Here is a 144,179-nt window from a genome sequence, read left to right on the forward strand (position 1 = left end):
ACAATAAGACAACCTGCTGACAATTCCAGCTCAGACTAAAAGAATCAGCCAGGAACCTCACAGCTTAGAAGTAACTCAAAACAGTTATTCTCCCATGCATTTTCACTTCAGTGATAAAATGGTGTGTTTCTATGTTTATAAACCACTTAGCTTGGTAGGGATGTGGTGCACTTTCATTCTGAAGACTCAGAGTGCATCAGGCAAATAGAAAGGCTCCACACATTATCTGGAAAAAGGAAGGGTCAGACTGAGCCCCTGTTTTGACCTTCATATTTTTTGTCTCACTTAAACCAAATGAGTTTGTCCCACAGAATTTTGCAGCAGCTGTGAGGTTCTGTAGTTAGTTTATACAAGCTTTGCTGAGTTTATGCTTGGAGAGTGCTGAGTGGTTAGGGGGACACTGCACACTAAACCCTTGCCTCTTCAGGGAAAAAGTGTATTAAGCTGTCATTTTTGTGTGCATAAATAGGAAATGTTGAATCAACTTCTGACTTTCTAGACATCTCATTTGTTTTTCAGCTGTCTTTTTTTTTTTTTTTTTTTTTCTTTTTTGAGGTTCAAGAATTTGTTTGGGAACTTTGGACATTTGCAGGAAGCCACTGAAATGACATTCTGCCCATTTACTTGGGAGCAAATACAGATGGCACCCACATGTAAAGAAACTGGGAGACACAAACTTTTGTGGGAACCTACTCCTCCTATGCTTGGCAAAAGCATGTAAAATGCTACTCATCAGAACTTGAACCAGAATTATTATATAAGATTATGTCTCTTGCCTATTAACTTCTGCTTCCAAAAGTCACAAAACAAGACACCATAATATCATGTTTTCTAATGCCTCATTCATGTTTATTTCCACAGCTGCCTTTAGACCTGTCCCAGTCCTGAATTCCGGATGCTGACCAGGAGAGACATGTTGGAAAGTACCTGGACTTCTATAAGAAATCCTAGTCCATCTCCACTAGTAAATACCATTTATAGACAGCAAATTACCCTCCAGCAGCTCCAGCATCCGACAGAGACGGTGGGAGGGTTCTCTGCTGCCAGCCATACGGAGGAGTCTTTTAAAGTACCACAAACATCTACCAAAATCCCACAATCACAACCAGACACAGAGCTCTGTGCATCTCCCTGGTATGCTGCAAATGACCTAGCAGGGCACGAGGCAATGCAGAGCTGTCTCAGTGGGCAAAATATTCCCTTTCATGCGGGTGTAACTGCAGCTTTTTTCAGCTGAGTTGAACTTGAATAAAGCCAGGCCAGTACAGTGGTGAGGCAGATCTGATACTTCTACCATGTTTTGTATCTATGATTACAGCCTAAAACATCTGCTTCACGTAAGAAAGATGGTTCGATTACATATGTCAGCACAGGAAGCCATCTTTTTTTTTTTTTTTTTCACAGGGGTGGCAATTATTTCATTCTTGGAGGTTGCTGCCATGCACCTATCCAAATGAATATATAACATTTAAAGATCAGCAATGACTCACGGACCACTAACAACTACAAAATCCCATATGATGAAAAGTGGGAAACGTGCATTTTTACAGATCCTTTTTGTGGTTGGTATCCTTAATAATGCCAAATGATTTACCAATGTCTCTTAAGAGTAAAACAGTAAAGACTCCCATCTGTTAGAGGGTTGATCCAGCTTGTTCTCGACTTTTTTGAGTCAGTTTATTATCATTTGGGAGTCGTTCTTCACCTAGTTGTTTTTTTTTTTTTTTTTTTTTTTTTTTTTAATGTAGGAATAGATCTTTCAAGAATGGTTAGGTCCTGAGCAAAGCAAAGGCTACAGACACTTTCTTCTTTTTTCTAGCGTGATTTTTTTCCCCTAAAATTTTAACAGCTTGGAAAAACTGGGAAAATAGAAAACCTGTAGGTACAAGATTTAAACTAAGTCAGAATCCAGCCTTTCTTGCCCAATCATTCACCTTCCGCTTTTGTTTTCACAAGGCTATGCAATCTGGGTTTTCCAAATGTATAAAACAAGCAACTTTGTCAAATTCCACCAGGTAGCTCCTTTCGCAGCATGATAGATCTCCAAGAGGGCTTAATTTTAGCCTTGGAGAATGGCAAGCCATTTTCTCCACCACCAGCAGCCTCTGCCAGGTAGGATTTTGGCCTGAACTTGCTTCACACCACCATCAGCAGGTTATTTTTTCCTGAGACAAACTGCCCCAGCAGTTTAACCCAACATCACCAATGTCTGCAAAGTTGGGATTATTTTCAGAGGAGCAGATATAGGATAGGAAGTAGGTAAAGGAGATTGAAGAGATGAAAGTGTTGGGTAGGGAAGGCAAATGGGAGGACGTGAAAGAATTTTGTGTGGTTGACACAAGGGTCCCAGCAGTAAGAAGAAAGGGGTGATGAGTCTGGTCAACAGATTTTTGCACCAAAAAAAGTAATTTACACAGAATAAGTTTATTGGATTCTTCAACAATAGTTTGAAACAGCACATGTGAGGAATATCTGAATAAACACATGTTTCTTAAAAAACTTCAACCTTGTCATTCCTCTATTCCTTATCTCTGAATTCTCATCAGCCACATCCTTTCTTCACATTGGCATTTCAAAGTTATAACGGGGTCAAACTAATGTCCTGCCCTGCTAGACTGCTAAATATCCAACTGCAGCAAGCAAAGATTTCTCTGCCTGAGACTGAAAACCAAGGCAGGTACATGGATGTCTCAGCCATAGCTCTGGTTTACAGCCAGGCAGCTGTTTCAACTGACAGAGAATCAAGCCATCATTTCCCAAACCACAAGCATACTACATCTTATTCAGAGTGAAATAAGAGACCTATTTCCTTTTGACAGTTTGGGCAACAGGTGGGGAAAATTACAGTGTCACACTCAGCGTTTTCTTTTGGGCTGTTAGACAGTGTCTGTGTTCTTGCAGCTTTTCTGAACACTATGAACATATAATTTATTAACCATGAAGAACACAAGCTTTACATGCAAAAACAGGAGCCTTGACTCTCATTGTGTGGAGCAATTGCACGTGCTATCTTAGTAACAATTCCAGATTTTACCCACTTTCCATTTTCCAGTTCCTGGGGCACTTTGGAGATGAAAGACTGAAAAACACTGCAGAGTCCATATGATGGAGAATACCATGGCCTGGCCTTAAAGTAGGTAGGCAGCAAACTGCACCCTGCTGACTGAAGAATAACCATGTGCAACTGGCATGAATGTCTGTCTTGTTCCAAAGTTTACTTCCCTTCTGTAAAAAAAAAAATAAAAAAAAAAAAAAAAACAAAACAAAAAACAACTCAAAAACTTGCAGCTTGAAGAAAACACCAGAAACCACAAGACTTCCTTGAAATGGGCCAGGCAATAAAATGTGAGAATCTATCCAACAAAATTATTCACTTAATCAATTGTTCAAATGATGCTGTGTCCTTGCTACTGCTCCAGTTCCTTCTGTTCTCATAAAAATCTCACAGTGTATTTCCACATGGAAAAGTAAAGCGTGCAAGTACAGTGCAAAACATCCTTGCTGCACTGAAACAAACCTTAATTTCAAGATTTGAATCTTTCTTCCTACAGCATGGATTTTTCTCATCTTCCCAATGCTCAGCCTGTGCCCTTTTTCCCTGCCTGCTCCAAGTCTCAATCCTCACCCTTAATTGCCTGGTGCTAAAAAGCCCACTCAGTGCCTTGCAGAAGGTGTGTTTGGTAGGCTGCCAGGCCAGCTCTTTACACTGCAGAGACCTTGGGGTTGGGACCGTATCTCCGTTTATGTTTGTGAATAATCCAACACATGTACAGCACTCCAGGTCTGATCCCGCATATCATAACATCACCGATGTGGGACCAGATGCCATATGAACAAATGGGAATCTGTTGCATTCATGTAGTGCCTTTTTTTTTTTTTTTTTTTTTTTTTTTTTTTTTCCCAAGGAACTCAAAGCACTTTACAATCTTTAAGCCTCACCACATGGCTGTGGGGTACAGCAGGGTAAGTAGGCCTGTAGCATTCTTTACAGAGCCAAGTACATTTATTCAAATGTAGCTGAATAATAATAATGCAACCATGACCTCCCATGACACTTACGTTCCTGGGGAACAATGAAACTGTCAGCCACGAGGGTGAGACTCATGAGTCTGGGTGACAAAACTTTTTCGGCAGCTGGCCCACGGCTGCAGCCTCACTTCCGTAATAGATTAGGGATGACCACGAGCTCCGCTGCCTCCCGTGCAAAATGCAAACTTTGCTTATTCACACTCGTTTTCCCACCCCTTCAACAAATACCAAAACAACCTTGGTGGAAAACAAGAAACCTCTCTATAGGGTTTTGTGAGTCATGCTACAGATTCTAATAGACAATTGCTTCTCCGCTAATAGGTCTGTGTGCTTCAGGAGTGGCCCCATCTCAATAATTTAATCCTTTAATGACTTCTGGAGATCACCGATTGATTTAAACGGAGCATGACTATATCCTTAAATTTGCTTTTACAGAATTACTTTTGCAGGGTTGAAGTGGTGATGAAGAAAGAAATTAACCTTAATTTCATCAAGACAGGGTTTTCGACACTGTTATGAACCTGTGCATACTGAAAAGTATTATACCTTTTTTTTCCAATTCAGTGATTTGTTTCCAATTCAGTAATGAAAGTAGAAGAGACATTTAACAAAAGCCATTCTCTTCAGAAAAATGAAAACAAATGAAAACCAGTCATCAGGAAATATTTGGAAGACCCCAGACTCCTCCTCTGGGAGTAGTATGAACTTTGGAAATCTAGGAGTCAGAGGCACAATCATCCATGTAAAAAAAAAAATAAAAAAATCTATGCGCTATTAATTAACCTTGGCACTTCAGACAGCAGTGTCACCTCATGCTTTGGAATGGCATGCCACCACGTGACAAACTTCAAACTGGCCATTTCTCAGAGAGGGCTGCTAAAACAAAAATTGCATTTAAGGTACCAATGCCCATGCAATGTGCAGCACTTTCTTCTCCAAATGGTTTACTGTCTTCCAGAAACAACCCAGAGTGTTAAACTGAGCAGAAAGTGCTACTTTGAATTACAGAAACCTCTTTGTCACCCACTCTGGTTTTGCTAAGATGCCATTTTCCCCCTTGTTTCTCAGCCTCCTTCCTCTTTAGCCAGTGCTCCTCCATCCCCTTATGTTCCCCCTGTGCACAGAGTGAGGCTGGAGTTGCCACAGTCTCCTTAATGTCTAATCCTTTAACACTGGGAGAGCATTGTATTGCAGCCCTAATGCAAGGATGAATTCTGGAATGTGGAGCCTGGAGAGAGGCTTATAGAATAAGAAAGAAAGAAAAAGGGAAGAGGAAAAAGGAATTGAGAGGAGAAAGAAGTCAAAACCACACATGGGACAGAAGGAAAAAAAGGGGATTAGGTGACAATATCCGACTGCACTGAAGGGTCAGGAGAATTAAGCTTCAGAGCAGCTTGCTCAATGTGTGCTGGGATAAAAAGAGTCTGATATGAATGGAGGTGGTTCAAGTGCAGGCACATTGTGGAATGCAATAGGAGTCTGCTAGGGAACATTTAAGAGAGTTGTGCACCACTTTCATGTAGCAAATAATATATATTGTTTGCTGGGCAAAGATCTGAGCCTCCCTGTCACTTTTACAAGGTTGTTACAGAGGAACGAGAAATCCAAGAATGGAATGAAATGGAATAGCATTACACTGAATGAATGTATAAATCAAATAATCTGAGCATGTGCTCCTAATATTTATTATTGTATATCATGTTTATATTAATATAAACTTAAAGCAATGGATCCCTGTCCAAAGAAAATCAGGGCATTTGGCATCAGTGGAGTTAGATCTGCTTTTAACAAATACTTCAGAGCCTGATTTTTAATACCTAGTTGTACTGCATGTGCAACTGAGTGCATAATCTTTTTATCGGGCCAGCTTTGTGATCCTTCTAATCAATGTAGGTGCATCTTGAAGGACACTGACTCATTATGATTTTCATCTATGCTGAGACTACTTCTACACAGCTCAGGAGTTTCACTGAAAAAATTACAGATTCCTTAAATTCCCATGCAGTTTATTTTCAACTTCCTATTCACTTCTTGCAGACAAAAAATTCTGCAGACAGCCTCGAAGTGACAGTATGGTTACTTTATGAAAACCAGCTCTCTACATCTTCTTACAAGACAGGCACTGGGGGTTAACATAGCTGGAATCTGAGAAAATGCCCTCTGTCCTTCTGACATGCTTTTTTCCCCAACATGGCTTCCTAATATAAGATAAAATAACAGCCTCATCTCAATCTGGCATGACTACCCATCTATGAAGCAGAGAGAAAACTGAGAAACATGAGAGATGGAAGAAACAAGTCATGAATAATAAAAGAGAGCGATTTTTAACTATGTGAAGAGAATTCATCCAAGTCAACCATCTGGCACAGGGCACATCCTGCAGAGAGAGCAGCCATGGAAAAATTACAAAGTCAGTTCAGTTAATATTTCCCAAGAAGACACCACAGGAGACAAAGCTAGAGTAGAGTGTCGCGTCCAAGTCACTGATACGAAAACTATTTTGATATTGGTTATGAGACACACCAATCTGTCTGGTTCAGGCAGATCCAAAGAACTCAGGTATTTATAAAAAACCCCAAAATACCATTTCCTCATTTGTAATACTATTGCCTTTCCTCTGCTGCAGAGAACTTAGGTAAAGCTGAAGGTCCTGTGTATGTGATTTACATGCACTTTGCTTTGTTTTTAAAATAGAACAGAAAACATACCTCATTGCAAAAAAACACTAATCCAACAAAACAAAACAAAACAAAAGAAAACCCAATCCCAAAACACTCCACTCCTACACAAAATCGTGCTTGGATTGGAGTGAGAAGGACACGTTTCCTTCCTCCTCCCCAGTGGTAACACCTATGACCTGACCCAGGACTTGACCTGGAAGCTGAGAAAAGAAGAAAAAAAGACAGGGCTTTCAGGGTTCACGACAGCATCTTTAGAAAGAAGTATGCCTGTGCATGGGCATTATGGAAGTACAGTCTTATTTATTCCCTGGGGACACAGATGTGAAAGCACTGCTGATGTATAATTTCAACTAATACTTTCCTCTGACAGAGGACAGAAGAATTGTTTCCAGTGAATTCAGCAGCAATGTTTTTATTGACTTCAGTGAACTGGAGCTTTACTCCAAGGTTCTAAATATATCACAAGAGTTCACAGCCATATCAGCCATTCCTCCCGCATCATCCATATCCTTAAAAATACATATATCCTTTATTTCCTGCATCCTCTGAGTTATCTGGGTTTGTTGTCTGTCCCTTTTCAGTCCAAGCCAGCTGAGAGCCAGGCCCCAGAGCCTTGAAATCAAAATAACAGCAACACATTAAGGAGTCTGCTGTCTGCAGGGTACATCTGACTAAGCTGGGAGTGATGTAGGAGCTGGAGAATCCAGTGCCTCGTGCAAGCAGGCACCATGGCTGGGCAAAGGTCTCTGTGCTGCTATGTAAGTTGTTCCCCTGATCTGTGTGCACACACAGATACAGACCATCCTGCCCAAACTGAGCCAAAACACTCATCTCAAATAATATAAAAGTCCCAAGAGAAACAAAGGCATCGTTTTGCATGTGGGTTTTTTTTTGCAATTTTCCTCACAAGCCCCTCCCAAAAAGATCGCTATCTTAGAGTGGGATTTTTGCATCACAGGCTCTTCCTCCCACATCCCTTCTCCTGCATCTTCTTCCTTTATAACAAGTAGGGAGAAGAGAGGGAAGGAAAGAAAAAGGCCCTCTTTAAAGGAAAAAAAAAAAAAACAAACAACAACAACAACAACAAAAAACCCCAATAAAAATCAAGAGCAGTATTGCTCATACCCATTCAGAATCATGCTATAGGTAGAGGTTAGAAGGGAAGAACAGAAATCACTTTCTTTCCTACCTTTGGGCTTCCTAGATTGGCCTAGCACAAAATGTTAGGCTTTACAGCTCATGTGGAAGAGGAACTGTTCCTCCAAACATCCCGGAAGCCTCAGAGAGGCTGAGCTGGTCAGCAGAGATGGACCAAGACATGAGGAGACCATGAAGGGATGCAAGAGGTGTAAATCAGTCTCTACAAGGGCAGGACCTCTAAAAGGAAATGTCTCTCCTCACCAGCCACCTGCTAGCAGGGTGCAGCTCTTTTCCACCCTGTGTTTCTAGTCTATGTCTGGAATAAACAATCAAGCCTTAAATAACGTTTAGCTGACTTGCCATTGAACTTGACCCAAATGAAACCTGTAAGAGTTCAAATAAAGTTCATCCAGAATTTTGCTGTCATTTCTGGTAAATCACAATGCCAGCTGGAGCCAAAGGTTGTGGCTCCATGAGAAGACTAATCTTATATTGTTCTTATCAGGAGGAAGACACTACTGGAATCTCAAGACTCAGCTCATTATTAGCTACCTGAACCCATTCTGCTGGTGAGAGGCTGCCTGGGCAGTCCAAATCAGTTTTTGACAATATTCGGACTGTTATGCTCTAGTCTGTGCCAGAGAAGATCACATATAGCCCTTGTAAAATAATTTTCACCACAAAAGCTTTCCCCCAGCAGAAAAGGTGTAATGTAAATTGCAGTAACTTCAAATTATTTCAAAATGTTACAAAACATAACCTGGTTTTGCATGATCTTTCCCCACAGGAATCACATCCCTCAGAATCAACGAAAGAGAAACGGAAGCACTGGAAAATAGAAGAGAAGAGCTGATCAAAAACTTGCCTTCTGTCAGGCAGAGGAAGGCAGGGATTATTTCTGCTGCAGAACCAGAATGGGTTGCTCTTGCCTCCAGTGCTGAGCGGATGCTTGCCCCTGCATTTTTCCGAAGCAGTTATCTGCAATTCATGCCTCTGAATCACAGCTGGTAAGGAAAAAAGGCAGCTCAGTGGTGCTCAGGCGGTTTGTGGTGCAACTACCAGCAAGCTGATTACATGTATTTCCTCTGCAGTGGAACCTATCTCTTCCTGTGACCATACTCAGGGTTTGGAGGGTTTTTTGATTGTGTGAAAGTGAGTGCAACGTGCACTTCCAGTGCTTTAGATGAAATGAGGGTTATCATTTGAGAAGAGAACAGTGTCATCTTGACAGCTGAGTGTTAAGCCTCATCTTGAAAATGATTCAGAGGCAGGAAAAAATATGTTTCCCCGAAAGCTCAGAGGATGAAATTTAGGACAGAGCTCTAACTGTACTCCACTTTCCTATCGGTTCCCAAATGCCCCACAGGTATTCCAGCCACTGGCAATGGTACCTGTGAGAACCACAGGTCTGCACCCACTTCCCAAACAGCCCCTGCCCAAGGGAATGTCTGGATTCAGACCAACTATTATTTCCCTCACATTCAGCACCACTGCTGAAGCATGAAGGAAACTCCCACCCTCGTCCTCCCCTCCTCAGCCCGCTTCCCCTCCCCCTTGCCCCACACATGGAGATGTGAGAAAGGAAGCAGATGAGATGAGAGCAGTGAGAAATGGGGTTTCTTCCTCCCACTTTGCACTGGCATCCACAGCTGAGACCCAGCCCAGGGCTCCCTGCCTGAGAACTGCTGCTCACCTGCCACAGCCTCTTATCTCTGCACATTTTTCCACCTTTGAGCATCCATTTTTAGACAAACAAAAGGTGAAAGTCTTAGTTCCTATGTAATCTTGTGAATACCAAGGGCAGCACCTCCTTCAAGGTGCAGCACATTTTCCACAGGCATCAAGTGGACTTGAACCTTTCAAACCTCTGACCACAAATTAATCTGAAGATCAAGAGCCACTGTCACAGGGCAGGAGAAAAGGAGTAATATTTGCAATCGATAAATGGGAAATTTCCAAAGAGAGTTCCTGGTATCTTAAGGATATCAGGCATCCTTAAAAAAAACAAACCAAACCAAACCAAACCAAACCAAACCAAACCAAACCAAACCAAACCAAACCAAAACAAAACAAAACAAAACAAAACAACAAACAAACAAACAAACAAAAAAACCCCCAAAAAACCAACAACAACAACAACAACAAAAAAAACAACAAAAACACCCAAAAACAGTTCCTGGTATTTTAAAGATATTAAAAAACTATACCTGTTTTTGGAAAGAACTGAGCCAATTAGTAGTTTGTTAGAATAACATTGTTGGTGAAGCAAGCATCTGTCACTTAACTGGAGTGCATCACCACATGACAACTGCACTGACATTAGAACAATTCAAATAAAAGTGATTTAGAGGGACAATCCTAATCTGTCTGTTACAGAGTATCATGCAGACAGCCTTGAATAGTGGTATATATCAGTCATTTCCCAGAGCCTGGCTTTCCTATAGGCTTCATAATTCCTTCACCAAGTGCTTTGTGGTAGAGGTATAGAGAAGGGGGAAAGTTGTGTTAGACAAGGAAAGTTAGAAAAAGTCAGTGTCTTTTAAACAAAAGAACCAATCCACGGGACATTGAGACAAGATAAAAGAACTTGTACCAGAAGGGTGGTCAGACACCATAGCAGGAGCCCAGAAAGGCTGGCAACTCTCCACCCTTGGGGAGGTTAAAAACTCCACAAGCCCCTGGGAATCTTGCTGTGACTGGACCTACTCTGGGCAGGAGGTGGGATAAGACAATCAGTGGTGTTTTCCCACAGCTTCCTCTGTCCCTCTCAAACTCCGTCACTGAAGGTGTTCATTGGCCCTGGTGCACTGACTGCACGTGAAATGTTGTGTGAGTTGCAAATCGTGAAGTAATAAATTAGTAATAAATGCATTAATCAATAATAATATGAACAATTAACGAATCCAGTTTATTATCATACAAATTAAAAAAATTAACGTGTGATAAATTATTGGAGAATTTGCAAATTAGTAGTGTGCTTTTAACTCTTGCATGTAATCATACCAGTGATGTGCTCATAACCCTGCTACTCAGGCTTGGCATGTTCCTAGAATCTACTGTTCATTACCTGTTCATAAAATTCAACGTGAATGGATTTTTTATCTTTGTAACCGAGCAAGGTTTGTTTGGGGCTTGTTGGGGTTTTCTTTCCACAGCATAACCCAAGATGAACCTCAGATCAAAGCCACTCTATCCCATTCTGAATGCTGTGCCCTTTGCTGCAGTGTCTCAGAGCCTTCCAGTGATATATTACAGAATGTGATTAGCAACTGTCACGTGTTGTTTGTTTCTCATCATCTCCCCAGGGATAAACTCAGTCTAAGTGTTTCACTGGTAGGATTTATGCTCGGATTTGTTTTGAAATACGTGAGAATGATCTGGCAGAAGAGTACTGCCAGGTCATTTTCATGAAGCACAAGATTGGTCCTGAACGCTCCTCCACGTTGCTGTTTCATGGGGAGATAAGGAGATAAGACAGACACTATTTAATATAAAATTTGAGGAAAACTGCCATGGTGAGGTTTCACTGGCAGCTCACACAGGAATCAAACCTATGATCCAATATGCCCAGAGGCATTGATACTGGAGCGTGTTCAGGATCTTTTGGCTGGTATTATTCATCCTCACCTCTTGGTGGCCCAAGAGGTGTCAAGGCCACTGCAGAGCAAATCAGGAACTCCTAGGATTTGACTGACTGGGAGAACAGGTTGGAGTCAACAGGTGGGCTTGGCTGTAAGATTTCCCCATTAATAAAAGACCCCTCTCCCCCAAAAAAAGTAACCCTGCAGAAAACATCATGAGCAAAACCTGCTAAATGCACTCACTTTGCCCATCAGCACCATCCCAAAACAGCAAGCAGGTCTTGCTCTTCCTGGACAAGAGATGTGGTGAAAAGGATGCAATGGATTCTGCTCACAGACAATTCAAGTCAGCACGAGTTATGCGTGCTCTTTAAATCCGAGAAGAATCTTGGCAGAACAAACAAAAATATAAATTCAGGCATTTTCAGCACAACTTTAATGTATATTTTTCTCAGTCTTGGCATATAACCCCTGTCACCTCCCCACTATCCTTTCTGTGCAGCCCCAAGGGCCATTAATCCAGTTTTGAAGACAGCAATTTCTTTCACAACCCAAACAACTGCCTCGACATGTCTAAATAAGCAGTGCTTTAATTTTTTTTTTTCAAAGAGAAATATTACATTCCAAACTAGGGTAAATCTTTCATTCACGTTGCTTACATGAAATTCAGTTTTCAAGCTCATATTTAATCAAACTGTGCACTCATCTTTCCTGCAGCTTTTACAGCAGATATCAATGCTGAGAAAATCTGGGTTAGGAGAGTGAATGTACATCATTTTTTGCATCTCAGATATACATCCTACTCTCTTCACCTCATCCAGTGCCCAGACTGCTTGGAAATCTTGGGAAAAGATCCTTAGTTAGAAAAACTGACTCTCTGATGTACAGCTTGGGATGAGAACTAGGTTATTCAAAGTACCAACAGTAGGATGAAAAGCCTACTGTCACAGCACAAATATTAAAACCTTCATCCTGTCATGATACAAAGATAAATTTAGAAGTGCATGAGGGACTCATTTGTCATGAGGTAGGAACAGTTGGAAACAAACTCAGATTTTCGTTCTTCAGTTATGTCAGAATTATTTTTTCCATGACAAGTGAGAAATCAGCATAATAACTTTGTTCAGTATTTTGTTCTCCAAACTAAAAACTTACCTCGAACTTGAGTAGATGTGGTTCCAAGCAATTTTTCTGACTTTTTAACAAATACTTTTTATACAATTTAGTTTTTAATTTTTGTACAGTTCTCTGCATGGGTAACAAATTATGTTTATACCCTAACAGGAATATTTGAAGCTCTGTCAAAGCAAATCAATTTTCCCTCTCTCTGTAGATACTAATGATGCCATAATAAAAGCCCTCATCATAAATGAGTGTTCTGCACAGAATGCTATGCATAATGGTATGACCCCTCAGGATGCAGGGCACGTCATTTTGAATTTGTTCAACCTCTGGGAGCCCTGTACAGAGCTAACTTTTGAGTCTTTGGAGTCTCAAGCAAAACAAGATTATAGCGCTTGACACAGAGCCAGAAACAGAAGAGCTTGCACTTGCAGGAGCCTCTTCTTCACACTGTTCTTGGATGGTGCTGCTTGTTTCAGTGTCTCCACCCCACAGCCCTGCCCTGAAGTGGCAGATCTTGGTTTGGGAGGTGAGCTGGGGATCAGCCCCATCCCTCTCTCCTTGCACCGCCAAAATCTGCAGATCTGTGTTCTTCCTGCTCCCAAGGCTGAAACAATGTGTTCCATATACACCACAGGGTATCAGGGTTTGTATTTCATAAATCACTTAAATTCCTCTAGACTCCCTGCATTTTTCAATGCTGATCACCAGGGAACAGAGGAGTTTAGATTTCTATGGATGCTTTTACACTTAAGGAAACCTGAAGTGATTTAGCATGGATTAATTCACACCCTGGCACATGTAGGTACTGAGAAGTTAAACAGAATAATCTGCAGAAATGCAGCAGTAGTCAGTGACTCTCTCTTGACCTGAACTACATATTGAAGCCTTAGCAAAAGATGTCTCACAGGTAAAAGTCTAAGTGGAAATATAGACAGAAAAAACACATCCATATAAGCAAAGAGAAGAAATGTTTGTTTGGAGAAGAAACAAACTCTGCAAGCCTCAAGGATTTGTTTGTTGGTTTGTTTGAGTTTTTTCCTCCTTCTGGCACAGAAACATTTCTTTCTTTGGTGCCTTAGTTTTCCATGTAAAAGATGAAGCCATGCAGATTTCACAACATTTTCTACAAAAAATGTCAGTTAGACAAAAACTTCATTATCCACTGAAAACCAATTCTGACCACCCTTTGCATGATACTGGGGAACTCAAAGGAAGGTTTGGGCTCCTGGCCCGTATTTGCATTCCAGATGAAGCAGCATGAAAACACAAAAGAGAATGAGTGGGAAGAATCACTTTTATGATAAGCCAAGAGGAAAGAGTATCATCAAGTCATGCAAGGTCTCCAAAGTAAAAGACTAGGTTGAAGGTACAGTCTCTGAAGGGCTCAAAGGCAGTAGCTGTAGGTAGACTGGAGAGTTAGGCTTGTGCATAGTATTGAGGGAACCAAGAAATTCAGTACTTGAAGATTAAAGGGAGAGCATGAGTAGATAATAGTTTTCATTTCAAGAGACCTCTGTACAGAGAGGGGGGGAAAATATCAGCATTTTAGATTTATTGTTTAGTATCATCCTTGAATCCACTTTTTCCACAGTCAGAAACAGGAAAACAGGATTATTTTATTTAGGAAGCACAGGAACCACTTGAAAATGCCGAAGCTATTGAACACTGGATGTACTGATGAGGGTATAACAGAGCATTCTTCTTCCAATTAATTTCTGATGAGAGACCAGTATATGAAAAATATATGTAGCTTGCATCCCCAGAGGAGAAGAGAATGACTCTTAAATCCCTTTTCAATTCCAAAGAGCCCCAATGTAATATTCTGAGAAATCTGCATTTATGAGTGATTTCCCATCATTTCAGGATCCTAGTGGTAAACTGAGGTTCACGAGGGCAGTGAGTCTCTCTAACCTCCACCCAGCACAGCAGCAGGGCCGTGGATCAGACCACAGGCATTCCGACTCCCAGCCACTCCAGTGGATATCAGCAATTTATAGACCACAACTCTTCAGGCTGATGAGGACTTTCTGCATCATGGGCTCTGTTTTCCAGGACCTGCCTCCCAGATCCCAGCTGGTGAGAGTTTAATTGCACAGGCATTTGCAAACACTGCTATTACACAGTGAAACATTGGGACAGTTATAAATAGCACAGAGGGAAATTCAGCTTACAGAAAACTGTTGTCACACAGGCTTCCACAGACCTTCTCCTGGATGGAGAATTTAGGAACTAAACCAGTTCAGGGTCAAATGTTTCAGGCTGACCCCTGTAGCAATGCCCCTTTTGAACACTTTTCCTTCTGCCTGCTACAAAGGTTATAGAGTAGGAAATGCCCATTAGCGTTTGACCTTGTGTCACGGAGACACTTTGAGCCCCAAATGTGAGGTTATTTTTAGTTGTGCTGTTATTTTGAAGCCAGGCTCGGGAGAGCAAAATCAGCAAAAAATTCATGAAGAGAAACAATACAAAATGGCAACCAGCATTATCTCCCCTTTCAGCCTGACAGGAATATTTTTCTTGATCCTGAGCTGTGCTGGTCCTGTGCTTCCTCAAGGAATGTTGAATAACTTCCGCTCATGTTACACGAGTGCCTGCCCTTGTATCACTTTCCTGTGTGGCCACTTGGCTGCAATGCCTGCAAAGGCTTTGTAATCCCCAGTTCTATTATTGTTTCCTAAGGATGCATCCTGCCTGGAAAACAGCAAAGGAAGGGAAACTGTATCTAACATTACTTCCTAATTAAACTGTTTGCATCATTCAAAGCCTGTGATGAATTCCTTCCTTTTCTCTCCTTCCCCTCTTGTTTACTAAAATCAGGAGATACAAAAAGACAGCAGGAGAGAGACACAGTAAACCAGATCTTAATCTCCAGCACAAAAGGTATTGGAGCTTTTCCAGGTTTCTACCAGCATCCTGAGGATTAAATTCTCTGACAACTTGCTACTGTAACCTTGCAGAGGACAATGCTCTGTGCTGACGTGCAAGCTTTGCTAGAAAAATTTAATTTCTGGAGTTATGTAACAGGAGATACAGGAAACCTATTTATAGTGGTTGGGACAGTTCTGAACAAGGTTCCACTCTGGATTCAAATTTTATTTACATATTGTCATATATACATATATATGTATACATATAGGATTTTCCCAAAAATCATTTGTTTGTGTTCCTCTCTGGTGTTGACAGAGATGGGAATGAGCTCACACCCAGATCTGAATTCAGAACTGAGCTTCCCCAGGGTTCACATATGTTTGATCCAGCACCTAGATTTGGGCCCATCTCCAATAAACAGGTCACAGTCTTGATGAGCAACCACCCCTCCTGGCTTTATAATCCATGCATCCAAGAATATGGGATTTCTTCAGATCTGCCAAACACTCAAACAGCATTAACTGCTGAATACCAACAGGAACTCTGAATGGTCAGCCCTAAATGTAAAGACTACCGCTCCCCAAATTAAAACCAGCAATACTGAGAGTAAAAGGCATGAGACAAAACTCCGAGGTTGCAGAGCAGGGAAAAACCTGGGGACCCTGGCTTTGCATCCTGAGCTCTGACTGCTGGACTAGGCAACCTCTCCAAAAAACAAACTAATGCAAAACCAAACCTCTCCAGAGACTCCAGGCATGTGTCCTTGAGAGTCAGAAGAGCAGCAAATTGAGTGTATCAACTGTACACAGAGGCACTTCTCCAAAATATCAAGCCTTTGCCCCAGACTAATTTCAGAAATTAGAGCTTGCCTATGAGTTATATTGGCACATATTTGATTTATCAATTATTCCAGATAAAGAGCAAGATAACCTTTGGAGCTACAGGGTAGGAAGATTGTTTCCAGAGGCCATGGTGGCCCAGCAGGAACTCTGTTAACAAAGTACCACCTGAAACAATTAAATTCTCTGTGCAGTCACCTCAGGCACCCACAGCTGCCCAGATGTTGCATTGCAGTTAACGTTTCCTCCTGCAGGAATGATGTCACTAATGCAGGCAGCATTTCAAGGCAGGAATGTGCTGCAGGTTCCCACAGACCAGCAAAAGATGCAGGTCACTGACAACCACGCTGGCAACCACGACAAAGGCAGGTAAACGAGGTGAGTCAGAGGGAGCGGTTCAATCCTTGCCAGGCACCTTGGAGGACTCTCAGCCTCTCCTAATCCAGCTCTTGAGTGACCTCTCTAGGGGCCCCCATCTGCCTTCAGCCAGAATAGTCCTCCTGAGCTGCTCCTGATTCATCTTCACCCAGCTGGGTGCAGGGTGAGGCATTTATCCCTGCAAGCAACATTCAAAACCCACAGCCAAGTGGTGATGGCCTGAATAAGGAAGCAAAACACTGAGGTGTCTCTATGGAGAGAGAAAGAGGCAAGAGGCCACAGTCAGCTTCTGCTCGGCTTGTCACTGGGTGTGAAATAGTCCAACCTTATTCCTACAGCTACAGCCAGATTTGGTGTACCTGCTGACTTGGAGTTCTTTACAACAACAAAACCAAGACCTGCTTTGGACAAACCTACTGTTCTATGAAGCACATTCATGTGCATCTGCGCAAATATCCACTACTGACTGGGAAAACTGACCAAGTTTTCATCAGGGCCAAAAGCTACATGGTTGTGCAATTGCTGCTTTTATTAAGCTATGCTTCAGACACCCTCCAGACCTATGAATGTGTAGGTTGGGACAGAACATGAAATTTCTGCAGCCTCAGTGTATGGAAGTTGTTATTTGTGGGTAGAAGTCTTCTGAGAAGAAACAGGCTATCATGTGAAATTACAAACTCTAAAATCTAATGGGCTATATTGCAAAAATGTGCAACCATGATTTTCATAAGGCTCACAAAGCATGGAAAAAAAAGTCTGTTTTTCCATATTCCGAGTATTCCCTGACAGCTTGGGAGTCTACAGTTGTTGTTTGCATTTTAAAAGAAGGTCAAATTTCTCTGCTGCAATACATGCAAACGAAAGACAAACATTGGCATTGTCCCTGCATTCACCCATGTGGGCATTTCAAAGGATCATCCATAAACCATTTCTTCTGCTCCACTGAAAGTTGTTGAAAAAACACGCACAGAGGTTATGTTCATAAAAGAAGCTAAAATGGATGCAGAAGAAAGAAATCAAATATGTAAAGAACTCATTTAGTGTCCTAATGGAAAGGCAGAGTTGAACTAATAGAAATTAATTACTATAAACTCTCTTCCATCATGAAAAATATATGGTTATTACTATTCCCTTTACTGTGCTTAGTAGCAGTAACTTTTCACAGACTTGGCCAAGAACCAGTGGTGTGGGAGATCTGTGTCGTTCAGGTAAAACGTACCAACAAGATGCAAAACAAAGATCCTGATGATCACCAGAGGTCCAGAGATATTTTTAGTAAAGAAATCCTTATTGAGAGCTAAACAAAATTCACCTGATTATATCCAACATTTCGTCATCCATACCTTGAGCATCACACGCTGAGCAAGGCTGTGAAGAGCTACGTCTCTACAGAAACAAATGCATTTCAGTAATAGATCAGTTTCTTGCTGAAAAATATCATCTTTGAAATATCTGAGTGTCTGTGTGGTTCCCAAAGGTTAAAACCATGTGGCCCATTTCTCTGCTGAAAGAACAGCACCACCACAACAATGAATTATCATCAGATTAGGGCAAGATCAGAAAACGGATACAATTAAAACAGAGGGGGAAAATAAATAATCTGTGCAAGGCTACTGAAAAACCTGCAAAGAGATGTCCAGAAAGGTGCCTTGAGTGGTCTCTTCTCAGCAGACAGCTCCTCACAGCTCGAGTGGGCACCTCCACACTGCCAGTTAGTGGCTACAGGCAGGAGTTGAGGCTGCACAAAGGCACGGGGTGACTTCCAGTATCTGTGTGGAAATACTCACCCTGTAGCTTCACAAGCAGCTTCACACAAGAGTGGAGGAGCTGCCTTCATCTGCCATCTGGAAGTGGTTTGTGTCCCACCAGTGGTATGCATATCACAGTTTGGAAAGCCCTGCTTCAGAGCAGGAGCATTGCTCAGGGCTCCTCTGGCTGCCACACAGCTGCTGGGGAGACTCTTCACCCTGCTTTGTACCCAGAGACGGTGAAGACCCTCCAGAGCAGCTGGAGAACTGTCTGTGAAACCTCATATCTCAAGAACAACAATTTAAACCTGCCTTAAACTCCGTTGGCTTGAAGGCTGATCTGGCTGATTTATATCTCAGTAAGAGAAAAGACAAACAGATTTTCCCAGCCATTCTGAGTCTCTTCTCATCTCGCCAAAGCAAGGAAAATAATTTCCTCTGAGGCATGCTGGATAAGAAATCCATTAGCAGTTACAAAGCAGGGCTGAATGTTATTGTTACATCCAAATAGCTGTAACAGCCTTTGATTCCACTCCTATTACTTTGAGACAGAAACACGGGATTTTATGTGCATGCAACTAGTGTCTCTTAATTGCTACCTCCTTACCACAATTTTATTGCACTAGATTTAAAACTAATAAAACAAAGTGTTTGTTTCTTTTTTAAATAATAATCACAAAGCAGTCCACTCATATCAGTTTCTCTGTAGGGTATCTATTTGTTGCTCACTCACAAATGTAACATCAAGTGAGTATCAGGCCTGTAATTTGTAGCAAATTTATTCCTTTTGGAATAATAAATATTCTCCTTATTACCTTGAGAGTAGCTAGGGGCGTGGAAGAAGTACTTGAAATATTCAAACTGAAAGGAGAGCTACAGGAAACAGGTGATTCATGCAGGAAACTGCACATCAAGGACTGTTGCCATGACTGCGTGACTTGGGTACACTGTGACACACCAGGCTCAACTCAAGGCAAGGTGTCCCCAGCTACCCTGGGGACATTGTCCTTCAGACAAATATTTGTCAGCAAGTGGGTATTTCTGAAGGAAAAAGACATTAAAAATGAGTGCTTTTTCTTGCATTCAATTTTTATTGAATATTTCTTCTCATCTGGGATTTAGGATTTTTTAAATTTTAGCCCCGTTTCACATGTAGGTGTTTCTACGTATTTTAGAGGAGGGCAAAAAATGGAATGGATCAAAGGAGAGCTTTAGGGCTTCCCAAGAGAGGCGAAGTTAGAAAATAAAATAAAGGCAACTAACAAATTTGCATGTGAAGACTGACACATTAAAGAATTACGTGCAAAGATGAGAAGAGAAGGAGGAAAAAAGAATTTTTGTTAGTCAGACAAAAATGGCCCAGTCCTCCACTACCATTTCTCTTACTGGCAAGGAAAAACATACACATATCCATGGAGCTGTCTACATGCGCATGAAGCAAAACGAAGGAGAACTAAATGAATTAAGGTTCATTAATCATGGACCTACAGCTAAAAAGATCTTACAGAATGGGGAGGGACAGAACTTGGGTTATATTAAAATGAGCTGGAGCTCTGCATGAGTCATAGAAGCTTTAGAAAGATTTTATTAAAAGTCTATAGATTTAGCAAAGCGTCAGGAAAGAAAGCACATGGCTTGTGAACAGAAAATCAAGGCTCATGACTGTAAATATGAAACACTATTTTTGAACATCTGCAACTATTTTTAAACAAGGTCTGTTTGTTTACACGGCCTGCTCTAGCAGGTGAAGAAATGAAGAGGGCATTTTTAGTGTCAGCAGGTTTTAAACTTGACTACTTTGGGACTTAGGTGATTTTGATTAACCTGTTTAGTTACTGGGCTTTTTTTGATGATGTGCATATGAAGGTGGCACACTCAATTTTTACGCAAGTTCAGATTAGCTACAATAAGCATATTTTGAATATCTTGTTGTTCTGAACTATTTATGATGTGTATCATCCCAGCTTGAAGCTCAAGTGTAAAAATCTTTGTTGCCCATATGCAAAATCATGAAAGTTATGCTTCACAGGAAAAAAAGTCATGCATGTGTTTTTCATGAAAGGTTAATGATAATAATGATAATTACGACAATATTAATATTAATAACAACACTAATAACAACAACAATAATAATAATAAAGAAACATCTTTTTTAAAATGGATTTTTTTCATCCTGGCTTTTCAACTTGACAGAAGATTTTGGGAACCCTTGATTTTCTCTCCCTTTTGCAATCTTGCACTTTAATGCCCATTGCCATACATCTGTCTCAGAGAGGTATAAAGAGACTGCCTGTTTTAGGGGTTTTAACTTAATGGTAAGAAGAGTGACAATGACAGTGCAAATGAAACAGCAAGAAAAGCAAAATAATTGCTGACATTAGGAGTTTGATGTGCCAAAATATCACCTTTTCAAGTCAACTTCAATTATATTTAATCCACAGAGTTATAACTTCATTAATTTGCTCTATACACTTTCCTAAAAGTTAACGGGGAGTGAACTGGCATGAAGTATTACCAACATGAGAAAAGTCCACCAAACCCTAGAAAAAGGCACAGGCATTTGGGTTTTGGGTTTTTTTTTTTTTTTTAGTCTGTGGAAGTTTGGTATTTCTCATTGTGTCCTGTTCTGTGTTCTCTCTAGAAGGAGCAGTGCCAAGACACTCTGAGAAAGGCTATTCTTGTTCCATTTGCAGCCCAGCGAGAAGCAGGAAGCTCCATAAATCTCACAAGAAAGTCTGTTTTGCCAGCAGGGCTGATTCTGAAGTTAACTCAAGTTGTGTCATAGCCTTCTACAAGGATCCAGCCAGGCTGAATCATCGCATTTATGAAAATCAAAGAGCTTCAGAAGGGTTTGGACGGAGATCAGGAAAATATCTAAGCACTAAGTATCTAAGTAGGTCCCAAAATCAGATTCCTCGAGGAGTTGCACAACAGGGGCAAGGGAAGCACCAGCAACACTGAAATCCAGCTCCTGATCAGGCTCAAGGAAGCTGTCAGAGGCAAAGCACCAGGGATTACAGAGAGAAATGACACAAGCTGAAAACAAGTCTGAGCCTCATTATCTGGAAGATTTATTTAGAATAGATTTCTGGGTACTTTTTTTCTTTGCTGGATTTAAAAAAAAACAACTATCCTCCTGTAGAGATCAATTATGCCATATGCAAGATTGCTTAGCTGTATTTGCAGAACTATACAGGCTGTTCCCCACTCCATAGCTTGTTTCTCATGTGTTGGCTCACCAAGGATTGAATTAAAGAGCAATCAGGCCCTAAATGGTGAAAGAAAGTTTTGTTTCCAGGAATGTATGCTCCTTTTGGACAAGGCAGCCTGTTCCTCATGGCTCTGTTCTTATTACATACATTAACTGTGGTCTATTTGACGTGCTGTGTGAGTGCATGTGCTTGGAAGGATATTCCCAGTCAACGCCATGAAAATTTCCAGTATGTTAACACAGAAGGAACAACTCAAGTATCATTTACACACTTCTGAATTCAGATTAAATGTAAACGAAAGAAAATCAGTGCAGCTTTTGGCTGGAAATTAACATGAGGTCACACTGGCAGCACCTCAGGGTAGAGATAAGCAGCGAATTGTTTCTCTGCCCTTGAAAACATCATCAAAACCCCATTAAGGAAAACTCCAGTAATCTCTTCATTCATTTTTTCCCAGAAAGAGAAAATGACCACCTCTGTCACATCTACCTCCAAACAACAACAGAAAACAAGAAAAATAACCATACAGCGAGTGATTCCAAGGTTGAGTGTTATCCTTAACTGTCTGAGATTCCAGTTCAAGTAGCCATTTCCTGACCCTCCCTCTCTGAAATATAAATCCCAGCAGTATTCCGGAAAGAGAATTCTTTACCTACAAAAGTCTTACGTTGCAAAATTTCTCCTGGATAAAACATCAGAATTGGAACATTCCCACAACTCCACCAAAGACTACTGGGTTAGTTGCCATGACATGACAGGATGTTCATAATCCAGACCCTCTTAAACCACCCAGAGGTAGAACCATGAAACATACCAGACCCTAAAGATTCCCCCACACTCCCTGTGATGAGTTCTCAGGGAAAGCTGAACACTCTGCACGGGCCCTTGTCCATAATGATAAATGATATGGACCAGAGCACGAGCCTGGTCAGCGCTACCCACACCACTGTTAACCTGCTCACAAACATGGGTTTGGCTCCTGCCACCTTCTCCTCTCTCAGATTTGCTTCAGCGTGATCTGAGAGATAGCAAAGGTCAATTATTTCCACCAGGCAGCATGGCAAAGGTGTCTTGGCTCTTTGGGAGAGGAGGAGGGGGAGCTCAGCCACACAGCTGAGTCATTGATCTCCAGGCCAAAGAACCATCCCCTGCTCATTGTGTTCTGCTACAGACACAATCCTGACAGTTTGAGTTGAGAAGAAAACTGCCTGCTTCACTATCTCTCCATAAGTCCCTCAGGACTTCTCCAGAACTTGCTGGTGAAACTCCCGGGGTGATCTGGAAGATCCCAGCTTGAAGAACACTGGAAGTAGCCCATGTTTCTTGTGTAAAAAAATGAATCACCAAGAGTTCTTCCATAAATCTAATTCAGACAGTGAGACAAGGGGATATTTCCACAATTTTGACCTTCAGTTTTGTATGCAGAAGCAATACATTGTCTTTCCCATAACTAAGACTCCAAAGGGCTTGTAAACACTGGAGCCAGACAACACCTCTGTGAGACAGTTTGGCCTATGTTATTATTCCCTTTTGATGGGAGGGAAAATTGGGTCACAACTTTGGTGGAATACTTTTCCAGGGCTTTTTCAGCACGTAAGTGGTACCGCTGAAAACAGGATGCATGAGTCACAAATCGTAGACTCCCGTTTAACTCTGCAGGGAAAGGAGATGATTATTCGGATTTTGGGTGGCAGCAGGTTGCAGTCACAGAAGGGGATGTGCTTCCTGGAGTCACCTGAGCTAGGGGCGGCTGGGAATGGCACTGTGGAACCAGACTGGAGAGCTGGCCCTGCTCTGCCACAGCTGCAACAGCACACCTGGGCCATAAACTCTACCTCTCAACACCAGGCAGCAGGGGGCTGAGAAGTCAGATCCTTCAGCACACAAGGTCACCAGGCCAAAGCCTTTTTATGGATTTAGCCCTCAAAACAGGATTTAATAGCGTGCAGTAAATAAGGCCTTGGGCCACACATGGAACAATGAAGATGAAACAAAGTACTGAATAGCTGCTCATTAAGAGGCCTCTGAACATCCTGTGCACAGAGGTAAGAGACATCTGCAGAAAAAATAGTATGTGATCAGATAATTAAAAAATGAATCATAATGAATTACACAGGCAGCTTTAATTAGGGCATTTCCTAGCTTTTCCATGCTTTTCTTTGTGACATCAAAATGTCCTTCCAATGCCATTTCTTGTATGCAGAGCGCAGGACTCTGTTCAGTTATGCTCTGGAGGCCACAGGAATATTTGTGTTGCAAAGGCACCTTAGGTTTCCCTCACAGATATTTTCTCTCCAAGTCACTTGGGTCTGTTCCCATCCACACCAGCTTTGCGTGGAAGAGACCCTGCAACCTTTACAAAGAACTGCTTCAATAATGCAAGAGCAAGAACAAATTCAAGCCCTGTGTCTTTAAGAAGTGTCAGAAGGAAAAGACAGAGCAGCAGAAATACTCGTTGTACAACTCAGCTCTTCCAGCTACATCAGCTTATAACCATACTGGATTCCAGGGCATCCGTGGGAAAGTATTTATTTTACCTGTAGGTATAATTGTAAGCAATAAAAACAGCTCCAACCTTGCCAGAAAGGGTGTGAATTTCTAAAAAGAAGGAAAAACTCTGAATTCCAATACCTGAGCAAACAAGTTAGTATAACAGAAAAAAAAAAAAAAAAAGTAAATGAAACAGCGTTGCCAAAACAATGAGCTTATGGTTTGCCAACAGCTGGATTGCACTTTCACTTATAAATGCTGCAAAAAAGACTCAGACTTCTGAGCACATTTTCTTTTGAATCCAATTGTTTTGCTTGTGAGTGCAAAAGATGCATAGAGAAGGAAAAAATAATATTAGCAAAAGCTTTGAAAACCAAAGTAACCCCCCCTACATCTTTTCCCTTGGAAGACATTTCACCAGCTTGGCAATAAAGAAAAAGCATATCTTGCCAGCTTAAAAAAAATATTGGCACCACAAATATTGCCATGGCCTTCAGGAAGTGGGAAAAGAGAATGGAGCTCCCCAAAAAGCTCATGCACAGAGTTAAAAATATTATCAGCCATGTTTTGATCTACCTTGCCAACTACAAGCTGCAGAGTTTGTTGTCAAAGCAGGGATACAAGGGCTGGAAGCGCGGCTTGTCCCAGGGCCAGCTCATGACAATGTGGTTTGATTGCAATCTCACCCTGTGTCATGCCTAGGTTGTGCTGTCACGTAAAGCTTCACCTTTAAAGCTTTCTGTGTGTCACAAAATGAACACAGAATTTGACTTGCCTGGCCCACCACTTGAATTTGCACGGACACGCTTTTTTGAACAAAATCTCACCAGACAAAGGTTCCCACTGGCAAGCTCTAGCGTTTCCTCGTGCGCCACAAAACTCTCATTGCCTTCCTGACAAGTCTCATTTCCAGCCCTGAGTGAAACCAGAACTTCCATGAAAAGCAAACTAGGTGGGAGAACAAAGTTAATCAACTTCAGAAGCCCTTCCAGAAGCTTGTTTTATAGGTTGTCTTAAGACAAGAGTCATTTCAACAAAGCTTGTTCAACTAAGGCCCAGCATCATGTCTTGGTAGGGAATTACAATACCTAAAAATGTTACTAATTTGCAGCTGTCAAATCTTCGGCCTTCAAGGTGACAATGACACCTTCTTGGTCAGGTCTTTACACCTCTGTACTCACCTCCACCTTCTTTTGACTGCACAGCTCTGCTGAATTTTTCACACGGAGTTGACTTCTCCTTTTTGGTATCTGATAATCTGCTAAATCTCTTCTACTCCTTATCACAATCTAGTTTGCAGCTATTTTGCAGCTCTGCTTGGAGAGTTTTTTAGACAATATTGAAAATCTTAGGGATGCAGCACCTCTCCTATACAGAGTCTCTGCATTGTTGTACGTGCACCTGCTTCTTTCTGCTGTGCACCTAAACAAATACAAGGTTTCTCTTTTATGCCAGTCAGCCCCTTGTATATGAAGGCAGAAAATTGTGCTGTTTTAGCCCAGAAGGTCTGGCAATGGTGGAACTCACAATGGCAGCAATAATAACGTCGCCAAAATGCTGCTTTTGCTACATTTGGCAGAGCTGGCCATATTTGAAAGGTATCATGCAGCAGCCTCGGTGTAAAAATCATCATACAAGGAAAAAACCCAGCTGAACTTCAAAAATGAGATGCATTTGTACTTGGCAACACTGGTTTTCTGATTGTTTTCTAATGGCAAAGACTAAACAAGATGGCTGTGGCAAAGCAAAGGAGACAACTGAAAATGAAGGCAAAAACAAAAAACCTATAGACGACTCCACAATAAAGACAATTTCCATGCAAACTGCAACTGTTGAATTTCAGGCGCCTTTCAGCTGTCTGTCTGCTTAAAAGCTTTTTATTCAGCAAACAATTTACTTTGTAACAAACTTAGGCCTGGAAAATTTCTGCCCAAAACATGCTTCTTTCACAGAATCAGAAATTAGCCGATGACTTAATAGCAACACTTACTACTAAGCATTATAATAAGGAAGTATTTATGTACTTGCCTTGCATTCTACCAAAGACAAAGATGAGAGACTTGCACTGCTCTTGTGCCGCATGTACCATGGATCAAAAGTTTGCCAGTAAGGGTCCCAATGGTGGTGTTCTCTGGCTTCTGTGGAAGGCTGAAACATCCCAGAAAAACCAACAACCAAAACTGGTGGTTAGTACTTCTGATAAAATAACTAAATGAAATTTGACTTGGAAACTGAATCTTATAAACTCTTGTAAAACTCTTCTCTTGTAAAAAAAGAAAGATAGCTTAAGAGGTATTTTTGGGGATGAGTAGCAGAGCAATGTATGGATAATAGCCAGTACAGCAAGTCCACAGCTCTTCATAGCATATTTGGAAACTTACTGCCACAGAAACAACAGATGGAAACAAACGAAGATGCAGTCGTTTCCATAATAATACTTGGAGGGTGGAAAATAGACTGAAGCCCTCTGAATTTTTGTTTTGAAAGTCTTGTTCCAATCACACTGCATTAAAATCCACTGCATTCATTCTCCAGATACCATTAGGAAGATGATCTGAATCAATGTCTAGACTGAATCTGGGACCTGAAAGACCAAGGAAAAAACCAAAAAAACCCAAACCCATCAACATCTCAGATATCAAGTATTAAAATATCTTGGCAAAACCCTATCTATAGCAGATATAGGAACTGCAGAACAGCCATCTGGCCCAGCATGCTGTCTTCAACAATGGCCATAAGCAAACCTCATATCTAAGTTAAGAGCAGGGGAGAATGTATATGACACTTTCTTTGAGCACTTTCCCAGTCCTGGAATTATTTGAAGCTCAAATGTTTCCTGATCTTGGTGTGGCCACTTAGGAACATCCAACAGAGCTGTTCCTTCCAAGTATTTGCCTTGTCCCCTCTTAGAGCCACACAAGTGCTTTTTGCATCCAAAGCATCTGCTGGCAGGAAGTCTACTTCTAGAAGTTATTCTTCTTTGTTTTGAACATGATTCCTGCCAGGTTCATTTGGCAGCCCTTATTTCTTGCACTCTAAGAGATGGCAACCAGTATCCACTCACTCACGCCACCAGTGGTTTGTAGACTTCTATCAGATCCCACCTCGCTCCCTTATACTCTGAACTGAAACATCCCAGGAGCTCCAGTCACTCCTTGCTCAGACCTTTCTGCCTTTTCCAGAGCCTTTTGTTCTTTTGGGGTTTGTCTCTTTTGCAGTAGATGGGCCAGCACTGCACATGGGTGCAGTATGGGCCTGCAGAATGACACGATGGCAGCTCTCCAACACTCCAGGGCCACAGCCCACGCAGTTTGGGATAACAAGTGAGGAGAAACCTCTAGAAACTGCAGGAGAAAGGGAACAGTACAATTCTTATGATAATTGTGGCTACAGAAGTACCTATCTTACTGCAAGGATCTGAACCTCAGTTGAGCAACAGCCTGAATATTTACTAATGATATTACAAAATACCTTTTGGAAGTTGGTGAGCAAAAGCAGATCTGCTAAAAGGTATCATCTACCCCCAGGTAACACATTAGTCAGGCCACAGAAAGTGACTATTTCTATATAAATATTTTGCAGTGGCAGTGCTTGCACTTTTCTGTTACTTAAAAACATTCAGAAGCTGACTGGATTGCAGTCATGGGTTAACACAGTTTGGTTTTCAGTTAAAGAGGAAGACTGCCCTGTAAACCATTACCGTTGCACAGTTGTACCTGTCATGGTCATCCTTAGATGGTTCTCTGGACTTAAGGTCACATTTTGTGCTTGTGCCCAGTCTTACACACAAAACCACCAAAAATTTGAAATTTCACTTGACCCTTCTCACTCCCTAACTACAATTTAGTTTTCTGCTTGGCACTTTTTCAATTGAGGTGTCCTGGTCTGATGGACTGACCAACAGCAAGCACAGAGAAGAACTCATTAACAAGAATTAAGTTTGTGAAAGGCTTTTCATGCATTTGAAAGCGTCCCCCTAGAAAGCCCATATTGCTGTGAGCTTTCTGTACAATGGTTGCCTGCAATTATTTTTTCTCATCTTTAAGTGCATTTATGCAAAGGCTGCAGCAACAATTGGCACATATGAACAGCAGATTGTCTATGTTTTTCATTAGTGTGGCAGCAACATATCCTTTGTTTTTCAGTCCTGAGCAAACGAAACATCTTCTACAGAGACAAATCTCCACGATGATTAATCATGAAGCATTCCATATGGATACTGATATCCCACATGCTTTAAATGAGACTGGGTGGGAAGTCTTCTGCTTAATTTACCTCTCAACACAGCAAAATGCTGAAAGGTACCCACAGGCCCATTCCCCTGATTTTTAACATCACTGAATATTTGGTTGAGACCACGTTAAATGTAGGAGCCTTTGCTGGTTATAGTACTGATCATTTAGTGGTGTCATTTTTTAGTTTAGTTTTTCCATAAGGACAAAAATTGGGTTATGCTCATTCAAAACTATTTTTTGCTGAAGTGGCTTATTTCACTGACAGACCTGATGTAAAGCCACACCACTCAAAAGTGTTTTCCAACAGCATAAGATTCACTTTCACTGTGAGAGATTAGCATAGGACAGAAGGCTTTGGCTGTGGTGGCTGCAGACCCATTTGGCATTCCATGGAGTACTGCAGTGTGGAACCTTCCTGGGATGCAACTGAGCCACACGTAGGTTTATACTTCTAATGTATTAATATATTTATATATTAATAGCTTCCACACACACTGAAGAGCAGTAATCTAAAGCACAGTCAAACTCCTCCATAATGCAGTATATTGAGCACAATAAGCCAGCCAAAATGAGCTCTAAAATAAATAGCCACAACTTAATTGACATAATAGAGATCTATTTGCTAGCTTGGCACTATTCACTTATTTGACTTCAACTCAGAAACTGCATTAAGAGTGTAATGTCCATTTTCCAAGTGGAAATAGAAGCAATTTATTCCTATCTAGACACATAAATTAAAACACCAGAAGTACAGCACAGTATTCTTTGCTTTATGACTGTACCTCAGTCTGAAGTATGGGTTCAGTTCTGACTACATTTTTCCTTCTCCCAGACATATTTACCATCCCACTTCCTCAAAATCCACTATTGATGACAGACTGCTTAATCAGTCAGCAGCTCTCACAACATTTCTTTCGTCTTCTAACCTGCAGTGGTTTCAGTGTTGTTCTATAAATGGGTTTTGGCCTTCACAGCATATGATAAAATCCCCAGGACTCTGAGCTTCACCAGGCAGAAAATACAAGCTACATCCTTAGAACACTTTGTAGCCCCTCCTGAAGCCCCCTGGAACAAAGCTGGCTCCTGGGATGGCTTCTTTAGCTTTTGTTTTCTGCCATTCAGATAGAGGTTCAGTGAACCAAGGTCTAACAATTGGATATCTAGATGCACATTTTGGTAAAAATGAATCCACATATTGGTGTCCCTCCAGATAATTCACTCATGGTAAAATAATGTTGGCCCTTGCTGTGACATTTCTGTCATGACCCTCTTAATCCAAACAGTTTCTGATACATCCATGCTTTCCAGGTGCCAGAATCACTAAAACACAAAAAAACCCTGAACCATAATACTTTCTTTTCTCTGTAAGATTCCTGTTGCAGCACACTCTCCATCCAAGGAGCCCAAAGGGCTTGGTAGGAAGACAGGGAGTTGAGATTGTTTCAACAAGGAACTTTGAAGGACCAGCTCTTGCAGTGATTCATCTCTGAAGAAAAAGGCTCCTATCAACTCAAAGCAGCTTGAATGGAGGTCTATGTAATATTAAACATATTTATGTTGCATACTGAATTTTCACTTACAAATAAATATATAAAGGTATAAAATCCAGGTATAAAAGGTATATAAATCCAGGTATAAAACTACTGGATTACATCCTTGCATTGATGAAGACATTCAATTTGTTATTTATTAGCATTTAGAAATGTTAGGTTTTTTCTAGCTGGTTTTTTGAAAGATAACTGGCTTCCTACCTAGTTTGTGGGCTAGGTTTTAAGCTACATGAGTATAACTCAAGAAACACCCTATTGAACGGAAATATGCTAAATGAGAGGACGAGAAAAGCAGCAACAGACATTAATATGTTATTCAGGGGCTTCACACAGCTCCTGACGTAAAGAATCAGTCAAATCCAACCAAGTCAGGCCTCGGGAGAGCCAAGTGGCCTGCATTTCTTTATACAGTTTTCTTCCCAATTATTAGTCTTGAGCTAATGGTGCTTTGCTATGAATAAATATGCAAAGTGGAACCGATTGAATGAAGTCCAAAAACCCAAGACACAAAGCTCCTCTGCTGTGTGCCAGTACCTCGCAGCTGCTGAGGCATGAGCTAGAAGACAGCTATATTTGCTTGGTTCACTACAAGGCTCTGGTGTGGGCTCCATTATAAGCCAATATAAGATTAAAGAAAAGGAAAATCAAACCTTTCCATAAATCCATCTGAAAGCAAACTCAGCAATGCTGCAGAGACAGTGATTTACACTAGCATTTAATTTTGGGGACTAAAACATCCCATCTGAGCAACAAACAAAAAATTAACCTATTGTTAACAATTTTCTCATTCATGATTTAAAACAGAAGCCTTCACACAACTCAAAAGCATATCAAACATGCTATTTTTCTAATCACTGTGAACAGCAAAAACAGGACTTTTAACCATGCTGAAACCACAGCAGGGGCTTTACCACTGCTCATTGAAAACAACAGTCCGACCCACAGAGTAAAATTTTAACATATCTGTGATTTGTTTTTCATTTAACTGGAGCTCTGAAAAATGATACCAGTAAACAGCATTAAAATGTCTTATGTGGAAGACTGCCTGGATCAGTGGCTTTAGTTTAGATTTATTGCTCTCCTTTGGTCCACATTTGAACTTCCCTCTCTTCCTGGCTCCATGGTGTATTCCAGCAATTTCTCTGGAGCTATGCAAAGGTAGCAGCTTCTGGCAGACAAAGGTCCATCTAAGAAATGAATCAAAGTCACCACCAAGCATTTCAAAGTCAGTCCTACTTTCATCTGAAGAGGAAACCATGCCTTTTAATCTTAATTATTTTGCCATGGTTCTTCCCACTGTTTAAAGACTAACAGGAAAAGTAAGAGGTCTTACAAATAATTAAGCAAACAGAATTTCTGAATCACTGCATTCCTTCAGACACCACAAAAATCCCAAGAAAGATGACCTTCTCCCTTACTGACTTCCTGAAGTATGGCTGGAAGGCATCAGGCAATTTTGCCAGGGGAGTTGAAATCTAGAAATTTAATGAGCATCGAAAGGGAATTCCTAGCACAGTGATCAGTTAGATCCTCAGCTGCAGTTGGCACCCTGGCACTCAATTTTTCTTCTGCCAGGACATGGACAAAAAATTGTCAGCCATGGTGTTCCTGGAGATCCATTTGCCACACACATCCTGACACTCATGTATTCTGAAAGCAGGAGCTGCATAACCAGTCAGGTCTACGAAGGGTAAAGTGCTGAAAGACACTCCCAGACCAGAAGGGGGATCCTTCATCCTCATGTCCTATATAAGAAAAATTGTGGACCTTAACCCACTTTATTTTGAAGTGTAAAAATGTGTTTTTCCCTAGGAAAGTATAATCAGGCCTTGTGCAAGTAGTAATCATATCATTATTTACTAATGCTACTGATTAGCCAACTGAAGGCAGCTTTGTATGTCTGCACCAACCAAAAATTCAGTCAATTTTACTTTCTTTCAAAACAACTTCACCTTCATGTCACTGGAGCACTGGGGCCCTAGGATAGAGCTGTAATTACTGGTAGCACCACACCAGCAGAGCTCAGGGCAGTGGATTTGGCAGCCTTTTGGGAGCTATCAGTTTCCATGCCTCCAGCACAGACCAGACCACCAAGGAAGTGTAGATAAACATGGCAGGAGGCTGAGGACTGCACTGGGAGCTTTGCATCCAAGTGTTCCAAATAAGATGTTTAGGTACAATAAGGCACAGTTGTACACAGAAAATTCTCCTTGCAATGGTTGCAAATAGGACTGAAAGCTTTCTGCTACTGAAGGATAGCAAAATCCACTAAACACAGAGATATCTCCCATAGATCCTAACAAATGAGCCACAGTACAAATTCAGATGTAAGGCTAACTTCAGATCTCACTGCGAGCTCATAAGGCTTTATGTAACCTTGCACTTACAGTGGCACTTACTTTTGGTTTGGTCCTTTGTTAAAACCACCACTGGCTGCAAAATGCACTATAAAATTTGCTCCAGCCAAATCATGGTAGAAGAATTCTTTCCCATTCCCTGTCCTTCTTTCTCAGTTTCTATCTGCCATCCCTGTTTGTCATGATGTTCCTCATGTACCTTCCTGACACTGCCAGTCTGAATGGTCAGCCTCCCTGTAATGGGTGTCATGAAAACCTTTTGCATTTAATAGAATCAGAAATGGATTTAGGCAAAATTCCCACCAATTTTTGTAGCTGCATTAAATATACTCAATATATCGATATACTTAAACATGTCTCAACAGCACAAACTGAAAAGGATAGAAAGGACAAATAGAGCAGATCTGCCAAAAGGACAGATAGAGCACGAAGCCACTGAGAAGACCACTTGCCTTGTCAAATAAGCTCTGACCATTTGTTTAAATGACACTGACCTGCTCACAATTACCCTAAATACTCAGCTTGACCTGCTGTGAGTTTGTGACAGGAAAAAAAACCCAACAAAAACTCTGACCTCTGATCCAAAATTAGCAAGGATGAGCCACAAAATAACTTCATTTTGTCCAGATAATTAAATATGTTCCTCTTCACATCAAGTCCTACCTTATTCTAGAAAGAAAATTGAAGTCTTGTGGCTGTAATTTAAAAAGAAATGGAGCACCATTGACTGGGACTTCCAGAGATGACTTTGCTGGAAATACAGAAACAGTATCAATCACAACATTCCAAATGCCACTGACTCTTCCCTTCAGTGTACAGCTAAAAAACAAAAGAGAGAGAGAGAGAGAGACCAAAGAAAGCAAGGCTGTTGATATACTGAAGAAAATTTCTTAAGTGTTTACCAGTCTTTCATTATCTGAATCAAAGGTCCTGTTTTGTCAAGAGGTGATTCCAGGGAGAGGAGAGAGTTTTATTGCAGAAGTATGCCCACGTGTTGCATTTTCTTCCTTTTCTTCAAACTCACTCTGCTAGAAGTAATTTGCAAGACTAGCCAGGTCCCTTAACACAGTCCCCATAAACACTGGGTTTGCTCCTGAATTCCTGGAGGATACTTTCGTGTTGCCCCCCACGTAGGGCCACCTTTTGCACCCTGACAAAAGGTAAAGTTGAGGGGAGAACCTGCACAATCTTCACCACTTTGGTCTTCAGAGCCTCTGGATTATAAATTGGCTCAGGTGGGCAGGACAAATTAAAACCAGGTATGGTGTGGGAGAAAACAAATCAAAAGACACCACTATTCCGGGGAGGATCTGGTTGAAAGTAGACAAAGGCCCATGCTAAGAACTACAATCACTAAATTAATGTGAGAATTCAGTCATACCTAAGAAATCTGGATATATCTCTCTGGGAAAGGTATAATGCACGAACAGGGGCCACCAGCCTCAGGGAACCAAACAATTCCCAGCACTCAAACTTTTAGCAAAGCCTGCAGAAGGAGCTGGCGAGCCAGTGCTACCTACCTCTTGGCAAGGAGCTAGCCCACCACTGTCTCTCTCTCACTGGTGTGTGAAAAGGAAAATCTGTGTTCTCGCACATCATAAGTCTATTTTTCCATCGGAGCTGTCTTTAAAAATAACAGCAGGAATAGTGGGAACAAACACCAACAAAAGGTAGGGAAAGGATATACTCCTTGTGGCATTAATTCCTTTACTAATAAACCATAACTGCAAATTCAGTTACTCTTAATAGCAAAACTAGGTTCTTACCTGTTACTTTTTGCCATTCACATGACCTTTAGTCATTGGAACTGGAATTGACTTGTGTGGGTGTAGTTTGGCATGAGAATTGAAGGCTCTCATAATTCTCAAACACACCTACATTGATGTAAGAGCTGCTTAGTGTTTCAATGGAAAAAAAGAAAAGATAAGTAAATCTTGATAATGTAAATAGTGTTCAAGCTTTAGAGATCATTTCCTGAATAAGCAGAGTAGGCTGGGTCAGGGGGGCGGGAGGGAAGACTCAGAACAGATTTGCCATCAGGATTTCACAAAGCAGTTGAAAATATGAAAAGATTGACAAAATTTGTCATTTAATATAAACTGAGGATGCTGTCATGATGAAAATGGAGATCAACTCATCCACCTGTCATGACCTGTGACAGTGCTTGGAGCTGATCATGGATACAGTCCAACTCTTGCTTTCTGTTTCAACACAATATAAATTGGATTATAATATGATATTCTTTCCCTGAACGTTCTCAGAAGTCTCACCACCTCTGCTTCCTCCCAAACCAACAAGACTTTGCATTTCTCATCAGAGAGTGATTTTTATTTAAGCTTTTCTCTGTGAGATCTGTTTGTTATCACAGGCTGAGAGTGCACACTTAGACTGCTCCAAGGCCTCCCTGGCAGACCTGAGTTACCACAGCAGCTCTGGAGCATTTCTCCATCCATATAATTTCCCCATAATGAAGGATAGTTTAATATGTGCCTTTATATTAGGCTGAGAACAGCTCATTGTTGTTGTTTCTCACAAAGATAATGCTACATCAGTAGGCTCCACTGATGCCAATTGCAATGAAGTGAACCCTACTAACTTTTCACATGTAAGACTGGGAAAGAAAACCTTTTCTTTATATGATTTGGGCTTTTTTTGGCAGTGAAATCTGAAGGGAAAAAAAAAAAGTCAACAATCAACTTGATCTAAATCTCATTTTCTTCCCGTTCCTGCTATTGAAATAAGAAAGGATCTCCCCACCCTACTCATATACAAACTTAAAACTGAAAATAAAAATAACATATTTTTTTACTATTCCCTCGAGTGCCCATGCATGATGAAAGATTTTGAAGGTGACCTGATGACCCTCAGAGAAGGTGTTATTCATTCAGCCAGTGGCCAGCATATATTCATGTCCCTCATCTGTGTGAGAGTTTGACTCCACACTTCCCACCTGAACACCCAAAGTTACGTGAGCCACTTTTTTTTCCTAGGAGAGTAAACCACAATACCACCGAAGGGTTCAAACTTCCCATCTGAATTTGAGTCTGTGGTCCACTCATTGCTTCATTCAGCCCCAGCTCTGGCTCAGAGCACGACTCACAGGGAGAATCACAGCTGATTTCTTAATGAGATTTCCTCTCCCTAATGCCATGGCTTGTTTTAATCCCACCAGTCCCCCAACCTTCCAAGGAGTCTCCAGAAGAAAACAAGCTAGGACAAGGTAAAGAGGACAAATAATAACTTAGACATCTGAATAACTTGGGCATCTACTTTGCATTTTCAAAAGCCAGTTGGACTGTGAGTGAATAGAGTCATATGGAAAAGGAACTTCTCAGACTGAAAAAGGAACTGAAGATGCCAGCACGGAGGAGCACGCCACGTGTCTAATGCTACCCCATGTTGCTTCCTCTTTCCATTTTTCCTTTACAGTCAATGGAGAGAGGATGACCTTTCCCAAGATCAAAGCAGAGCACCTTAGTGAGGTGGTCAAAAGACCCCTTCTCTTCTGCATTTTTGAAACTACTTATTTTTCACTTTAAAACCTAAACTTCTTAAAAATGCTCACTAAATCACCCCAACCTTCCTCATTCATTAGCAAAATACCTCTTTTTATTTACACTTTGCTTATCCTCTTTAATGTTTGAGCATCCCCTTTGAGACTTTTACATCCAGTAACAGAAGTGTGAAGTAAAACACTGAAGCCTTTGAGTTTGGCTTGTGTAGACTACAACTGTCCTCAGCTTTAAGAAGGAATCTGTCATAATAACGCACACAAGTGGCAAATAAAATTTATCAGCAATGATTAGATATTTCTGGAATGCTGTAATACTTTTCCATGTTAGTGTTCATTCTAAGGTGCAGTATATTATCTATAGAGAGCCTACATAATCTCTTTGAGATGAGAAATGTGCTCACAAATCAGTGTATTAGCCACACTTCCTGCTAGTGACACCGGATTTAGAAAAAGAGTTCTTGGTAACAGAGTAAATACACAGTAGTTTTCTCCCAGAGATTCGGGTTCAAGTTCTTACTCAACAGCAAGGAAAACCAAATGTGATAGCCTCCATCCCAGTCAGCACAAGTTATTCATCATCACCGACCCATCACAGACTCAGTGCAGCAGCCAGCACTCGTCTGGCAGGAAAAGCCTCAGTCTGGAGTAACTGGAGACTTGCCTGTCACCAAGAGAATCACAAACCCTCTTACACCATCATGGCCTCTTTTTCAGAGCATCAGTGCCATTGATGATATTAATAAAAGGATATGGAACTGGTAGAAGTTGAAATTATCAAAATAGAGCTGCCTGGAGAACAGGAAGGGGTTGGGGTTTTTTTCCATTACGGAAAACAACACATTTTTACCCACAAAGAAAAAAACTGACAATTCAGACACTGTGGAAATAGCCCTTGGAACAGAGATCCGGGACAGATCTTCACACACTGTGATCTCCATGCCTGGCCAGGGAAGGTGATGCAGGGATCCAAAGACCACTGTGTCTTTAGAAACGACACCTCCTGGGCAGTCTCACTCTAAGGGGGTAATGAGGTGAGACTCAGCAGAACCTCTAACTCTTTGACAGCACTTACAGTGGTTGAACGCAGGGCTCCCAATGCTTCCATTTTCAGAATCCCGTTCTTAAACAGAATTGAAAGTACATTTCTCTTTGAAATAATTCCTTTCCCCAAAACCTAACAAAAGAAACAGTTCCAACAACAAAAAAGTTTGGTTTGATTTAACTGCTTCAGCAACACGGGAGAGTCACAAGTTCCATTTCAACCCTGTCACTGGTGCTGCAAAAGCAGATCCCAGGGAGAAACACCTTCATAAATCAATGGCAAAATGCTTCCCTGAGATTTATTCCCCAGCCTTATCTTAAATGGGTAACGAGTCACTGGCAACACTAAGAAAAGAATTCTAGCTATTGTCCTCAGGCAGACACTCTTCTGGCAGCTACAAAATAAATTTAGCCTAACCATAAACTCCAGTAACCATCCGGAATATGCATTATCTCTGCTGAAAACGTACTGTAGTTCTGCAAGTCAATTAATGAGCAGACATTAACAATCCTAACTGTCCAAGCTTCAGAGAAGTGAAAGGGAATTTATAGGCATAAAAAGCAGGAAAAAAACAATCTGACTTCATCTGCTGGGGTTTTATCAAATTCATATAGCCAAAGAGCTTTAGAAAAGCTGGAAATTACTGTTTTCACCTTCTTTGCTTGGATAGCTATCAAACATTTTTTATTTTTAGCATCAAAGTAGCTGAAAGGGCATTGTTAGAAAGAATGGTCTCCCTCTCTTGGCTCATGCAGTAAACTTCAGGGAGGGGGCTTAACTTCAGAGACTGCTTGAAAAAACGGGTTTTTTTAACTCCCAATCTAGCTGAGCAAACTAAGTGTCTGTTTTGTTTGTCAAAGCTCGCACACTTATTTACTTGTAGGATATGTTTTCATGTCTGTGATTTTGTTCCTGTGAGTGTAAATCAGAGGAGGATAGTGACGGTATCTTCTAAGAACAGAAACACCACTCTGTGTCAGACAAAAGCCAAAATCAGCCCCGTATCCAGTTGTCACTGGAAGGTGCTTGACCAAGGAGCACCAAAACCAGGGCATGAAGAAAGTGTTATTTTTTATATGCCCCCTGGTTTCCTCACAGTTTCTGGAAATTAACGAGAAATTAATTAATGCAGAGACTTCCTGACTCAGATGTTGTTCTGGATTACCGGGTTCAATAGCTCTTTCATGGCATTGTGTTGCTGATAAGGAGGCTGTGATTGACGCTCATCTGGTGCTCTGTAAGGCCTCCTTGGTCCTGCTCTTCTTGCCACTTCCAGCTCCTTGCTTGAATCCTGGATTGGCATCTGAGGCAATAAAGCAGCATTTTCCAGCGATATTGATCTGTGAAGAGCAGATCAACAGCCTGATTGTTACAAAGCTGTTTGCAGAAACCCATTACTAGTGATTTATTCTTTTACAGCACTGGCTAGAAATCACATAGGCACAAACATCTTAAGGCACAGAGTGATCTGGGCCAAGACCTTAAAATTCGGGGTAAAGCTCAGGCTCTGCACTCTCTACTGGACTGAGCAGATCCTACAGAATTTTCTGCCCAAATAAATTCTTGCACCTGCCAGCAATGAAATATAATGACCCTGGCCACTGTGTGCTGAAGTCATCTATTCTTTGTACCCTCAGCACGTTGGTGACTCCAGCATAGCTTCATTACTAACAGGTTGGGGAGCTCCTCTGCCTCCTTTTGCCACAGGACTTCCTGAAGTTATCCCCTGTAATCAGCTGAAAGCAGGAGGGTGATAGTGCCTAGTGTCAGATGCACTGACATGTTACCCTTCTCTGCCTTCTCACAAGCAGCTTGTAAAACAAAAAAAAAAAAAACAAAACAAAAAAAAAAAAAAATCCAGCTTTGGGCAAGTTTCACAAACTTCAAACAAAAGACAATATTGGAAGCAGAAGCCTCAATAGTACTTAACAATTACATTGTTAATCTTCATATAACACAAACATTAAATAATTAATCTCAGTGGCTGAAATTCAGCCCCAATAAAATTCTGATGACTTCTGTGGATGTTTGCCAGGGAGAAATCCAGCCTGCAAGTCTCTCGTTTTGGCAACCCCGGGGAGCATTTTGTAGTTCCCAGCCTGTCAGTGGCACACCTTTTGGCAGGAGCAAACTCCGTGATGTGCCTGATGCTGCACTGCCCTTCTCAGCAGCTGTGCAGCCCCAGTAATTTCCTGGGTACAGCCAGCGGCACCTATTTGGCCCTCTGTGTACCCGAGGGAAGAATTAACCTACTTACTGGACAAACAAGAATAAACCTCTTGCAGCTTTCTCAGTTCTACCTTAAAGTTTAGAAACCTCTGCAATTCCTAATTCACGTTTCTCTAGGAGTGAAATATTTTGCCTCATTCCTTCCATTTCAGCAGCTCCCTCTTTTTTAAATGTCACAGAATTAATGTCATATAGGAAATTTTAAAGCAGAACTTAGAAAATCTTAAAAAACTTTAGAAAAGCTTTCTCTTAATGCCCAAACCCGCAGCAAATATAAACCTTTGCAAATGCAACCTAATTTGCTAACATGCAGTGCTAATTTGATTACTCAAGATAAAGGTTTTAGTGGGACCAATTGGCGCTCGCTGCAGTGTAAAACTAGAAGGATAATTTGCTAAGAGAAAAGTGCAAGCTCTCTTTGGCACCCTGAAATGTGTTCGGTTGGTTTTGTGCTTTTGCATTTGAGTGAGTACTCCAGCACAAATTGGGCACAATTAGCAGCACATTTAAAAAAATACAGCTCAGTTCTGGTGCTAATTTGTCCCTGCAATAACACCAATTTCCCCTGTATTTACACTCAGTAAGCGTACAGAGGATAACACAGAGGAAAGCTTTGGACAATTCCCATTTGTATAGCACAGAGCAAATAATTCTTTGTGCCCCATGTGAAATGAGTCGAATATCTCAGCCCACTTTCCAGAGAACATGTGTCTACATCACAAAATCTGCCACCACAAGTTGGCACTAATTGGCAGTCTCAGCAAAGTGGCAAAGGAATGAATGGCCCCTGGATACCGAACTAACATTTTTCCCCTACAGGTGGTCTTTTCAAGTCGGAATTGAGACGTACATTGTTTAGGCAAGGTGAAGTTTGTACTGCTGGTACATGTTTTGTTGATTCACAGATTTCAGTGTATGGGGAGCGTTTTCATGAGCGTTACATTCACACTATTAAAAAAAATAAACAAAAACCTTAAATTGTATTAAAAAAAAAAAAGGAACGAAACAAATTCCAGCTGTCCCTATTTTCCCCCACTTTGTCCTCTCAAAGTCCTCAGTATGTTCAAAGGCACGACCAAATCTTTTCAGTTCTCATCAGCATGTATTGATGAAACAGCTCCCTTAGATCTGATACCAAACCAGGAGATTAGGATGCCAGCTGCTTTTATCAGGGCCCTGACTCTGCAGACTTCATTCACATATAGCCCTGTTTCGGCCGTTTTCTAGTCCAAAACTCACTGATATCAGTGGGAAGTCCCTAAAACTCCAGCAAGCTATAGAAAAAGGCCTTTGGTGAGAGGGGTGTTAAGGAGTTCAATCTGCATGGTCCTGTACCACAGAAAAAAATACCATAGAGGCTTTGATTATGGAACATAATTATATTTACATGAAAATATATCAGCTATTAAAGTGGCTCTTCAGAGTGCCTGCAAATTACAGATAGAGCAAAAGCAGAAATAAGTTACATTTTTCCTTTTTCAACTAAGGAAAAGTCTTCCAAAGCAAACTCAGAAGCTCCTTTATGTTTTCACGGTCAGGTCAAGATAAAATATTTGGTCAGAAGATGTGCTTCAATTATCCTTGAGGACTCAGAGATATTTCCAATATTTTTTTTATATAAGCTCAAACTAGATGATCTACTTTTATTATCTATTGAAATGAATAAAATGTAAGAGAGTCCCATTTTCTTACACAGTCTGTCATTTGTTAAAAAAAGTGGTACTGTTTCAAATGTTATGCCAGTTGTAACCTGTCTGTTAAGCTGTTTGTACCAAAATTTGTACCCTCAAAACCTTATTCCAAGTTGTATACCCCCTCTAAAACCCCGGGTTCCCTTCCCCTTCTGTCGGGCTAGGCTGTCGCCATTCCCGCCAGCTCCTCGAACTGCTGGCCCCGCCTAATAGGAAAATCCAAGGACTTCCATGATGCACCACTCCAAACTGAAGTGCAGTTGACCTCAAACGGACCCAAAAGCCGCGACCCAGCACAAAATCCAGATAAAAGGGAGACACTACAACACCGAGAAGACCCTCAGCTACCTAAGGACTGAATTCTGCTTCTGCCGCCTCGCCATGACCACAAAGAGACTGGGAAACAGTGACACCCCTAAACCACACGAGCCCAGTAGGGCTCCTGGGGTTTCCCATGAGGCTGGAACTCCGGACTCTGCAGCAAGAGCAGCAGATTCGTCTGACACCTCATTCTCCTCCTCAGCGGTGGTCGGAACGAGAACAGTGACAGGAACGAGAACGGCGACAGGAGCGGCGACGGCACAGGCGACCCCTCGAGTTCCCCCTTGAAAGAGCTGACTAATAAAGGCCTTTCAAAGGAGCAAGTCTCCTGGCCAATTTATAACATCTCTACTATAATTATATTTATTTATTTTATTTCTTTAGATAGACTTTCGAAAATCACCCCTTCGTGCTCAATATGATGAATTTATTTGCTTAGCAACACTGCCTACTTAAGGGAAGAGAGGGCTCCTTCTCCCCTCCTGATTCAGCCACTGGCCCTCATATCAGGGCAGGTAGCAAACACAAATCAGTGGTTGTGGGTTTCAGTCAGTGAACTGCTTGTCAGGAACTGGACTGACACTCTCTGTCCCCATCCCACAGGCTGGCACACAGCACATGGACACAGCCTTTCAATACTAACTACTCTGCTACAGGTAGAAATAAGCCAATTCTCATCTTGCACTAGTGGCAGAGGAAAATCGAGTGTTACTTGTGTGGGAAGGGATCTTTTCCTGCCACTGTTCATGAGCACATAAAGCCCCCCGGGCTCTGCCAGTCCTCCCCCATTCATGCATTCAAAGTGAGCAGGAGTCAGGATTAGCAACCTGTAAATCACAGCAGATAAAATCCTGCAGGGTGCTGGCTCTAAAGCTTCTGAACTGCGAGGCTCAAGTGCTGCATCTCAGTCTCTGCTCGCAGCTTGCTCACTCAAATTGCTGAACACACCAGTCCTTTTGCTGATATAATCTCCAGGCTAGTTTTAAAAGCTGCCAAAGAGAAGTTATCATAATTTCATGAATAATCATCCAACAAACAAAAGGATATTTCTATGCTTCTCTTGAGAACAGCTTTTCAGATTATCCAGAAAGGGTTTTTTTTTTTAAGCTTTGTGGAGTTTTATAGGATGTAAAAGGGGAGTTCTTCGTAGGGTTCTTGTATTTTGTACTTCTCTTACAGGGGTGCAATTTAACATTATCAAAAAGTTGCCCCAGAAAAATTTTGACCTGTAACTCTCACACAGCTTGGCTCAAGTTTTTTCTTACCCAAGTTGGGTAGAGAGATTGGAAGAAAACAGTGCTTGGTTGTTCTCATTCCACTTTATCCGGTAGGTACAGAAATGGAAGAATCCCCTCTGGAAAGGCAACAGTGACCCTAGTGAAACAACACATTTGGCATATTCCCCTTTTGCACCACACTTTGAAGGACAACAGGGTTACCTGCTGCAGGTGCTAAATATTTCTGTTATTATTGCTCTTGGGCCCAAGTCCCAGGGAGTCCTGCTTGGCAATTAGTTGGAGTGTTGAAAGTCTAAACCCTGGTTATCCTTAGGCTGGTATGAAATGAGCACCAAAAGGAGGAACCAAAACAAATACCACCTTGGAGAGAGAACAGAGCCTAAGAAAGGAGTGGCAAATTCAGTGACATGAAGCCAGAGAGGTCCAGCTTTGCGGCTTTGTAGGGCTGCTCCAACTGCTACTGTGCACTGACTTCTCTTACCTGTCAGATTGACTTCCCTCCTTTTTAACATTTAATTCCAAAGATCTGCACAGGACTGAATTAATGTTATGTTTTGTAATGAGTCAGTCCAGCCTGTGTTTTTCCCCTAGGCTCTACCTGTCTTCTAAATAAGCCAGATACTAAACATGGTAGCAGGCTCTGCTGACTGATGTGAGTGTTGAAATTAGAGCTTTGCTTGCTGCTACTGCTTGTATTTGTTTTACACAATTTGGAAAAAAAATTCACTAAGTACTTTTGGACAGCAGGTCAGGCGGGTAAGCAGCATTTCTTTATTTCTGTCCTGTGAGAAGATCTGGCTGAACAAGAAACTCAGAGATCAGTTATAGGGATCAGTTTGCTGATCTGAGCAATCAAGTTGTATTTGCTGCTTTCACTTAATTTGTCCCAAGCTATTTAGAAATTAATTCAGCCCCAGGAGTTTCATATTTTACAGCATGCCAGGAAAGTTCTCTACAGTTTGTTGATGACCAAGGAAATATCTTATTTAAAATAAAAACTACGAATAAAACAACACTAAACTAAAATCAAAGCCAGATTTTAAGATGACAGGTGGTACCTGCCCTCATAGCTGTGACTGAATTCCAGAAAGAAAGAAAACTGCAGTAAGAGCTGAAAAACAAGCCTGAGGAAGCCTCCCTTATTTCACATTAAAATCCTAGGTGTTGGGCATGGTGAAGATATATTACCATAAATCAAAGCTGATGCCATGAGCCAGATGGTTCAAATTTGTGTACTAAGTGTTAGGCACTAACAGAGCACAACAGTCTGTTGTCTTTCCACGGGAGGGTTCTCAGTTTTGAGCAGCTAATTAGCCTAAAATTAATTAGGCCCAATCTGAACATTTTTACACGAAAAAAAAAATATATATTTGAACACAGAAACAGGCCAAACCCCCTCTCTGACTGGAGCAGCAGTGGCACTGAGAACTGGCAGGAGGAAATTGCATGAGGAAAGAGAATAGAAAAGAGCCCACAGACAACTGCCACAAGCAGGTAAATGAAAGAAAGAAGAAAGAAGAAAGAAAACAAATCTTTGGAGAAGAGAAACAGTCCATCTCCAAAGTTTACTCGGGTGCTGCACCGAGCGTCAGCTTGTCACCAACTTGGTCCAGATGGTTGGGATAAATATTTTACAAGTGCCACACTTTACATAATGCTTGTGTTTAATCTGCTCTGCTGTTGTGGCTGTCTTGCAGAGACTTAGAGAAAGTGGCACCCAATTCCTGTATCCCAAAGGAGATAGCACAGCTCAGGGCACTGCTAGGAAGATGGCAGTTCTGCGCCAGAGCAGCATTCCCCTGGGAACTTTGCTGTAAAAATGCTGACACCTATCCCATTAGCCAGCAGACTTTCTGGATGACACAGATACCAAATCCCACCCCATTTCCACTTCCTTCAGGCACACAAGATTTTTTTTCTTTTTTTTTTCTTTTTTTTTTTTTTTTTTTTTTTTTTTTCTTTCTTTTCCCAGATTGGAGCCTCAGCTCTTAAATAGCACACAAGCCAAAAAAACTCCCATAAAATGCAGAATTGTATTTTGGTTCTTTTTTCTCTCAGTGAGCAAGCTTCCTTCACTCAGATGTGCTAGGCACTTTGGCAGGGCTGAGATCCGGGGCACAGCAATAATGTTTAATCCCATTACTAATGCTTATTTTAGAATCTGCTTGTCCTTAAAGACATGATAGTGATCTTAATTATTGTCTCCAACATGTATTTGCCTGAAATAATTATTATACCTCATTCCTATAGAGACAATGAGATAAAACTCTAATTTCATTTTATTGGCCCTTCTATCCATCAAGAAATTAGTTTCTTGTGAGAGCTTTGAAGTAGTCCCCTTCACGGATTAAACTCCTTGAAAGTACAAGAACAGAAGGGCGGGGTGTGGGGGAATTGAAATAATTTACATACCAGCAGACATGTAATGGGAATCAACAATGCAACCAGACCTACATGATGGTTGAGAGGAAAACGTTGAGACATGCTATTCAACATGGGGGAAAAAAAAAAAAAAGTCTGGTTAGCTGCAGATTTTAGCTCAGGAGGTAGCCAAGGGCTGCACTCAGGCAGAGGAAGAAAGCAGCAGAGAGGAGCTTCTCTAATCATATTTAAAAAAAAATAAAAATAAACCAACAAAAAACCCCAAAAACCTCCCAAAACACCCATTGCAGGATAAAAGAACATCAGATGCTTAACTGTCACTTGGCTGTCTGCCAGGCAGGCTCCCAGCACCACTGTCAGTATTATACAATGTGTAGGAATAAATAGCACAAGCTCTGTCAGAGCAGCACTTAAGATTTGGTGTTAGATCTATGCAAGGTGTTGGCTCCCCAAAATATGAAAATCTTGTGCTCTGAATTTCGTTGCAAACAAAATTTCAGCCATGTCTTTTTCAGAAGACAAAATTGCAAACCTGGCTACTGAGATTGTCCCTGTATTTAGTCCCAAACAACTACAGGCAAACTCTCATTTTTTGGTGAATTTCAAACAAGATAAAGAAGAAAAACTATCCATCAAATGAAAAACTCTGAGCACAAGAATTATTATTGTATGCAAGGATGAATTCCATGCAATCCTCTGAGCTGTCTCCTGGGATCGAAGAACAGTTTGGGCTGGTCCTGTAACATCTTGAGAGCCAGTGCTTTCCCACAGAAAGCAATGGGATCCTAAGTTTTTAGGAACTTGATTGCAATGGGTGCTCAGCACACTGGCCTGGACAGAGCAATTGCACATGCTCTGAAATTCAAGTTTATGAGTTATTCAATTGATCTAAACTTTAAACATGCCTTTAATTCTTGAGTTTGACTGGAACCAGGAGTGCTGAGGGCCCTGCTGATCAAAGGCTACAGGGTTAGGATGCTTTTAAATGTAGCTTAGCACACCTTCAAGCAAAGAAATGTAAGCATGTAAAGAACCTGCCCCAAATCTCAGCATACTCAGGATAAAGATTTTGCAGTGCTGGGCTCTACGTAGCATATGTGATACACCAAGTAACCCTTCCTAACCACCTGCCCACCGTGGATGTAGCTGCAAAACACTTTTTCTCTTTTCCATCTGCTGCATATTTAAATTTCTAATATTTGCACAAGCAGCTGTCATTTTTTTCAAGGCCCAGAGGTGGAGACACAAGGACCATACATTACCTCTTCCTCCACACATACTTTTGCTCTTTCTGCCTTCTGGCCTTAATGGTTCCAAAATAATAATCTGTCTGACAGCAAGTGGCTGCTCTTTTTAGTGAGCTTTTCCCACTGTACTGCAGCCCTGATACCACTGTGCTGCAAGAAAAGTATATTCACTTCTTCCCAACACAACCTAGAAAGCCAAAACAGTGGGAAACCTCCTACTTGGTATCATGCCAAAGAAAGCTTTTGGAGAGAAAAATGGTATACAGACAGTGTTGGTCATAAAAATCCTATATATGATTAGATTATCTCAAGAAATGCAATGCAAATGGTAATCACATGTATGTCATTGGGGCTAAATATAAATGTGTCAGAGGCCTCCCATATGGAGAAAGTCCAGCTGATATTGATAAGATTTTATGCTTCAGTTGATGATTGAAAGGTTTCAGTCCAGCTTAAAGGTATGTGCTGACACCTTCATTGCAGATTTTGTAAGGAAAGGTTCATATCCTTCATGAAAAGAATCCTAACCATGCAGACAGCAGAAGCTCAGAGTTCCATGCCCCACAGGTTTTACAGCCCTGGGAATGTTGTGCAGCAATTTTCTAAGCTGGCATTTTGCAGATCCTAAAGTTGCAAGCACAAGAGGAACACACAGTCCTCTGAAACTATCCAGTTCTTAAAAGTAAAGCATATGATAATAAAACTTCCTCTTTGCTGATTAATGTTCTTTAAAGCTCTTAGCATTGTTTAATCATGTGATTAAAAAGTACCCTTTCTGTTGCTATGTGAAGAGCAAAAGGCCAACTTGTCTTTCAGCTCTCTGCCATTGATATATTTTATAATATCAATGCATAAAAAAAAAAAAAAAAATCACATCACTGCATTTAGGAAAAAACCCCAGCAACACTGGTCAGGTGACACAGGGGCCACACTGGCTGCCTGCCAGGGTTCTGCCAGGATCCACCAAGGGCTGTGACATCCTAGAGAAGCAGTCGTGTCATCTTGCTAGGAAGTAACAAGTCAGGCAAAATCCCATTCCATATAATGTGGTTTCAGAAGAAGCGCCAAAATTGTTAAATTGATCAAATAATAGACAGAAAGAAGCAGATTGACGTCAGGCACGTTTCAAACCCCTCTGCAATTGCTGTTGGCAGCAGGCTTGCAGCTACAAGAGACTTTCGCCCTTACTTACATTCAGGGGCTTCAAATTCTACAAAAAAAGGGCAGAGCTAGGAGATAAAACTTAGAAGGAGCCATGGGACCAGAGCTGGTCTCTTCCCTCCCTGAAATGGTTGTCCTCACCTCTAATTTCTGAAGCAAAGGCTCTGAGAGATGTCAGATACAAAAAGAAGCCTGGCTCCATAGTTTGAGAACACCATTCCACCCACGCTGTTGGCTCCCCACCTGTGCATCTTCCCAGGAGAAACCAAATCTCCTCCAGCATTTCAGACACTACCCATCACAGCTGGGCACCTTTGCCCAAATTGCTGCTTGTGTGTGCAGGTGCACCCCTGATCTGCTCGTCTGGATAGGGGTGATGAACCTCTGCCATGGTTTAGGAATAATGGAAGGGCAGAAAAACAGACATCTTAAACGTCCCACTAAAATTAATGCAGGACCTTCTTGGTACATGCTACCTCTTCCTCTATTTTGGCTTTGGTTTGTGTTTTTTGTTTTGTTTTTGGTGCAAATATGTCAAGAGGCTGAAAGAACTTTCTTATCTACAGACAGACATATAAATAGCAAATGCAAAAGCTGGTCATCCTCCCTGCTCATTACCAGGAAAATACCTGTGCTGGTATGAATAACATCTGGTGTTGGTACTGGCTCTACAACAGTTCAGTCCCAGCTGAGCAAGTATGATAAGAAAAGCTGTTGCAAGCTGGTAATTTTGAAACTTAGGAAACTCCCAGCTAAGCCAAAGCATTGTCAATGATTTCCCACCTAGCCCATCTGGTACAGCCTGGGGAAATCCTTTGCAGTACCCACAGAAATATTTAAGGAGTAAACAGGAACGTTTGAGTGATCTCTTCCCTCCCCGATCCCACAGGAGCAGAAAAAGGAGTGGAAGTTCAGCACAGGCTTTTATTTCTGCGCTGTTACATAACTGCGCCCGCCTCTGCAGAATTCCTCCCGCTTCCAGCACGATCAAACCCATGGCGGGCTGGGCAAGAGACAGGGAAAAGTGCCTTGCTCAGGGCTACGCAGCAAACCAATGGCAGAAATGGGAGGAGAACTTGCAGGTCCCGGCAGAGCCGCTGCCGAGCCCCGATGAGGATCCACATTCCTGCCATTCCTTGCACATACTTTTTCCAAACGTGAAATGCTGCTGCATCACGGGCTGACCATCAAACCCAAGGCACCACCTGCTTCCCAATCATCCCTCCGCCATCCAGCATGCACAGACACTGTAGCTATTCCTTGCCTTAGTCCCAAGAGGATTTAAGATTTCTGGAAATCTTGCCCAGCACGCCCAGCACATTCACTGGCCAGTGGTTTTTCTCTTTGGTAGCCTTCCCTAACCACAGGCCTCATTTCAGCACCATTGACTGAGTCTCCTATTCTTTTAAAATTCTGCAGTAGATTCCATTTGGTAATACTAACAGGAAATCCCATGAATCTGCCTCATGCCCTTTCACTGACTTCACAAATCCAATTGATACAGATAGAGCCAATTTTTGAAACTGCAGCTGTCCACACTTACAAAGCTCTGACTGTTAGATAAGAAAGTGCCAGCTGGAACAAGAAGTTTCTCCTACTACTGGATGCCACACTCCCAGCCAAGCAGGCAGCTGTCAGCTTGGGTGGTTGCAGAGCTGCTTAAATGGGAAACCCTTAGATCCAGTCCCTCGTGCTCACCCTAAAGCAACTGACCAGCCCCACAACAGGAAAAGGGAGTAAAGCTCAGTCCCAGAAGAATGCAGTTGCACTTGTTTCCAATCCCCTCTCCATATTATTGCATCCCTCATGGGCCATGGTAGCTGGAGGCTGAGGAAGGTGCAGTATTTGGCACAAAAAAGCTCTGTTGTCCCTCTTTGGATCTGAGAGGGGCCATGGTCTCAACCTCACTGAAGGAGAAGCTAAAGTTCTCAAGTCTGAGCAGCGTTCTGCACTTCACAAAGTCTTGTGATGATTTTCCCTGTTGTGTTTTAAACCATGTGTGAGTTTTAGTCTGTGTACCATTATAAACAGGCACTGAACTGGAGGTGAGGGGACAGGCAGAGCAGCTGGCTCCACCATCCTCAGCCTGGATGTGTCCAAGGGGAGCATGGATCATCTCCCATCACAGTATACCTGGATATGCATTCACCCCGATACCAAGAGTGCACTATCCCTGGGAAGGGGATTTCAGAGGGCTGGAAAAGGGGTTCACTTTCAGCAGAGGTAGGTCTAATCCTCTGTCCTATACCATCACTCCATGAGGTGGCTCTGCTAGGTGCCATCGAGCCTTTCTGCAGGCTGTGGCTCTTGGCACCTTCCTGAGTGTCAGGAAAATTGTTTAACAATCCTTTCGTGGATCCCTACTTCACCTACCCTTGGTCCAGTAAGGGAATAAGTATAAGCTTAAGAATCAAAGAAATCCTTGCTACTAATCACACTTAGTGGATTCCATCAGTGCCATCCTAAAAGGTTCCTATCTTAGAACCAAAGGCACCTCGTGGCTCACCGCACATCTTCAGTGAGCCCTTCAAAATTACCAGAAAATTTTTATTTCTTCCCTAACATAACACAGCTGCCTACTGGAAAATGCCCATATGCCCATCTATTCTGTTTTGCAATTTCCTTATTTCTTAATCCTTAATCTACTTTTCTGGAGATATTTCAGAGTCAGTCCCTCTCTTCCCTCATCCCCCACATGAACCACTGAGAGGGAAATTTTAAAGGGGTTTGTAAGTCTCACCCTTTACATACAAACTTTCCTGAGATTTTTAATCGTGTTAACCTTCCTCCTAAAGAAGGACCTTTTGAAAGCATTTTTTTCTATTTGGTTAATCACATCAGTTGAATACTTTCACAAAAAAGAACAGAAATTCTTCTGATAAGTTGGGAAGAACATTAAACCAGAAGCCTTTAATAACTGAATACTTCATGAGAAGCTCTAGTATTAGCATGAGGACAACTGATTTGATCAGATACAATACACAGATAGACAAATAAGTAGAGATACATCATTATACTTCAGAGATCTTAAGCCATAAGAAGAATGGGACAACACACAAATTCTTCAGCCCAGAATTCATAAAAGAAATTAAAAAAATCCATTATATATATATATACACATTTAAGCAAACAAAATTTGTTTTTAAAAAGTGAAATACTGCTTGTGTGGATATTTGTCACCCATAATTGCACATCCCTTTTGCTCTTTATCCTTACAGTCATCTTTATGGTGATTTCCTGAATGGGAAAGGGTCTTTAGGAAAGAAAACCTAACAGAAAAAGAAAGAAAGAACTATGTGAAAATTAAAGCCCAAGCAGTAAATACAACACTTGGTGCTTTTTTTTAATGGAAACTTTCTACATGGATCCATGCAAGTTACATGTATGGAAAGTTGACTGTGACTTTGTGGGCTTCTTAATATAAATATCCTGACATAAAAATTACTATTCTCGAAAGCTTTGTGGAAAGATTGGAAAAAATCTCCTCATACACAGACCTATGTAAACTGTTGAGTAACTAGGGAGAGTTTTCTGATGGAAGCTGCCTTCCCCACCCCCCGTTGCAGACTCCTCTCTCATTTTGTGAAACTGCTTTGCTGTCTTTTGGAGGGGGCAGCTGAGCAATCCGTTTCAGTGCCTCTCTTTCCCATGGAACAAATCCCCCCCAGCACTCCTGCTGCATCCTGACAGAGATGGCAGGCCTTTCTTCGCCGAATTCTTTCAATAAGGCTGCAACTGCAACGTTAGGAGAAACAATTAGGACTAAAGGGAGTTGCCTCTGTATGCCAGATCTGCTTAATAACTTAATTAAATAAACAGAAATATAATTATAATGTAAATATTTCCTTTCTTTAATTCCAGGGCATCCTTGGAGAGAGAACACTGCTGAAATGAGACAAGATTATTGAAAACCTTTTCAGTTCCTCCGCACTTGAAAACAATTTTGCTGTCTTCCCATGCCTTCCCACTTGTAGTATTTCACTTTTGAAATTCCAGAACCAGCTATGAGACAGAGAAAAATGCATCCTTGGAAATGAATACCCCAGACAGTCAAAAGTGTTTATAATTGAAAAGGACCCATGAAGGAGTAAATTGCTCTGTAATTTATAACTGCAGATTTCCTTCCTCAAATTATTTTCATTCAGCAGTTTTCTCTGAGAACTTTTACAGTTTTGAATGCTTTTTTAAAAAAGTGCAAGACACACTCAGCTCATGTTGTCTTTTGGCACGTACACAGCCACTCAGAGACGACGACCCTACCTTATGGCTTTACATTGAATGAACTCTGAAGGCCTCATTACATTTGCTCATGATTCACATTAGTTCAGGCTTAAATTTATCTTCAAAAAGGTTGTTCCCCATGTACCTACACAGGGAAATTTTCTTTGGCTTCACCACCATAAAATTCTGAATGCAACCTGTTCCACCCAGCTATTTAGGAAGAGCAATAAAAATCTAGGCGGTGAAACAGCACACATGACAACAACCCAGGTCAAGTGTTATGAAAAATCCCTCTAAAATAGCAAGAAGAGCAATATAGAAAAATTCCTCGAATTAGGAACAAAACTCCTACTGGTGGCTAGATCTGACTCCAAATTACAGTGTTCTTAGCTTTGTCCTTTCTCTTTTAGAACTGCTAAAAGTAAAAGTTAGCCTGTAAATGTGCAAACCCACCTAATGCTGACCCCAGACCAGCACAAGTTGAATATCTTGAGGATTCTTCATGTAAAAGCCTCCAAGAGCACCTGGACCTAGGCAAGATACTCAAAACTTTGCAGGCAACCCAGAAACCTGCAAGTCCCAGCTGCAATAGTTACGGCCAAACCAGATTTTTTGGCAACAGCTTCCTTCATTTCTCAGTCTGGACCCACATTTCCCATTCGGCAGTCTCCATCCCACTCTTTTCCGTGTATGCACGTGAGTTAACTCCTTATGCCACGAAACATGGGGTCATTTTCTGTCTGATGCCTCCTGTGACTGCCCCAGGTTTGGCCTCGTGACCTCCTAGAGCAGCTCCACACACATGCTCTGAGGGCTGTGCCAGCAAATGGTTATGCCATTAATAAATCTCTGCAGAATGCAAGACACAGGTGTGTGCTGCAAATTTAGGAAGGAGAGCTGAAGATGACCTCATGCTGTAGTTAGGAAGGAGGATGTTAAAGAGTTCAAGCAGCCAATGCTGACCGAGAGACATGCACCTGTACAACAGGGACTTTGTTTTCTTCCTTCCTCTGTGTTCCCACACGGAGAAACCTCAGTCTCAGCTAAGTTTGGAGGGCCCCACATGGAACCAAGCTGCAGGTTAATCAGGGATTACACCCACACCAAAAAGGGGTATGGGAGAGAAGAAACAAAACTGGTTTAACTGTATTAACTCCAATGTTAATACAGGCCAGTAGAACACTTGACTTTTCTGCAAATTGGTTTAAGATTAAAAAGAAAAAAATCACAGAAATTGCACTTCTTCACAATTCCCTGTTCCCAGTCATCTCCTCGTCTTCAGAAAGTGACCCTGGGCTTGCTGACATTGCTGCTTACATCTTCCCCCTCATCAGACCTATTTTTGTTTCTACTTGGTGCTCTTAATTCCTTAAATATAAAAGTTTCTATTTATCTATATAGTTATACACACATATTCCACTCAATTTCCTCAGGATATGACTCTTCCATGCTGCATAAACTTCCTTCCCTGGCCTTCTCCAGCTCTATCATTCTTTTTTGCTACTGTCCAGGGTACAGCTGTCAGGGGCAGGAAGCCCCAGACCCTGCTGCTCATACACAGATTGAGCAAGGTCAGGCAAAGGGTTGCCAGTACCTGCTGCCTCCCACCCTCCCAAACCCTTCACATCACAGCAAATGAGTCCCCAGATAGCCCCGTGAGCTCTCAAATGCAGAAACAGACTGAGAAGTTGGTGTAGGGAGGTAAAACCTTTCTCAGACAAGCATATGAGGTTATGGCCCTCCCAGAGATGGCCAAAGGCTGAGAAAGAGGCAGGGGAAGCTCAGGTGAGCTTCCCAGAGCCTAAAAACTGGAGTGGGTAGTCATGATGATGAGGTTTCTCGTGTAAAGAAGCTTCAAGGGATAAAATGAATATGTCTCAATATGGCAGTTGCAGTATCATCTCAATTAATTAAAATTTAAGTAACTCATCTACATTATTCATACAACCTGTTCAGCACTCCTAATTTCCAAGGACTTGCAGACTTGGATTAGAAACTGGATTTAATTTTTTTCTCTTAATCAATTTTGCTTTCATTTGGAACAGAGAACTAGAGAATGTATAAAAGTGTCACAGATGACTTAAAGCAGAAGAAATTATGTGAGTTCCCGTTTATTCTGTCAACATGCAGATGAGAAAACAAATCATGGTGTTTTTCCTCAAGTGTCTAAAATGTCAGTGTTGGAGCCCTCTCACAATAAGATTAGTAGAAACTGATGCTGAAACTGTAACTGAAAGGGAAATTTTGTGAGCTGATTTGGAGAAAAAGGATAGCTTGGCTATGCTGAGTGCAGAGAGACTGAGCCACAGAGAGCTCCATAAAATCCAAGGGAGTCACCTTAAATCTAAGTGTTCATCAAAATGTTTCCCATAAATGAACTCCACCATGGTTTCTGAAGGGCAAAAAATCACCGTTCAGTAGGACTGGGTTTGTGCTGCTGTGAAAGGTGAACTGGAACTGAAATGAACTTTCCCACGCTAAAGAAAATGCTTACATCCTGCCTGGCGAGTTTTAGAGAAAGAAGTCGGCTACGACATTTGGATGTAAAACCAAAATTCTTGAGTCAGGGCTTCTCTAATGCAATGCCTTCATTGGAACCCATTTCTGCAGCTCACGTGGCAAACCAACCTCTGCAAAGATTGCCAAGGATAGATTCTGCAAGGTGTTTTCAACTCCCCATCAATCTGAGGTGCAACCAGGGGGATAGCACCCTGCAGGATTTGACCCAGCTTCAGAAAATAAAGAACCAAAGGTATAAAACTACACTTAGCTGGATTCTCTTTTGCAATTTCAAAACCCCAAGGAACCTGTCATTGGAGCAATGGGATAATTATTACAGCACAGAACTCTTAAAAGTAAAAATGTCCTCCATCCCTCTTTGATGTTGAAAGAAGAATCATTAATTCAAAAGCATGCAAAAATTCATGGAATTTTAAACACCAAGCAAATGTAGTCTAGTCTTGTCAGATACAGGGTGCCTTTTATAAGACATTTCCTAGCTTGCCCAACCACAGCGGAGCCCCCACAGCTTTTTTCAGATCTCCTCTGCAGGGTAGTTAGATTATACTCAAGTACAGCAAAATAATTAAACCACACCAATTAAAATGGATGTGACTTCAAGGGCTCTTCTTTAAAGCACTGCTCTCTATCAACTAACTCATTTTAAGTCATGCAGAACCTAAAAGTAACGTATCCCAGAAAGTCAGCCATGTTCTGGGCTGCACCAGAAAAACCATGGTTGGCAGGTCTAGAGAGGTTTTACTCTGCTCTCGTGAGACCCCAGCTGGACACAGCTCTGGGGCCTCCAGCATAAGAAGGCATGGACCTGTTGGAGCAAGTCCAGAGGAGGCCCCAGAGATAATCAGAGGGATGGAGCATCTCTCCTACGAAGACAGGCTGAGACAGTTGGGGCCGTCCAGCCTGGAGAAAAGAAAATTCCAGGAAGACCTCAGAGCCTCTTCCAGTACCTAAAGAACTATAAGAGTGTTGGAGAGGGACTTTTTGCAAAGACATGGAGTGACAGGACAAGGAAGAATGGCTTTAAACTGAGAGAGGGTGGGTTTAGATAACATACTAAGAAGAAATGTTTTACTCACAGGGTGGTGAGGCATCATGACAGGTCGCCCAGGAAGAGCTGTGGATGGCCCATGCATTCCTGGAAGTGTCGAAGGCCAAGCTGGATGAGCTTTGAGCAACCTGGTCTAGTGGAAGATGCCTCTACCCACAGCAATGGGGGGGAATGGAACTTTAGATCTTTAAAGCCCCTTCCAAACCACACCATTCTATGAAACGTGTATTTTTCCTTTGGACATAAGGTCAGACATACAATTATGAGACTGTTGCCCTATAATTAGCAAAGATTTCAGCAAACTAACCTAGTTTTCAAGATTTCACCCACCCACTAAACTGGTACCTCTTCAACTGCACCCCAATGGGACAATGGCCATTTGTGGTCTCACCACACTTTTCCCTTCAGCCCTTATGGATACCCATCTCACAAATTCTGCTGCAATTTGTAATTTTTAGTATCATTTATAATTTTTATTAAGTGTATGATTGACATTAATAGAATGAGAACTGTTGAAACAGGACTCTTCCTTTCCTAGAACATTCCACATTCAGAAAATAATAATATTACAAATACTCTATTTCTGTTGGGACAGACACTTGTGGAATTTGAGTTACAAATTTAGTGTTTGCTTTGTGATGATGATTTAGTCCTGGTAATTATGCCTTGAACTCCGATCAGCTGTTAAGTTAATCTATTTTTTGCCCTCTGTGTCTGTCTAACTTCAGCCTTCCGAGGACAACTGGTGAAAGGATAAAGTCTGAATGAGCTGCCTCAGCCACTGTTTAGCAGTGGGGTGTGAAGCTTAGCCCAAGCTGCCCCTCCAAATATTTGTACTTCTCAGGAAGGATTTCCAGCTGCTGTTGTGCTCCATAGGCTTTTGTGACTGTGTCTTGGACTTGCCTCATTTGCACACCTCTCATCAGTGTAAGCTGTGCCCTAAGCTCACAGAAATTCAGGAGTTTAGCCCAGATTTGGTCTTGGTTTCAGAAGGCAGGGTTGGGAGGGGTCAGTGAATTGGGAGGTCAGCACATAAAAAAGGGCAGACAATTTTTGACTTCCATTTCTCAAAGACCAAGTTCTTTGGTGTAGATGTCCTTCCTGTTGATATTATGGACAAGACCAATATTCCGTGCCTTTTGGTTTTGTTTGGGTTTTTTTTTTTTTTTAAGCTGTCCCTTCGAAGTTTCCTTTCTTGTCAGTTCAGACCCGCAGGTGCCACGGCTGCACTTAGAAATCAGCCCAGTGACCAAAGCCGTGCAAGCACCATTGACTGCAGTGGAGGCTGGTCACTGGAGACCAGCCATGGCTACTGGTTCTGGGTACCCCAGATTCCCTCTAAGAGGCTCCTCCACTATTTCGTAACTAAATTTTCTGCTATACCGCGGTAAATTTCTGCTAGGCCTCACTCAACAGGGCAACATGACAAGAATGAAGATAATGTGTTGTGAACGCATAAAACAGCAGCAGAGCTCTCTCTAAGAGACAGCCACGAATAAAAGGCATGAATCATATTAGACATTAATTTGCTTTTACAACACTTTTGTTCAAGGAACTTTCATGCTCTTTTTGTCTTTTTGCTTAACTCCTTGTAACTCTCCGGCTTGCTGAGAAATCGTGTAGAGCACAAATTGGCCCAAACCATGCCAGAGGCCATTCCATCACTGTGAGACCAGAAGAGAACAAAAATACTGAACAGTGCTGTGCTGTTTTCTATTAAATAGAAGCCCTGTGACACATTTTCCCCCTTAGAAAATGCATATCCTTTATTTACCCAGGTTGCTCCATTAAAGAAAACACAGAGTTAAAAGGTCACTGGTAAAAATCATATACATCATCTTTTTCAGGAGCATTAGTGCTCATGTTGGAAACTTGCTTGGGAGGGAATCTCCTCCTTCAAATATCTCAAATCACCACATTTTGATTCCCATCACACATCGGACTAAGAGCAGGAACCCAGTTCCTTTCAGCCAAGCAAAACTGGAAGGGTACTAATGCTCTCAACAGTGGTTATTGAGCCCTCAAATGAGATTCCTGGCCATGGCCAGTCCCAGGTCCAAAGCCTGCAGAGTGGGCAGCTTCAACCTTGGCACAAGCTCTTGGTCCTGTAGATCTGTTCCTGTAATATTGCACTGCTCACTAACACAGATGAAGCCTCCTTGTGCAGGACTCTCCCATTAAACCCTTTTAAAGGGGTTTAAGGCACTCAGTCCCCAGGGACTGGTGTTTCCTCAGTTACATCACTGTAACTGCATGGACAGCTGTATCAGAGTCAAAGAGCTGGAAGTCATTTAGTCTCTCCAAGCAAATGAAGGACCACTCTGGATGAAGTTGAAGTGTGTAGTGCCCTCTAGTCTGACTCTCTCTTCAGAAATGAGTAGGTTCAATTCCTCTGTCACTACAACCAGTTCCACACTAGACCAAAAGGTTACTGCTGGTCTTTAGCAGAACTTCCCTGACTGTAAATCAGCAAGTTCCCTGTTATCAGAGACAACTGCAACCCAGGCTGCAAACTCTGCACTTGGCTGGTTATAACTTACTCCAGCACTTTGTCTTGCAGAGTAAAGACAGATGACTTGCTAGTGGTCATCTATAAATAAGCTCAGGACAGGAATGCAGTGATTCACATCATCAATGTTGTTACCTATTATATTGCATATAATGGACAGTCTTTTGGGGGGGGGGGTGAGGTGAGGAAGAGTTGCAAATACACTCAGCCCTTCCAAGTTTGTATGCCTTAAACTGACTTTAGTTTGCCTCAGTTCTATAGTACATATTTTCACAGTGTTTGGACCTGATTCAGCTTGTCCCACTGAACAAAACAAGTTTCACTGCTCTGAGACCAGAGGAACACACTGGTGAATCAGGCCCTTTATTTGCCTCCAATGGCTCACTATCAGGCCAACTGCAAACTACCTATTGAAAGCATGACAGCCAGCACTATGCTCTATAGTGAGCATTTGGAGTATCATGCCCCAAGTACAGGCCATATGAAGAGGTCTTTTGTTCAGGAAAGCAAACTGTACAGTGTTTAGTAAGCCACACTCCAAATATAGGATCGATAAAGCGCGGCTAAAATCAACTATTGCCTCAACAGGCATTCACAGATTTTCTCTGAATTAAGCACGCTTGAATCTTAGGGCCACAATGCCTTCACTCAGCTCTTTCACAGACAGTTCATGCAGAAATAGAGTAGGCTGGGACCTGGTATAGGGCAATGCGCAAGAACTTGAGGCTCCAAGTGGGGAAGGCAAAAAAAAAAAAGAGTGGAAAAAAAACCCCACCAAAATAAAAATAAACCATATGGAATCCACACTCAGATGCCTTTAAAACAACCACAAACATTCTTGCTGCCTCAAGCTGCAAATGTCGTGAAACAATTACTGGGCTGGGGGACTTCAAAGGTTCACTGAGAGCAGCAGTTTTATTTTTCAATCAAACACAGGAATAGGGCTTTTTTTCCTCTCTCGCTCTCCCCCCCTTTTTTTTTTTTCTGAATGAAACAGCGCTCAGGCTTCCTGATTTCAAAAACCCTGTTCCGCTTCGTTTGACCACTCCATAACCTTAGGAGAAGCACAGAAACTTCAAAACGAAACTGTGAGTCATACTGAATGAAAAAGACATTCTTATATTTCATTAAGATTGAAAATTGCTGCATTCCTTGTTTGTAAAATTTACATGAATGATCTTCAAGAGCTTGCAGCTGAACGCTGTGTAAAGCTTCAACTTCCATAAATTCCTGTTTACTTAATCATTGATTGTAGAAGGTGACTGACAGTATTTGCAGGGGTTTGGAGATTCCTAATCCACTGTGCACAGCAACAGCTGGACTCCTTCTTGCCACTGCCTAGCCTATTTATACTTTTCTCCCCCTACTTTTTGAAGCATCTTTTTTTTTCATTTATTCATTTATTCATTTGAAGCACTTTTATTTCATGTTTTCATTACAGAAAGGCAACGGTTTAACCTCAATTTCCTTGCAGGAGCTTTTGCAAAGGCTGCAGTGTTGCTTACCTCGAGCATTGGCTCACTGGTAGAAGGAGCTGTGCTTAACACGGTGTTTTCAGATGGCTGAAAGCACAGGGCATGTTTGGCAGAACAGATGTATGGCTGGCAGCCCCAGCTCTGCAGCATTTAAGGACCCACCTCCGGGAGAATCCAGGCTGCTCCAAGAGGCTGGATCCCAAGGGGTTCAAGTTGGCAGTGACCCCTCTGCAGAGAGTCATGCACACAAAAATCATGCAGAAATAACATGCTGCCCCCTTTGAAGAGAACTGAGTCAAATTGTTAAAAATGAAACTGACTCATTGTAGAAACAGTGGTCACTGGAATGGCATCTCCACAACTGCTGTGGTAAGAGAGGAAGCTGCCTGACCACAACTGCCTTTGTGCTTATTCTAGCTGTTTAAGTTCTAAAAACCACAAAACCCCATTTGAAATTCCACTGTATAGCAAGGTTTGTGTAATGAGGTTACAATTCATAATAGGATCATTGAAAACTGAAACAAGCAGCATTAATATGTGGACTGCCTGCAACGGGCTAGCAGCAGTGTGATGATGTAATTTTTAATTAAAAGCCTGTCCCTGTTTGATACGCTAAAAAAAGAGTGCAAATCAGGGAATATGCACTGATCCCATCCATAGGGAAAGACTGTCAAGCAGCACCATGGTATCACAGAGCACCCTGCGAGCCATATGGCATGGCTTTAATGGAACTAATTCCCACGTACCCTGCTTGTGTCACGCGTATCAGGAATCTGCTCCCACACTGAAAAGGCATTAGTCAGGAACAGGGGGAAGGGAGGCCCAGTGATACCCAGCATCATGTCCTTTATCATGTGCCATGCTGTAAATGCTTCTGCAGCAGTGCTGAGACCAAGAGGAAATGGGTTGCAGGTTCATGGAAGTGGAAAGACCCTTCATTCCCTTAGGTCAGCAACTATGCCAATTTACAGCAAGGCAAGTCCAGGCCTTTTAGCAGATGTGACCAACCAGCCCTGTGAAATCCAAAATGGCTGGTACTTGGTAGAGTATTATTCATCCAGTATTGCACTTTCACCCACAACTGAGTGACACGGAAAACAAGAGATGCTCGTCCACAAAACCCTTCCCTACTCTGCACTGTTGACTCCTTTTCAGCCTCTTGTGCTTTCCTTAAGGCAATTAAACAAATTCTGGACTTCAGTATAAGGAGGATACACTCCTGAGAATGTCAGTGTCTGCTGATCATGTTTTCCACCTCCCAAACATCAGGCGCCAAGGACCCACTCAGCCCATCTTCAGTTCTCTGAACAGCCTTTTTGACTAGAGAGAGGCTCAGCTGGGCAAGAACTATAAGATGTTGGTAGTAATGAAGCCAGTCACAACTTCTGTGAAAGTAGCAGAAGAAAGATGACCAGGACGACATCTAGATTTCCCTTAGCTCCCATTTTCATGTCCTACAAATATTTCGGAGGTAATTTTGCCATTTATTTAAAATTTCACTGTTAGATTTCTCCACCCCAAATTATCAGGTTTGGGTCCAAGCCACGAAGACTATTGCATGCACAATCCTTACACCAAGCTGGTCTGCAGACATCCACTAAGCCAATGAAATTTACTTTTCCTTTTTAAGATTTCTGTGTAAAGTTTGATGTAAGGGTATATGTGGATCTTTGAAGAACATTGAGTTGATTATGAGTGTAAAAGAAATTCGGTGATCATTAGCATAAAGATGTGGCATTAGGTCTTAGTTTTATAGAATGCTGCCTTCTCTTAGGATATGCGTTGCCATTATCATCAGGAATATTTAGGTGGGAAATTCATTTGGACTAGTAGTTTTGTTTCACCCAGTACTTTAGCTGCCTAGATGGTTCTATACAAAATGAAGGAATGGAGAAAGCTATATCCTGTCCCAGGTATCTGCAGGCCTGCAAAATCCCTCCTCAATTTATATTAAAAACTAGAGAGATGTTCAGAAGGTTTCAGCTCTAGCCTAGCCAGACAATGCTCAGCGTAAAACACTTGGAACAATTGTGCTCTCTGAGCACAATCCTACAGGATTCCCTCTCAGGAATCAGAAACAGACAGGACATGTCTCTGAATGCAGCAGCTCCTCTCCTAAAGCCCCATGTGTGGGTGCGTGTGGCTGCAAGCACACACATGTATGAAAGGGAGAGAGTGCTCCCAATCCACTTTCTGAGCCAGTGGGAGGGAAGGATTACCACAGGATTGGACCCCACATGTTTAATTTTCACACAGACTTAACATGAGATATGCTGCATCAGACCCAAGATAGTGGTGTTCCTATTCTTATTGACCCCAATCACTTTAAGCCTATTGAGTGCTGTACTCCAGAGAGATTTAAATTACACTTGGAGAATGTTTCTTGTAATACTGAGTGCAGTGTGCTTTTTGAAGAAATAGTATTTCCTTCTTGGACCACAATGAGCAAGTCCAAGGTCAGACAAATCACATGAGGTAGAACAGGTTGCAGTGTGAAGGGCTCATAGGGTCACACAGATTTTTGTTCTTCAGCTCAAGGAACTTGGCTATTTGTCAGTGAATACAAAGCCTATCTTCTCTTGCTAACAATTGATGTAATTCCATATACTCATTACTGTGAAGCCAAAATTCATCAGCTAAAAAATTTTTCACCTACCTATTCTATAAAAGACAAATCATTACTCATACAAACTTTACAAACTAAATTACAGCCAGATGAACAATAAAGAGGAATTTTCAAATTTGTTCACTGGCATGGAAATAACATTGCAGTTTGGAAAAGTAAATGTAAAGCTGTTCTCAGTGAATGTTAACCTATAAATAAAGCATTGAAGATCCCCAACATCAGTATAAATTTTCCCACCCTGTTCATTCTTGCCTTACCTCGGAGGCATATTAAGAAATGAAACTGCTGGGATGTTTCTGCCCGATAGCCTTTTTGTGAGTTTCACAGCTAGAAAGTGAAAGGCTCAGCAGGTTAAATACCAGCAGAGTAAAGTATTTTATTCAGATATCAGTTGCAAAGATCGGGGGAGGAGGGGGAACGCAGTGAGGCTTTTCAGCCTGCAGTGCCATGGGAGAAGAAAAACGAGACAGCAGAAGTGTGTGGTAACACAAAAAGAATGTTATCTCAGCGGAGGGGAAAATACTTTCAAATGCATAATTGCAAACACATACCCTCAGCAGCTAACCCAGAGCCCTCTCAGACTGCACAGCTAAGAGTTTGGAAAGTGGCCAAAGTATCAGTTTTATTTGAGAGATCAAAGTGATGAAAGAGAGAGAAAGAATAGCATCAAATATGATTGATAAAAAAGTATTGCTTTCTTTGATTGGTTTCTGCTCCCCCTCCCTTTTCCACCTCATTCTTCTCCCAAGTTCACTAAAAAAATGTCAGGTCTGTGGTCCATCTAGTAACACATGCTTGCATGTGAGATGTGCCTATAAGAAAACACCTGCTCACTGCACATAGCTGCCCAAACTCCTCATGGCCATGAGATTCCTACAGATTCACTGCAGGTAGGGGCTGTTTGCTGCACTACAATTATTTGTGACCCTGCATGGCTTGCACACACAGGCATTGTTCCGTGTTATGATATTTGGTTACTCTGCACAGTCCCCTCGTGCTGGAGCATCTACGCAATCCCCACGTGGATTTCCAGGGACTCTGACCTGAGAGTGTCCATGCTGTCGCTGTTTCTGGTCCATAATTGTCCTCCCTCCCGTCCTTATTGTGCACACTGTCTTTATATAAACACGTCGAGGAACATAAAAGGTTTATGATGGCAACACAGTTGAGTTTATGGTTCCTTTCACACACATAGATGTTGCCTCAAGCACAGACCAGCCAGGATGAGGGCCTTGGAGCTAAAGGGCACTTTCACATGTGATGAGTTCAAACTATTACTAAATCCTCACAGGAATCGTGGCTGATGGGCACGGACTAGGCCATGCTTGGGCCCATGAATTTACCAATATTATACAGGCCAGGACCTGCAAACAATGTACACAGTCACTTTATATGTGCACACATGTTGCAAAATCATTTCTTTGCATCAGGATTTTACAGCCCAGGGGATGACATTTACTAGAACCACTTACATGAGCAAGAGTTTATTGCAGGAATAAATGGCAGATCATGCCACAGGAATTCCGAGAAAGAAGCTTGTGGAAGGTTACTGTTGAGTCATGAAGTGGGAGGGGAAAAAATTGAAAAGGTATTGATCCCAGAGCAATACTGAGAAAATGAGAAATTTTGCAGAGAAGGGACAAGGCAGCTCTGAGCCATGATAGATATTAGGAGGTGAAAAGAGGAGAGGGAGACCACAGCAAAAGGAAAAGCAAAGAAATAGGCGTAAGATGATTTGCAAAAGAACTAGAAATTACTGGAACTAAAGAAAGATATTGTAGGTCTTTCCATGGTAAAGATGAGCAAAAAGTCACAATAATTCAAGAGAGAGACAGGCATGATGATGAAATTGGCCATTACAGCAGACCAAGAAAATACAGGAGACTAAGTAGGATATGATCAGGTAATAAATATTTTTGCAACAAGCAGAGAAGGTGGAGGCTTTGTTATGGAAGGAAAAATGATCCACAATAGTGAATCTGAACTTATGGATTTGATAAATTCGGACTTAACAAGATGTGGTGGTGAGCCTGGTTCATTAATCATTCAGCCATCTAGCTAATCCTGCATCCAATATCTCAAAGTCTGCAATAATCAGATGTTGTCTTGGCAAGCCTGAACCATTGGACAAACAGCAGATTAGGGGTGTATGATGAATGTAGCACACTACATAACTCTGCAAGAAAAACAGGAGACAGAGGCATGAGGGCATATAGGATGGTTTGAGTCACAAGATAAACCTGTACCTTAAAAGGGGAAAATGCTACAGGGAGGATGAAGAACGTGTGGGCAAAAAGGGTAGGAAAACTGCAATGTGGGTAATGTGCATGTGGTTAGGAAAGATGTAGAAGGCTGAGACAAAAGGAAATGGACAGGAGCATCATGGAGGAGAAGGACAAGAGAAAGTTTAAGGACGGCTCCAGTAAAATTGTGGGGTTTTTAAACACACATAACCACGGCAGGACCAAATCAGGTGCGTGGTGAAAGGAGGAGAATGTGCAACCCTTCAAACCACTCTGTGTGTTCCTCATCTGACAGATGACAGCTCTTCCTTTCTTCCTCTGCCCACAGCACAAAATTGTCCCCCCGTCCTCCCCAACGTTCATCCCTCCACCACTACTGGGCTGCACCAAGATCTGTCAGCAAGCTGGCAAGTCAAGTGTCTCCCAGGATGAAAGTACACAGAAAACCATGAAGGTAAATGTGATGCAGCCATCACTTTGGGGATGAATCCAGCCAATTTCACTTTTTCCTCTCTTGGTCCTGGGGGTGTTTAAGCAACATATTTTCATTCCCAAGCACTAATTAGTCCTCATAACATGCCATGAGATACCTAAACAATTAGTATACCCTCCATTTAACAGGGAAGAAAATTAAGACTAATGGATTGAACAATTTAGCTACACCACAGGGAAGGTTAATTCCCAAAGCAGGGATTTAGACAAAATGAGTTCTTAATGATGTTCTCTGACCATAGCAATTTATAATATTGCTGTTCCTACCTGAGTTCCTCAAAGCAAGACAGACAGCTACCATCAGACTTTAGGACTGTACGTGTTCTTTACTCATTTTACACCCTGTGGTTACTCAGAATCAATTACTGACGTACCTGAGATCTGTACAATTCTCAGTAGACCGATACTTTTTTATTTCTGAAAAGCAGGCTTCAACTGCAAAAACTACCAGGTGTATTTAAAATGAACAGAGCAGAAAGAAAGAAACAAAAGAACAGCAGATCTAAAGGACAACAGCGAGGAAAGAAGCAAGTATCATACCGAAATCCAATGAGAAAGTTTAAATGCATAAAAAGTGTAGGGAATAACACAAGAGGAACCACACGAGGCAGTGCAAGGCTGTGAGCTACAGGGAAATCCAAACTAATACAGATTGCAGCACGTGTACACCTAGCAGCTCCAGGTCAGTGAGACAGCAGGATTCCCCACACCTTCAGCTCCCCTCAGAGCTGGTTTCAAAGTCTAGCAACTGCAGCTACCGGGCAATGACGCCTCTGCAAAGCACACAACAGCAAAAGTGCTCACCACCTCGACACTGTCCCAGCCTAGCAAACAACTGCTGCACCCAAGGAGGTGTGGAGAGGATTCAGATTAACAAGAAGTTCATAACTACAGCTAAACCACAACCACCTTCTGGATTTGACAGTCTCTGTGGTTTTGATCAAGATGAGGATGCCTGGCACCTCCACAAGCTTTTCCTACAATTGCTCACTGGTTGTCATGTACCTTTCTTACTCAACAAGAAGCATGAATTTGCCTGCAAATATGAGAGAAGGCTGCAGTCAGAACATGGGATAATGTAGTCCCTGCACAAGCCAACCTCACTGACTTCTAAGTGCTAGTTTTTTGGCTCTGCAGTCTGCGGCATCCTTCTAAATTCTGCGGCAGGAAATGGACTAACAGTGTCCCAAACCCACCTCACGCTTCCTGGCATGAAGGCCCTTCACACAAGACCTCCAAAATGGCAGCAAAGGCACAACCAAAAGCTTTCGATTAAGTCAGGTATTCAGTAAATATTCCACTCATCTGTGCAAGAAAACCAAGCATCAGAATGGTGTGCAGTGTTGAAGAAAGCATTACATTTTGGGGGGTTCTCTTTGGGCCTTGTTATAAAGAACCAGTGACTGGTGCAGAGTATGTTGCTTAAAACAGGCAAATCTTTATCCAGCAATTCATGGCCAACCAGGAGATGTCACAGTTGAATTAAACCATAATTTTCAGGTTGCCTTTCTTTTTTGCTCATTGTTTTTGACTGCTCATTATTTTGTCTGGCAATTACTGTAGTGGCAAAGCATTTTCTCTAAAACTAAAAAAAAATAATAATAATAAAAAAAAAAACCAACACTAAAAAAAAAAAGAGAAAATGAATGGCACATGTAACAATGATCCAGCAGAGGCTGGTGGTGTGGGCTGTCAGCTAAATATCCTGTGAGATGCTTTGTTGGCTAAACCTAAGATTATTTTGGTAGGCAGATAAATAGCACTCATGCCGTTCCTGGGAGATTTTTCTAGCTCTTATTTAGATGATATGCACATGATCACAGGTTGGTAACTACCCATGAAGCACATGCTGGTGAACACTGAAATCTATCATCTTCTCTGAAAGGAAAAAGACTCACTCATTGGTTTTATAAATATTACCAGGAAGCAGCTTTGTGCACTTAAAAGAGATCAGCAGCAGCCTCTGCACCTCAGAGGCTGATTCAGAGTGATGTTTCAGGCCCATAAAGTCGAGTAAAATTGATCCCAACCTAAAGAACACAAGATCATTTACTCCTTGAACAGTACTCAGGGATATTGAAACAGAAGCCCCACCTCATTTTGAAAATGGTTTGGAGGGCTGCAAATAAACAGCAGGAGCTGCAGCAGCCTTAAAATTCAGGATGTGCAGTGTTTAGCCTTTTCCTTTAGACCTGAACCCTTATTTAGGATAAATAAATTGTTATTAGAATAATTTTTAGGAGCTCCCTAAATAAATACTTATCCAAAGGTCTCCTACTTTTTTCATCCTATTCTAGCCCTCTTTTGACACATTAATGATATTACTGGTTTTTTGAACTGTGCAAGAGGAAAGTCCATTGCAGATGGACTGCAGACACTCATTTACATAAGAAATTAACTGAATTTGGAACTGTCAGCTCAAACTAAATCAAAGTAGAAGCAACATATGAAGGCAATGTCCTACCTGGATAGATTAAAAAAAAAAAAAACAAACAAAAAACCCCCAAAAAACAACACATTAAGAATCTATGGGGCTTTAGTGATCACTCTTGGAAAGGACTTTGACAAGGGCAGGGGTTTGCTCACAAATAATTGCCACCCTCTTAATAAAGGCTTGAAGGTTTGTGGATAGAAACCACAGGTGCAAATACTCAAACAGAGAGCTACAAACTGGCCACTAACAATTGGTAAGAATTATCATCTAGTCAGAGAACAAATAATAGAAAAAAAAATGTGCAAAATTAATCGTTTGCAAGTTACAGTTGCCCTGTGATGGTGCAGCCACACAGATACTTCACCTATGCTAGGGGTGCTAAGTGCCTGGAGAAAGTGCTCTAGTGTTGACTGAGCATTCCAAAAGGTTTTCACTGGAAAGCCAGCTTTGCAGAGCATTTATTTTCACAAGAAATGTTGAGGTACTTTGGGCCAACCCTCTTAAAAATGCTCAGACACTCTAGAATTGACAAAAATTTCCACAGTCTGTTCCCTCTGCAGCAGCTCTGCAGGCCTTTGGGATGCATTAACATTTCAGATTACCCCCATTACTTTAAAATGCCCTCCTGTGAATTAACACACTGAGATGGGGATCACTTTACTGACGTTTCACATGTGTTTTCCTAATGCAACCACAGTCACAATAAGCCTTCAAGTCTTTGTCAGTTTGAGAAGAAAATAGAAAAAAAGTGAAAATAAAAATCTCTGAGAAGCTTCACACTGGTCTTCTTCAAAACCCAGAAATGTCTGAGACGTCTTCCCAAGGAAAAAAAAAAAAAAAAAAAAAAAAAAAAAAAAAAAAAGAGCTCCTTGGAATAAACAATCCATGAAGGGGGAAGAACAAGTGTCCTGGGCAGAAAGAGAGCTCCATGTAGCTGAGATGAAACAAATGTGTCCTGTGAAACAGGAAGAAAAGGGGAGGGAGGCAGTGGAGAGGGCAGCAGACAACTCTGACTTGCTCGTTCTTTCCAGGCTTTGTATTTATTTCTGTCATGGATCTGAAAAGGCAGGCAGCAGACTTTGTAGAAGCGCCTTATGAAATGGGGTAAATAATGGACCCCAGATGCCCTTGTTTCCTTCATTATTCAGTCTAGGCCTTCAAAGCTGTTTTGCAGTGTGAGGTATCAGGGGGAGGTAGAGTGCTCTGTTAACAAGATTTCAATGAGCTTTGGAAGCAGGTCCAGGGAAGCTGCTGGAAATGTTTCAGACATACAGTACTTTTGTGCTTTTCTGACCCGTATGCAGTGAGAAAACACAGGACAGAGGGTGCCCTGATTTTTTAGAAAACATCATCTAAACAATATGTAAACAACAGCAATGCTTTTGTATGGACGTGATCCCTTTAATTCAGCATTCTCAAAGCGTCTAAAATACATTAAAACATCAAGTTCAAGAACACGGCTTCAAACTGAAGCTCAGACACTTTAGAATATGTATAAAAAATAATAATTAAAAAAAAAAAATACACCACCACAGCGAGAAACTGTCCAGCCAGGGCCATGAAAACAGGGATTTGAACTCCTAATTTCCCTGGTCCTTCCCCATGAGGCAGAATTTCCTGCCCACTTGGCAACAAACTGCATTTCGCGTTTGCTTTGAGACCCACCCTAAACATTTCTCTGTGCATATTTCTGAGATTCTTCATGATTCATCCTCAACCAGGAACCACGTGAACCCAACTGACATATCCAAACCCTTCCACTTTTTTGGATGGGTTTAGCATCTCCTGGTAGTTTAAATCTAAACTCCACAGACCACACCCAGTCCAAATGACTGCCTTTCCCCCCTTTTCCCTCAGTTTTCTTGCTTTTGGTGATACTGACATTTAAAAGCATTCAAAACAAACAAAACGAAAAAGAAAGGAAAAAAAAAAAAACCACCAAAAAACCCCAACCAAACAAACAAACCAAAAAACAAAACAAAACAAAACACACACACACACACAAAAAAAAAAAAAAAAAAAAAAAAAAAAAAAAAAAAAAAAAAAAAAAAGTAGGGGTGGTTAAGAAGTAAAAAAAAAAAAAAAAAAAAAAAATATGTTTAAAGCTGCCATTCTTTCGGCTCCTGCTCTCCCCATTGTTGACAGCAGCCGCTCTATATTTACCCTAGCAGCATTACATCCTGTGCGTGGGGATGGCTCTGCGCTCTCAGATGTTTCCGAGTCACTCCGGGGAGGAAGATGCAACTGCGCGCCGCATCCTTTCCTCCGCTGCCTCACCTCAAAAAAGCACAATGGCACCACCCAAAGGACACATTTTGCATACAAGGAGGCTGGCTCCATGTGTTTCCTCCTCCCGCGGGTGCACGAACAACACTTCTGACAACGCTGAGCCCTGTGGCGGCAATATTCATTTTCTCAGGGACTGGCGCGGCACAGAGCTTATTCGCGATTATAAAATCATGCATACAGGAAGAGACATCCATATTTTTATAGTTCCTCTGATAAGGCTGTAATAACAGAAAGGACAACTGTTAAAGCAGCTGCCCCTTTTCTTTGAGTTTGACATGAAGGCAGCAGGCATGCCTAATGTAACAATTTGAGCAGTTTTAGGGAAGATTAAATATAGGAAGAGAGTCTCTTGCCAACGGAACGGTAAGTGATCCTGGTCCACACAAATCTCTAAGAAAAAAAAAAAAAAAAAGTGTCAGAATACAAGAAGTTAAAAGGAAGAAGGGATAGGAGATCCCTTCATTCCGTTGTATCAGGTAATACAGCAGCATGTATATTGCTATATGCCTTACCATATGTTAGGCACTGGTTCTAATAACCCAGAAGAACAGGGGAGGTTTTAAGAACAAGACAAGGTGGACTTGTTCTCCTTTCTCAACATCGGTCATAACTTTCATAGTTCTCTTAGATCATTTTTGTGAAAGCATGAAGTGCTTTCACAACTGAGGACAGGCATAACATAGGCTCTTCCTAACCAATGTATGAGGGTTTGAGCATTTGGAATGTACATTTTTCCAAGGCGATACCAAACACTTTCAAAGCTAATAGAGGCAACAGCCTATTAGTGTTTTCAATTCCACGTTATATATTCATCCAAGTTGCTCCACTTACACCCGCAAAACTGAGGAGGAAAAAAAAAAAAAATCTGGTCCTTTAAAACAACATCTGTGTATAAATATAACAGAGAGGGACCAAGTTATGAATGGCAACTAGTTTTCAAATGCTTATGACAGTGAACATACAACACTGGTCTGTTCTGTGCTTTGGTTTCAAAAAAGGAAGACTACAACACAATCAAGTGACAGAGACTAAAGGGGCATTATTTTGAAGGGCATCAACTACTTCCAAATGTTATCAGCTGGCTCTGGAGATTTTCACTTGACAATCTGAAGTCTCTACCACAAAGATACATGCAAAAAGCCTTTTAATTGTTTCAGTTTGGTTACCAGTTGACAATACTGCATGAGAAAAACCTGCTTCTTGATAGCTGAGGAGAGAGGCTAAAGATTGATTGGGCATAAAGAACAAACGACTTCCTACCCCTCAGGTCAGCATTGGGAAAACTGGGTGGGGAATGGCAGGCTCTAATTGCCTGTTCGGTTCATAAATAAGAGGCTTTGGTATCCCAGAGAGCAAAATGAGGAGGAAATACCCTTCAAGGCTTGCGTTTTAAACATTGTTTCCAGAATAAAGTGAAAGCACAGCCTTTGAAATTATTTAATACACCAGTTGGCCAAGAAGGATGTGCCAGCCTTAAACATAGCCATCAGGGCCCAGACACTCAGCAGAACTCCACTGCCCACGTGCATTTCCAAATCAGATGACTGGATTTCCTGAAGCGCTAGGCCTCCAGCAGAAGTTTTGATTATTTTGGCATTTCCTTTAGGAGTTGAATTGGACGTTGACAACAACTGCTGAGTGCTCAGCTCCTTGAAAAACCTGGCCTGGAGATTAATAGCTTTGCAGTGCTGAGCATACCAGTTGCCTTTTACCCAGTGTCTCTCATAATTTACAGTATTAATTACTTGAGTCTATTAAACGCTTTTTGGGAAGCTGACCATGAATTTTCCCACTTCATAGGTAAAGCAGATGCAAAAGTGCCTGTTCTAACAATAATTCTAGAGTAAAATCTTCCACAGACTCACATTTCCTCAGTCTCCTGTATTTTGCATTAAATAACACATGTAGAAAGGTGAACATTTTCAAAGACAGCAACAACCTGAAAGCTGCAGGCAGGACTAAAGACATGCATAGTTGAGACACAAACAGATGAAAGAAAGATCCTGCCATTCCCTACATGAATTTGAAGCTCTGTGCTCATTCTCAGGAGAGACTCTCCATTAATAATTCCAGGCTGGATCATTACTCTGACCCTTCAGTACATCCCTGTCTGAAGATGACCTCCACATTATTAAAGGAAAAAGTTAATGAAAAGTTTTGTGAAGGGTGTAGTGGGTGGCCAACCTACCATATAGGTGGGAAAACAGGAGGCAGTGGTGGTGGCTCTGCATCTTTTTGGAGAGCATGAAAAGGAAAATGTCAAACCTCCTAAAGCTTCAGCTGTGCACTGCCACAGCTCATAAAATCAATTCCAGCTACATCCCCCAAGCACAATTTTCCTAAAGCTAAAGTGCAGCAAATCGACTGACAAAAAGTTGTAAAGGAGACCATGAAAACATTATTTTATTTCAATTGGAAATGAGGCAGATAGTTAATTAAAAAATGGTTACCTCAAGATTGGGAATACCTGTCAAACTCTGTGTGGGATGGACATTTTTTGCGCCAGTACACTATGCATCCATTTCTGACTTAAGTGGTTATAAAAGCCCATCAATTCCAATTGTCTTCTGAGGAATTTAGGTTAAGATCTCCCTATGTAATGGTATCACATTAGTGATATGCTCTTTTACTCTTTCTGTCAACTCACCAGCAGCTACACTGCCAAGCCCTGTCGTTTTTCCTAAAGCAAATATCCTGTTAAAGTTTGTAGGATTTCAGCTGAGTAAGAACCCCAGGATTTGGTTTTCAAGTTACGTCTTGGAACATACAATGTACAAATCTGATGCTGCAAGCATTCCGTTAGAAAAATAGCAAGGCATTAAATAAAAATAATTAAATGAACTGCTCTAGTCACTGAGATCAAACGTTTAGAGAAAAGCCTTAGAAATGTTTATTGTCTCTGATTAGACAGAATTTTGAGCAGTGTTTATTGGAGAGAAGAGATGGAGTGTGCTATGTCTTATTCTTGTTTCCTGTATCTGCCTTTCCCTTAAAAGTGCTAAGTAGCAGAGCTGCAGGGATTATGGTGCTGAGGGAATTCTTGCCACTTTCCTTCTCTCTCTCTCTCTATTTAAACATGACAACTCTTGGCAGGCCTCGGTCACATTGTTTGTGTAGCCAGGACAAGAGGGTGGAATTCTGGAACATGTTCCAGTCCACATTCCGGATTTTCCTATAAACTAGCCCCTTATTTTAAACACAAGCCTCTGTGAATTACCTTTGTGCTGTTATGCCATTTGAAAATCTGTTTCAAACACTCCTTGTAAACTAAAATCGGATTCAGCTTGAGTTCCAATCAAGGTATTTCTTCATGGTGAATAATCTACGAAAAAGGCTGTGTTTGGTTTTGCAGGAAAAATAACAAAAAATAAAGAGGGGAGGGTATGAAAGAGGAAGGAGAAATGGCTCAGAATCATCCAGGAAGTATAGCATCTCTCCCTCTAAATGAACAATTTTAATAACTGTCTATGCTGATGGCATAACAATTTATACAACTTTATTTCTTTATCTCTTGTCTTGTCAGAGGACTGGCCTACCCTTTTGTGAGTTGCAATTTGCGTATCTATCTTTTTTGCACTACCAAGGAACAGGCAAAAAATTTCAGTAGTCATTCGCCTGACGATTGGATGTGTTAATTTGCAGCTAAAAAAAGTACAAAATGAAGGTCAAACTGAGGCAGTCAAAAATTCAGTCTCTGCTTTCTCTTACTCAGCTAATTGTTGCACAAAGATCAACATTGCTCAATCTGGTGTGTGTACTTTCAGCTCAATAAGTGCTTTCATTCATCATTCACAACTTGCTTCATTATGAAAGTTGAACTATATCTTTAACACAAACCACACTTCCTTTGTCCTGAATGAAAGATCTGGCTGCGCACACTGGAGAACAGGCTCCTTGTTGATGCAATGTTATCACATGCACTGGGGCCAATATCTTACATCTCACAGCCCACAACACAAACTGCCCATGGAGAACAAACTTCCCATATAGAACAGTCTACTCAAGCAGAACATTTTGTAATTAAATGATTGCGGGAAAGGGAGCTCTCTGTCTCTCTACCAGTGGCACCGGGTTTAACAATCCATTTGTCACAAAAATGTCCCTGCATCGCCTTTCAAGAAGCTGCTGATGCACAGTAGGACCTGCACTCCCTGCAGGCAGAGCCCACCAGGACAGCACCTGTACAACCCTATTAGAAACTCCTTAATTGGCACTGGTGTAACTTCAGCTTCACACTTCCATGCCTAGCACTTCCTTGTTAGTTTCTCCATTCCTTTACTTCTCTTACAGTCACTGTCCTTTTGACTGCTTTTCCATCCTTAAATACTGTTTGGAAAGGATATTGTGTTCTGTGTTCAGACACGCCCCAACTCAGCAAGGGAAAAAGTCAGAAACAATAACAAAACATGGAATTTGCAAGATACCACTTTCCTTGTTCGCTTATAACCATTTCAGGTACTGAAAGGCACCGACATCAGGCTGTCAGACAGGAGGCAGAGCAGGAGAACAGGGAGGGTGTTAGGAAAGAAATAACAAATAAAAAAGACAAGGGAGAACCTACTCACATTTGTCACGGCAGGCACCTTCCATGAGTATGAAGGCTGCCTAATGAAGTTAGAATAAGTTCAAGAAATGCCTGTACTGTCCATATGTAGAGCATGGACTTCATCTCACTGGATTTCACAAGCCACTCCTGACAACTGAGATAAGATATGTCAACACTCTTTGCTTGTAGAGTTTTTCACTCTTTTAGCACATCAAATGCATTTTGTATCTTAGCAAAATCTCTTCTTCTTGCTCCTCTGCCAGCATTTTCTATAGGTTAGGTGGAAGGGGTATTAATCAAAGGACTGGAGAAGAGTGAGTGGGGAGCCACACTTTCGGAGTCCTTGCTCACCCTGCAGCCACAGAAGCCTGTTCTGCTTCAAGAACCCAAAAAATGCAAGAGGCACTGAAGTTCCCACTCCTTCCCAAGCTGGTGCCGCTTAGTTACTGCCCATCCAAAGCCCCCTCCTGCACAGTGTCACAGCATGAGTGATAAGTGATAGCCTGAGAAAACAAGTCACACGTGTAGTGCCATGCTGAATAATACCCATGTGCCCCTCTTATCTCTCCTGCTCCTTTCGTCTGCTGCTGAGAAACCATTAACACACTCAGGGCTCTGAGAGGCAGAACAACAGCAGAGGAGGAGATGGATTTCAGGTGACCTCCTGAACTCTCCCAAGCTGACGATGAGCAGGTACTGGAGTAAACCTGACGTGTTATCCAAGAGCAGATTCATAGCCACTGCTTGACCCAGCCTGTGCATATCCCAATTTTCCAGAGAATTTCTATCCTCTACCTGGCGTGGGTGACTCCAGTATCAGCCAGGTAGGGGATGGAAGGCAGCCCTGACCCTCATTTCCAAGCACAGAATGAGAATATGAGAATAAACACTTTCCAGAAAAGAAAAAGGAAAAAAAAAAAAAAAAAAAAAAAAAAAAAAAAAAAAAAAAAAAAAAAAAAAAAGGAGCTTAAGTTTCAGAAAGCAGAAAACACCCTGTAAATGGTATGGAAAAGATGAAGTCGTTTTTAATTATCTAGTTCTTGCAACCAAGACAATAAAAATCTTTGTAAAATCTTAAGAACATGTACAAACCTTGGACATTTGAGCACCTCATTAGAGAGGGATCTTGGATAACATTAAGCAGTAAATAAACCCCTTAAATTCTAGTTAGCTTCCTTACCAAGTCTGAGATTTTCACAAAATGTGCATTTTCTTTAATTCCTCAGTATCAATGCCCCCCAGGAACTTCCTATTTAAAGCTTGACTGATTTTTGATCTGCTACAATTTTAATACATTTCTATAAAAAAAAACCTTGCAGCATTTTCTGAAATTCAAAAGACCCTCAACACCAGAAATATCATATGGTGGCTGCAAAAGATTGCCAGGTCTAAAAATGCTAAAACAGTTGCTTTTTTTCATGTCACTGGGTATATTTTCAGTCCAGCAGCAATGGCACACTTCTAGTAGCAAATTACATATAAATGGAAAACATACAAAGTACACAGAAACTAAGAATATTCCAACCTCTGACATAGAGGTATGCTAGTTTTCTCATTAAGACTAAAATTATAAAATTGGCAGTTCCTATAAACAAGTATTTATCAAATAGGAATCTGTTTGTGTTGAGTGGGTAAAAGAATTTGTATTTAAATTGTCTGAATGTGTATTTGAGTTTCATCATGCATTTGGCATCAATCTATAATTAAACTAATTTCTGTAATCAAATGGCAAGAACTATCATGTTTAAAAGAATAACAAAAGCTGTGAAAGATTCATGATAGCAGAGTTCATTAAAAATGAATTCAAGTCCCACATAAAGCCCCCTGCAAAGATTAATTTCAGTTATATACCCAAAGGTTAGAGTCAATTTATGCCCTATTTAAGTCATATTCCATGGCATATTTACAGTGCTGATTTAAAATTAAACCAGTCATGCAAGGACTTTTCATTTTAATTTAAATAGCTAATACTTTGGGAAAATGGTGGAATAACCATCACTGGAACATTTTAAAAGCAAGAGAGACAAACATCTGCCAGGAATGATGGAGATATAATTGATCCCACCTTGAGGGATGGAATAGAAGATCTTTTGAGGTTTCTTCCAATCCTATTTTTCTTCATTTCCAAGGTGTGGAAATGGGAAAACAAAGAATCACAGAAAACATCTGAACCACTGAAGGAAAAGTAATTGTATAATTGAGACCAAATTGTTAACCGATTGCAACTTCCATGTTACACTTGGATGGGAATTAGTAGTAGACAATAAGACAGATTAACTGAGACGAGGGAAAGATAAAAACGCCCAGAAAACCAGAACTCCAAAAGCTGCTGTGGAATTGAAGGCAAATGCTTGCCTGCCATACATGCCCCGTGTGTCGCCTTCCAGGAGCCCGTGCACAGCTGGGCTTTCTTTGGAAAACCAGCTTGGGTTTTATCGGATGAGTCCTGCCTCAGGAAGAGGAAAAACAAGTCACGCATTTCCCAGCCAGATCTTCAAGATGGGCACAACCCCAGGCACAAATGATGGGTGGTGTTCAGGCACATGAAAAGGATGTCTGTAAAGGGAGGTCTTCATGCACCAATCAACTCCTCCTGCCTCGGTCATAGGAAGAAGGCATGAAGGGATCCTTTCAAAAATTAGGTTCTTGAGCCTGTTCTTCTCCAACACTTCTGCCACCCTGCAGATCAAAAAGAACAAAGCCTCCTTTCCCCCAAGAAGGGCGAGCCTAAAGCACTCTGTGCATCTAGAGCCAAGTTCTCAGGAATTATTTTTGGGTTATTTTCCTTTACTAAATTATTTGATAAGTTCATTGTGGAATCAGCTGGGACTAGACATTCTTTTCCACTCCCTCCATTTGCAGTCACAATGCATTGCAAGGGTTTCTAAGACCTGAAGTTGTGTCACTTGTGATTCAAATCAGCCAAGTTCACAGATTTTTAAGAGCAAGAAATTCAATAGCCTATCTTGGTAATGCTGAAATTACTGCAGTAAGATCCCAACAGAAAGACAACCTTAAACAAAAAGTTTCTTATTCTTAAAGTCAAGATCTTTCAGTTATTTGATGCCATTTTGAGAAGGAGGTTGTAAGAGGCAACCAAAAAGACAAATTCAGAAATGCAGATTTTAATTTTTCCTTAGAGCAACAGGGATATTAAGGTATTTTTTCCATTTATTCCACACCATGTTCAAAATTCATATGAATGGGATGCATAAGCTCAAGGGAGTATCCTTTAAGAATGAGAGCAGGAGTTTAGAAGACAAATTCCTTTCCTGACTTGGCTACCAGTTCTTTAGGAACAAATCATTTAATGTTATGAAATGTTAGCATTTCGAAAACTGTTGTGCTTTTACTCCCTAAGAAGCATGAATGAAGAAAAAGATTGAAGAATCAATGATACAGACTACACGATAACAAGTAGCAATAGATTTGATGTGACTCAAGCTTGGGAAACAGCAGTTCTCTGCAACCTTTGAGACCACAGAAAATGTGTGCAATTAGGGAGTGTGCAACAAAGCTCCTGAAGACTGTGCAGAGCCCTACACATGTGGAGCTACAATGATACTGAAGAAGGGCTCAGAAGTGAGTTTTCCTGTTTAAAGGAAATGAGAAGATCAACCTCACATTTACCAGAAGGCCTCTAGAGTAGTCAGGAATGGTAGCACAGCACACAGAGGTTTCCCTGTCAGATCTTCAATCTGCCCCAAAGGCTACATTGAAAGTGAAGAGGATGAGGAGGATAACGGTGGCAAGGACTCTGAGAGCATTCTCTCGTGGCTGAGGAGGACTTGCACAGGTGCTGTAATGTAAAGAATCAGGAAATTAAATGTATTGTGTGCTTTTGGACTGTTCTTCATCATTATTTAGTCTCTCCCCACTGAAACAGAAATAATTTGCCAGCATTTTCCTTCTTCTGCCATAGTTACCACTATGATATCTCCATTACAGTGCCAAAGTTAGAGTTAAAAACAAAGGAAAAAATCTCTATCAGGTGGCATTAGTCAATAAATACAGAAAAACCAAGAACAAAGCATCCATACTGTATTGAATCTCTCTCCCCACCTTTCTTATCTTCATTTATTTTAGTCTTCCATTATTTGCACTCTTTGCATAGGAAACAGGCACAGAGCACTTGGAAGCAGAACATCTAGGCAATGGAAATGTCAAAACCTGATAAAAAAAGTGAAACTGGCAATGTAACCACAGCTTCGCTCTCCACCTGCCTAATGGCTAGCAAGAAAAAGAAGGGGGAGAGAGAGGACATTGCATTAATAGACATGTTATTGTAGGACTCAAACACTGTGGCTAAAATTATCCAGCAAACACAAGTCTAAACCGTAAACTGGTCAAGTAAGAGGGGCTAATAAACCTTTTCTGTTGGTTGCAAAGTGGACACAAGTAGTTATTGGCTAGGTGCTCTGCACAGCTGTAAAGTGTGAGGGACTTGAGAGGCATTGTGACTCAGACACTAAGGGATTGAATGCAACTGCATAGTAGTGAATAACTTGTTTGTCGTTCATGTGAATAAAATGTGGAAGTAGATCGATGCTTTTCTCCATAATATGGGTTCTCTACTAAGCACAGTAAATCTCCGTCCTACTACAATGGTGTGAGATCATTCATGCCATTAGTTTCAATGACACTGACTCTATACTGCATGCAGTTTGCTGTTCTCTTTCCTCAGTATAACAAAGCCTGAGAGTGCCAGCTGCCTCTTGAGCCTTAAAAAGAAAGAAAGAGGGAGAGACTTTTATTTACCATGCATTTGATTGGTTAATTTCTCTCCATTATTTTGTTGCTTCCTCCCGTATGAAAAAATGCATTGTCGTCCAAACTAACACACAGGAGAAAGGCCACTCAGTGAACATGCAAAACATAAATCACCAGCCAGCAATGACACTTTGAACATGGAGCATAACACCAACATCAGCCTCAGTTTTTACTCCAAATATTACAGATTTTCTCTTTTTATTTTGCCCCTTTTGCAGCTGGAGTATGATCACAATCTCCTCTGCTGGGCTTTAGTCAGGCCGCACTCACACACGGCGGTCAGGGTTTTATGAGTGCAGTATTTTAATTGTTGTAGTACATGGTTGGCACCTGAATGAAAGCCAGAGCCCCGCCAGCTACAGATAGGACTAGGTTATAAAGATAACTGTGTAACAGAGGCATTTTCAAACCATTTTAATGGCCTTCTGGCTTTAGTGCTGTGTCATTTAATACAGCCGTGCTGCTGGCACTCCTGCGGAAAAGATTGCCATGGCCATGGACCCCGTTCCCCTCCCTGCACTGCCCTGCCTGGGGCTGCAGCTTGTCCCCTCAATTGTAGCTGCATGCTGAAACTTTGAAAATGCCATGCCAAGTTAGGATGCATTTCCTTGAAAAATCAAAGGTGGGGATGATGGCAAAATCAAAGAGGAAAAAGGTTATGGTGCAAACACTTAAATTCAACTCAGTGAGCAAATCCTCACAAATATGGTCTTGAAAGACAGACCAAAATGTTCAGGTAGAAGATTCTGAGGGCATGTTCAAATGCGTTGGGCTATATAGACTTTGTGTTTCAGATGATGCTGTGGTCCACACACTTGTGTTCCTGACGTTTTCTGAAAGTGTTTTGTGAGACCCTGATCAAAAACAAGAGCAAAAAGTTGTCTCTTTATCTGTTTGCATTATTTAGAAAAACAAGAGAGGGTGAGACAAAACATGCAGAAAGCCCAGAAAGTTTTACTCTAAGAAAGCAATGTTTTGTCTCCTCACATCAGGACTAGCTGGTCAAACTTGGGCAAGTTTCTACTTCTCTCCATACCCTAGATTACTCAGCTATAAAACGACCTGAAGAGTAAACAGCTACCTTGGCCGCAGGGATGAAGCAGTTAATCTGGAGAAAACACACATTTTACATTAGGTATGCAATGTATTTATAGTGCTCCTGATCTCCTATAAGGACTTGGGCAACAGTGAGGAATTAACATGGAGACCTGGCACTGCTCTGACTACCCCAAGTGCTTGGGTGTGAGCAACAACAATCCATCTGTTCCATTACCAGCCAGACAAAGCCAGCATTACATAAGAACCACAGGGATATATTGGCTTATTAGGAAAATAGTTCCAGAGCCCATTATAAGCAACGTTACAGCCCTGTATAAATGCACATTAATAACAGCACACAGCTTGGCAGGTGTTAGCTTTGAAAATGTGTGTATTTTTCTAATAAAGGGTCATGGCAGCTTTTCCAAAATTGATACAGCCTTCTCAGTTTGAAAAAAAAAAAAAAAAGTTTAAAAATCAGCTGTTGAAAAAACCCCACCCTAGATACACATTTTCCCAGCATGCTGGAATAGCATCTCCTGGGTAAATAACTCATGGTTTTTGACATTAGTACATGTTCCAAAGTATGTATTTACCTGATGGACCATAACAGCCATGAAGGAGCCTGTCTAGTCTACTGGGTAATATCTGATGGATTTTTCTACAATTAGTATGCATGCCACTAAGCATCCTGAATCATATAAATGGTGTACCTTTTTAAAAGCCAAAATAAAAATTTAGACAATCCAAAACACACAATGCTTTGGACCACAATGCGTGGGTAAGCTAAATAGTTCAGGGGTTTGCAAAATAGAAGCAAGGACAGATAGATATTTTATCCTAAGTTTCACTGTAACATGAGCCAGAATTTTGAAAAAATTAGCTGCATTCTCTCCTGGTGCCAGAGACCCAGCTACCAAAAATATTTCACGGGGTTTTGCAATAACCTCATGGTAACTAGTCACTTAATCCACTGGAAAGAGTGAAAGTCAAAAGCAGTCTCAGAGCACTTTGCCCCTGTGGTCTCCTGGCTCTCTGCAGCTCTGCTCTGGTGCTGTGGAGGCTGGCCACGCTCACAGCTCACACCCCGTGCTCAAGAGACAAGGAGTGATTTCACCTTGATGCACACAAATAAAGTCTTGGCATGTCTCTAAGTGCTCTCAAGCAAGGATGAGTTTCACCTCTCACCAGAGAGGCAGGGAAGGAAGAGGCCATTGTGAGACACTCATGCTTTCCCCTCTGTAGGAAGGAGTTTAAAGGGAAGGGGACGTCTATTATCATTCTTCACAATGCTTACATTTGCTACAGAAAGAGTTTGCAGTTCAAAACAAAAAAGAAACCCTTAAAAGGGTGTAACCTTTTCCTTTAATTATTGGCTTGTGTTTTTGTGCTTCACATGCTGTTGTATGATCACCTAAAGAAATTGCCAGCTAAATAGAATCCGTGGGCTTCACCTTTTCTGATGACAAAATATAATCACTGAAGAACGTTTTTGGTGTTATTTGTAGAAAGACCTATGGGGTGCAGAAGACTAAAACTAATGTCTGGCCCTAATATTTGGAAAAAGAAAATGCAATGTTTCAGGCAGCTATTCATGCCATACATCCCCACAACTTTCAGGTAAACATACCATAGTCATCCCTGCCATCAGTATCCCAAATTGTATTTTGAGTGCAAAGTATGGAAATTATTATTTCTATTTAAGCTACTGCTATATACGAAATTCATTACTATCTGCCAATCTATGGTCTATGCTCCATTTAAGTTCCACTTAACTCCCAATTGAGAACCCAGAGCAGGCTTTATGCCTTCTTTAAGGTCTATTTGAGGCGTGAACTTTATCCAAGGAATACAATCCCACACTCTCAAACTTTTTACCATATCCCCAGTATCCAGAAAACTAAATGGGGTTCATTGTATACATAACAAAATAGATCGGTGAATGGGAAAGATGTTAACAGGGACAGGCTTTTCCTAACTTGTTTTCCTTAGGTGATGAGGACACTTTACTTTTCCTAGAGCCCCACCACTGTTCTGCAGCACTTCCAGATAGATCCAGTGCAGCCACAAGGGATGTTTAACAGTACAAGTGCACTGCTCTCCCTCACAAGCCTCTGAAATGCAGAGCAGTGCTTGACACTGAGCCTGAAAATCCTGAATCTTGATGTTCAATTCGTGCTCCAGAACATGTCTTCGTGTGGGTTTACAGGCTAAATAAAGTAGCACTCAATTAATAGCATTTCTGTTAAAGCCTTCCATAGGCATTTTCTTGAATTTCCACAGCATTTTCATTTTCACTACCAAATATTAGGGCCAGACATTAATTTTAACCTTCTGCATATTTTTTCCTTAAAGATCTACTGTCTGCTTGAGTTACTAAAACTTCTGGTAGTGAAGTCAAGTAGATATCACCATGCAACCTTACAAGAAACTCAATCTGAGTGAAAAATGGATACATACATGAAAATCCCTTCAGAATAAACCTTTCAAAATACTAAATTTGTATTAACCACATGAATATCTCTGAATCTACACTGAATCTACAAAAAAAAAAGTGTCTCTACTTCCTTTAAAATAAACTGGCAGTGTCATAAGTTGTTTCTTATTTATCGGCAAGGGATGCAACTGGTGTGCTGCTCCTGCTTTATGACCTTGCAAGACAAATTTTCACTGCTCAAAATACAGCAAATCCTTTCTGCTCTGCCCTTCTCAGCTGTCACTGACTTGTGGTCATCTAAACTGTGAACTCTTTGAAGTAGGAGGTAAATTGTTCAGAGTATTCAGAATCTACCCACAAACATCAACACAACATTTGGAATTATCATCATGAGACCAAGAATTAAGAAACTCAAAGGGAAAACTATTGCTTCAGGATTTATTTTTTTAATATATTAACGAAAAAATTCATCAAAAATAAGGAGCACGAAAAGTAGATACGTGACTGCAGTAAAATATTGGCTATGAATATCTTGCTCCTCTGGGTGCCTGAAGAACAGCATGAATAAACCTCAACTACTGCAACACAGACTAGAAAAACTGATTTGAATGTAAGGCTCCTTTCTGGCTGGAAACTATGTTTCATTTCAATAGGTCCCTAAAGGGAAGCAAGAAGCCCTTTCCATTTGCACAGGCTTTGCATGGGCAAAAGCAGCCTGGACTGAGCACTCAGAGCAGCCTGCCACGCATGACAAAGCACTTCCACCTGGATCTTGGGCAGAAAGGACTTTTACCAGTTTTCTACTGGCCTGTGTTTGGCTTATAAAGGTGCTGGTTTTGCTGCCCACCCCTCCTGTGTCTGACAGGCCTTTGCAAGCAGATAAATTGTCAAGATTTTCGTTCTGCTTCCGAAAAACGTCAAAACAAACAGCTATAATAACAGGACTGCGAGCTACAGCAAAGGAGAGGCCACATGCAAGTTTAAATTCATGAACTGCACCCCTGCAGCAGCCAGGCAGATAGCAGGGAAATTATAAATCACAGCATTTTTTTGTCACAGGGGTGTACTAGTGAGAGGGAATTGAGGACAAAAGCAAACATCTCGGGTTATAGTTTCTGGAGATTTCATTAACACAATACATACTAAAATCACACAGCAGTTCTTTTGACAATTAGTACTTCTAGGTCAGTAGGATTTTTTTGGATGAATGCTAGGTTTGGTTTGATTTAGGTTACAATATTTGATTAATCTATCTTTCTTCTTTCACAGAATCATTCAAAATTAAAAAAAAAAATCTCATAAGTGGAAAGCAATTATCCTCTCAAATTAAGAACACATCTTATTTGTCAATGAAAACTCTGTCACTTTCTTCAACTCCACATGATTATAATTAGTCTGAGCAGCCTGATGCCATCCAGTTTTCATCAGTAGTGCCCTGAATTTGGGATACCAGTTCTGCTAAATATTTCTGCTTATCAATCAGAGCTTCCAGCTGATCCACTGCAATTTAATGCTGCAAGGAGCTTGCTTAAAACACTGCTGGTCAAATGCTCCACATCATCCTTAGAGGTTTCCAGTCATGCTTTCTTAATAAAGTATACTGGCATTGCTCATTCTGAACTCAGAACAACCACCTGCAACTTGAGCTTGCAGCACATTATTATTGTTTGCTTATCTACTTATCTTTTAGGCACTTTTTTCATAATCTCAAATCGTTCATCTTCGAAAAGCTACTGCCGGGTGAAGGACCATTCACAGCTTCTGCACAAGACTGAGGGTCAGGGCGTGTTCCCAGTCTGTGACACAGGTTTCCTCTGTCAGCTCCAATAACTGACATAAATTTCCTCCCACAGAACCTTTGTGAGAATTCACTAAGAAGGAAGCTGCTATAAAACTGTTGACATTTTTAAGTTAATTTTGGGGTTTTTTTTAATGCTGGGACCCATGAGATCCATTTCTCGCACTGGAGGAGATCATTGTAAGGTCCCAGATTCTATTTTTATTGCAAATTCAAACTGTTACCGACATCAAATTCTTAATTCTGACTGAGCTGCAGACAGAAGAGTGGAGCAAAGGAAACATTTGTGGGATTAAGTTAACATTTTAAGAAAAGTTAAATTCACCAATATGTACTGGATGTTTATGTAGGGAAAAGTTAAAGACCATTGAAGAATAGTCTGGGATAGTGTCTGAAATACTTTAAGGGCTTTTAACCTAGAAATTATTGCAATAACTCCCCTTCCAGAAGGCTAAAAATAATTTGAAAAGCATACAAGTCCATGGAGATCTCTAGGACTAAGATGGTCAAATGATACCCTTTTATGTGGAAAGCATATTATTAATTGTGATAAGTATATTTAATAACAAAATAACTACTGACCACTCAATATTAAGAAAATATTCTCATCCCTTACCTAGTGTTATGTCCTTTGCATATCTTTGTGCCATCACAAGATATAACAGAGATAAGGAGGGCGGGAAAAAGGCAGCCAATTTTTCATGTGTGGTTTCCCCTCACCATCCTTCCTGGCTCCCATTAATAGCCTCCATTGTTTATCTTAATCTGCTCTGTGAACTCATCTGAAATACAGGTATGGGAGAAAGCAGCAATTTACTTGTAACTCAACCAGCTGCCTGCAGCAAAATCACACAATTGCATTTCAGAGAACAATCTGGCCCTGCAGGAGAGGAAAGGGAGAGGGAGATGGGGATCAGGAGAGAGCAAGTGAGCAACTGTGTGCTAAGGTAACACCCTCTCCCCTCCTTGTGGTCTCAAAAAGTTCTCGCTGTCTGAAGGCATTAAACTGAATCTCATGCAGTTCTTTATTTTAGGGTAAGTCTGCCCTCAAAGAGATGCAAATCTAATGGAGTTACTAATAGAATGCAATTATATCTCCGAATTCTTTCTTCAAGGCACACTTGAGTGCTCATGTGTAAAAAGCAGGGAAGATGCTTGCAAGACACATTTCTTTAAGAGCAACAGATAAGCACATTTGGTATCGTTTGCAAGAGCAATTGCCAGATATATTACGTCATTAAGAAATGATTTGCCACCATGAGACTTACAAGGACAATGATACATCCTTTAATCTTCAAGCTGCTGTCGAGCTCTCGGTAGCTGGCTTAGGTATTCACTGAATCAGGTAAAGCAAGTTTTTAGGTTTATGCCAGTTCCCATTGGCAATCACCTACATTAACAGTGAAAGTGGCTTTTGGTACCAAACTGAGCAAAGATGACTGAGGTGATAATGACTTATCATTCTACTCACAGCATTTTGAATGACACTGGCAAATGCAAAAACTAATACTAGTGCTGGCAAGCAGAGGGGACACATCCAGGGTTCCTGTCAGCATTTTTAATTACATTAGCCCATCTTAATTACCCATTTACTTTACATTTTACTTGATTATTTTGTGGCTATAGGTCTAAAGGAGGATGCAAGCTCCCTGCTCTAGGGAATGTGCAGAGCTAGGGAAGGAACAAAGGAAAGCTGAGAAAGCAGCACAACGTTTGATACATGACAGGTAAGTCCCATGGGTTTAGGAATTTGTTTTAGCTGCAGGCAAACACACTCGGCACAGGAAACGGCAAGTTTGCAATGGCACTTGTGCTTTTTCTAAGCAGCCTGGGCAAGTGCAGGAGTGTGAGTTATTAGCAGAGGAAACTAGATTAGGAAACAGAGATGCACAAGGTTATTTAGGGTAAACAGTAGGAAGAGCCTACTAAGTAACTCACCACATGGTAGTGAATTCATTCCAGCACATCAGCCTTAACACAGGCACTAGAATTCTACCAGTACAGTCAGAAAACAAATAGAGAGCAGATACTGTCAGGAATCAGACAGGAAAGGAACAACATTCCCTGTTAAACAGCCCGTGATGTGCCCACGGGTCAAATACTGCAATTTTGGTTTCGCCATCTTATAAAATGTAAAATGGAAAAAGGAAGGTAATAATCATGGTCGAGGGAACAGACCAGCTTCTGCACAATGGATAACAAGATAGTCTGAGAGTGCTCAGCTTGGAAAACAGGGATTTAGGAGGAACATGTGGTTAAGATCTCCAAGGAAGGGCATGCAAAAGATGAACAGCAAACAATTGCTACACATAGTTGCCAATACAAGAACTAACAAATGAATCTTGCAGGTGACAAATCTAAGATTGATGAAAGGAGATATTTCTGCATACACAGTGTTGTTTAGCCCAGGGGAAAAAAAAAAAAAAAGAGTAGAAAACTTTGAGAAATGAAATTTCTAATATTTCTTGTTTCTGACTCAGAAGAACATTCTGAAACATTCTGAAAAAGTGTTTCACTATTACATCTACCATGTTCTTTTTCTCCTCCACTACCAGACTCAGAGTACTTCACTGGGGGCACCTCTGCCCCACCTCTGCACACCACTTGTATGCACATCTTGGAACTCTGAAATATAGACATTTGAATTTCAACACTCTAAATTACTGCTGGAGAATTTGAATAAATTAAAACCAAAGCCTGAATCTTCATTAACTCTTGTAAGTCTCAACTAACTCATCAAGATTTTCCTAGGAAGTATTAGGGAAGGTGTCTTTAACAAACAGTTGAAAATTTACAGCACACTGATATGATAGAGTTTCATGAAATGCAAGTATCTGGTATGGCCAGTGACTCAATAAATGAATAAAATCTGTTCCATTCAAAGAAATTTTCACATTTGTTGTATTTTTTTCTGCTAAAACAAAGACTAAAATGTTTGTGCTTCAAGTGTCACATTCCACAAAAGACATTACTTTCAGTCCATTGTAAAAAAAAAGCAAAGAAAATTGAGGGTTTGACTGGTGAAGCTACTAAACACTGGAGCTGCTATGTTCAATTCTGTTACAAAAACACTCAGATCTTTTCATTCTCTCCTCTAGCCCATCAGATCCTAAATTTAGCAGACCCATGACTCAGGGAAATGTCTTCACTTCCTATGTTTTCTTGTTGCAACCCTACTTAGCAGTAGCTGTGGTAGGTATTCTCCATCTGCCTTGTAGCAAAACCCAACCAAATCTTCCCTGGTTGTACTTTTAACCTCCAGAACAAGGATGTCTTGCTTAGGACAACAGTGTAGGAGCTGCTGCCCCACAGCACTCTGGAGGGGAATATGATGGACAGTGAGGAGGAAAGAAATTCCACTTTGTCATGTTGATACCAATCTACTTCAAATATTTACATTATGGGATCAAAGTTAGAATTTGCAACTCCTTAAAAAGCATCATCGTAAAAGGACACACATTCCTCCTTAAAAATCCACACGCTTTCCTTGATAACTTTGTATTTACAATGAAATAGACTTAAAAGGAAGAATCAAATGTGCCTTAACCTCAAGGACCGCTGACTTGGTGGTCACCTGCTCTGCTGAAAATCAGGCTTGTTTCCACCTCCCTGCTCGATTCCAGTGCATTGAACCATGACCTCCCATTTGCCAGAAAACATTTCCTACATGCTAACCGTTGGTATTTGATTTAATTTATGAATGAATTTTTTGTTAGGCCAATGGATCACTGCCTCTCTTCTACTATGCTAGAGATAAAAATTGTTGACCCAATCTGTGTGCAGCCAAATACAATGAACCTCAGTGTTAATGACACCAGGAAACTCGATGCATGTTCTGGATTATTGCAATTCCAGTTCAGCAGCTTCACATAATTTCTCAGACTCAAACAACTCAAATTCATAATGCGACTCCATTCATAAAAGCTTGCTGCACTTCATTCTGGTCGATATCTCGGGGCCTGGAGATAAGTTACTGATTTAAAGGACTCTGGTCAGATCTGCATGAGCAGTTTTTATGCTTGGCAAAATGGAAATGCAATAGCCAAAGAAACCCTCTCAGACACTTCTGTCCCTACCCCACCTATGGATAATATGATCCTGGGAGGACTGGTAACAATTAGTTTAATAGGAAGCAGGAGAAACAATTGCCATTGCTCCACCTCCTAAACTACTGCGTTACAATGTGGTTCTCAGTATCTGGAGTGTTTCACAGATAAATTGTTTATTTATTTAAGTCATGATTAAAGCAAAGCATTCTATAAAACTAGAACAGCGGGTGAGAGGAGGCAGCCTGGTCTCTTTTCATCAGAGTAAGGATATCTTCAGAACTACTGGATGTCCTTAATCAATGCGTAAAATGGACTCTCACAAAAATCTATTTCAAGGCTTCATTTTTTATTCCTCTATTTTTTGGGGCACAGGCTCTGACAGTGAAGATCCATATATTGCAAGCAAATCCCAAAGCATGTGGGAGGTAATGTCACTTTAAAGGCAGGGAGACACAAATCCTTCGGTCTCATTGAAGCACACACAAGCTGGCAGGAAATGAAGAAAATTAACATAACCAGCACACTCTTGAAAAAGTGACACGTACATGCCCACATAATTCTCATGGCCTTTGCTGCAGGGAGCACCCCTTTTTTCTGACAGCTCCACTGGGGTCTACCTGGAAGCAGCCCTGGCTTGTGGAGATGAGAGTCTGCCACAGCACCACGGGCTGCAAGACTGAAGAGTTTAAATAAACTCGATTTCGCACTAAGCTATTCTCCCTGCAGGCTATGTACAAACCTTCATCTGAGTTCCCACCACACCTTTGCCTGGGAATGGTTAGCTTCTCCCCGGGGTCATTTGATATGGAGCCCCTGCTTTATAAATACAAACACCCACGCCTTCATTATCCTTGTGCTTTGCTTTCCTCGGGGCTCGCAGTTCCCTCTGTCCCAGCGATAAGGACGGGGCCCGAGGTGCTTCAGTGTGGCTGCACAACCTGGGCCAGCAGCAGTGCAAACCCCAGAGGTGTTGGATGAGGAAGCCACCCAGCTCCCTGGCAGCCCTGGAACTCATCTCCCTCCCAAATCTTCTCTGGGGCTACAGCTGCTTTATTAAATAGAGACACCACAACCTGCCTAGGGGAGACCTCAGCTGCTCCCAGCTAGCCCTGTCCTGCTCTTTCCAAGCCAAAGTGCTCTACAGTCTTGCACTCGGCATTAAACAGAAGCTTTCAGGACAATGACGGATGCAATGGTTTGGCATTCCCAGGAGAAGTTCTGTTTGATTTCCTTCTGAGCTAACCCAGGTCAGATTACCTAGCCCAAGTCGAGAGCACTGCTTTCAATAATGCTGATTTTTTTCCCTCAAAACTCCAAAGTGCAATTAGTTTTAGACACAAAATGGAATGATCCATGGCAAGAGAGTCCATAAAAGCTCATGTTCAATGACAAAAAGCCAAAGAGAAGATGAATCACAGAACAAAGCTGGATGCTGCATTCCAGTCAGCTCCAGCAATGCCAACAATGATTTGAATTGTGATCACCCAGACACAAATTTTCTTCTGGAGAGTTTGGGCAGCTCTTCTCAGAGAGGGCTGGGGTTTTTTTTAGTGCATAGAAGAAGAAAAGGTGACTCACCAAGCAAGCAGAGCTGTCCCTTTGCAGGCTGTCAAAGTCCAGCAACAGGAGGAAAGGTTATCCCATGCATGATAGTTATGCAGAGCTTCCAGACTTTAAATAGAAAAGAGTTTATGTAACCCTGGTGCCCAAGTGCTCCTTCATGGCAGTCTCTCACAGCCAAACCATCAGAGTTAGGAAGTGCTACCTCTTTCTTTTAAGGGTTTTTTTTTTGTCACAATGCAATTTCGTCAACAGGTAAGGTACAAGGTGTAATAGTTGATGGATTTTTTTAATGTTTTATAACAGGAGATGTAAACATCAAACTCATTTTCATGCTATGGTTTGTAATACAGTGACAACATCATTCGGAGAAATTTTTATTCTACCAATAAACACAGGAATTGGAAGTTTCTCTTGCTTTCCCACTATGATATTTAGAAGACAGCGCAGCTGGATTTTAGAAGAGTGATATCTAGAAAAAAGATAAGCTGATAGCACTAATTCATTAATTTTCGAAAACTACTTAATAAGGTATTGCATTTTATTGGGAATTCTTTTTGTCAGTTAAAAAATCAAGTCCTTCCAACAAATCTAACATAAGAGATGCCTAAAAAAAATCTACTGTGTTCAGACAAGAAGTGCATCTCTCCATGGTTTAAGCATTCAAAAATTATCTTCACAAGCTACATTCAGAATTTTTATTAGGAAGTGCCTTATCACTATAATAACATGAGACTAAATAAGTGAGAAATTCACCCTAGAAGCAAAACAAACCAGAGAGTTTACATATCCACTTGAACTGAAATGTCAGATTTCGCAAACTGGATTAATCCTTCAGTCACTCTTAAAGACTTATTTTAGGATGGGGATACATTCAATGCATTTCTGACTTAGTACAGCTGGGTATTGAATCTATAATCAAAGTGATAATTATGATGTGATGCATACCTAATGCACTGTGAGCCATACACCTAAAGAACATTTTCCTGATGAAAAACAATGCTAAGTCCTTCATGAGCATCTTCAGGTCTCCAATGAATTCTCAGTCTTAAGGAGTTATCTGAGGTCGAAATATACATTCATTTCACCAGAAGTAAAAGAGACATGAGCAGATTTGAGCATAAAAATCTATCAGTTCAGATAATTCGATCAGTAGTAGTCACTTTTTCTCAAGAATGGCTGAGGCAATGATCCAGAATCAGCTAAGGTGAGTCATTCTATTCTTTTGAAAGCTCCTGCAATCTGGGTCAGAGGGATAGGAAAGAGAGAGAGGAGAGAACATCAACAATTTAACAGCTCCATGGGTCATCAAGAAATCAAAGCTCAGTCCATGGCTGCATGCACAGGAAAAACCTCTGCCTTTATACAGGAGGAAGTGATTGGTAACTACTGGCTGAAAAAAAAATTAAAGAATGTTGGCAAACTCAAGAACTGTCTTTACAGTATTCTTTTCATTCCTTACATTTGTTGAATGGTTTCCAAAACTAAAGCTTTCCCATGGGAAGGCAAAGAAACAATAGTAATTTCTTCTGAATGAAGCTCTCCTAAAGCCACAGAGTAAACACACAGTATGTGACCTGAAAGTTTGCTTTTAACTGTACAAGTGGCTAATTACATAACTAACCAAAATACCTTCAAAAGTACTTCCTAAGGGAAGGCTTAAAAAAAAAAAAAAAAAAAAAAAAAAAAAAAAAAAAGGGAGAGAGAGAGAAAGGAAAAAGCAGGATGGAAAGAAAAAATAAAAGCAGCCCAGCAAAGAGAGATGGTGATTGTTTGATAACCTGTTATACCTCTGCACAGGGCTGTGTAACTCCCAGGAAATCTGCATTCTACCTGAGATGCCAGTGCAGGTTGAGGGGATGGATCCCTACGTGACATAGCTCCTGTTCCAAGAGGGAACACAAGTTGATGACGTAGAACCCATGGAATGCATTTGCTGCATGTCCTAGGCACACTTCTTGACATCAAACAGTTTGAGTTTCAAGACTGATCCTGAGAGGTGGACATGTTTGCAGAGTATAAATTGTCTCTTAAAAATTAGTGGGGTGGAGCAAAATTTGTTTCTTTACTGTTTCTATCTATACATGCACTCAGCATCTCATACGTGTTCTCCATAGCCATGTAACATGTGGAATTAAACCAAAGCAGAGGCTTGGTTGGTATTGATTCTTAAAGAAAACCTAAGAGCAGTTCACACCTTATAAACCCTGGGGCTGTGTTTTTGAGGCATCTGTATTAAAGGCAGACAGGAATTTAAATATTTTTGTGCATAGTCCATGCAAGTGCTGAATTACATGACAACGAAACTCTCCATTTCTGTGCAAAAAAATGTTTGCAGGTTTAGGTGTCTCAAGTTTTGTTCCACCACCACTGTTGCTTGTGTGCTGAGGGCAGGATTAGCTCAGGCATTCCCTGACCCCTGCTGGCAGGGCTGGCCCTGATTTCTGCCTATAGAAGGAAATAGAAGGAGGAAAATATACTTTATGGCTTTAGGAATGCCAAGAGGGTCATAGAAGGAATTTGAGCACCGGACAAAATATTTCACAGGTAGGAAAACCTTCTCTGGAGACCATTGCAGGCTGAAAGCATATGAGGAAGAAAAATTCAGTTGGGATCCTCTTTCACATCTTCTCCTGAGGATCCCCACTTTATTTACCCACTGCAATAAGAGAGAAATTCACCTGCTGTAGATGTAGCTCAAGGAACTTTACCTGGCCGCACACAGCATCAAAAGCATCCACAAAGCACCAAGCACAGCCCAGCAGCTACTGGGGAGGACTGGGGAGATGCCCTGGTGTTCCCCTCATGCTGCTCCATCACCCACACCAGGCTGGGGTGATGAAATTCTGCATGGGAAGAGCTCTGTGCAGGGGAGGCCAGAGAGAAGCCTGGAGAATCTCCACAACGCAATGAATTGCTTCTGCTCAGGGAGAAGAGGTGTTTCAGGAATTCTGCAGGAAAGTGTGCTCAGTAAATTGGTCCAAAGACCCCTCTTTTTCACCGTGTTGTATGGAAGGTGATCAGCATTGAATTGGATCCACTGACTTCTGCCCAAATCAGCCTCCCCCTGCTGCACAAATGGACAAGACACAGCTTTGGAGGCAGCATCTCCTGAAGGCAGTCACACAAAAACAGCCCAGTAACTCCACATTACAACAGCTGGAACAAACCCTGAAACTTGTTATCTAATTAAATGTTATCTACAATGCTGACAGCAAGCTAAAATTAATACTTGAGAAGATTTTTTTTTTTCATATGTAGACAAATTTTCAAGGAGCTACCATGAATGAGTTCAACTAGAGTTGGACATGCTTTTTCATTTTAATGAAAAGTCAACAAATTTTCCTGTAGGCATTAAAAAAGAAAAAAAAAAAATCCTATTTTGATCATTATATCTCCAGAACAGCAAGCTAAACTCTAGCAATACTCATCTTAACTGGAACAAATCCATCTCCAGTTACTGAAATAAAGTCAGTGTTTTTCTATGGGACAGTTATTTACTAAGAGGTAAGTGCATTTAAAATCCTAACTAATGCATTTGCCTCGGAAAATCTGTTTTGGATTATTTCAGCAACTAGCTGATCATGTACATTTAGCTGGAAAATATACAGCTCTGAAAAAAAAATATGAGGGGAAACCTGGAGATGTACAGTATAATTATGAAGGCAGGCTTGCCAGTACCTCCAACAGAACAGTCCAATGTCAGTATTCTTAATGAACTGCATTTTCTTCCACATGTGGGAAAAAAAAAAAAGGAAAAAAAAAAGGAAAAATATTTTTAGAACCTATTCACGTCCCCAAAACCAATCTCCCAGACTCATCCCCCTCATCCCCAACCCAAGGAGGTTTCTATTACACATATCCATCTTTCTGAACAAATAACTTAACTCTGGGTTAACTGGCAGACATTCCACATTTTCTGACATCATTCTAACTTTGTATCAACTATATTTCCTGCTAGGAAAAAAAAGAGTAAAAAAATCATTTGGGAAATACATTTGTTGTCAAGACAACTTCCAGCACTGAATGTCCAAACTCCAACAGATGAGATTTTTCTGAAGGTTTCTTTTCCAAGTAATGGAAGGCTTTGCTTGCAGCATCTCCAGATACATCTTTTTGCAAAATCATAGAACCCTTAATGTTGAAAAAGGCCTTTAAAATGCTTGATTTCCTGCTGTATCTAAAAACCACTTCTCAGTCATGATCTCCTGTGATGCCAGAAGACTTTGCTTCCCTGCTAGGATAGAATCCTTTTGCCCTGCTCAGTACCACATTCTTAACCAAGAGCAAATCAGGAACAGAATCTCAACACTATAAATCAAGTAAGGTGGAATATTTGCGAGTGAAGAAAGCAAAAGCCTGGGAAAATTCCTCTGGCTTTAATGGGCCTTGAATTTCACCAGTTTTTGTTTCTGTCATGGTGCTTAGTTCATTGGAATTAGGCAAGCCACTTAGCTTCAGAAGTAATAAAGAGTTTTGAATATTTAACTCAAAAGCTTTGCTCTCCCTGTTGTGTGTGCGGCCACGCATGTTTTACCTTTCTGGAGGCTGCCCACAAAAATGAAGGAGAGAATCACACTAGAAACAAAAACAAGGGTAAAAATAAAATATACTGACTGTACTACAGCCCTGGGCAATGCTTCTTGTCTCTAAGTGACCTACTGCAGCTTCCTGGCCAGGGGTCCACAGGATCTGCATCCCCTCACCTGACTTTTTGGGGAATTATTTCACATCCTCCCTCTCCAGCCTCTGAACTTACTGACACGAGATAAACTTTATCAGAATCCATGTTGACCTTCCTCTCTTTTGAACTCTGAAACATTGATTAACTTGTAAGTTATGTAGCAGAGGGACAACTTCAATAACACCCTTATGGGTGCTTTCCTCCTGACTGGTGATTTCAGCCCTTTTAACTCTTTAAAAATGATTACAAGGGCCAAAACTTACTGCCCTCTTTCTTCCAGCTCGTGAAAATGGAAAACCTTGCCTGAATATTAAGAGAAAGGTGATTAATTTCTTGTAAACTGTTAGCTGCTCCCTGAGAATGGCCACTAGCAGCTAGTTGCAAAGAAGTCATTGAAGCAGGGCTAGCCACACTTCAGAAAAAAAAAGCAGGTTGCTGGAGTCATTCTGAGCAGAATTTTGAGGAAGTCTTAGACATCACAAAAATAAGGTGCTCCAGTATTAAAAAAACAAAACCAAAAACCCACAGCTGTAATTTAGAAACAACAAAGCCTTGAATGAAAAAGAAAAAGGGGCAGAAGAAAGTCTTCATACCCATAACCAGCACCTGTAGCTGTGCAGAAACATAGGATTCCACCGTTTCCAGCTTGTGTTTGTATCATACTGAATTACAACTTCTTCATCCTCTCCACCTCACCTCACCCTGCTATTTTTATTTTTCCTACATACTGAAGACTCCTTGGAAAACTGATTTAGTGGCTAGGTCCAGCTATCAGGTACTTATTTCTGTGAGGTGCACACCAGAGGCCTGACCTGCTGGATCCTCCCCAGCAGCCCCAAATTATCAGAATCCTAGAGGATAGTTTACTTCCTATCCCGGAGAAGGGCAGCAGGATTTCTCCCCAGCCTTGCAGTTCAATCAAAACCAGCTCAGGAGTTCCATTCTATATCCTGCTCAGAATCAGGGATTCCAATAGCACAGCAGCAGCCCAAATCTGTGAGGCAGCCTCAGCCTGCACTATTTTACCTAAGAACTGGTGTGTTGTAGACAGCATCACAGATCCTTCAGCAATCTCTGGTCTCACAAAGATGCCAGGTTGATGGGGGGAGCTAAGAAGGCTCAAACACAAGCAGCTGTAGCTGCTGTTCCAAAACACTTCAAAAGATTTACACATAAGTTATCAATTCATAAAAATTATACTCAGGACCACCATAAACTGTGTTACCATTCTCACAGGCCTTCAAGCTTCTTTTTAAAGAATTATCTTTCCTTTTGCAGTTTAGCCATTTCTACCCTACTGCCTTTTAGTCCTGCCTGGTTACAGGGTTCAAGAGATAATTTCTTGCTAAGAAATCAAGCCAGGATGAATAATGCCACTAGTGTTATTTATGTAGGGATAGTACATTCCGTGGATGTTTCCACCAAAATTATTTCAAAGTGCTGTTTCGATATCCCTGTTTCTCTAATGAGCAGAGTCTTGTGTTCACAACTAAAACATTAAAACAGTGTAACATGTACAGAAGCTTTTACAGTGCCGGCATCACAGCTAATAGGAATCAGTACAAACACATTCTTTTATTGTGACATTACATTTTTGGAGTTCAGTGGCCCTTATTATCTCTCAAGGCAAGTTGAAACTTCTCATGATTGACCATGTGCACAATATGTGCACAAGCAGAATCAAAGGGAGGTCAGCTATCTATACCCAGTGGGTTCACCCCATCACTCTAATTATATTTTTTTACTTTGGAGGATGGCTCAGGGAAATAGGGTGATGATACAAGGTAAAAGATTTTCGCAACAGGCACTAGGTTTTTTAAACTATTAGGAATATATTTACAGCGTAGGGTGTCAAGCTAGTAATGCCAGTGTCAGGTGGTTCTTAGCTACAAAACAGCACATTTCAGAAACACTTCCACTGAGTTCTGAATTTTACCTCCCACCACAGAAAAATACATTAGTTGACGAACACATGGTAGGTTTGGGCTAGATCTTTTTTTTTTTTTTTTTACATGACTGACTTGGTGAGTTTTGATGTCTCTCTTCAACATGATCATGCATTATTTTGCATTATTTTTCAAAAAAAAAAAAAAAAGCTGACTCTAAATCCTTATTAGCGTACCAGGAACTGGGAGCAAAAGAAGTCTCACAAGCCTAGAAAACCAGAAACAGCTTCTTCCAAAGGCACAAAGACTACTAGAGGGAACCTTGCCCATTGGCTAGAACACACAGCCTGGATACTAAAGAGGTAGAGACTGTATCATCACCACAAGCAGAAGGAAGGTGAGGTATTTTGTTTGCACACATCTCTGAAACTTGGCAAGACTGAGGAAGTGAGCAGATATCACTCAGCTGCACATCTTCCTGGCTGTCACAGCACCCAGTTTGCTGAAAGACACCTGGTGTGCTTATCCACATGTGAAAGTCACTTCAAATATTTGTTCTTGATTAGGTATTATTTTCGATATTACCATCTGACTCACCCATTCACAAAGTTTCTTTTCTTTGAGAAAAAAGCAGGGAAATTATTGGTGCTTGTATCAATCACTCCAGCTTTATGAATGAAAAGCTTCTTCATTTCTTATTGCCTCCCAAATGTTCAGGGTGTGAACCAGACAACCAAAACTTTTAAAGGAAAGCAAACCTGTGCATTTTTAATGGAAGAACGTAGCCAAGAGCTGCCACTGAGTGACACGAACCAAAAATAAAAATACAGATGACTAAGCACACCCTTGCCAAACAACTTCTGAGACCAATTAAAGAATGAAACACAGCAGTGCCAAAGCTTTGAACTAGAGGAAGCAGATGCTTTTGCTGCTGTGACATGCATTTCCACCCAGCAGGTAAGATGGGATGAAATCCGGTCCCATCAGGTCACCAACAAGGATCCAGGGCTAACAGCAGATCAGGCTAAGCCAGCAATAACAACGCTTTTACATATGATTTCCTGATACGTGGAAGCTGGATATTTCCGCTATTTCATCCTCTATTTTTCTTAGGACAAACGGCTGAAAACTAAATTGCAATGGAATGCAAGCCTCTATTTTCTGATCCACAATGGTTTATTGAAATGAGCTGCACGGGAAACATTCCTGCCCTGGATGTAGGAACAGCAAGTGGGGTGACCACTGCACACACAGGCAGAGGTAAAGACACTTTGCTTGGCAAAAGCAAAGGTGGTGCAGGTGGAATTAATCCCTGGTTAAATAATAGTCCCTTCAAAGTCCACTCAGGAGCGTTACTGCTGTCAATCTAACGTGTTTTATTGGTTTATTACCATAATCCGTTTTCACATAGTCAAATCTTCAGATGTTTATGTTTTCACTAGGCAAAAGCCATAGGGAAACCTGTGAAGCTCTGAGGCAGGTTGGTGGGAATGAAATTTTATTTTCTTTGTAGCACTAGCAAATAGATTTGCTACAGCAGTAGCAATAGAGGGGAAGCTTTGCTTGGGAAAAAAAAAAAAAAAAGTAATCCATTTTCCACAAGGTTTTTGTTTCATCTAGAAGTTTTTCATGCTACAGTCAGTTCCCATTTCTCCGTTTTTCTCTCCAGAGGTCCCTAATGTCAGCCACAGGCCGCTTCTGGTCACTTTCCCAAGGGAAAGCTTTGTGTGGCATTAATGGCTGGAAAGGCAAGGATTGAGAACAGCATGAAAATACATGGAATATAAGGCTCTAATGACAGCAATAGTGTATTTTAAACTTGGGGTTCCCCAGGGTATTACATCAGTAACTCAGCTGAGACACAGAACCAAGGGAAGAACTCTCACGTCGTTTAACTATTTGCTATAATAGATGAAAAGAGAGAAGATATTTTAATTAAAACTCCTCAACAGTGAAAGCCTAAAGCCAAAATCTCCCAGTGACCTCACCTTTGCTCATGCATGTTCTGGGGCATTCAAAAAGGAGAGAAGTCAGGCAGAGCAGCACAAGTACAGGGACCCTGCTGTGCCTGCACAGACACTTGCAGAACAGATTTTTTTTCTATTAGAAGGGACCTCTTGAGATCTTCCAGTCCTACTCCACATTCATTCACTCATTCCACCTTGGAAGTACCACAGACATGACCTACTGATGAACCACATGAAATTCCAAGCTACAAGCAGGGCATTTACAGATTTTTATTTTTTTTTTTTTTTTTAATATCCATTTGCTAGGCTGAAACAGTAACTGAAACACACCTACAGCCTTCTGGAACATGTAAGTACCAGCAACAGGCACAGGAATGACTGTGGATGTTCATTTGCTCTTGTATTTCCACTTGTCCCTTAATCATCCCAGGTTTCTCCAGCCTACGTGTCAGCATATAAATGTCTTTCTCTTGAGAGAGACCTGGCTATCCCAAGCAACAGACACGTCAAAATTCCAGCTGAAGACAGGGAAAAGGATGGTGGCTGTTCATTATTTCTCAGGGACAAATTCAGCACTTCTCAAACTTCACATAAATATTTTAATAGTCAGATTATCTGTCTAGTCTCAGACTTCATGACACAGAAAGCAAAAATGATTGTCTTAATATTCCGCATTCAAAAGGACCTAATTTCATTATAGGGCTGCATTTTTGTTCTGTGCAAAATTTAATAAATTATGGTTGCATGTTAAAAAAAAATAAAGAGGAAATGAAAAGTATATTCAGTCAGGTTTCATTTTCACAAAACCATAAGCATAGACAAGAGGGAATATAAATAGTGCACATTGGAAGCCTTCATTGTTTAAGTTGCATGTAAGCACTTCTTTCATCAACAGAGACTAAAAAGAGGAGAATTATACCATAGATCACTTTTGTTTTTCTTCAAAATTAGATAGGTAAAGATAGCAGACTAGAACTTACTAATAAGTGAAAGAAGGCCTTAAAAATCTGAAGAAATAATAAACTGATCCGCCCAGCTGTAACTCCTCCAAGTTATTCTGTCTCAATCCAAACACCTTCGACAGTGGTCCTCTAAAAAGACCTTTTCAATCTTTCCTTGCGTTTTACAATACACCAGTGTTGCTCAATTCATTTAAGGCTTAATTCATGAATAAGAAACCACATTTACTCCACGCTCCTGCTTGGGATCTATCACACAGCTGGGATGAAAGGGCCTTGATTCAGAAGTTGCCAGGAAGCTGGGTCACAGTGGTACAGGGGCAAAGTTTAGGCCAATACAATGAAGCCCACAAAAATTTGAGTAATATGCACTTCTCATCGCAATACACAGGAACTTGCACTTACTGAGTCCTACAAAATACTCCTTACAGATCCCAAAGGTCTCGTTAAAGAGAACATGAACAGAGACTGTGGGCATCAAGTATTTCTCACCCTCGGCTGAAACTGCTGGGATGGGGAAAAAAGGAGATGGCAATTGTAGCAGAATGTAAAGCAGAGCACTGTCTGTTCTCCAGTGCTGCATAGCTGCTGACCAGAATAAATAATGATTTCCCTCATCTGAATCTTAAGAAACACTTTGGGGTTCACATGCATGTTGCACAACGTTTAGAGAGAGGGGAGAGGAAAGCACCCTCCAGTCTTGGACAGGAGGGGTTGTGAGCAGCCTCCAAAGCCCACTCGTGGTGCTCAGGAACACTAAAAGCATCTGTGTGGCTGCCTCCGTCGGGCAGCAGCCCCTCAGTATGCAGTGCACATACAGCTTTACCTCCACAAGAGAAAGAAACATTCACCACGGAGGGGGGGTGGGGAAATAAAAATAAAATCCATTAGCGTTCCAAAACATTAAACAGTGGAACAGAGTGTTTGCATCTTACAGAGTGTTTGCTGTGAAATTCTCAACTGCCAAATGAAATGCATCAGTGCAAAAAATAGCAGAGAAATACCAAACGATGCCATCATGTTCAGAACCGCAAGCATTTCCTTGTATTCACTATCCCCATAGCCAGACAGGGAGGTTCCTCCACCCAGTGTGACTGTAACTTCCCTTGTAGAAATACCACGAGCGCTGGAGTAAAGCATTGAATGTGGTTTTTAAGGCTGATGATTCAGCTCAGAAGTGGCACACACGCAGCCAGGCTCACTGGAGCATCGCTCTGCATCTGCAAGCAGCAGTCAGTGGCGTTGGGAGTATCCCATGCAATTGTTAACCAAATGGAAAGATTCCCCTTTATCCATTTCAATCGAGTCATTACACAAATCATCACCTTCTCTTCCCAGAGCAAGGATCTGGGAACGAGATGCAATTTGCAGCTGAATGGGAAATTTTTGGTTACAAAGGGATGAGCACAGCTTCAGCAGCAACGGGGTTCTCCCAATCTACACCTGCTCCTGCTACTTTTGGAATGCTGGGCTTGATCCTCCTGCAGAACTACACCCAGTGCAAATTGAAAACATGGAAATGAAATCTTGAGGCTCCTTGAGCAAGGGAATAACTGCTGAGGGTTGTTTAATGCAAAACTTATCGCCTTATCTAATAGTAACATACTCCAGTTCCCATTCTGCTTCTCCTCTTCATCTTATCTCAGTCTCTCTATTTAGGAATGCAGAAGCCTCACCCTAGCAAAACTCCAACTCTCTTTGCAGTCACAAAGCTCCTTCTTGTTCCCCTTGTGCCATCTTCTAGCTCCTCTCTAGCCTTTGTATCGCACTGTCCCCACATAACCAGGCTCCTCCTTGCAGTCCAGCTTCTCTCTTCCAGCCCACATCCTTCCTCAGATCTTTCACATATCAACCATCCCAGTGGTTTCTTATCACACTGCTCTTTCCTTCAACATCCTGCCATGAAACCTTGCTATTTTTCCTTAACTGGAACTGTAATCTGTTAAACTAACGTCCAGATCCTGGTTTCCATCTGTATTCCCAGTCTCTGTGTCCCACTTGCTGCCCAGCCAGTCTGTTCCTTACTGCTGTGCTGTTCTACCTCTTTTGGAGCAAGAACTAAATCTCCCCATACAGTTGTCCATGTTTAACTGCAATTAAATCTAGGAAAATCCCATTCAGCTCTTGACTCAAGGAGTCCAAAACCACTTCATGTACTTCAAGGAATGAAGTAATGGCAGTATCACAAATCCCCAACAAGCACATCCAAATTATGACTTAGATTTTTATTTTCCCGGTTAAAAAAATGTGTTCTGTACACAGGAATGGCAGGAGGGGAAAAAAAAAATATTTCACAGGCAATCTGCAATCCTTCCAAATTTTAGATACTAAACTCAATCTAAGCTTCCAGCACCACCACACTTAAAGTGCCAAAATAACATGATCAGAGTATTTTTGACATGGGCAACCATATGTATTTTCATTCTCATTCTGAGAAACATCTGGATTCTTACTGCAACATGCCCAAAACTCAACTGAAGTTTGTTACTCCAAGAAGAAACCACAGGCAACACAAAAACATATGGCCCTTTGCCCAGGCAAAAAAAAAAAAAAAAAAAAAAAAAAAAAAAAATTCAAATGAGCTAACAGCAAAATATTATTAACTTTTCTATAATCCATGGTTTTCAGAAGACCTACAATCAAGTCAAATTTCATAATGGCCTTGGAATGTATTATACATCAAATAAATATTAGTGAAGGTTTGCAAAGGCATAAAGGCTATCGGCGTACCTAGCTTCCCATGAGATCCAGTGGAAAGAAAGCAGTTATCCACAGGAAAAAGGAAAGTACTGCAAGAACTTGACTGAGTTTATGAGAGCAGACTGGGAATCTCGGAAGTTCTTACCTGAGCTGCCATCTCACCGCTGGTTCCTAAATGTGGATAGGACACGTGCCATCAATCCCAAAATCCTGCTCTGCACCAGCACCCACCAAAGATCTCAGGCTTGACAGGGTTGAAGAATTCAGCCCATGTGTCACAGCCAAGCCTGGCCTGAGTCCTGACATTATATATATATTTTTTTTTATCTTCCCATCTGGATTGAGAAGCTCCCATTTGGTGGGTTTCCTCAGATCATCTCAAAATTCATTTGCACTGGTTACCACTTAGGAATTTTTTTTTAAAAAAAGGAAGATAAATTGTCTTGGATATATGTTTTAAATTAGTTTATTTGCTGTAATATTTATCTTAAAGGTAAAAAGATAGGATAAGCCAGAGAAGATAGAAGACAAGAAAAACCACACATTCCAATCTTCTATTTTATCCACTACGGAAAAAACTAGCAAACCCTAAACTTTTCTTCCTAACTGCAATCCTGGTCCTAAGTTCTCCCTTCAGCAGTTCATCCTGAGCAGAAATTACATGTTTCCGCATTGTTTAACCCTGCCCTGTCCCAGAGATAGTTCTTGAGTTTTGTCACCCTTCACAACAGCTGCTTTTTCTTAACTTATCCAAAAGATGAAAGGTGGGGACAGAGGGAGCGTGGAAAAAGGGCTCTTTAGGCCTGTCTTTTGGCTTTGGCCAAACATCATCCATGAGAGTGGGAAATGGAATGACACGATGGGGTGAAGGTTCTTGACTGTTTACAATTAAACACCCAAACCATAAGATATTTATTATTTTGTCTTTGACATGCAAATTTTAGGAATCCAAAATAGAGCTCCCCCCAAAAAAAATTTTTTATGTGGCACTGAATTGTGATTTACTGTTCTGATGTAAAAAGGAAAAAAAACAAAACAAAAAAAGAAAAAAATAACCTTGTGTTTGTGCTGACAGCTCTATCAAAAAGCTACTAAAATCCGCAGAATGTTTTAAAAGCTGTTAGAAGGAACACCACTTCCTTTGAATTGTATACATTTATGGAGGGTTTTTTAATAAGCTTTACAGATGTCATTCCTGCTATTTCAGCAGAACTCCCCCATGACTGCACAGAGCTTGTGCTGTACCTGGAACCGGCAGCACCTCTCCCTGTTCCTCTGTCATCTGAAAACTTCCCAAATTCCCACAGAGAGATAAAGGGGACTCTAATACACGAAGGGGGCAAAAGAACTGCTTCCCAGGGCTGGGAGTGCCATTTCTGCTATGATTTGTCTCTCCATTCCAGTACACAGCAACTTTTTGCTGCAGCTACAGTTTCAACTGGCAAAGGGGACTGAAGGATTTGCCTATTTCCAGGAGCATAGAGGATTAGGTCACTTGAAAGGCTGAGAGAAGGTTCTGTGAGGGAGCTGCCTGCTATATCCATCATTAGAAATGCAGCACTCCAGCTTCCAGCCTCATTTGCACATATACACAAATTAAATTAGATATGCCAAAAGAATGCTGTGATACCGCATAATATGCACCTTAAGTTTTAAATGGAATTGCTTCCTATATCCATGTTTGCCTTAACACTGTAAATACGGAAGGGTGTAACCCTTAACAGGCTCTTATCAGTTAACTACATAGAAATAAGCCACAGTTGGTGAGTTTTTGAAAGCATTGACTCAGCAGTTTACTACTAGAGATGACTTGGCTGCATTGAAAGAAAAGACTGGGGGAAAAAAAAGAGAGTTCTCTGTAGGTAGTTGGCTCATATTTATGCTCCTTTTAAGACTCTACATACCAAATTTCAGCGTGTTGTGAGGAAGAATATAATTAGTTTGCTTCCCCTCCCTCTCCTTTATATAAGGAAATAGTGAATTATTTATGCAGTATCTGCTTTCCAGATTTTTGAGTATCAGTTAAGGTTTTTGCCAATAAATAATAATAGTAATGAAAAAATCACAAAACATCTTTTTTTTTTTTTACAGGCCAAAGCACTGAGCATGCTATAATACAACACAGCTTAACATCTGGTGAGCCTGATGTCACAAAAAACACACGTGAGCATTTCCACTGAATTAAATGAGACCCTTGACTTCTTGCTCACACAAGCTTGCCAAACTGGAGCTTCAAGATTTCATGCACAAGACTTAAACGAAAATGTCATTTTTACAGGGGTATCTGAAGCCAGTGATGATCACAGACCTGTGCTGTATATGGGCCTGGCTATTCACAAGGAAAAAGGATTTGGAGAATGAGGACTTGTCCCTTTATATTCAGGAGAGTTTCACCAACACTGACAAAACACCAGAGTATGAAATCAAAAAAGACATTTTATTAACAGCAATGAGTGTTTCCATCTTTGCTTTATGCTCTCCATTATTTCTAAACTACTGACCATAAAAGCACCCAATACTGAGCTTATTATCAATGATTATTATTAGACTGTAGAGCTGAAACCTTGGGTACCTTATTTTCTGGAAACACCTCTACTGTCCCACAGCCATTCCTAAACATCTCTAAAAATCACTGCCTGAAGCCTTGCAAACCCTGAAACCAGGTTTAGGTTCAGTCCAGATCCTCGAAGGAAGCACACTTCCAGGTAATGTCCTAGTTACCCCATGAAATCCTGCACACAGTCATGTTTTGACCTACATGGTTTACAAGCTTTTAAGTACACCTTGAATTCCAAAACTGAGCCAGAAACAGACACATTTCTCATCTGTGGCACCTTCAAAAAGGGTTTACAACTAGTGAGTGCAGTAATAGCACTAGCAAAGCCAGAGGAAGGAAGCTGTGGGAACTGGACAGCAAACAAGGGACATGGAACACTGGGACAGCAAAGTAGAACAGGAATACCGTGACACAGCTAAACAGAACAGCTTAAACACTTTTTCTAGGTAGGAAAAAGGAAATAAACTTATGGTAAACCCTGGATTTGTTTAAACACTTCAATTGACAGCAAGGATGGGAAACACCTCAGAAGAGTTTTGCAATATTCAACTCAAAGTGTTTAAAAAAAATCAAAATGAAACCACCCAATCATCAGTGTGTAACAGACACAGATAAAGCCAGTGCTCTACATCATCACAATTTCATTAGAGCCTTTGAAGCCGTGCACCTTTGATCTGAGGCAAGTGATAAATGTTATGTTTAAGTGGATTATTGCATGTCCTGTTTAAAACAATGGTAGGTCTGAGCTGGCACAGTCATGGTGCAATGAGGAAATAACCTGAATGGCCCAGTCCCAAAAAACAGAGGCATCTGCTCCATACTTTTCAGATAAACAGGTGCCTGGGTGCCTAAGAGTTTCTAGAGCCATGACAAATAACACCCACCCAGCCTGGGGGGTGAAGGACTGGACACAAACTATTGGCAGAGTAGAGGCCTTGCCTTTGTATTTCTGAGTACCAGTGTGAGGAAGTGCAACGCATAAGTATTTCCCAGTGCAAACAGACACGACCCAAAGGCAACAAACCCTCTTCAAGGGGCCCTTCTCAACAGAAAAGAGCCAAAGCCAGGGTATTTGTTAGAAATCCCTTCCAGTTTTGGGACACACAGATGCAATACCCACTCGGGAGCTGAATCTCACATTATAAGGTCTTACTCAAAGCCCCAGTTTCGGTCAAAGGCAGCAAGACTGTCCTAGACTTGGCCACATGAGTTTTTTTCTGAGCAGACCAGATTTCCACAGCTCTAATAAAAACAGCTGTCAGACACTTCCAGTCCTCCAATTTGGAATTCTACTTCACGCGCTGTAATGGTTCTGAATCCCTTAATTTATCATAAACCTTAACCAGAGATGTTTCATTGTTTAAGAAGAGGTTTTCTCAAAACGCATTCTAAATTGATCTCACAACATTTGTGTGGGTTTGTTTGGTTGCTTTTTAACTTGCCACTCTGAGCAATCAGCAGTTTGCTTGTGTTTCTAGTTCTTAAAGAAAAAAACGTGATGGCTGGGTTCATCTGAACGCAGCAAAAGCAGAAAGCAGACAAGTGTACTCCAAAGCAGTTAGGGTAGCAAGCTTAAAAAAACCCCAACAAATAAAAAAACCCCACCAACAACCCCAAAATAATGCCACTTACATTCTGTCCTCATGCCCAGGGTTGGATTTTATGGCCCTCACTCATAAACCAATAAATATGACACTATTCCTTTATCTCTTACACCTGCCCCTATAAACTATCCTAAGCTGTGAAGTCTCCATGAGCTCTTTCCTAGTGCTGCTTTGCCTGCAGCTCAGTACAGTACAGTTACCTGCCCAAAAAGTGACAAGCAGGCTGTAAAGGACTGATAATAAACACAAAATAATTGCCCACAGTGGCAGACTAGTGGCATATTTGTTAACAATTCTGCACAAACAGCCACTCAATGCACAGAGCTGCTAAAGTGGAAGAAGCAAATAAAAACCAGTGATTATCAATAGTCCAGTTAAAGGTATCAACTGCAGGGAATCATGGGAATGTAAACCCAAGTGCGCTCATTCCAACCCTGAAATATTTGGGGTGAATGCCTGCTTGGGATTTATTTTTGCTGTTGTTGCTAGGAAAATGGAGGAAGGGAAATAAAAAATACAATCCATTTGATATCCTAATTATGTTTCTCAATATTGTCACTGCTTAGAGGCTGACTGGAGCACTTCTGTCATTGGGGAAGACCCCTTATGGAACAAAGGAGTTGTATAAAATCTCCCCTGGTCTGTGTTTGGCCCCTTTTTTTTTTTTTTTTTTTTTTTTTTTTTAATAAGGGGAGCAGTAACTTTTGGTGGATGCATTGTTGCCTCTTCTTGCACATCTCTTCCTGCAGAATAAATCACTTTATCAAAAAACCCTTGGCCCACAAAACCTAGCTCCTGAAGCTGCCATAGTAGAACACAGCAGCAATTTAGCTATATATATAGGAGTAGTTATGATATTCTTATTTGCAGGATGAATATTATAGAGCAAATGAATGTGAGCCATAAAATGTTACTATCAGAATAAAATATATTTATTTTCATACCTACAAGCCAGTGCCAATACTTATGCAGTTAAATGGACTTTGTAATCAGCACATTGTGGACAGCTTTTAACTTAACCAAGCAATAAATGCTTCTGATGGGCAGTTTTTCCTCATTCTATATAGAGAACAGTGTACAAAAGCTTAAACTCAGCTAAGTGTCTTTCCCATTGCTGCTAATTTATACCTAATTCGGTCCTCTATTTTTCTAACTCAGACTAAGGTAATTCAGCTAGGTTTTTTTTTTTTTTGTAATTGAACATTAAATATCCCCCAATAATTGCATTTAACAGCAATGTTTGTATTTTGGGATAAAACCCCCTACTCTTCTAATCTGGGGCTCCCTTGATACAGAGATGAAGTTGTTTATAAACTGGCTGGAGCAGCTTTAAGAGAATTCTCAACAAGACAACCCTTCCTCCTCTTCCTGGGCAACCACAGAGAAGCACAAGCGTTCAACACTCCTTTGGGACTTGGGAATTATTCACATGGAATAGGAAGAGGAGGAAAATAGGAAGAGAAGGAGGAAAAACCCCTCAGCTCATACTCCGTTCTCTCAATAGCAGAGGGTCTGATAAAGTCAGGTGCTCCACAACTCCTACAAGCAGCTGAGCACCACTAAACACAAGCATCTTAAAAGTGCAGCTCACATGGGACCATTTTTAGTTCACATCCACTCACAGCCCCATTACTGAGAGCCTGGCAGCTGCTCTGGGTTTCTGCAGGATATAGGTTGTGAGGGTCTGGAGACTGTGAGATGTCTAACTACCATATTACAGAGACACTTCTTGCACCTCCAAACTATAAAATGTTAAGGAAGAATTCTTTGACCCTGTACCAGCAGAGATTGTGGCCTTTAAAATAAAAACACTGCCATGACAGCACAGAAACAACCCATATAATTAGGCTTATTCCCTTCCATACCTCATATTTGTACAATTATACTACACGAGTTCTGAAAAATCTCACATAGTTCTGCAGTGACTAGATTTCCACTAATGGGATTTGGACACATATTCCAGTCCTTTCATCAGCAATAAGGAAACTGAATGTTCTCTGCTAATCAGCTCAGCACAGTCATTATTTAACCCTCAGACAATGTATGGCAGCAAAGCCTCCATTTTCAACCTTGAGAAGGCAGCAAGCTCTGTGAGCTGACCCTGCTGAGAGCAGGCAGAAGCCAGGGAGACTCCTTGTAGAGAAGGGATGGAGACACACTTCATCTCCTAATGAGAAAAAAAATTCAACTAATCTGACCCACTGCTGAAGCTACAAATAAGGAAAATCATCAGCCTGCACCCAAAATTACAGATACGGACTGTATACAGGGTTTAAAGATAAAACGACAACACCAACAGGCATCAGCTTCATCCCTTTTTTTGGGAATGCTTCAACAAGGATAGGTGTAAAGACAAGAGTAAGTCAGGCTGCTTTGCACTGCAGGGAGGCTCCTTTATTTTTACTCTCAGTCCAGACAGTGACAAACACATAAGTGAGAGAGAAAGAGATATCAGCTCCTACTGGGCTGCAGTGCAAGTGCTCTTTGAGCACATCCTCCTGATGTGAGCATATCCTTGTGTGATCTTAGCTGGAGACATAAACACGTCCCCAAAGGATGTAATTTAGAGACATTATCTGACACCAAGCAACAACGTAAGTGTGGTCAGAACAGACCAATCCACGTGCCTGCAATAAGGTGGTTGAATTCTAATACATTCCAGTATTTTTATTTCAGCATCCAGAAAGGACTTCGCCATAAAGCCTCGACATTCCATTGGATTGCATAGTTGTATTTGTACTCCCACTGAAGTGGCTCGAAGTAGATGAGACTTATAGAGTGTAACAAAATTTTAAAATAGGCTAATATTGATGATGTGAAAAGGGCTGTGTTTGCTTTTATTTTAAAGGTAGACACTCCCTACTTCTGCTTAAACAGAGCAGATGAGGCATCCCCCTTTAAGACAAAGAAAACACGGGCTGAGGGAAGAAGCATCCCTAATCATTGTCAATTTATATTTCTGCAACAGCAAAAAGTCTCAGTGATTGTTAGGTCTGTCCCCACTAAAAAAGAACTTGAATACTGACCAAAACAGCAAGGTGAACTACTTTTAATTCTTTATATATTTGGTTCTGTTATTGTGCATCTGCCTAGCTTTAAACATATGAATACTAACAGGTGAAAAAGAAATACCTTTATTTGAGGATGTGGATAGACTAGGAGATTGCTGGGACATGAAGTTTACCTGTAAAATCTCTGTAAATTTGTACTTCAGATGTGTCTCTGCTTGGTCACTTACTGCCAAATCTCACTTGAATTAAATCTCCTTTGAGTCAAATACTAATGGTTACTTTCTTTAAAGTTAACCCACACACATATATTTGCATCCATGACATTTCAAAGCTATGCCACGTGGGGCAACCTGGAGGTGGCTGCAGTAGCCTCCCAAAAAAGCCAGGAGGGTGCCAGCTGTGACTCCAAGCATCCTGTCACCTGAGAGCACAAGCCATGTTTCCATGTGTGGCAAAAGCAGTTGCTGGGGCTCTCCAGCAAGGAAGTCTGTGTATGAACACATTTTGCAAATATGTGTCATTTCTTGTCTGGAAGTGAGGCTTGGCGGTAGGAGACCAGGGCCAGGAATTCCCCATCCAAATACAGGCTCAGTCAAACTCTTGGCAAGTTATTTTTCTACTTCTTGCTTCTTTTTAACATTGTCATTGACAGTCAGATTTTCATGGTCTTCTAAGATTAAAATGATAGTGTTAAACTAACCTCAGATACACAAAAATACAACTTCTGTTATTGCTAAAACTCAAGTATATTTTAAATTTACAAGAGAGCCAACAGTGAGGTAGGCAAGCAAGCACATACCTTTGCAGAAGCCACACCAATTTAGTTGTGTTCCAAAGCAGCTCCATGCTGTGTGCCATAATGACATCAATCATGCACTCCCAGCACAGCTAAAATCCAACAGCAACATGCTGAGTAAAGGATGGGATGTGCATTGCACAACCCCTATCACAACTTACCCAAATGCTTTTCGGGATCCATTTCACAGCAGGGAAAACAGACAAGAAAAACGGATTTTTTTCAAGGTCAGGCAGTATCAGAGGCTGACCTAGATTTCCAGAGGTCTCCCCTAAACCACAGCTAGAACTCAAAAACTTTCTGCAGCCTAAAACTCTGGACATGAGTTCTGGTAGTTGCCTCCATCCCTCCTCCACAACGGGCAACTCAGCCTTCCTTCCCAGAAAAGAGATAATTAGAAACACACTTATTACCAGCAATTGGAAATAATTAACAGGTGAGATTACTTCCTAGAGAGAACCTGGTTTCCTCAGCAAACCCAAAACCAGCCAGCAAAAAGAGCTTGTGATTCAGTGATAGCAATTTTCAATCTGTGATGCAAATTAATACATTATATAATTAACACCCAGGTTATTCCTGTGCACTCCACTGGTTTTGTTTGTTCCCCTTGAAGTGAATTCTCTCACCCTGATGCTAAAGCAGTCAAAACAATAAATGCTGCAAGTCAGCTTCTAAGGGAATGGGGCACCTCTCCTCACAAACAGGGTGCCATATGGATTCCCTTCATGAATACAGGATTTCCTTTTAAAGTCACAAAACCTTTCAGCATTTAATGGCTGGTGCTGGTGCTGCTCAGGGTCCTTTTGTGATTTGTACCCCAAGGACACAGAGCCCTGTGCACCACCAGCTTCTTTCCTTGCTTTTCACCCCTCATTATCAATCTGTGTAAATAAGATGCACAGCATCCGCTGGTTAATAAACAAACTCTCACTTTGATTGCACTTTCAGTTTCCAACTGCAGAGCTAACTTAACAACCAAGAATAAACACGTTTGGGGTTTCGGTGCCCTTGGAAGATTGTTCACAAATACGTGATTCATATCTGATCCTGGACATTAACACTTTCCTTATGACTCATACATGCAGTTAAACAATAAAACAGAAAGCTTATTGAGGTTTTGTTTAACATGCATAAAGCACCTATTATTCATATTTTTCAATTTAATTGTTTGACAATTTGCCTGTCCTATTATTAGCTGCAAGGAGGGGATGTTTCCACTTCTGTCTTGGAATAAATAGGTGCTTTTGAATTTACTCTTTTATATTTAGGATCTGTCAGCAGCAGTTCAGAACGTAAATAACAAAAAGCCATTAAGCACTGTAAGGAGCAGGGTATGTGCCTTACCAACCTGCCCAGAGAACATAATTTGAATGGAAAGAAGGCAACAGCCCTGTGTTTCTTGTTCTATAGAGCATGATGTGTGCAACACACTGATCAACACACCATTTCCTCACATTGTTTTCCTTTGCAAAGTGAAGGATAAACCAGAAAATCTGTCCTTCCTCACACAATAGAGCCTTTAGGTCTTCTATCTGGTCCCTACACATTAGGATGTTCACGGCAACACAATTCCCGGATAAATTGTAATGAGCAACTGGCAAATCTGAAACCCATTAAGAGTTCAAGTTCAGCTAAAAAAACCCTGAGGGGTTATTTTTAAAACTTTATCCTTCACTGTTCAGTATTCTTTTAAAATATGTAAAATCATCATAATTGGGCCGAATTTTCAGTTTCACTGACAAAAGAAACCAGCTCCATGGTTACGCGCAGGAACCATGGAAGTGCTAAGCAGAGTTTTTAAGAATCATACTGCATTGTATATATATTCAGGCAAAATATAAGATTTTGTTCTCCAGTTTCAGCCTGCAGGACAGTTTCTTATCTTGGGACATGTCTGTCTGTCTGGAGTGTGGAATCTGTTGCCTACATGCTGCTTTCAAACCCCTTTTGCAAACCTGCTCCTATCTTTATGCAAGCGATTTCTAAACAAGGACAGAAGTAAGCGTTCCACTGCAGGCAAAGCTTTTCAGTTTGCTCCATCGACCTTTTCCAGAGGGTAAATTCTTCTAAAATACTAGAGGACAAATTCAGGAAACACACTGATGACACAGGACCATGTTCTGCAGATGTTGTTCTTGTCAGTAACCCATCAAGTGATGAGTAAGAGCCTCCTGGGCTCCATCCTAACCCAGTTAAAATTACTCACAAAATAGTCACTCCGTAGGTGCGAGGTGGGCCTAAATTCAGAGGCTGGCTCTGCCTTGAGAATGCTTTCAACTCTGCCCACTAATCTGTGTAATTTCCAACTGCTTCCTGGCTTTCCACGCTCCTCACTGGTGGAAGTTGTGGTCTTGCACATGTAGTCTTCATTAGCTGACCTTGCAGAGGCAGGAACGATGATTTGCTGGTGTTGACAAAGCCTTTCTGCCCTCCCAGCTGTGGATGCTATTTCAGGATGGCTGAGCAAGGACAGGGAAGATGGAGGAGTTACTCACAAGCAGACATCAGGACCAGTCATTGCCCCCACATGGCTAATAATTCAGTCCCATAAAACTACATTTTTGGTAAAATAATGTTAACACCACAACCCTGTCTCACCAGCAGAGAATAAATAGAAAATCCTTCCCTAAGGATGAAGCACCGTCCTTAGTTTCCCCCTCAGGTTTCCACAGACACAAAGGGAAAGAGAACAGTGCCTGTGCTCCTGCTTGCTCAGGAACAGCCTGCTTGTAGTTCCCACATCCACTCAAGAGGTATACAACTGGGCTGGTGCTGGGCTCACTGCCCTAGCAGCTGGGCATGCCCTCATTATCCCTCATGAATGGTTACATTCTCATTAGAACAACTTCCAAGAGCCTCACCTGCGAAGGATTCTCTGGGAATAGGTGCCTCAGGCAGCAGCAGCGCTCCCAAAGGACCTGCCCCAGATGACCTGGATGTAGATGCCACCTCTGGGTGATGCCATGCACCTCTTTCCTGGCTGGAAAGCCACCTGAGGGTACTGGAGAGCCACCTGAGGGTCCCTCAAGACCAGCCAGGGATGAGCAGGCAGGGATTGACCCAGCTGGGCATGGCAGGCAGCATTCGGCACGATGGCTTCGCAGGCAAAACACTTCCAGGCACTCCTCCATTCCAGATTGCCTCACAGAACAGTAGCCAGTTGCAGGTTCCACCGTGCAGCTCTTATCTCAGCACCAGATGACCAAAAAAACCGAAGGGAAATACGAGCAGGGGAAGCAACTCTTGGTGCTTTCGTGTGCCGCTTGTTGCTAGGAAAAATATTTCCTTAGTATCTCCGTGGGCCCTGCAAGTCAGCATCAGTGGAGCTCTGCTGGTTGCCAGAGAGCATAAAACAGCAAATGTCAGGAAAAAAATAGGAAGAAGGAGTAAAGCTTTAAGAATGTTCATGAATGTCTGTCCCCTCACACGGGCAGCGAGGAGACACAGAGACACGCACACCTCCAATCTTTTCTGGAACAAACCTTGGGAGCTTCTTCCCAAGGTATTTTGTCAAAGTTCCACTTCTTTTGTTCATTTTTTTTCTGTGTTTGGTTGTTTTGGGGGTTTGGGGGGATTTTTGGGGGGTTTTATTTTTGTTTTATTTGGAGGGGGGTGGTGTTGTTTTTTGTTTTAGAAGGTTAAAAGCAGTTATTTGTGTCAGAGCAGCACAGGGTGAATGGCAGCCCCTCTTTGCTTAGTGCTGAGCATTTGAAATGGGCAGAAGACAGAAGGTGGGAAGGGGCCCAGCAGGGCCAGGGCAGGGCATCCTTTCCCCGGGGATGGTGAGACCTGGGTCTGCCCCCAGTGACACTTCTAGTCATAAATGGCACCTGATACCCAAGAGACGAAGGCAGAAAACCCCTCCGGTCTGAACACCCCACACAGTTCTGAGCCCTGCTGAGACTGGTGACAGCATCACGGTGTTCCAACCTTCTTAGAGGCCAAAGAATAACCCATTTCCTAGGCCAGCTATTCATCCATGCTTCTGCTAGCAGCTCGGGCCAATGACAATGAAGGGCTGGGGGTGGGGAGTTTGAAGCTGGTTATCACTCAGAGGAGTCACAGAGCAATTCAGTGGATCTGTGTGAGCTGGGTATCAAGCCTCCATTAAACATTTTCCAGCCTCCACTGATCATCCTCCAAACTGTTCCATGGCTGCTCCCATTGCTGACTGCTGTTTGAGTTCTCACATGGTGCTGCTCTTTGAATTTTCAGTTTTTCACAATAAAGTGGTCTTCTCCATTCTCTTTGCATTGTTTTATAAGCCATTTGTTTTTAAGTAAGACTTTTTGTCCCTCACAAAAAGAAAGAGCCAGACTTTGTCTGAATACAAATCCCATACCGAGCACTGTGCTGACATTTGCGCACAGAGATGTGCTTTCCAGTTTATTCTATTGTGGAGGGGTTTTTTTTGGTTTTTGTTTGTTGGTTTGGGTTTTGTGGGGTTTTTGTTGTGTTGTTGGGGTTTGTTTGTTTGTTTTTGTTTTGTTTGGGGGTTTTGTTGTTTGGTTTGGGTTTTTTTTGGTTTTGTTTTTGTTTTTCCCTTTCTTTTTAAAAGTAGTTCAGTGGAAAGTTTGGATGGTTCCAGGCAAGTATCCTTTAACACCACCAGAGAAATAGCCTGAAAAACTGGAAATATATCTCAGTGTTGCCAGAGGAGCTGTGTATGGGTTGTAGGGTCCTTGCTTTTGCTTTATTTTACATATATATATATATATATATATAAAATATATATAAAGGACAACTTTCATTGGTAGCACCAGCAGCTGTGCTTCTCTCCACCTGGATATATTAATGCAAGTGCAAGATTTCTGCTGTCCCAGTCACCTGCCTTTGTAGAGCTCATCACTCACGTTGATGCACAGCTCATGGCTCACCTTGGGGCGGGTCCCTGCGTCCACCAAGGATCCTGACTCCATTTGGAGCAGCACAGTTCCAGCTACGAGTCCTTGCTGACCTTCAGCAGAGGCTGAGCGCTCAGGAGGACACCAGGACACGGGTTGTGCCATCGGTGTGGATTTATGTTCCCAAAGACACAGCAGTTGCCAGGTGTTACCTGGCCGCGCTGGGTTTGCTCCAGAACACCAAGGTGAAAGGCTGGAGCATTATTCCACGGCGCCATCTAGCTCCCACTAAAGGAATTCTGTCCAGAGCTCTTTTCTCACATCTTCTTTACCTAAACCTTAGCTAATACTTCGCAGAGAAAATACGGAAGATGGCAGACGATGAGAAAAAGTGAATGTCACTGTTGTCCCTTCTTGAACCTCCTGGGGGCCGGGAGAACTGGAGCAAGGCAAGTCACCCCACAGTCCCTGCTGTCCCTCTTGGGGACCTTTGCTTTCCTCACTCTGGGAATGACAAGTGGCTTGTTTCTGCCAAACATGGGCAGAAAACCATTTTGGGTATGCACAAGCTGCACCACCCTTTCTTCCCCAGGTACCTCTCACCCTCTGTCTCTTTGTTGCACCGCTGGGCCACTGTTCTATGACAGAACAACATCCAGGACGTGCAACAGCAACACCACAAAAGGAAAGACATAAATTACTGCAGCTGGCCTTTAATTTCCACTAGTTACATGTAAGACATCATGTGTTACCTAAGTTTTTTCTAGTGATAGCCACTGTGGTTAAGCTGAGCATTTTCCACCTTAAATATTACAGATGATTGGCAGATTTCGAATACATGAGAATTCAGATTCATTTCCTACAAAGAAACAACATCTGAAGGCTATTTCCTCTCTCTGAATATCCTTCACTCACCAGGCTCTCAGCCTCTAAGCCTGTTTGCTAAATAGGAAGAGCTCTGTGGCTTGCCCCAAAAATTTTAAGACATGGGGCTTTGCTTGTACCCCTCAGGAAGACAGAAGACAGGCTGAGATCACACAAACCAGGAAATGCTCGAAAGCAGGGAGACAACTGTATGAAAACAGGCAATATCCAAGCAAAAAACCCAAACTTAAAACTCCTACTCAAGTCTGCAGGACCCTTGCCAACCTGTGAGCTAGGCTCCAGTGATGTATGGATTATATTTGCTCTGCTCTATGCCAGAAGCTTTTAAACCATCTTTACAAATATGTTCCCATCTTTTGCCAAGTGAATGTGCAATCTTTTTCCCCTCACATTGGTATCTAGTATTGCTCTTACTAACCTAGTGATTTCGGAGGTCGCAATTACTTCTGAATATTCTCAAATACTTGTTTGGTGTCCACCAAGCTTTAGTGCTTTCTTATTCTGGCAGAACAAGCACATTTTGTGTATTTACTTTACACAAGTGCTTTACAAAAAGAGCAACAAAACTGCCTAAAAATGCCTGAGTGATCAGTGGTGTTTTAGCTCTGCAGATTGGCAGACTTGTTTGCTCTACTGCATTACTCTTGAAACAATGAGTTGTTTCTCCACTTTCCTCTGTGATCTTTTGTCCAGAGTGATCCTTTTTCCTCTCACGAAGCTGCCACATTCTGTGTCTGCACCAGCAGGGACTTCCATTAGCTAGGCCTGCCTTTTCTGCTGTACCCCTTTTGATGTCATACACAATTCTTTTACATTTTCCCAGCTCCTGCTGTCTGAGAGGAAAGGTTGGATTAGGCTCCAAAAGCCTGGAGATGTGGCAAGGACACACGACCAGACTGAACCTGCAAGTGGTTCCATGAAGATGGGAACTCTGCCATCAGCACCAGCCCCTGATGTCGTTTTGGTCATGCCCTGACCTCATTCCTCCTCATCCTTCATGTTACAGATGAGCAGAGTGAGCTGCAAGGCCTCCTCTCTAGATTTAAGCAACATTTGATAACAAAGATCAAGTTTGGAAGGAGATGAAGCAAGACCAGGTGTTGCTCAGGTGCAGGAGGTTGACTCCCTTCAAATCCCCACATCCAAGAAGAACTGATAGGAAAGGACCCTGCAATTGCTTCTGTAGATTTTATTTAGTGCAGCCAAGTGTGGTCCTGGTGTTTGTTAACTTTTAGGCTCAAGTGCTTGTCAGATATGAATAAAGAAGTTTCCTCCTTTCCCAGGGGTCGCAGCTGTACATAAAGTAAAAACTAAAATTAGAAACAATGACTTTCGCTAAGGAATGCAGGAAATGTTGTGATGTATTTTCATTGCAACCACTTGAAAGCAGAATTGCTGTGGAAATAAAGCAACTCCAAATACACTGAGCTTGCTGACTCAGTTGGTCCAGAAAAAAAAAATAAAAATCACAAGTCAGCAATTTGAAGCAGCAGAGCACCAAATGTCCTGTGTCTGCACCACTGATGTAATGTGCATTGCAACATCATCTTTCCCTGAATGCTCTGCTCATGAGTTTGATGAGCCACAGCTTTTTAGATGAAGCTTAGAATTTGTTGCATATTACATACGAGACTTTTCCTTTACAGCTGAGGCTGGTAGATCTTGGAACCATCCAACTTCTAAAGAAACAGGACTTTTAAAGGGAGTAATTTCCTCCAGCTTCCTTCTGACCCTGATCTCAGGCACACAGCAAATTAAAACCCAGCACAGGTCTACCCAGTTCTCCTAATGCACTCAGAATTATCAGCATTGCAGCATTTTCCATTCAAAACAGTTATGCAAATAAGCTTCTATTGCCACATGCAAATGATTAAATTGATTTTGTTAATTTTTCAAACAATTTCCCAAGCTTTATCAGCACCTAAGGAGCAAAATATTAAGAAAAAAGTGGCCAGCTCTTCACTTCAAATTTTCCATTTAACATTCTGCTTTAATAATGGCCATAATAAATTATTAGCAGCAGTTAAAAAGCTCTTTTAAAAAAGGATGTATCTTCTAGTCTATGGAGGAGCCAAAAAACCCACAACCTAACTATGAGAGATTTGTGGAATAAAAGTTCCTGCTTTAATATTACAATACATTTCTGCATTCCTGAAGCTGCACAAACTGCTATTTGGAAATTTAATGAGTGTGTACCGTGACATTATATAATTAAATTTAAGGAGAATGACTGCATTTAAATAGAGATCTAGGAATCATTATATCTTTTGCACATTAAATTGGACAACTATGAAATATAAAGTAACCCAAAATTAAACATAGAAACCCACTGGAACTAATTTTTCTCCCTTTTTGTTTTGTCCTGCTGAAGTTCACACCTTGCTGCTTCTGTTCATGAAAATTGCGCAAGAGGATTTTATTTGCTGCTGCCAAAATCCCAAACATCAAGATTTTTTTTGTGTTCTGATGGAGTTGGCCACTCTTGAGAAGTCTGGGCTTACTTTCTGTTGTTTTTTTCTCTTATTTATCTGAGTATTGCCCATTGTCTGTTCAGAGCTCTCTGATTTTCTCTATCATAGCAATTCATTACGCTAATTTAACCCCCACCATGGCCATCCCATCTTACATACCCTTTCCTGCTTCCAGTTCCCCTAATTTTCCAGTCACTAGGATATCCAAAAGTGACTGAGAACTAGTTTATACGCAGACAAATATTTCCCCATTGTGTCTAAAACCCTCCACACTGCTCTGCTACAAGGATAAGGCGAGAAGTAGCAACACACTTGGAAGAAGAAGAGAGCACAGGGAAAGCTACCAGGATGAAAGGGATCCCACAAAATACCAGAAACTTCTTAGAAATGCTCTGCTTATGCTAGAATAGTGCCTCTAGCCTTCGTTTTCCAGGAAAATTGCCATGACCATGTAACCAGCAGAATGGAACAGCTTGGCTATTCTCAGAGAAAGTGAGCTTTAATAATGGTGCTTATTCTCCCTGAGGAATATTTCTGGATGGAGGACACTGATACTTTGCTTTTCTTGCTGGCAGTTCCCAGCCAGGCCAGGACAGCCATGGCTCTCTCTCCCAGCCCTGAGCTGGTGCAATACATCACTCACGAGCAGCTGACAGCCCAAGTGTTCTGTGCGGAGCCACACGGTTGGGCTGAGGATGGTTGTGGTCTCTGCAAAGGGAAAGGAACATTCACCAGGAAAACGAGATGAAAACGGTCAGCAGAGAGTGGCCAAGGAGTTTTCCAGCTCTGATTTACTCTGAGCTGTTCTTGGCTCATCACTCCCCTTCTCTTTTCCTGAAGGATCCATCACTACGCAAGTGGGTTTGTGGAATAATAACAGCAATTCGTTGCATCGGAGTTACTTTATTCCACAAGCTCAGGGATAACTGTGCTCAAACCTGCTTCTCTCAAAATACTGAAAGCAAACTTGTAGCATCCCATAATTTTAATTCTTTGCATGACTGTGACCTTGTCTTTCAGCCTTTAAATACAAGGTAATTTAAGGTTGAAGTGGCTCCAAGAGAAAAAATAAAGACTGGAACAAGGATACATTAATTCAAGTGACATTTAGGTCAGTGCAATCTTTGGTTCACTCACAAGAAACCAATTTAAAGTCCAAGACAGTAATAAAGTTGAGTGGCAAGAGGCAGTTCCAAGCTAGCACTGTGAAAGGAAGGAGAGAAATCATTGCACTAGAATCTTTGTTTCTTCTAATTTCAAATAAGAGATGGAGGACACAGAAACTTGCTAAATTATTATTAATTGCTTATTTGTCCCACAATAAGAGCCATAATCTCATGTCATAGCACAGACCATTAGCATGGTTTTTTTACCCCGTTTTAATCCTTAAGTGGCACAAGTGGAATATCTTCTGATATTGAGGGGTTACTTTTAATTGACATAAATCGCAACCTCGGGTCCAAAGCGCATTTTTATCAGCTAAAATTTAGAAACTCTTAACTTGCGTTTTTTTCTTTCCCCACAGGTTAATTTTCTTAGCTCAGGATGGCTGAGCCATCCTGATATGGTACCTGTATGAATAGAAAGACATTAATTAAAGAATCCCTGTGGTTCAGGTCTGTAAATGAAACAGAGTCCTTCTGGTGATTGTGGTTTCTGCGTGTAACAACGTGCTGTCCATCCTTATTACTCCAAATTCTTATATGAACTAAACCCTATTTCTCAGAGGAAAAATTAATTCTTACACTGAACTGACTGTGAAGATGGGAGAACTCCCAGAACATCTGAGAGTGTAACTGATACAGGGGATAATAATGGCTACTGCAGGTATAGCCAGGTACTGCAACCAGATCAGGAATTTTGAGCTGCCACAGACAATTATTTCTGGCCCTTTGTAAGACGTGTACACCTGTAATTTTCCCCTTTCTTACATGTATGGAAACACCCAAAAACTTCTCTGAGCATGGACTATTCTTCAGACATCCCTCACTTATGGAAGAGCAGAAGAAAATGGGCACTATAATGAAACAGTGATAAAGATATTTGTGTGCTGAATTCCTGGAACTGAACCATGTCCTGGTGCAAAGTTTACTTGAATTCTTTCTACGACTTGTATTCTTTCTACTGATTGTTCCTTAAGAATGACTGGCCCATTTTATTTTCACTCCAGCTGGTTATTCCCACATACTTTTGATTTTATTCAACCTGTACTCCCAAGGTTTTTTCTTTTTTTTTAAATTTTTTTTTTCCCGTATCAGCCAGTAGTCAGGCAAACAAGGCACTGCAAACCTAACCATAAAAGGTATGTGAAATTCAAGCTGTGAAAAAAAATCCTCCTGCTCTAATGAAGAGAATTGGAGAATTTTGATACTAGGAAGATGTGACCACCATACTGAATAAAATGCAAGTTATTTTTGCAAAGATAGACACGAACTATTTGAAGAAAGTGACAGAAAGAAAAGAAAGGGATTCTCAGGAAAATTTTAAATGCAACAGACGAGGTTATAGACGTGCTAGGGAATTTCTGTGAGGATGGATATTTGCACACATGCTCCTTCATGCAAGTAGACCTCAGTGGAAAATGGAGCTACTTCAAGGCACTGTTTGTCTAGAAGTAACAGCGGGAAGAAAAACATTAATAATGCAATTTTTATGGACCTTCAGAGTTCAGATGATCTCCAACTGCCTATCAAAAATTGCAAAACTTCCAACGAATTAAAAGTAAATATGCTACAGATTATTATTCAAGGAAAACTTTTTAAAGATGAGCATTTTATTCTCTGGAAAAGAAGTGATGAGAAATCAAACTATCTTTCTTAGGACAGAAAAGAAAAAAATCACCTACGTCGAAAATCTGAAAGCAAATCAAACAAAGGATGCACTGTGCTGAGGGACAGGAATCCATGCACATTCTGCAAAAATGCTGGGATAATAGACAATTCTGACAATTGAGCCTTTATTTTCAAGGCAAGAAAAATCAGCTTGGATTTATGTTTTTGAATGGGTTTGTCTGATCTGTGTACAAGGGCAGCAACAGTCACTCAAAATAGGAGACCATTAGTATTAGCTGACAGGTCTTGGTCATAGGTAAGATTTGTAACCAAGAGTAGAGCACAAAAAATAAAACTGAACTGCAACACAATCAGTCTACAAAATGGTGGCTTTAACATGCTAAGATTAAGCACATCCAGAATGGCAATCCATGAATACATCACCATGAACAGCAATTAATAATTAGAGAAGCACTTTTCTATCTGAGACCAAGAGCTGACACCAGCACTGAATGTTTGCCTCTCCCCAGTTTAACATACAATACTTTTTTAGCTAGTTGTAAGACAGAGCTCAAATAAATCTGGGGGGTGGAAATTATGAATAAGATGACTCCACAGCAGTCATCTTACTTGATTCCTCTGAAGAAATCAAACCTTCAGCACCATAAAGCACCAGCCCAGCCCTGCCCTGTTTCACTTTCTGTGTCGAGGAAGTGACCACACCTCCATTAACACTCAGTGGCTTTGTTAGGAGTCCCCACTGCAGAAAATTTAGGATGGAGAGAGGCAGCTGTGCCACTGAGAGCTGGACTCCTTGTGGTAAAGGGGAAACACCAGGCAGTCTGGGAAAACTTGCAGGCTAGTGCTGTTCAACTGGGCTGGAAATAAAGTTCTATAGTGGTGATCCCATCACATTTAGGAGTTTTATCTTTGCAAGAAAACAAACAAACAGACCAACCAAAAAAAAAAAAAAAAAAACCCCAAAAAACAAACAAAAAAAACCCACCACTAAAATACACATCTCTAAATTGTAGTCTGCCATTCAAAGCTTAGCCACTACATCAGATTCAGTAAGGCCATGTGATTCTGGCAGGTGTAACTGCAGCAGCAAAATTCTTATGTATCTCATGCACTGAAACACTGTTGTACAGCACTTTTTGGTCCAAATGCTTTTCATTAAGGCATAATTTTCTTTCCCAGTTTAGGTGGTTCACAGCAACACTGACAAATGTCAATGAGTCAGCCTATTCTGAGTCAAAGCACTTTCTGCTTAGAAAAAATATTATCTAGAATTATTTTTGAGGTGTTCTTACACAGACTACTAAATCGTGATCTTTCTGAGACTGGAGAAAGGAATATTGTCTACTTGTTCTTCAGCCAAATTTCTCCTCCTCTCTCAATCCCAGCCTTTTTCTGGAAGTCCTGCTGCTCACCAAAAGAGGCTGCAGAGGCGACAGGCTAACAACATTTGCTTACTGTGGATCTCCCTTTGAAAGGTGACCACAACAACATCATTCTGCATATCCGGAGGGTGGATTCCTTATCTCCCTGAAGGAGAAGGAGAACAATCACATATTTGATAAGTTCAAACAAAAGCGCACACAATTATAGGAAGCTAAGTGTTTGCTAGGAGAGGGCAGTTTATACAAACCCCATTTTTATAACCTCATTACACACATTTATTTCATGACAGCTTTCAGGAGCAATGTTCTGCAACCCTGCAGTATCTCTCCTTTGTGGTGACAAGTGAAATATTTTCCATTTGAAAACTGACACCAAAGGGGAAGCACGGTGCAGAAAGAAATCACTGCAAGAACTTTGCTCCATGTCCACTTTCGCCCCCACCCGCCTCACACTCTGAGGCAATGAGGTGATGATAAATCCATACAAGGCTGCCTTTCCACCTGTAGGAACAATGGAAAGCTGTGTGGGCAGGAGAGGCACTTGCTTCCACATTAGCTCTGGCAGGGACCTGCTGGTTGCAGGCCCCAAAGCAGCAGCAGTGCCCAGCAATAAAAGGTAGAGGCAGCTTGTGGTGGTATGGAGGCTGTGCTCTCTGGGCAGGACAGGACAAGACAGGGCTGTGTGGCTGCAGGTATGGAAGAGGGACTGCTGGGAAAACGCATAACATTCCAGAGGAAGAGTCCTTTGCCCAAGCATCCACCTCTAAAAAGGTAGTGACAGAGGTAGATTGGCCTGATAGGTAAGTGATGCTCACGGCATGGGTTCCAGTGAGCCATATCACACCATGTAAGAACATGGAGCATTAAAGGACTGGGGATTTGGGGAACTGGGCACCTGAGCGTGACTGGACTATGAGGGAAAAGAGGAAATTCTTCCTAGTGGAGAGAGAAGGAGAAGGAGAAGGAGAAGGAGAAGGAGAAGGAGAAGGAGAAGGAGAAGGAGAAGGAGAAGGAGAAGGAGAAGGAGAAGGAGAAGGAGAAGGAGAAGGAGAAGGAGAAGGAGAAGGAGAAGGAGAAGGAGAAGGAGAAGGAGAAGGAGAAGGAGAAGGAGGAGGAGGAGGAGGAGGAGGAGGAGGAGGAGGAGGAGGAGGAGGAGGAGGAGGAGGAGGAGGAGGAGGAGGAGGAGGAGGAGGAGGAGGAGAAGGAGGAGGAGAAGGAGGAGGAGAAGGAGGAGGAGAAGGAGACGGAGGAGGAGGAGGAGAAGGAGGAGGAGAAGGAGACGGAGGAGGAGACGGAGGAGGAGAAGGAGGAGAAGGAGGAGAAGGAGAAGGAGGAGAAGGAGAAGGAGATGGAGATTTTGGTTGCCTTTAGCACTTTCCAAACCTTCATAACTGGTCTACAAGCTAAATGACACTGTTATCTAAGAAAATAGAATCTCGTTGTGTTCTAAATGTAAATAAATAAAAAAGAAGAATAGTAAAAAAAGCATTTCCTACATAGATTCAGTCGGGAACACTTCCTTGATGTTATCTGTAGGTTTTTCATAAAGGTAATCCTCCAGCCTGAAAATCCAGATTCCAGCAGGAGGGAGGAAGGTTTTCAGGATCAGATTGTAGTATTTATTTACAAAAGAATGCTAGTAAAGCTAAAGAGATGGGCACAAAACAGTGCATCTCAGCACAGCGTGCTTACAGTGCTGTAAAGATACTTTGGGCAGGTACAGACAAATCCAGTCTAAAGAGAAAATAGGTTACACAGGGCATATTTGGGTCTAATAACTTTAGATCTCTACAATAGCTCTATCTGTGTCTAGCACTTGAAAAAAAATAAATCTGTTCAGTGACCACAAAAACAATGTGTCCCACAGGCTGTCCAACCTTGAATGTTTCTGTACATAGAATTCTGCCTGGAATATTTAAGGCTTTCATCACAATTAGTGTACTCTTTTCACAGCATTGACTGGTTTATTACCTTAGCATTATACCATATGTTAAAAAAAAAAAGCTTTTACAGGCTTATTATCCTGAAGATTTGTGTGCACAGAAAATATGGTCATACACGTTCACAGAGGTAAGGCCAAAAAAAGACTAGTTTAGGAACGAATATTTCTTTTGCTGGAAAACTTCCATTTCTCTTTTTGATGTAATGCATAAGTGACTGCCATGGAAATGTAATGCTGAGGCTCAGTCCCCATGCCACCAAGATAAAAGGCAAAATTGTCTTTGACTTCCAGACATGGAAATTATTTTTCTGGACTCACTGGAAGGTTCAAAAAGTGAAGATATATGTTGCGTTTTAAGGCGAGCATATTAATTTTCTTCAGACATGTGCAACTAACTGAAACAGAGACACCTTTCTTTACTGACTTATACAGGATGACTGAGAAAACAGTGCACAGAAAAATATCTTCCTTCCTAAATACTTGGATTCTTGTCCCTCAGCATATATAGATCCAAGTAGTATTTTGACTTGAAAATTTTTAATGTTAATGATTTACTTCTATTTTTCTCTAAATATGCAAGATCTGGCTCCTTTTTCCAGCAAGAAGAAAGAACACTCTCCGATTGCCTTTTGTTACGCAGCATTGTGCAGGAAAATCCATCATCAGGAGTTTTGGTATTAGAGAGGCTGTTAGAATAAATGAAGGGACAGGAGTGTCATCTGGTTAACACCTAAGTCAAAGTAAAAGCAGAGAAAGGGACATGAAAGCCATCACAGATAACCTACTATTTATGATATGACTGTAAATTGTGCTATGACCATAAGGCATTACATTACCCTCAGCAGATCTCTGATGTTATAAAAGTAATTGCTCAGATCTCTTCTGGATTGCTGATAAGTCTATCTATCATGGCTTGGTTTGTTTGTTTTAAACTGCATTCTTAGAAGCAACAGGAACTCTTGACAATATAGAGCTATAGATTTTCTTTTTTTTTTTTTAAGTTTAAAACATTGGATCATATCCAACAGGCCCTTAGCTCTGTTCATCAAAACAACACAGCAATCTTGCTGGGACAAAAGTCCACAAATGTGTGCCTTAGCTTTCATTCTGTGTTTCCAGCAGCATGGAGAAGTTTTTTTCCTGTAGGAGAGCAAGGACAAGGCTATCATCAAGAGCATTCTCACCCTACAAACTACATACAGACAAAAAATTCACAGGGATGGCACTGGTGCTTATGAGCAAGCTCCCAGCCTCCAGAGGGGAGGTGTATATAGCTGGCGTCATACCTGAAAAGGTGGGGATAGTAACTAAAAAGAGCCTGTACCCCAGACAGGCACAAATTTGTGCTGGGCCCCAGCTGTGCTTACTTACACAACCCCCAGGATTACTGAGTTACCCCGAATCATATTCTTCATGTCCTTAGGAATAAGTCAAAACTCCTCCCATCCCTGCAGGAGATCTGGTTTGGGAGAGGTTGGCTCTCTCAAACCAGAGGTTGGCTCTTTTGGAGAGTTTGGCTCATGTACAAAAGACACAGTATTTATTTCCTAATACAATGAACACCTGAACATATGCAAAAAAAAAAAAAAGTGCAGGTAAAATAATCTTATCACACCTTTCATAAAGCATTAGAGAACCTGGGCCTCACTGTTATGCAAAGGAAGACTGGGTTGGGAAGAATGAAAGCACAGGTCGGGGAAAACAAGAGTTGTTCAGAAAGTTAAATAAGCTATTAGTTTTAAGGAAAAACATCGGTATTAATTTTTATCTATTAGTCAGCAAGTCAATCAGTGACTGGTACCTGCAAGTAACTCTACAGCTAAGATGAATTGACTTTCTGTTACTTCTTGGTTTGGGAAAAGATATTTCTTGACATTAAGATCACTGTTACATCCTAGTTAGACTTAGCACAGAAGAATGACTTACAATATATTTAATATTTTTCTTTGGAGAACAGGAGGAAGCATGATTATATTAGGGACAGAAACACCACTGACTTGTCCTGAGTTTAACATGGTACATTAGGATTGTGCAAAGTACAAAACCATTTCTTTGGAAAAGGAGCAGATATCAGAAGATCTTTGTCAGAGACAGAGCTACATAAATTGAAATCAAATAGAGAACAAATCTCTACAATGTCTGCCAATGTTGCAGCTCAGACGGCTCTGAGAATCTCTGGGTGACTCAGTTTTGAAAAAACACAGTTTATAGGAATAAAGCTAATATCAGGTATTTCCAGTGGTGTCAGGCAGAGAAGAACATCCCTGAGGACTCCTCAAACCCTCCTGCACAGCCCTGCCACACAGGCAGCTCAGCTCACCAGAAAAGGGCATTACATTCTTCTCTGCACATGCAATTAAATTGTGTGAATCTAAGGAGAGCATGCTGCATTTAAACAATGAAGTCAGCCAATAAATCTCACTGCTGTCTGATTCTTCCAGGGCTGCAGCCTCAGCCCATGCCTCCAAGATAAATGAGGATGTTCACCACGAACTCCTGCAACCACAGCCAATAATGGTCCTTCCACAGAGTGATCCCACCGATTTTAGTCCTGTTGCTTTTAGCCTACTCTGATGTGAGTGGAATGCCCATCCCATTGACAGGAACAGCAATCTGCTCATGGACTTTAGAATATTTGCTGTCCCTTGCCCTTCAACCATGAGAAACAAGAGTTTCAGAATTAATCACAGCTCCTCCTCTTCTGTCACTCACTGCTAGCAGGAAGGAAATTGCCTTGAACATATATATATATCCAAACAAGCTTGGTTACAATTATTAGTTCTCCTACGATGTTCACCTCAGCTCTTCTTGTTATTCCATTTTAGACTGTAACTAATCCCGTGTTTTTTAAGTAAATGAACCAATTTGAACACTTGGTCCTGTATTTTTACTGTCTATTAATAGCTGAGCTATTCAGTATGGGACTGCAGCACCCTCAGATTTCCTGATTCCCATCATTGCTCACAGAAGGACTGTACAGCTGGGTATTACTGCCACCTAGTTTTCAACTTTTATTATTATTATTATTATTATTCTCTAGACTTTTGCATTTTCCACAGTAAAAAAAAAGTACATATATAAAACCTGACAATTTTTGGTTTAGTCATATATATATATATATGTCGACATATATATCTCCTGTGATGTATTTAAATAGTGAAAAATTGACCAGTGATAAACTATCAGTGAATAAAATCTGCATGCATCTAAATGCAATCTTGAAATTCCTGTTAAGGGGAGATATTACTAATCCCAAATATAAACACAGTGGGAAAAAATTCAACTTAAATTTGCTATGTAGGAGCAAAACAACAGCGAGTTTTGCCACATTGTAGGAGTTCGTAGATCTGTAGTTGATCTGTGCCAGCTTACACAGAATCTAATAATCTTTATTGTGGATCTTTTTCAATGCAGTGGTCAAACACCTTCCTGCTTAATATAGGAGTTGTACCAAAGTCTTGCAGTAAAGTCTTGCAATATAAGACTCATCAGTGAGATACCACATATTTTTTCATTTTGAAGTGTAAAAAGAGAACTTTCACATTGGGATAGTCCTTTTTAGACCATGATATGAACTAAAAGCTTAGCCAAAAAACCCAACAAAACCAAAAAAACACAAAAAACAAACAAACAAAAAAACCCACAAAAACCCACCACCAGAGAAATGCAGAGATGCAGAGAACAATTAAACCAATTTTTGAAAGCTCATATAAATTCCATTTTGAGGTCTGAGAAAGGAACTGTTGGGATTCTCTGTTTCAGTGACCTTTTTGTTTTTATGCTGGTTCTGTGGTTTCCTGACTGACTAGGGGTGCCTGTGGGAACCCATACAAATGGGAGGCTAAATTCAGAACCCAGCTGAGCAATTTTTCACAAGATGTGAAGTGGTAAATATATTGCCACGAGCAGATTCCAGTTTTGAAAACAAAAAATTAAAAATGGCTCGTGAGTGAAATTCAACTGTTAGAGCTGGGGCTCTGTTATGCCAAGGCAGAGTTACATGTTTTATAGTGTATCCAGTGCAAATCTACTGAACCAGATGAGGGGGTGGAAGTCTCATCTTTGCTGCATCTGAATTTTGCCCATTCTTTGAACAAACAGCATGGCAAAAATTAGGCCATTTCATTGTGTTTGTGTGCAGCAATCACACCCAAAAGCTTCTCCATAAATCTCCTAAATGAGCCTGAATTCTCCTCCATGGAAGTGAAAGATTTGTGTGACAATTTTTTGTGGCAGCAAGTATACTGATATTGTTGGTCTTTATTTTTTTATCAAAACAGCTTTAATGACTGGAAATAAAACAAGATATTTGTGAACTTCAGGCATGATGCAATCTGAGGAATTTGGCATGGTGGACGGGTCGACAAGGCATGATTCTGAAGGAGGCTTTTCAAGACAAAACTGAAACATCTATATTAAGTCAGGTTGAGAGGCCACAGATGTCTCCAAGCACTCTCCCTTGTTTTATAATTGTTATTGAAAGAAGAAATTCTATTTGAGCTCAGGTCCCAGGCCCCTGGGCTTGAAAACCATATTGTGCACCCCCCACTGGGCTCAGGTTAAGTTCATTCAAACTATTTCTGCAGCTACAGTATGGATCACACTCAGTTTTCCTTTTTTCCCCTAACAAGTTTGTTTCTGGTCATAAATTCTCAATCAGTGAGCAAGCCACATGGTACAATTTCGTAAATAGTGTAGTTAAAACATGTTTAAAGTCACAAGAAAAAGGATCTGACAATGGAGCATTGTCCCCTTTGGCCGAACTGAAGTGTACCTTCTTTGATTCGGTAACCTTGCTGCACTTTGGTATGAAATTGCCCCTTTTTCCATCAAACTTGCATTTAAAGTGTCTCATTAGCATGTCTCACTGGATCAGTAATGATTCTGCAAACCCAACGCTCGTCTCAGTCAAGCCACCATGGTTTTTTTATCTGTTTAACATCTAAAACTCCTTGACAAAGTTCCTTTTAAAATTTACTCCTTTTGTTTCTCCTTGGGTTTTCTGCAAAGATCTTTAAACTTCGATGTACTCCAAGATGACTCCTGAACAAAAATCATGTCTAGCCCAGCCAGTAAATCTACCCTCCATTCAATGGAATTAAATAAGTGCTTCACGGCTATTGTAGAAGCCTCTAAAAAGGATCTTGCATCTTTAAGAGTTTCCTACAATAAATTAAACACATCTCACCTATAGTAAAAGAAAAAAAAAGAAAAAAAAAAAAAAAAGAAAAAAAAGAGGAGACTTGATCCAGCACAGGGGAGCCACTGTAGACCCACAGTGATGCCATACTTCTAGCACCAAAACACCCACATATAACAGAGCCTAAATGAGCAGCAACAGGGAGTGGAAAAGGAATTTCCTTTCTGTAGGAACTCAGCATTGGGCTTTCCATGAGTAAAACATGACCAGCAAAATAAAAAGAAAACGTGTAACATACTAAAGATCTGAAACTGTGTGGGTTATTAAAAAGGAATGTGGCAGGTTTCTAGTTTGAATTTGCTGTACCTCAGCCAGGAAATTCTTGTTTCTTCTGAAATATGTAAGTTCAGTGCTTATATATTAGAAATATGTACTCAGGCTTAGTGTTTGGATTCACGTGAGCCCTTCTTGAACAGGTACAGGAGTATCCGTACTGATTAGGAGTTAAGGATTAAGTCTCACCATTGACACTAGTGCCTTGCTTAAGGTAAAGATTGTGTTTAAACTCAGAGTCAATACACTCGGTGCAAACTTCTCAGGTCTCTCTGCTCATTCATAAACTGGAACAGAGGAAACTGGAGCTCTTTGAACCAAAAGTGGTATTGAAAAGAAGGTTTGATGAAAAGGAAAAAGAAAATGCGTGCAGAGAAATAACAAGAGCACCTCAATTTGACATAAAGCCCTGGAGGATGAGAATAGGCTACAAACCACAGAATCACCACTGTGACTGTGAACTAAATTGACATTCATTTCACTCAAAGGCTACTGAATCACCTGTCTGAAAATCTGAAATTCATCCCCTCTTGCTGAGTGTTGAACAACCCACCTGAAGTGAACCAGCATTTCAAAGTTGTGTTCAGAACACAGGAAAACTGCCAACATGACTGGGCACCAGTTTAGTAACTTTGTTGTAGCAAAGAACATATTTGATATATATGGAAATACCTTTCAATTCTCACACGAAGATAAAGGCCTTCACTGTATTCTTTCCAGCCATTACCTGCAGAGGGAAGAAATGTAAGCCAGCAAGTTCAAATTCTCCCTCAAAACCACAGGGCTAATCAACCATGGAGCATTAGCTGGATGCTCTGTATCCTGAGTGCAAACACAATGCAGGCAGTGGAAGCAATTTCCTCATTAACAGTGATTAAAGAAGACTGAAACGAAGTGCCTTGAGAAATAAGGGAAGCACGAAAGGAAGTGCTTCTTGTATAAATCAGGCAGAAGAGAAGATGGCTATCAACTCTCCCCATTCCTCTTGCTTTATTCCACCAGAGTTTACTAATTTTATTATCCAACCATTAAGGTAAACTTAGTTCTGTGCTTTGCTGGTGTACATGGCACAGTCCTCCTGTCCCTGAGGTCACTAAGGTGAAAGCAGAATCACTCACAATCAGTCCCTTTTCCTGTCTGTCCCTCAGGCTGGACAGAGTCTGGGAATAACGGCATAATTTTGTGACTTTTTTCCATGTAGCCACTCCTGTGAGCCTGTGTCCCCCCTGGAGGGACCCTGCTTCTGCAAATGTCATTCAGAGCTATAACTGCCACCAATTCTCACAGCTTTGTTGGAGGTTGTCGGTATTTCCTGAGAGCTCCTGGTGGTGGCTTTTTGTCCAATAATAACCACCCCTCACAAGTTTCCAAGCCTGGAAAACATTCAAACCCAAAAAACTGGCTGATTGACAATACAGTCTTTCTATTTCCAAGTCAGTCTCATCCTTTCTGAAGGTCCGACTCACGAGTTTTCACCTGCTTGTGTTTGTGACATCCAACCAAACTTAGATGTGCTTTGGTCCAAAGTGAGTTGTAGCCAGCCTTTTCTTTAAATCAAAAGCATCCACAAGTCAGTGTTTTTTATAATATTAGTTGAGAATTCTTAAATACTGATATATAATGAGAAATATTTCATTAGTTATGATATTAGTTATTCTTAACTTCCTGTTGTAAAAGCCACACCGATGATCTCTTTTGGTTTGATGTACATTACAAACCTACAGTATAGAAAATTTCACCATGGTTTGGAAAAAGGGGGTGGCTGAAATGTGTCTGCCCAAGCTTTAACTGCTGTACACATTATCCCAAAAGCTCAGACTTGCCAGGAAAGCATCCTTTATAGACAGTGAAGGTCTCTTCTCCCCAGTTAGCAAGTAGTAGGACAAGAGGAAATGGTCTCAAGTTGCACAGGGGGAGGTTTCAATTGGATATTAGGAAAATTTGTTTCACCAAAAGGGTTGTCAAGCCCTGGAATAGGCTGTGCAGGGCACTGATGGAATAACCATTCCTGGAGGTATTTCAAAGCCATGAAAATGTGGCACCTGGAGACATGGTTTAGTGGTGAACATGGTGGGGGAAAGATTTGACCTGATGATCTTGGAGGTCTTTTCCTATCTAAAGAATCCTATGATTCTACAAGGGAAGGAGCGTTTCTAAAGAATGATTCACACTAGCTGACAATAAATGTAAACTATGAATAAATTGTTGTGTTCAAGTTATTCCTGGTCCTCTGACAGTGATTCTGTCACTTCCTCACAGCAACACAGTATCAGTCAATTAGTCCAGACCCAGAGTTTTAAGCTGCAAATCTCTAAATTGTGAAATAAGACCAGAAACTACAGAGCCTCTCACAAACACCGTGGGGCTGCTCCTCATCCTGCTGCTCCCTCTTGGTTGCTGCATTCCTCCATTTTGGACACAGACCCTACCCATCCTTCTGCCATTCCCCTGCTCCCAAGTTTGGCTCCCAGAATCTACAGGAAACAAAAACTGAGATTTCTTTAGTATGGCAGGACACCAGAGTTTATCATCCTGATCTGAAGGCAGGCCCTGCTCCTCCTGGCAAGTTCCAACAGCAATTACCAACAGGACAAAGTCACAGGAAGTGGCTTTCTTTTTGGGTTTTTTTTTGTTTGTTTTTTTTTTTTTTTTAATTCCACAGGGTATGTCAAGGACAAGCTTTCCTGCTCTGGCCTTTTTATAGCTGATAACTTATGTGGCCACAGATTTTGAAGAAGAGAAGGAAATGCAAAGATGTCTGCCAAATGACAGCGGGCATGAAGAAAAAAGAAAAAGGAAAAGGAAAAGGAAAAGGAAAAGTGCAAAGATGGAAAGGAACTTGATACCTTGTAACAACAGAGGGCTGAAGACTTTAAAAATTCACAAGCCTTTCTCTGTCAATATAATGCTGGCATTTAGGGTCAAATTCTGTGCACCACAGAAAATCAGTTCAGAGACCAATTACCACAAGTTACAGCTGGAAAAAAGGAGCATAGTATTAAATATTGTTTAATAATAATAATAATTCAATGATTATACACTCATGTTTGGTTCCAACACCAAAAAACCTGAATGAAATTGTGTCCTCATTTATTCTGAATTTCTAGGTCTGATTTCTTCCAGTCTCAGCCAGAAAAGATTTCAAGTCACTTGCTACAAAATTACAGCAGCCACTTAGGGAGGTTGATCATTCAGAAAAAAAGCATCACCTTTGCAATATTTTAACACAAAAGAGAGGCAGTCTATCATGTGAGACCTAGAAAAACTAGACCAAATGCAAATTTTAAAAACCCACTCAATATTTTCTTTTCTGTGTGCAGGATGTGATAATAATGAACTATAATATCTTGTTCCTATCTGAGCCTTAGTACAGGGAATCACATCTTCACCAAGAGCCTTTAAAAAAAGTGTAACTTTCTGAAAGTCCCAGACTATAAATTCATTCATTTAGTCAAACATCCAAAGGACAGGTAGATACAAAGCCACTTTGATAAAATAGGGGTACATTTTTCTTTCTCCTTTTGCTTTTCTGTTGCTCCAATCAGCCATTAATTGGTTCCTAACTTCACTACCATTCATTTCCACAACATTCAGAGAAGTTGTTGAATAATAATCATTATTCCTGCAAGAAAAATCCTTCCATTGCCAAGACATGTGTGCATCCAAATTGGTCCTTCAACAGAAACAACTGCTACAGAATATTTCATCTCCATGTTTTCTATACTGGTTTTTGACTCCTTTTGCTGAATTACTTAAAAAATTTTTTTTAAAATCCTTTGGATAGGAAGAAAGGTTTTTTACCACTTCCATAGAGCACCTGTCACCATGTAGGCACTGTAGATAGAAACTGACAACTGTATTTCACTTATTCCAAGCCCACTTTGGAAATTACACCCCAGAACAATCACAAAATCCTGTTCCTGAAATGCAGATGTCACAGTGGCAAAATAACAGCTCCTATAAACCCACGACACTGAACAACATTTTAGGACAAAAGCAAAAATGAGAAAAATCACATAAAACACACACAAGGATTAATTGAGAAGAATAATTCATTAATGAGGCAGAAATTTACAAGTGACACCAACTCCTGAGCAAAGAAAGATGAGCAATGCAGGTACTGAATACAAAGTACTTGTCTGACCCTGAAGAAGAAAAGCAAATGGGTTTTCAATAGGAAGTGCAACAAAACTTGTAAAATATAAAGTTACCTTCCACTTTGAATTTGCCAGCTATTAAGTCAATTAATAAATCAGGATCTCTCTGCTTCATGACACCTTAATTCCACATTAGATAGATGCACTCATTTAAAAAAACCCACAATTATTTGTAGGTGAGAATTCTGTTAGAAAAAACCACTGAAACTATAGCCAAGCATAACTAAAGTTATACAAGTGCTGCTTCACAGCCCAAAATTATGTTGCAGTCTAAACTTCTTCCCTGAAGAAGTAGGTTGATCAGGAAACACCATCTTCCAGTACGGGGTCATGGATTCGGAGCAGCCTGGACCAGATTGCCTTTGACCAAACGTTGCTCCCAACTGACAGTCCTGCACTGATCCACTTGAAAAGAAAACGTGGGAAGCCTCAGTTTTCTTCTTAATAGACAGGTGTTCCCCCTGTGACCCAAAAACCCAACCCATCATCCCATTTGGTTTCCTAACTGGGATCCTTATGGATAGCCTAAAAGGAAGACAATGAGTGGAAATGGCCATGGAAAGTTAATGACTCTTTCAGCACCACAGATGGTCACTCCAACTCCTCTGACTCCAGGAAATTGCCTAAAACTCCCTGATTCAATTAGAACCAAAACCCTAGAAAATCTCTGTACAAGCAGTAAATTTGACAGGAGTTTGCCACAGGACAAAGTGCAGGAAAAGGGACAAAGACTTTCTGATACCTACCCAGGGCAGGAAGAAGATGTTTTATCACACCACAGAGAAAGGATTTAACAGCCATCAGAGGACTGTCATGAAGGAACATTTAAATTTTGTAATCACCTCTTATACATTTTGACACCAACAAAAAAATCACTCTGAGAAGTGCAATCAAAATCATAATTAATCTGGTTTGATAGGAAATGTCTCAATATTACATAACTTGATTTGGTAAATTCCTAATTAATTCCCATATAGTTAAAAACTGTGTTGTACCCACATCTCCCAATTTTCAAATAGAAAAATCACTGAGGATAAATAAATTAATATACTGAACACAGATGAATAGCATTCATGTGACAAATACTGACATGACAATAAGATCTTTGAAACAAAGCCAGTATCTCCCTCAGAAACTGGACAAAAAGGATTCAGTCCACTTTGTGAATTTTAAAGGTATTCCTGTTCATTAGACTTCAGCCATATCCCTCTGAGGTGTGTTTCCATCTTTGTTTCTAAAGTTGGCTTTCTGAGAGAGATATTTAAATTTAAACTCAATACCCTGGATACCCTTTTTATTTTCCATAGTGTCATTGTCTTTGTTCTGCACTTTAAGAAGCCTGACCTGAAACTAGCAATTCATCATACTGCCCAGTTAACAAAAAGGGAGAGCCTGTACAATGGAAAATGTTGCTGAGGGTCTGCTGCTGCTGCCAACCTCTATCTAAAATCATTTCTTGTTCAAGGTCCAGCCCATTTTATTTTTATCTCTGTCATAATATAAGGGAAACAACTTGGCAGAAGTCTGCAGACCATTGGTGGAAAGACAGAATAGCTACCGGGTACCAGAGTAGCTGGCAAGACACACAAGTGTTCCCAGACAGAACTATCAGGAGCATGTAAATAAAAACATAACTTCCACAGAGCACTGCCATGGCCTGAGTGCTTTTGAAATCCATCTCCAGCATCCACTTGTGCCCGGTTCAGCTGTGGACAGCCGAGAGCCAAGCAGGACATTGTTCCCACAGCTATCAGAACTGTGATCTGGATCCCTCTCAGTACCCTCCCACTTGTTCCCTGTGAGCACAAATCATTGTCAAGTCCAGTTTGCATTTCGTTCCGTTGGCTGCCAGTATTTCATGGGAGTGAATCCCTGACCTCCGTGTCAGTGTGTCTGAAATGCAGCATGAAAACCAGCCTCAAGTGAAACATATCAAAGGACACCAAACAAGCAGTTGCTCACATTGAACAGATAATGCCCAAATATAGAAAATTGATTGCAGGTTGTAAGTAGTGCAGAGAGTCAAGTACACTGGGGTTTACCCAACACAAAAAAGTCACAGACAGAGAACGAAGCATTTCATTTCTGTTGACTCAATCTATTAATTAAGGTAAATACAACCATTTCAAGTTCCAGGCAATTCATGTATTTTTGGCCTAGAAATGAGTAATTATCTTGTTTGTGACTAATTTCAGTAGGAAATTTATGAGGGCCAAGGACCGTCTCAGAAACACACAGCCTGATGTGAGTACAGGAGACTGGACTGGAGGTATTATTCTGCTTGCAAAGAGCATTTTACAATTATTACCCTTTTTCAAACTAAAAAAGGAGAGAAAGAACTCAGGCCTCCACAACTACATCTGACTTTGTTTCTAAATCTAAACAGCCTTCAGATTACCATATCTCACCCCGTTCTCTGTCACAACTTAATAACCATTCACAGACAAAGACACAAATCAGAGGTGCACTCTGACAGCTTCAAAATAGGGAGAAATCAAGAGGCAATTTTTCCTCTCAGCTCTCATCAAGGTCCTGGTATTATTCTGATTAAAGAAAATGCTTTATTTTGAGCCTAACACCACATCTATGGTCAGGTGCTGCGTGTACCATGTGGAGAAAAATGTTCAAGGCCAATTTAATCTCCAGTAACAAAATTAGATGGGTTTGGTTACCTGCACTGACTGAGAGGACCAGTCTTTCCATGACACAAGCTCACATTTGTAAATTACAGTGCACATTAACCAAATAGTTTCCAGAGACATGAATTTCGTGGAGCTTTCCAAGGATTCTGGGGGTGGAAAAATATGTTCCATTTGAGAGTATGCTCCATCTGTGCCACAGTGCCTGTGGCAGCACATACTTTTTATTCATCTACATCCAGATCAAAGCGCTCATCCCCAACAAGCACAACCATTGATATCTATGGGGGTGTTCCAAATAACTCCAAAAGAAGAGGTGTCTGGACATTTTCCATAGGTGTTTGAACAGAGTAAACGATGACCTCATACAAAAATAGCATTAAGGAAAACCTAAGCCACAACCACACAGCAAAGCAGAATGTTTAGCTCAGAAAAAGAAATCCTCCCTTTAAGCAAGGCAGCTCCTCTTTCAGTGTCACCTACAGGATCAGCTGCAAACTTGTCACACAACATAATTTTTCAAGCCTTTTCTGGAAAGCACAGTAGTGCACCTGGAAGATTCATGGATCAGACATTCTCTGTTTGCTCTGTCTGGATATCTGGATAGCTTTGATTCATGTACCACAGGCTTTGTACAGAATCCAGCTGCTGCAAGCATAATGAAATTTTTACATTAAATCTCTTGTGTTAAAGCTGCTGTCCAAAAAGGTTCTGGCAGGCCAGGTTAAAAAAAAAAAAAATGCATGGACTGGGATGAATTTGCCAATTGTATGTTTTACTAAACTTTAGAGCTTTGCATAAATGTGTGATGTGTTGCAAGGCTCACCAATTTCAACAGATCTACAGTCAAGATAATTTTCCCCTGTGTATTCTGTCCTTGTTAGACATTGTTATAAGAGCCTGATAATGACACACCCCAGATTGACCAAATGTATTAAACCTTTATCCAGAATGCTTGGTAGGGATCAGAGCATTATACCTGCTGCTGCTGCTGATAATTACTACTGTCAACCATCCAAGGGTTCCAGGCAAAAAAAAAGGATTTAGGATAAAATCTCGATTCTCCTGAAGTCTGGATTTTTTTCCACTGGTCTTTAGAGAGCTAAGATTTCCCTCCTGATCCCTGTCATAAAAAACAACAACAACAAAAAATAGTAATAGTCAGAATAAACAATAGACAGCACAATGCTTGGAGGTTGAGAAGAGGGGATATCAAATCCAGAGACAGAACTCCATGGCTATGCAAACTTATTATGAAACATCACCATGCTTTTTCAAAGCAAAGAAAATAATAGCCCAAAATAGAAGGAGTGGAATAAAGTGTCAGTGACTGTATTACCCTGTTTCATAAAAGGGAACACAAAGATTCACAGAGGTTTGTACCAATTCTTATTTTTTTGAAAACCAGATTACTTTGCAGCTGAAGAAGGAATTTAAGAATGAAACTTAGAAGCTGAATATTGAGCAGGAATTTAAGGAAGGATAGGTAAGAATTCTGAAAATACAAACTTTTTGCCCAGTGTCAGTCAGTAGGACCCTTTTCCATGACAGGGTGAGGATTTTGAGCTGCTGAGTTCTGATCCCCAGCCCCAGATCCAGAATAGGAGATTTTGAAACACCAGGTACTCTCCAGATGACAAGGACATCATCTACCTGCCCTGGCTGTGTCCTTGTGTAGGGGGTGGGAAATAGGCTTCTGCATAGGAGAAAGAAGACACAGAAAAGGAGAGGAAAGAACACAGAGAGGCTTGGTGAGTGTCACCAAACTCCAACACAGAATTGTTCACCAAGGTCTGAGTTTCCCTATTGGCGTGGTTGCGCCAAGATTTATTAAAGCACAGCATGTGTTCACTTATTTCTATCCAAAATTACTTGAAAAGGCACTTTGCATCTGCTATAAGGAAAAAAAAAAAAAAAAGTTTGCTTATTTGGCAAACTTTGTTTGAAAATCTGTTTCTTCCAAGGTTTGTCTCTTTAGTTCTTTTTGTTTGTTTTGATTAGGGTTTGGGGGGCTTTTTTGATTTTGTCCATGGGTGTGTAGCTTTCTTCCCTTCCTGCATCTCTCTTCCTCCATCTGTTGACCTCACTTCAGCGCATAGTTTCCCACTTACTTTGCCAAAAAACAAAGTGTAAAACTTGGGGCGTCTGCTCCAATTTCTTTGTGACCTGCAATTGTATCATTAAACTAACATTTGCTCTGTTAGTCCCTGAAACTTTAATTAGGCTCTTCTGCTCAGTTTGACCTTGTGCAGCTGCCAGAGTAGAGCAACACTCCCACATGGAAGTGATAGGGAATGGCCTTTAACAAACAAGCTGGGGGAAAAGCCAGAAACCCCAGTGCTGAGTGTTTTACAGCACCAAGTACTATCCCTCCAGCATATGAAATGCTTTCTTAGCAAAATATTTTCCTTGTCTTGCATTTCCATCAAAGCCCCTTTCTCTCTCCCTCTACCATCCCTGAATTCTGTGGACAATCTTATTCCAAACTCTCTCAGAGACTCACGGAAAAAGGTCCATCCCTTGAAAATTCAGTTTTCAGCCACGAATATGGGTCACATAGCTCACCTTATGTTCACCACTAAGTCTGGGTCTCTAACAGTAGTCTATTTCATATTAAGAGTTGGATGAATACCTTGAAATAGAAAGATTCTTCTGCATCAGAAGTGTCGGATTATCCCTTTTTTCTGACCCAGAGACAGGGCTCCTGAGAGCTGTTTTGAAGACTTTTATTCCATTTTCAGTCTCATGTAAAGGGTGAGACAAGACAGATGTTGTAATTCATGCCATCAAAATCCGAAGCCAAACTATTTCTTAATTACAATACATTATAAGCATTTTTTTGGCCTATCAGCTTTTCCCGCACAATGCTGCTAATGCCTTTTAAGCATACCTATTCCAGATAGGGAATAATTATGTGTACATATGAAGCAGTACTTGGGGACATTTTGGGAGCAAGTTTTCACCAAGTCCAGAAAAGAAAATTACATTGAAATAAGTAAATGCCACATTTTTCCGAGTTAGAAATCATTTTGCCTTGTTAAAGTGATCATTTACTAAATCTAGTGAGTAGAGGCAGAGAATATAATATTTTCTACCACTACAACCAGCTCCCCGTTATTCCAGCAGTTGCACACTAGGAATCACAGTGTATTTCAGGGAACATTCTCAGAAATCAGATCTAGTTGTTTTGTTGATTCATATCTATCTCAGGTAACATATCTTTAAGAAGGAATGCTTACAAGCCAGGCTGTTTGACATAAAAATCTGACATTGGTTTACCTTTTCAAAGAAATGAGGAGAGCGGTGTTTCCTCTTTTTATCTGTGATCCCTTCCCACAACAACATCATTTCTTATTCACTTGTTTTGTTTAACTCCATCCAGGAGGTGTTCCAGCTGTCCTGCAATAAAGCTAAATTTTTACAAGGTGTTCCATTCCATTGCCACATAATTGGAGAACATTTGAACCCACATGACATCAAAAAAAGAAAAGCCAAATCTCCCAAATCCTAATACTTTCACTTGATGATATTATATTTCAGTGTTGGCAGATAGGTGGATTTTCCTGGTACCCTCCCCAATTTCTTAGAGGCAGAATGAAGCCAGAAGTATGTTCTTTGAGGAGATTATATCCTTAAAGAATGAAAGTGAGCATAGGGAAAAGATCCATTTACAAATATGCTGGACAGGCACTGACTGAGCACCCAGTATTGTTGGGAAGCCGTGTTTTATCAGGAAATTCCCAGGCACTTTGAACAAAGGAGAGACATGCCGGTGGAAAATCAGGAAAACAGTAAAATCCTGCCTCTAAATCCATTGTTCTTGAAAAGAAAATCTCATTTCTTAAGGTAAAACATAACTCAGCCCTGAAGCAGCCACTGTTCCAAAGCAGAGTCCCATCAAGACAGAGATCCAAGATGCAGCAAAGACACATGGAAAAAAAAACCAAACAACCGTGTTTCCCCCCCAAACCAGCACTGAACAGATCTAGAGGAGATCTCAAAGTGGAGCTTCTTCAATCAGATGGCCTTGGAGGAAATCTCCAACCAAGGTCCTTTCCCAACTCCAGGCATTCCAAGGGCAATCAAAGGCCATCTTTATGAGCAGAAAGTGAAGAGTAAAGGGAAGTGCACAGAAGTGCAGAAGAAAGTGAAGAGCACAGAAGATAAAAGTGACAGTGTCGTGACAGAAGACTTTTTTGTGGACCCTGGAAAGGTTCTAATAGCCACCTTTGCCACTCTAAAATGCACAGATTTTTTAACAACCATGATACCTCAGAACTACTGAGCAAAGAGTAAACTAATTTGCTTTAGTAATTTAATCATTAGTCTGCGTGAAAAGGTATCTCTAGTACTCTTCCTTCTTTCCAAGAAAAAGAGATTATTTAAGAGAAATGGATAGGTGTTGCTTTTTCAAAGACATAGAGAACCTGATTTTTTATTTAATAAAAATACAGCGCTTTTAAATGAGTACGAAAAGTATATATTATCAAAGCATATGATCTCCCCTCTGAAGTCCCCACAGACAAAAAAGAGAAAAATACAATGGGCTAATTTCTAAACAAAGAATGGTGCATTTTCCCATTTTAAACTGTTTATAAAAACTAAAATCCAGTCAAACTGTACTGAGAGTGAGAAAGAAGGGCTTTCAATTCATCCATGCCTCTTCCTTCAAGTGTGCCTTTCACCATCTAAGAAAATCCCAAACAATAACAACATGCTAAAAAGCCTAAACTTTTGGCTAAGTTTCCAGCTGCTAATTTTGTCTGTCATAAGCTGCTATTGTCAGTCTGAGGGAGGGATTGTTCCCAACTTCAAAAAAAAAAAGGAAAAAGTAGAAGATGCAAAATATACTCAAAGTAACATCTGTGTTTTCTGATTTTATTAAAGCATTTTGTCTTTGTTAAACAGAAATAACAAAACACTGAGCCTTTCCCATCAGTATTCATGATGTCTGCCTTTTCATACAAAACCCTCTGAAAGAAAATTCCCCCCGGGAAAAAAAAATACTTTCCTTTTAAAAAAACAGATTGTGAGACAGATGATTGCATTGTTTGATCAAATTTCCATCTGAAAACTCTTTTCCTAGTTTTAGATTTTGCTCACCCAGTAAGGCACAGGCACTAGGAAGCACGTGGAAGTACAAAGTAGCAGCTCCTCCATTTTATTATCTCCCCTGAGCTTTGCAATTGGCAATTGAAAAAAGGGGAGGAACAAAAGTAGCGGACATAAATTAAGCCCTGCTTTTTAAAGTTCAAACTGAATTTTCTTTATTTTTCTACAGCTGTCAGATAAGCAGGGTAAACCCACTAATGCATGTTTAATATATAAAAACTCATAATGTTCAGTAGTACGACCTCCATTGGAGACATTAGTTCAGGCCAGTGAACTTGGAGCAAGCCAAGTGTGGAAATGTGGAATTGGGCCAGTGACCCCCACCAGTGCCTGTCATATATGCTGAAAGCAAACTTGTCAAATATAGAAGGGGCAGAAGGAGGACAAGAGTATCCTTAAACCAGAGAGCAGCAACAAAGCAAAGATGCCCATCATCTATTCACAGTTGTCTGTTGTTCAGTAAGGGCTCTGGCCGTCTCAGGAACAAAAAGTCTGGTTATAGCCTCAACCTTTCAACCCTGGCTGGTCTGGGGGCCTTTCATTTCACAGGCTCCCCAAAACTGATGAGTGATCATAAAGCTATGATACACTCCTTGTTGTTATCATCTCTTCAAACGTACTCTGGGCCCAGCAGAAGAGGGAGAGAGTATTCCCAGGACTGCCATCCTGCCATAATAAAAGAGCCACTGTTCTTCCCTTTCAGCTACAAAAACAGTCTTTAAAAATAGTTGATTGGTTGTATTAATAATAATTTCTTAGGATTTTTTTTTAATAAATTGAACTATTTTAAATATCTGCCTTATAACCCAACAGTGGTTTTAATTGACTCATACGTGGTTTTCTTGGAGCTTTGGCTGTGGCCTGATTTCTTTTTGTCCTCTCACTTTCATTTGTACAGTTTCATTCCTCAGCAAAACAAGATGCAACTGCAGGGGAAAACCCTCCAGGAGCATTTTATTTCACAGGTAGGGAACCACTTAAACCCTCACCATTTTCAACAGAAGACAGAGAACCTGCACTGATATAATAAGAAAAACCATTTTTGGACACATTCAGCTCCCACAGCAATAAGCTTTGATAACCTTCCTCAGTGTTTATTTCCCATGTTCTACGTATTGCTTCCATGGCTACTCCGTATTTCTAGTTCTCCTTTTTGAACAAACATGTTACAGGTGAAACACCTGATTCTCTGTCCTGCAAGATACCAGTGTTGGCCCTTGTGTGAAAGCAGATCTCTGGGCGCTGTTCCCACCCATGGCTCCCAACAGGTGCTCACCATACCTACCCAGTCACACATCACCACTTTTGTCAGACATGAACAAGGCACAGTTCTGCTATTTTAACACAAGAAGGTCTGCTGGTGCTTACCATTTTGTATTTTGCATTTTGAAGGGTGCAGGCATAAGGAAGTAAGCTGGATTGCAAAAAAAATAACCCTCAATAATTTTATCCTCTTCAATAGAGATTCCTGCTCACCAGATGAAAAGTCTGATGGTTCTTGCTGTATGAAGCACTCTTTGAGTGTGTCCCCAGTGCCTTGCTGCTAATAACGTGCTTGGGTTTGATCACATTTTCTTATCTTGGAGATAAAGTTATACTGTGGTGATTTTCAGGCTTCTTATGCCATGTTCCTAAAAGATAACTTCTAGGACAGCCATTTCCAGGTTAGGTATTTTTAAGAGAGAGATTTGAGGTTTTCATGCAATTTCTCATATTGTTTGTTCCGTTGAGATAAACTTTAGTGTCCTGAGTGAACTATGGTCTACCAAAACAAGTATTTACAAACACAAATTGGAAAAAACTATATACTATCACGTGTATAACTTCTGGCTTCAGTCCCAGAGAGGTAAGTGAGACAAAAGAATCATGCTAATATATCTAAAAATAAATAATTTAAGTAACTTATTTTTACATGAGTGCCTCCTCTTGAGTTAACTTTGCACACAGGTGTTGGAAGAAAGTCTTTGTTTCTTCCAAGAGAGAAAAGTAAGAACTCTGCAAAGACAGTGAAAAAATAATAGTATTTATATTGCAACTAGATTTTATAGCTGGTAGTTACTGTTTACAGTTAATGAGGTGAGCTAATTGTAGCTTCTGCTGTATCAAAGGCAACAGTTCAAATACAGCATCACACTGGAGTATTTCACCAAGTGTCATTTAAGTGATGTTAGCTTTTCAATAAAGCCTAGAGAAAAAAAAAATTAAAAATGTCCATTATCATTTCCAGACTTTATATTACAAAAATGGAGAGAAATACTTTCATAGGTGCACAAGTGATGCATTCCTTATACATTCCTATGTTATTTCCCCACAGTAACCAAATCTACTTAATGACAAAGAGGAAATTATAGGTGAGCCCATCTCATGAATATAAATCTCTTTCAGGGAAAATTCTCAGAATGTAATTGACAAAAAAAACCCTTGAAAATGGAAGCCCTTAAAATAAACTGTGTCATCCTTCAGCCTCATTACTACTTCCCAGCTTAAAATGAGGAGTGATTACTGAGTATTGTCAAAATACTCTCAGTTTTACAAGCCCTGGGGATGACTCCTGTGCATGCAGCCTGGTGAGATGGACCTTAATCTGCCATTGTTATCTCTGAGATACACAATCCTGTTGTGGAAAAAAAATCCCATAAAATGACTTGTTTCCAAATTTTTGCTGGTAACAGCATTATGAGGCTCAGTCTATCATTTATTGGTTTGTATGTTATTTATTATAAAGCTTACAGACAACCCTGAGAACATTTAGAGGATCCAGAGATGGAAAACAGCTTATGGAAATCTCTAAACACAGAGATGTGAAAAGGATGGCAAGATCAAGTCATCAAAATTCAGAAAGCCTTATAAGTCAGACTTAAGGCTGGCCGCACAACCTTAATTGAACATGTGGAGTTTTGGGCTCAGTGTGCCCTCACTTCCCTCTGTATTTTTGGCTCTGCCATCCAGAGGGTCAGAGTGCACTCTTAAACCAGAGGAAAACCTCCCCACACCTGAGCAGTGATCTCCCTCCTTTTACTACTTCTGACACAGATAAGAAAGCAGAATTTTACTCCATCAAAAGGTCAGAAAGTGAGCAAGTAGCACGTGCAGAGAAGGGAGTTTTCCCTCACCCAAGAGCTACAAATAGTGCAGTCTGGGAGGTTTAGGGGTATTCTTTAGCAATTCACATTTTGCCACACCCTCCTCTGCTCCCCCTTAGGTT

At 41.0% G+C, this 144,179-nt stretch overlaps 1 long non-coding RNA gene across 1 annotated transcript; it reads right to left on the bottom strand.

The window, feature by feature from the left end:
• Positions 1-2,405: 2,405 nt before the first annotated feature.
• Positions 2,406-100,354, bottom strand: LOC136362166 (uncharacterized). The gene is made up of 2 exons (XR_010743746.1): positions 100,286-100,354; positions 2,406-3,225 (listed from the first exon to the last, which is right to left on the bottom strand). It is a non-coding gene; the product is annotated as an uncharacterized lncRNA (long non-coding RNA).
• Between the last annotated feature and the right edge of the window lie 43,825 nt (positions 100,355-144,179).

This window comes from Sylvia atricapilla, chromosome 6 (genome assembly GCF_009819655.1).
Source record: "Sylvia atricapilla isolate bSylAtr1 chromosome 6, bSylAtr1.pri, whole genome shotgun sequence".
In the NCBI taxonomy this organism is placed as follows: domain Eukaryota; kingdom Metazoa; phylum Chordata; class Aves; order Passeriformes; family Sylviidae; genus Sylvia; species Sylvia atricapilla.